This window comes from Taudactylus pleione, unplaced genomic scaffold, assembly GCF_031769625.1.
Source record: "Taudactylus pleione unplaced genomic scaffold, aTauple2 ptg001183l, whole genome shotgun sequence".
Classification (NCBI taxonomy): Eukaryota; Metazoa; Chordata; class Amphibia; order Anura; family Myobatrachidae; genus Taudactylus; species Taudactylus pleione.
Window position 1 is genome coordinate 820,357 of NW_028285584.1, and position 144,179 is coordinate 964,535.

At 46.8% G+C, this 144,179-nt stretch overlaps 1 protein-coding gene and 1 long non-coding RNA gene across 2 annotated transcripts; both read right to left on the bottom strand.

Moving 5' to 3' along the window:
• Positions 1-15,398: 15,398 nt before the first annotated feature.
• Positions 15,399-118,486, bottom strand: LOC148453322 (transport and Golgi organization protein 6 homolog). Its single transcript, XM_088462285.1, has 13 exons — positions 118,135-118,486; positions 87,613-88,274; positions 87,296-87,412; positions 86,248-86,398; positions 84,857-84,993; positions 83,423-83,622; positions 60,960-61,080; positions 53,176-53,538; positions 53,043-53,100; positions 44,470-44,622; positions 31,798-31,949; positions 31,271-31,384; positions 15,399-16,534 (listed from the first exon to the last, which is right to left on the bottom strand). Exons 1-13 carry the CDS (start codon positions 118,190-118,192, stop codon positions 16,358-16,360), a joined length of 2,463 nt encoding a protein of 820 aa, XP_088318411.1. The 5' UTR covers positions 118,193-118,486; the 3' UTR covers positions 15,399-16,357.
• On the bottom strand, positions 63,355-70,000 carry LOC148453323 (uncharacterized). Its single transcript, XR_015874945.1, has 3 exons — positions 69,925-70,000; positions 63,908-64,020; positions 63,355-63,388 (listed from the first exon to the last, which is right to left on the bottom strand). It is a non-coding gene; the product is annotated as an uncharacterized LOC148453323 (long non-coding RNA).
• Positions 118,487-144,179: the final 25,693 nt, after the last annotated feature.

Genomic DNA, 144,179 nt, shown 5'->3' on the forward strand with positions numbered 1-144,179 from the left:
CTGTGGGATACGGGAGGGCTTGATTGGACTTCTACTCCCTCAACCACAGAGTAGCTCTAATTCAGGTGTGTGGGAGGTGCTGGGATAGAGGAAACCTTCCCCCTAAGGGCGCCTCTGGTCTTCAGTTTGGGAGCCGGAGCATCAGATGTCCTTCTTGGCTTCAGCGCCTGGAGACGGGAGGGTTTCGGATTTAAGGCAGGAGCTGGTCCAGATATTTTGCTCAGGTTCATCCATGGCAATAACGGCAATTTAGTAACGAGCAATGGAGACGCTGGTAGTTTGCCCAGGGTTGCCCAGCTACAGCCATCATCGGCAGAGTCTCTAGATGGCTGTAGCTGGGCTGAGTTGTGTAACAGCCTGGCGCAGATTCTATTTTCTGCCTTCTTTTTATAGCCATAGAAGTCCTCACCTAGGCTATATGGCTTTCTAGGTGAGACGTGTTTCCCCTCTACCTGTATCTCCTGCATGGTGGCATATGAACTTGTACAGCTGTCTGGCCTGGATGAAAATGGACTTGTTGATGCAGAGCTCCATGTTGGGCTTCTCGATGGAGGGAGATGGGAGAGTTTCACATCTGAAGCATTATACACTGGTCCAAATGTTTTTCTTGGACTCATCCGTGGCAATAACGGCAATTTAGTAGTGAGCAGTGGACATGCTGGTGGTTTGCCCAGTGTTGCCCTACTACAGCCATCACCAGCAGAGTCTCTAGATGGCTGTGCTTTGATGCCGTTTCTTTGTGCAGAGCACTGTTCCTGCCGGCTCACGTTGGACGACTGTTTGGAGGCTGAGTTAGGTAACATACTGGTGTAGATTCTATTTGCTGCCTTCTCTGTATAGTCATAGAGGTCCTCACCTAGGCTATATGGCTTTCTAGGTTTCTCCTCTCCATGTGTGACCTTCATGGTGGCATATGGACTTGTTCTGCAGCTGTCCTGGCTGGATGAAAATAATGTGGAGCTACAAGCTGGGCTCCTTGATGGTATAGAACCACAACTATACGTGGCCAATTCTCTCATTTCTCTGGGAAATTGTAAATAATTCACTGACAAAACCTCTGCTGCTCTGTAGGCTTACAGGCAGACAGTGGTACAGAATTGCCCGCCAGCAGGGTTCTTAACTGTCACCTGACAATGTCCTTTATGACATAACACTGCTTACAGGTTCTGATATCACCACTTATGATTTAAAGGGCCAGTGACACGCTAAATTGTGTTTGTATATAATGCTTTTTATATATAGGGTAATATAGGTTTAGGAACAGTTCAGCTGCCATTCAAGTGCAGTAGATTGGCATTTCCCAGGTTAGACCTGTACAATCTAGCTGGCGTTGTCTCTACCCCATGAAAGCCCTTCAACCATCACTGAGGCCACGCTGAGAGGCTTCCACCAGAAAGCAATCACAATAAATATAATGGATAAATTCTCTAATACAATGTATCAGTGGAGGCTGAGTGACCCTGAGTCACTGCGGATAAGGAGGATCATTCATGTACCTTGTCCCTGGTCAGATATCATTCATATATTAAAACACCTGTGGAGATCTCAGTGGCTGCCTGTATTCCTGCACCTATATAGCTAACAGCATTAATGACAAGTACAGAACATAATTGAGTATTGTGGTGACCAGTGTGTTTGGAGAAGTGTTGGCAATGGATTGCCTGTATATATCGACACTTGATAGATTCTGGGGGAGATGTATCATGCCTGGGAGAGTAGTAAAGTGAGGAGTGATAACCAGACTGAATACACAGACATGTAGCACTAGACTAGTGTACAGTAGACCAGGGTACTTATATCTGGTCACAAATTGCATCCTCAGACACTTTCTACTACAATCCGTGTTTCTTAAACTCCGTCCTCAGGACCCTCAACAGTTCATGTTTTCCAGACCACCTGTGGATCTTATAAACTGTGTCGGTTAGTACTGAGTACACCTGTGGACCAGCGAGGTGGCCTGGAAAACATGACCTGTTAGGCAGCCTGAGGACGGAGTATGAGAACCACTGCTCTAGAAGTATCCAAGATGAATTAGGGGTAGATTTACTAAGGAGCGGTTTGTCAAAGCCAACGATCATCTGCTCCTTTGGCTCAGTTTTAAAAGGGCAGTAGAAATAAATGCCAGACAAGCCTTGTTTAGTGTTTATCACTATTGCCGTTTTAAAACCATCAGTCAAACCTCGCCTTAATAAATCTACCCCTCAGTGTGTGAGGGGCTGGATGCTCAGTGTATAAGGCCATAGACTAGTCATGTGTGTTGATGCATTACTCTGCATGCACTATGATACGTCTGATTCTCCGATGTGAATTATTTATTCAGGAATTTTAGAATCAATTGAGTCAATTCACCCAACAGTAGTTACAGTGCAGCCCAGGTCACGGGACCAGCGAGCAGAGGAGTACCTGGCGCATCCTATAGACACTCCGGGTGACTTTACAAGCTGTAGGGTTAGGGGACATTCCTGCCGCCTCTACAGGCTGCATTGTGGCGTGTCAGGCTCTCTGCAAACCAAATGCAGGTGTCATGGAGCAGTGACGCTGACACTCCCCTGGGCCCTGGGCACAACTCACACATCCCTAGTTATGGCCCTGAAGGTGAAGATATGGTGCCATGCCCCTGAATCTGTTGTCACTTTGTATCTATCCCTTCGCTGCTTATCTGTCTTTACAGTAAAGGTGCCCATCCACTTGTAGGTGCGGGGACGACGGCACGATTACGACATCTTAATCGTGCCGTCGTCTCCCTAGGGGTGAAGTGCATACACTGAACATTCAGACGTTCAGTGTATACACATCAATCATCCCCGAACATGCGTAACCTGATGACAGTCGTCGAGTAGACCGTCATGTTCGGGCGATGATAGATGTCAGAAACGACCAGCAAGCACGCTCCACGCTGGTTGTTTTAGACATTTAAATACCCAATGTGTAGCCGATAACGGAGCGATTGCATGATTACGATGTCGTAATCGTGCAATTGCTCAGTATTATCGGCACTTGGATGGGCACCTTAAGTTCCTTCCTGAGATTCAGCTCGGTTCCGTTTATTGCGATAACTCACTGGGATGCTGACCCCACAACCAGTGGTAATTAAGGCCTCACTCAGATTACTGTCTGGACCGTGTAAGATCAGTCTGTATGTAACTATGGCTTCTGCTTCAAACAATCGATGGTCGTTCTAGAATAACCGGTTACTATCATATTTCTTTTTCACACAGCGCCAACATATTCTGTAGAGCTGTATAATCAGAGAACATTATTCAGGCACATACGTTTCTGCTCCAGCGGAGCTTACACTCTAATTTCCCATAGGCATAAATGGTATATACACAAGTCAGGACCAATTCATTTAATGTCAAATAATTTACTAGTATGAGAGGAAATGGGTTCCTGGAAAGAACTCACACGAATGCTGGGAACACATACAAACTAGGCACAGAGACACCCTGGCCAGAGTAGAATGAGGCCCCTGCGCTGCTTTTATGCTTCCAATAAGTTAAAATTGCCCCTTACCATAAACCAGCAGAAACGTCAGCATCAATCATTTGCAGATTATCATGTTACTAACTGGCTGCATTCATTTCACTACCAATAGGTGTGAGGCGTTTCTTTATTACTGCATTAACATAAAGGAACATAATATGTATACAAGAACAATTTTATAATGTTTTCAGCTTTTGTGCTTATATACAGCTGAAGGCTAGTACAGCGCCAGCCCCATTATCCACTGGGCACAGTCTCTGCACAATAGTATAAATATACCTACTTACAGAATATCCGGGAGATTCCTGAATCTTGGGTGACTCTCCTGGATGCCCAGAAGAGTGGGCAAGTCTCCTGGAGGCCACCCGCCCACGTTCCCTAGTGAAGTGTGTGGTATGGACAGCCAATCACGTGATTACGCTGAATTGTGTGGCCCTGCCTCAGGCTTCGCAGTGCAGGTAATCGTGAAGGTGAGGCCACAGTAGCGTAATCGCACCCCCTTTACTATGCCATGTCCCCCACATTGCCAACATCATACCCTTCAACATAACCTGCTCTACCAGGTACAAAATGATCTCCTCCAGGACTGCCCCCATAATGTATTATTGCCGTCACCTGTGTAGAAACATCCTTCTCATCAATTAACTAGTGCAACACAGGTGGCTGCAATTATACATTAGGTGGGAAGGCCAGGGGCAGAGCATTGTGAACCTGATGGGAAGGGTCATGCTGGAGGGTCTGTGATTTCGGGGGCAGCCATAACGTCATCTACTATGAGTATAAAGGCCCCCATACATCAGCAATTGATTGCAGCAATTTGCAATCGATTGAAAAAGGGAAATATTTTTATACACAATCGATTGTGGCAATTCTGCAATCGATTGAAAAAGGGAAAGATTTTTATACACAATCGATTGCAAATTGCAGAATTGCTGCAATCAGTTGCTGATATATGGGGGCCTTTAGTCGCACCAATTTTGAAACCACGCTTTAGTTTTTTTAATGGTATGGTACATGCAATGCACAGCCTCAATTGAAGGAATTAGGCATGGACACAAGTCTGGTATAGTTACGCTCAGCATTTTGCTTCCTATTTATTTTCAGATCCATATTACTAGGAAAAAAACACAGATACAGGACAAACTATTACCGGCAGGTAAAAACAAAACATAAATACGATTAAAAGATAACTTACACGTCCAGCCCATTAAACCACAAATTTGAAGAAAGTACAATTCAGTACAAAACAACAGCAAACAGCCCAAAGCACTAAAACAGACACGTACATAATCACACATACATATATTCTGTACGGACAGACAGTAGCAATCTACCACATCTTGGCCCTCACAACAGAGACGTGGCATCTAATAACCATAGCCTGGCGTCATACACCACATGTAAATGCCTATCTGATGCCCAGGCAAAGCATCCTCAGCAGTGGTGAAATGTGTGCCCAGCAATTTAGTTGAGGAGCCAAACCAGGAGTTTTTCAGCCAGAGGCATAGACTGACATGCGATATCTATACAAAGAAGACAACTTTTCCAGGAGCTCCGTGGAAACAGCCCAACAATAGCCACAAATCCAGGGTTCTCACACCAGACCTGCTCTGCATGCAGAGCGGACAAGAGTTGGCACGACTGCAAAGCCCGACGCCAGCAGTGTATGGACTACTGATAAGAGAATGGCATGACCCCAGATAACCTCAGACGCCTACAAGATGATCAGATCTCTCTGGGATTTTTTATTTCTGTGTTTTTCTAGCATAGCCTCCGATATAAACAAGGCTGGTAACTTGTGACTCCGCAGGCGGAGGCTGTCAGGACATGCTGGATCTTGTAGTCCCATGGCAAGCGAAGTGCCTCCAGTTGGCCTTAGCTTTCAGCCGAGTAATCAAGTGGTTATTGCAAATGACATGCGACAGAAATATAAATGTTGCAAACCTCACTTCTGATTATCACACTCAGGGGAAAGTGCAGTAAAGTATTTCCCACTCCCCGGCTTTGTCCGCACATTACATCCATCCACTGTGGCCACATTGCAAACAAGTTATTATTACACAGTAATTTACCTATTAATCTGTAAGAAAGATTTTTGTAGTGTCTTACCTTTTGCGCTGAGCAGCTCTGCTTACACTCCCTCTTCCTACCTTCCTACCATGTTATAAATAAAATTCTTCCCTTTTTTTTTTAAAAGCACAAAAATCTCCTTGTTTGGAGTCTGAAACTGGATCCAGGAGAGGAGAGAGGAACAGGCGGCTCATTCTCTCATCGTCCTGGAACTGAAAAAAAAAGAAAAATCCCCCAAAACACCCTCATCTATAAACATCATCAGGACATACACCTACGGGGAGTGAGTGTCCCCACAGCACCGGGGAATATAGACTGCAGGAATGACTGAGCTACTGGTGTCCATCAGGACATACACTTACGGGGAGTGAGTGTCCCCACAGCATCGGGGAATATAGACTGCAGGAATGACTGAGCTACTGGTGTCCATCAGGACATACACCTACGGGGAGTGAGTGTCCCCACAGCACCGGGGAATATAGACTGCAGGAATGACTGAGCTACTGGTGTCCATCAGGACATACACCTACGGGGAGTGAGTGTCCCAACAGCACCGGGGAAAATAGACTGCAGGAATGACTGAGCTACTGGTGTCCATCAGGACATACACCTACGGGGAGTGAGTGTCCCCACAGCACCGGGGAATATAGACTGCAGGAATGACTGAGCTACTGGTGTCCATCAGGACATACACCTACGGGGAGTGAGTGTCCCCACAGCACCGGGGAATATAGACTGCAGGAATGACTGAGCTACTGGTGTCCATCAGGACATACACCTACCGGGAGTGAGTGTCCCCACAGCACCGGGGAAAATAGACTGCAGGAATGACTGAGCTACTGGTGTCCATCAGGACATACACCTACGGGGAGTGAGTGTCCCCACAGCACCGAGGAATATAGACTGCAGGAATGACTGAGCTACTGGTGTCCATCAGGACATACACCTACAGGGAGTGAGTGTCCCCACAGCACCGGGGAATATAGACTGCAGGAATGACTGAGCTACTGGTGTCCATCAGGACATACACCTACGGGGAGTGAGTGTCCCCACAGCACCGGGGAATATAGACTGCAGGAATGACTGAGCTACTGGTGTCCATCAGGACATACACCTACGGGGAGTGAGTGTCCCCACAGCACCGGGGAATATAGACTGCAGGAATGACTGAGCTACTGGTGTCCATCAGGACATCTGTAAAACTCCTTGCTGGAAACTGTGGGCTCAGGAGAGTCCGGATAAACTTCATCACACGAGTGCTAGGACACTGACAAGTTACAGAAGTCTTTCATTTTATTTAAGATGTGTATTAAATCTCTTCCAATTATAGCACTTTGCTAGTCCTCCGCCTGGACCCCTTATTCTCTGTGTTTGGCAGGGTCCTATGACTAATATACAGCCAGACCTTTTGCCCATCACAATGGGGTCTATTTACTAAGCCTTGGATGGAGCTAAAATGAACGGAGATAAAGTCCCAACCAATCGGCTCCTAGCTGTCATTTTTCAAATGCAGCCTGTGAATTGGCAGTTAGGAGCTGATTGGTTGGGACTTTATCTTCATTCACTTTATCTCTGTCCAAGGCTTAGTAAATAGACCCCAATATCTGTAATTGGTTCTGGTAGTGCATGGGAGGTATAACTCTGTGATGCGGCGGTACACACCCTATGAGAGCTTCCGAATGAGCAGAGATACGCCCCAACCTATTTCAGGGTCCCACCTAACTTGCTAACGGCCTTTTGTATGTTAAGCCTGCGTTCCTGCCATCACAGTACCTTTACTGGGAAGGATGGGGATTTATGTCATTTAGAAAAAGGGGCAAAATTGGGACAAATGAAGTAGTCTTCATTCTAGCACCCTGCATCGGTCACCAACCCGTGCAGTTACTCTTTCCTGCCTGGGGTGTCGCTCTCTGCTTTGGTTCTTCTAGCACACACTGGTCTGTATATCAGCAGTGTGTTGCATCAGCTGAGTGTGCTAGAAGCACCAGAGCAGAGAGTGACACCCCAGGCAGGAAAGAGGAACTGCACGGTATGTGACAGGTGTAGGGTACTAGAATGAAGACCAAATTAAGCCCTACCCCCGATCCACCCAAACACACCAAATTTTCTCACCCACATTTTGACAAAGCAAATCAGTGCAAACACCCAAAGTGACTGTCATGCAGAAATAGGGACAGCTGGGAGATGTGGGAAAATCACTTAGCGCCTGGTTTATCGTCACACCAAACAAGGACATCAAATAATAATGGGAGATCTGGACTATAGGAAAAACATCCAGATAAACAGAAGTGATGGAAATATAAAGCAATAGAAAAAGGCAGAAAACAGGGCCAGATACGGTCACATAAAAAAAATAATAATAATACACATTTTAGTTGGATATTCAGTATAAATCATTAAAAAATTGTAAATAGCACGAAAAAAAAAAAATCTCAGATAATATATAATAATTTAGCAAAAATTGTATAAATATATGTAAAAATATTCGTATTTACTCGCTCCTGGATGGTAAGTCAGAGTGCCGCAGTGTCCATAACTAGATGGCTGGAATGGGATGTTGTACATGAATAGCAGCAGGCACTCAAATGCAATAACGCTGAAACCTTGGGGTATATTTACTAAAGCTTTTGGCAAATTTTTTCAAATTGCTTACAATTCCTTTAAACTGCAAAGGTCTGTGCTAATGGTGATCATCCCCAGAAGTACTTTTACACTAGGGGATGAACACCTGCTAGAGACAGACAGATCTGCAGGTGGCCTCTTATCAAGGTGAAGCATTAACACCGAGATGTATTAACATCTCAGTGCCGGAATGGGGAGAGAAAACTCCCACCTCTGGCGATCCGTGCAATACCCACAACGCATAGCCTAGTGCTGAGTTTTACCTCCTGACTGGCCCTACTGCGCAAGTGTGAGATCTCACAAACAACGCAAGACCTAGTGCGCAGCCTTAAAGACCCCCACAAAAGTCGCTGCAGGTTAGAACACACACCGGCAGATATTCCTGCCGATATGAAAAAAAATATTAAGCCACAAAAGGGCCTTTCTCGTGTTTTAATAACATTTAAATGATTTTCGATGACGAAATCATTACATTTTTGCAAATAAGATGGAGAAAAGTGGTTTTCTCTATGTTATCTGCTTTCTTACATACCGAATTTTGTTGTGTCAAATAGTGGTGATTATAGCGTATATAGGGGGTCATTCAGACCCACTCGCGAGCGGAAGTACGCTCGCAAGTGGGTTGATGTTCCCCGCTGCGCATGCGCACGACGGAGGGAGCTCCGTCGTGCGCATGCGCGAGACCCGGCGAGCGAAGGACTTTCCATCGCTCTGGGTCTCGCACCAAAGGGGGCGTGCTGTCGATGTTGATTGACAGCACGCCCCCTTTGGTGGGCATGCCGGGGGCGTGCCTGCCAGATGGAGGCGTTCCCATGGGAACGCCTACCGTCTGAAGCCGGCCCTACTGACATCACTAGTGATGTCAGTGGGAGTGATTTTGGCTCTGATAGAGCCAAAATCACTCCAGGGCTTGTGGTTGAGAAACCCGACCACAGGGTTTCACTCGCAAGCCCGATGGTCGCGATGGTCAAGACCATCGCGACCATCTTGTTGGACGCTCGTATATGCTGTGGGTGGTGACCCACAGCTATACGAGCGTCCAGGAGGACGCTCCATTTTAATGGAGGAGGGCCCTGATTCAGAGCGAGCGCTCTGGTCAGAGCGTCCGGCTCTGAATCAGGGCCTTAGCCTTTTCTTACATTTTGCCCCAGGTTACTACAGTAATGGGAGCCTGGATGAAGATAAACGATTTCCTCTCTGGAGAGTTAACATGATGCGTCCATGTAAGTATTACGTAGGTGGCCCCCGGCTGCATCATGTACTTTCAGGGCCAAATGTGTACCGGCACATGCTCCCCTGCCCAGCCCTGCACCTGTGTCACCTCTACAGCTGGCACCGCAGCTCTAGTCTGTTCTCCGGCTGCCCCTCAGGTCCATCGAAACATCTGCACTCGTTGTTCTTCATTGGCCGGCGCCAGAGGAGGGCTTGTAACTTTTGGCCTGGGGAGCAAACACAACAAATTGACCCAGACTGTTCTACCGATTCATCAGCTACAGAAAAATAGGCATGATGAGCGCTGGGGTTGGGTACAGGATGCCGGCACTCAGGATCCCGGTGCTCAGAATCCCGACGCCAGCATCTCTACTGGGTCACAGTGCCGACAACTGCCGGTAAGTAGGATAACCCTACCTGTAACCCTCCCCCTATAGCCTAACCCTAACCCCCCCCACACCCGGCAGCCTAACCCTCACAGAAAACCCCTGCAGAAGGCTGATTTGCACTGCAGATCACAGTCCCCATTATTATCAATGGGGACTACAGTCTGACACCTATGTGCCAAACTCCAAAAGCGAAGCGCGTGCGCAATGTCAGATTTCCCCGGAGGACACCTCCCATATGGCGGGGTAGTAACTCACAGGGATTATCATTACCAATGTCCCAGCGGGTTCAGTTTAGTACATAGAGGGGATATTTTTCAAAAAGAAAATATCCATAACCTATAGATTGTTAATTATCGCGATTATTGATACATAGGCCCCTTACTTTGCAAAAGTACACAAAACATGTGCTGCACTAGCTGCTCCTACGTCTATAAATCAGTGTGACCCTTACCATATATTCCCCAGGTTTCTGTCATTCTTCTCCCGCAGCCGCTTCTCGTCTCCAAACTGGACACAGGATAAATCCTGCATGATGATAATTATGTCTCGCTAGACCAAGAGCTCCGCGGCCCCCGATCTCCATGTCTGTGATGTGACTGTCCCACCACAGTCAGTCACGGAACTGGTGAGGAACAGAGACGGCCTCCTCAGTGCCTAGCAGCTGCGACCCTCCTCGGCACCTCTGCGTGAAGCTGTCATGGAGCGCAGCCTGCAGGAGGCCGCCACAGGTCTGACGGTTAGGTCTAGACTATACAGGGCTGATGGCCCTGTGACGTCACACCCACGTGACTCGGCCTGAAAGGGGGAGGGGCGGGGATACTAACGGGGGACCAAAAGTGTCCGCTCGCCACGCTTCGGGCACGGTGGCTCGCTGCGCTCGCCACAGATATTTGTTCCCCCTGTATGCCCTAGTGGATGGTAACGCAGGAGCGGTCCAGCCTCCTGCAGCGGTGACGTGGTGTCTACGTCACAGAGGTCCTTTCTCCAACTTGGAAATAGCAGCAACCCAGGTCGGACCGACCGGCCAGGGCGCAAGGAATGCTGGGAGCAGAAGGACGTAGCAGGTAGTCAGGCTCGGGCAGCAGCTATGATTGGCAGCGTGATTGGGTGTAGGGGGGGAGGCTGCACCCGATCGCGTCAGTTGGCCCGCGGAGGTGTGAGTGAGTGACGGGCGCAGGGCTGCCCACTGAGGGGACAACCACGTGACTGTCCCGACGGCCCAATCCCAGCCCCTGCTTATGGTGCAGCATAAAGACATGGGCAGGGGCGTCAGGAGCAGGGATCAGGTAAGTGTGTGATTGTTTTTTTTATTTCTGTGTAAGCCTGGCACAGCAGGGGTGGGGGGGCAGTGGCCGCTACTGGGACCACTGTATAGGGAGGACTCCTACTGGGGGCACTATATAGGGGGGCTACTACTGTGGACAAGCAGCATAGGGGGGATTTCTACTGGGGGCAATGCAGCATTGGAGGGATTACTACTGGAGGCACTGTATAGGGGGCAATGCAGCATAGGGGGACTACTACTGGGGGCACTGTATAGGGGGGACTACTACTGGGGGCACTGTATAGGGGGGACTACTACTGTGGACAATACAGCATAGGGGGGATTTCTACTGCGTGGACTTCTACTGGGGGCAATGCAGCATAGGAGGGATTACTACTGGAGGCACTGTATAGGGGGCACTACTACTGGGGGCAATGCAGCATAGGGGGGATTACTACTGGGGGCACTGTATAGGGGGGACTACTACTGTGGACAATACAGCATAGGGGGGATTTCTACTGCGTGGACTTCTACTGGGGGCAATGCAGCATAGGAGGGATTACTACTGGGGGCACTGTATAGGGGGCACTACTACTGGGGGCAATGCAGCATAGGGGGGATTACTACTGGTGGCACTGTATTGGGGGGGACAAACTACTGGGGGCACTGTATGCGGGGGACTACTACTGGGGCACTGTATAGGGGGGACTACTACTGGGGGCAATGCATAGGGGGACTACTACTGGGGGCAATGCAGCATAGAGGGGACTACTACTGGGGGCACTGTATATGAGGGACCACTACTGGGGGCAATGTATAGGGGGTATTACTACTGGGGGCATTTCGTAGGGGGGACCACTTCTGGGGCCACTGCGTAGGGGGGGCCTAAAGCATATTCTTCCACCTGGGCGCACCACGCTCTAGTTCCACCACTGATAGAGATCCATATAATCCATTATTGGTGGACATTTTTAGTGTGGAGTTCTCCCCCCCCGTCATTGTATCTGCTTTGTGTGTGCGTACAGTTGGCACGTGCACATTTAAGGGTTTATGTTGTGTTTAATTACTTGAGGTTCCCATCTCTATCTAAGATGGGGGCTTTGCGCAGGTGCCAGGTATTCTTTCTTTACCAGCCAAAGCATACGCAGTAAATACATAACTGCGCTTCTGTTACGGCTTTATGTTGGGAGTAAATTAATTTTTTATTATTTTTACTACATTCTCGGAGCATATTTATCGGTTTGTATTTATGATACTTAATTAGAAGCCACAGCACTCCTGTAACCTACTAATCAATGTTTGTTTATTTTTACCATTTAATACAAACGTAGTTAAATTCTTAATAAAATGTGTGTGACCTAACAGTGCTCATCCTGTTACCATGTAACCTCTTCATATGTGATACAATCACTTCAACACCCCAGTGAGCACAATGGTGCCCATATCATGCAAGGAGAGATCCGGCCAAAGTCGCCACATACGCAAAGATGTGTGAATCTGCTTCTGCGCAGTTTGCTAAGCTCACTATTTGCAGCGGTATAAGGAGCTGCCTCCAGCCTGGAATCTGGACCATACTGTGTAAGGGGCAGGAAACTGACAAAGCCAAACTGCTGCAATGTATCCGATGAGCTTTACACCGAATATCCTCAATATTATATTATCTAGAACCTGTTGAGCGAGCTGTGGTCATCTATAAAGGTTACTGCTAGAGTACTGTATAAGAAGTCTACTCCCTAGCTATACTGTACCATTGTCTGGCTTCCCATCCAGAGAGTAGCAGGTATCAGTGGTAGTGGATAGTAGTTAGTGGTAATGGTTAGTACTTAGTGGTAAGTAGTAAGTGGTAGTGGTTAGTGTTTTCAACATATACGTGGTTCAGTGGCATCCTGCAGCACAGCCTGTCACTGTCGTTCCTGCCAGGACAGCTCCAAGAGAAGAAGTCTATTATCTTACAGCTGGGGCAGCATACAGGAAATGTCTCTCATATAGAGTCATACAGCGTGGCGACTGCTTCCATTATTAAAGAAATGCAGCAAACAGAACCCTTACCAACAGTCAGCCTTCCTATGCAAGCCAGAACCACCGGCCTTCCTACGCGAGCCAGAACTGACAGCATTCCTGTGTGAGCCAGGATCAACAGTCACCTTCCTATGCGAGCCAGAACTGACAGCCTTCCTGTGTGAGCCAGAACTGACAGCCACCTTCCTACGCGAGCCAGAACCGCCAGAATTCCTGTGTGAGCCAGAATCGACAGCCACCTTCCTATGCGAGCCAGAACTGACAGCCTTCCTGTGTGAGCCAGAACTGACAGCCACCTTCCTACGCGAGCCAGAACCGCCAGAATTCCTGTGTGAGCCAGAATCGACAGCCACCTTCCTATGCGAGCCAGAACTGACAGCATTCCTGTGTGAGCCAGAACCGCCAGCCACCTTCCTACACGAGCCACAACTGCCAGCCACCTTCCTACGCGAGCCAGAACCGCCAGCCTTCCTTGTGTGGCAGAATAGTACTCTGCACAAATCTGACGGCACTCTCAGGACCCAAGAATTCTGCCTGTGGTGGCTGTACCTGGGTAATACCCTTTGCATAGCAACACCTTTTTTTTTAGAAGTAAAACAAAAGTTTATTTAAAAAAAAAAAGTGGGTGCTCTAAAAAGTTGGACGTTGATTTGACACTAACACTTTTTGTTTGTGTGGGTTTCCTCCAACACCCCAAAAACTTACTAGTAGGTTGTTTGGCTTGTGGCAGAAAAAAAAACCCTAATGTGTGTTCATGTGACAGAGAATATAGATTGTAAGCTCCAATGGGCAGGACTGCTCTGAATGTTGGATATACTCTGCAAAGCGATGCATAATATCTGTGCACTGTATAAAGGTTAATAAAAAAATAATTAATGGGACTCTGAAGATTTTTCTGGCTTCATGTTTGCAGTGGGGTGCGGAGATTAGACGTGCAGTATACGCATAGATTTGTCACCATCTGTGCTGGTCCGTGTCACTGAATGTCTCTGTCATTTCATCTTGGATGGCATCTCACCACCTCAAACTTAATATTTCTAAACAGAATTAATTATATTTCCACCGGCCAACAGCAGTTACCTACCTGATCTCTCCATCACTGTGGATAACTCGACAATCCACCCTGCCCCACAAGCTCGCTGCCTAGGTGTCATCCTTGACTCTGAACTGTCCTTTGTTCCCCACATTCAATCTGTCTCAAAATCATGTTACATACATCTAAAAAACATAATTCGACCATTTCTCACACAAAGCACTGCAAAAACTAATCCATGCACTCATTATTTCCCGCATTGACTATTGCAATAGTCTCCTTACTAGTCTTCCCAAAAACAGGCTATCGCCATTACAATCTATTAAGATGCAGCTGCAAGGCTGATCGTCCTTGCCAAACGTTCACCGTCTGCCGCTCCACTCTGTCCCTCCATTGGTTGCCAGTTTTCTACCGTAATCAATACAAAATACATTTACTTACACATAAGGTTATTAACCAAACCACACCAACATACATCTATCTCTTCACTCATCTCAAAATATCTCCCAACCCGTCCTCTCCACTCAGCACAAGATCTGCGTCTCTCATCCCCGTGCATTACTTGCTCCCATTCATGGTTACAGGACTTTTTATGGGCTGCACCCACTCTGTGGAATGCCCTCCCACGCACAATAAGACTTTCATCTAGTCTCCAAACATTCAACTGTTCCCTGAAAACTCACCTCTTCAGACTCCAGATTCCTGAACAGCCCGCATAACCTTCATAGCTTCCACAGCTAATTAGATCCCCTTTCACAGTCCACACACAACCTCACACAGTCTTTCTTGCATATCCTCCTGACATTTGGCCAACATTCCTGTGTGACTGGATCATAAAGCCCACCAAGAAACTCTGCATTCTGGCTAGACCAAAATGGAATATATAGCACCTATCCTTGTGTATCAATGCCCATATCCCTATGGATTGTAAGCTTGCAAGCAGGGCCTTCCTACCTCTATGTCTATCTGTTATTACCTATTTTTGTTCAATGTTTCCAATTGTAAAACGCGTATAAGGAAATATGTTGCACTATACAAGAAACGGTTAATAAATAAGTAAAAGTGTTCTCAAGACCACGTTGTAAATTACCCCAGTGGCCAGCAAGAGGTACTGCACGCAGTAAAATTATATTTTACCTGGGAAGTTTGGGCCATATTCAATTAGAGACGAAAAGCCTTTTTCGCCTGTTTTTTTTTTTTTTAAATTTCGCCAAATTCAATTCCAGGACAATTTCGCCTAAACGGAAACTCGATGCATTGAATTCTCCAAAAAAGATTCTCCAATCAATAGCAGGTGAAAAGAAGTACAAAATCTTTATTTTGGGTTGCGAACGTGGGGAAACTACTCAGAACCCTTGGTACAGCCCCCCAAAAGACAAATCTGAAAAAAAAAAAAAATCCTAAGAACACCCCAAAAAAAAAAATTGAATTTTTGAGGTAAAAATGTAAATAGTGGGGGGACAAGCATAAAAATGAGCGCAATAGGTTTCATGGGGTGCTGCAAGGATGGGTCAGGTGTTTTTGGGATTGCAGGTGCACGCAGCAGGTGGATTTTTCACGTTTTTAAAAAGTTCACTTTAGAGACATACAAATATGCTAGCGCCCATTTTCAAGTACCCCGAATTTCACTGGACTACTTATTTTCACCAAAAAATACTGCTTAATGCTATTCTTTTACAAAGATGCTAATAGCAAGCAATTTACACAACTTAAGTACACAAAATAGCTTTATTAGGGCTATTAGTACACATCTATATTGATTTCCTGTTAGTGCATCTTTTTCTGGGGTACAGACTGATTTCCCCAATTCTTTCAGTACTTTTCGCCTGTTCCGCATTCGCCTAATTCCCTTTTCGCCTATTTTGCAATCGAATTAGGCGAAAATCGGGGAACGCACGGAATGATTTCGCCTCTGAAACAGGCAAATGAGGCGGAAAGTCAACAGGCCAAAATATTCTGACTTTTCGCCTCTAATTGTCTACCCTTCTTTGTGTGTAACCAATGCTCCTCTAAAGAATAGAATGACCTCTAATCACATTTATACCACAAATAGCATTACCTTTACTACAAGTTATTGTGTGTTTTTAAAAACACAATTTAGGTAATGAAGCAACATTATAAAACATTGTAGGATAATAATAAAGATAATGTCCAGTTAAAATCCTTATTGCTGCTGTTGTGGGAACAGAGCTGTCTAAGCCTCCAAAATGCCCCTTTCTGTCACACACATATACAGAGATATTTCCAGGATGGGTTTCACATTTCTTAAGGTAAAACAATAATTTTCTTCTCCAGTTTCTGTGGGGGGAACAGAATCGCCCTCATGATGGTGTCCAATTCCTCCAGTGCGAGCTGTGCGTGCAGTACAGACACAGAGTCCGACTCGCACCGCACCACAAATTTCAACAAGCGGTACAAGTCCCGGAGCACGTCACGTAATACCTGGGGGAACACGTGGGAGAGGAGGGTCAGAGACATCTTTCAACGAGGAGAACACACATCATAACAGTATTTAGTGGGGACTCCAGCTTCCAACAAAACATGTAAAAAAATAAAGACTATAATATTATTTTTGTGGTCATTTATATTTATTTTAATTGCATAAACATATTGTACACCACTGGGAGGGAATACCGGCGGCTCAATAGTCCTGACAGCGGCATCCCGATATCTGAAGATCCCGACAGGGGTGGTAAGTATGCTATCCCTACCCCTCTCCCCTACTAACCCTCCCTTAGTGGCGCCTAACCTCCCCCCCTAGTGCCTAACCCTAACTCCCCCCTTTCCAGCATCCTAAACCTAACCTTCCTGGGGGGGTGCCTAACTCTAACCTTCCCCCGGGGGTGCCCCCTCCATGTTGTCTAACCATCCCCGGTGGGTGCCTAACCCTAAGTCCCCCCAGGGATGCCTAAACCTCCCCCCCCCCCCACCACCGCAGCTAAGGGCTAAGAAACCCAGCGTACCTTCGTTCGGGATGCCGGCTTTTGGGATTTTGGCGTGGGGCTAAAAGTAGGCGTCGGGATTTCGACACCTATCTTTAGTCCCAGGTCGGGTTTCCACTGTCGGGATTCCGACGACTGGCATCCCGGCCGCCAATAATCTAACTACATCCCAGTGGGAGAATAGGCCAGTGGAAATAGACAGGCTGAAGAGGTGTACATCCAGTGTGGGAGAGAGGGCAAAGAACATAGGTAAGCAAGGGCAGGTTGTAGGGTGATGAGATGATGATATGGGTGTAGGAGAAGGTGGGTGTGTTGTGCGGGGTCCGGCAAGAAGAGATATCTTGGTGATTGGTGTCAATTTTCTCTCTGTAGTAGATGACAAAGCCAAATGGGCTGTGAGAGAGTAAGGCAGAGGTTCCCAAACTCCCCATTACAGTCCAGGTTTTAAGGATATCCATGCTTGAGTCCAGATGGTTAAATCAAATTTACTGAGGTACTAATTAAGTTACCTATGCTCACGCATAGATATCCTTAAAACGTGGACTGTAATGGCGGAGTTTGGAAACCTCTGGAGCAAGGGGAAGGTGGTGCAAGTAGCCAGAACAGTGAGTTACAAGCAGTAAAGCAGGGGTTATAAGAATGGGTGGATAATAAATAAGTAAAGCATGTTTGCATGGCAATGTTGGGAGATAAAACCTGACTTTATAGTAGAGGAAATCTATGTTGGAGCGAAGGATGGGGAAATAGGAGAGATGATAAAGGAAGGGGAAACAGGAAAGATGATAAACGATGGGGAAATAGAAGAGATCATTATAAAGGATGGGGAAATAGGAGAGATGATAAAGGATGGGGAAATAGGAGAGATGATAAAGGATGAGGAAATAGGAGAGATGATAAAGGATGGGGAAACAGGAGAGATGATAAAGGATGGGGAAACAGGAGAGATCATTATAAAGGATGGGGAAATAGGAGAGATGATAAAGGATGGGGAAACAGGAGAGATGATAAAGGATGGGGAAATAGGAGAGATCACTATAAAGGATGGGGAAACAGGAGAGATGATAAAGGATGGGGAAACAAGAGAGATGATAAAGGATGGGGAAATAGGAGAGATCATTATAAAGGATGGGGAAATAGGAGAGATCATTATAAAGGATGGGGAAATAGGAGAGATGATAAAGGATGGGGAAACAGGAGAGATGATAAAGGATGGGGAAATAGGAGAGATGACAAAGGATGGGGAAATAGGAGAGATCATTATAAAGGATGGGGAAACAGGAGAGATGATAAAGGATGGGGAAACAGGAGAGATGATAAAGGATGGGGAAACAGGAGAGATGATAAAGGATGGGGAAACAGGAGAGATGACAAAGGATGGGGAAACAGGAGAGATGACAAAGGATGGGGAAACAGGAGAGATGATAAAGGATAGGGAAACAGGAGAGATGATAAAGGATGGGGAAACAGGAGAGATGATAAAGGATGAGGAAATAGGAAAGATGATAAAGGATGGGGAAATAGGAGAGATGATAAAGGATGAGGAAATAGGAGAGATGATAAAGGATGAGGAAATAGGAGAGATGATAAAGGATGGGGAAATAGGAGAGATAAAGGATGGGGAAATAGGAAAGATGATAAAGGATGGGGAAATAGGAGAGATGATAAAGGATGGGGAAACAGGAGAGATGATAAAGGATGGGGAAACAGGAGAGATGATAAAGGATGAGGAAACAGGAGAGATGATAAAGGATGGGGAAACAGGAGAGATGATAAAGGATGGGGAAATAGGAGAGATGATAAAGGATGGGGAAATAGGAGAGATCATTATAAAGGATGGGGAAATAGGAGAGATGATAAAGGATGGGGAAACAGGAGAGATGATAAAGGATGAGGAAATAGGAGAGATGATAAAGGATGGGGAAATAGGAGAGATCATTATAAAGGATGGGGAAACAGGAGAGATGATAAAGGATGGGGAAACAGGAGAGATGATAAAGGATGAGGAAACAGGAGAGATGATAAAGGATGGGGAAATAGGAGAGATGATAAAGGATGGGGAAATAGGAGAGATGATAAAGGATGAGGAAACAGGAGAGATGATAAAGGATGGGGAAATAGGAGAGATGATAAAGGATGGGGAAATAGGAGAGATGATAAAGGATGGGGAAATAGGAGAGATGATAAAGGATGGGGAAACAGGATGCCTGAGAGAAAAAGTCTGGCGGTCTGGTGAAACTGATCCAGATAGTGTGGGTAGTGGAGGAGATGTAAGGGGGAGAGATGTATCAAGCCTTGGAGAAAAATAAAGTGGAGTGAGATAAGTACCAACCAATAAGCCTCTGTCACGTTACAGGCTGTGTTTGAATAATGACAGTTAGAAGCTGGTTAGTACTTCATCTCTTTCCAAGATTTGATACATCTCCACCATGGTCCAGGAAAGTGACCATTGGGATCAGTGTGCCCAGCAGTCACACAGAGATGGCAGCAGCAGCAGTGAGCTATTATCACTACTACCATCTCTCTCAATGCCATTCCATGCAAAGACTTTACACTTCTTGTCAGTGAAATAAGCCTCATAGCATACACGTGCCGCTCCGTCTGGAACAGATTATATGCGTCGCCATGGAAACCAGCTGAGCGTAAAAGCTTCGGCCTAGCTGTGACTACGACCTGTTCTGCTGCTATGACAACCGATCGGAAACCATGGCTATGTAAAATAAAAAACCCTGCCAAAAAAAATGAATAAGTGACAGTGAGAGCAGAGGACCAGGCCCAAGTCGGTGCTTTTTGACAGTTCAGTAAACGGAACAGATGTTGGGAAAACATGATTATATAACCGCACACACTCCTCAAACATTTATTAGATAGTAACCTTTCCAAAACCATAGAATTCAGATGACTAGGGTCAGCTAAGATACCTCTAGTCCTCTTTAGTACTCTACTCTCATAGAGATCCTAACTTTGTGGCAATTTTACACCAGTCAGTCTTAACATTTACATACATTCAACTACGAGAACTGTTTCTACTCCACAATTTCTTGACCGCTGCCCAAGTCTTAAATACTTTGTTGGTAGAAAACATACAGCAGAAAGAAATTCACTACAGTAAACCGTTCCTTCTGGAATTTTGTAAAACTCTGCATGAGGCACGGGAGACCGCCGGCTTTGCAGATCCCGGCAAGTGCGTACAAATACGCAGATCTTTCCTATGGTTACGCAGAATGGCCGCCTGAACAGAGATGTAGGAACCACTTTATCTGTGTACGGGATAGCAGACGCCACTCCCTGCCAAACAGTCAGTCATTCTGCTAAGAAAACCCCTCTACGAGCAGCATTGCAACTGTGACGCACACACAGTCCACCGATAATCGCTCAACTGTGTAAATATCGGAATAGTGTACATCTCTGAATGGGGCCCCTAAAGCTTTTAGAAACCTTTTGCATTGTGTTGCTAAATACTTTGCGGACTACATTACAGGCTGCGGAGGGACGAGATGCATGGGCTAGAACCAATTGTAAAAGGCCCGAGTGCTGTATTTCGCCCATCCAGGGTTTAGTGCAGAGCAGAAGTCACCAAAGGTTCTCTGACTACAGGCTACAATAATACATTTTATCGGAGACAAACATGCATAAAGTAACAAAGCGATGCAATAAAACATCCTTGAAATCCTGACATACATACACATTACACCCAAGGACACAATAACCCATGGATGTACTATAGGGTTAACTCTACGCTTCTAGTTGTGAATTGTCTTTTATTGACCTCTGGAGGAGTCAGGGATACCTTTATAGATTGTGCCTGGTGTCAAAGAAATTGCAGACAAGTGCAAAAAGGAAAAATCAATAGGCACTATAGAGGCTGAGACGGGGAGCATCTACGCACAGGGCAGAGATCAGATAGTAAAACATTGTTATAGTTATATGTGTATGTACAAACAATCCTTCTAAACAGGGGTTCATAGATGAGAGCGTTGGGGAGTGAGAGGAGCTTCGTAGCAGAAAAAAAACCTGTAATTTAACAAGAGTGTTAGGGATAAAAAAAAATTGGACATAAAATGAAAAAAATCCTGTAGCTCTAAGTCTCCTGCGTTACAGGAATCTCTATGGCAGTAATTAGTCCAGCCCTGATATAAGCAGCCAAACTCATGAGGCTCGGAGGCTTAGGGACCCCTGGGGTGATGGAAGGATGGCATATCGTAGCTTGGATTGAGCACTAAGCAGGATAAGATGTGAAATCAAGGCCTGAGCTGACACCGCGCTGCTGATAAACTAGTGTATAATGCTCCTCATTGCAGAATCAGTCACAGAAATATCCTGTCCTCCTGCAGTCACCACGTAGCCCTATGTGACACACAGTTAAGGCAAACGATGGGTTTTCAGCAAATTAGGCATACGGATTTTATACATACGTGTCCTCGCACATCTTTGCTGCAGCTGCGCCAAACAGCCCCTCTCGGCATGCTAAGGGGGTCATTCAGACCCACTCGCAAGCGGCAGTACGCTCGCAAGTGGGTCGATGTTCCCCACTGCGCATGCGCACGACGGAGGGAGCTCCGTCGTGCGCATGCGCGAGACCCGGACTGCAACAGCCATGCTGTCGCTCCGGGTCTCGCACCAAAGGGGGCGTGCTGTCGATGGTGACTGACAGCACGCCCCCTTTGGTGGGCGTGCTGGGGGCGTGCCCATGGGAACGCCTACCGTCTGAAGCCGGTCCCACTGACATCACTAGTGATGTCAGTGGGAGTGATTTTGGCTCTGATAGAGCCAAAATCACTCCAGGGCTTGTGGCTGGGAAACCCTACCGCAGGGTTTCCGTCGCAAGTCTGATGGTCGCGATGGTCAAGACCATCGTGACCATCTTTTTGGACGCTCGTATATGCTGTGGGTGGTCTCCCACAGCTATACGAGCGTCCAGGAGGACGTTCCATTTTAATGGAGGAGGGCCCTGATTCAGAGCGAGCGCTCTGGTCAGAGCGTCCGGCTCTGAATCAGGCCCTAAGTCCCGTGCCAGCGCCGGCTGTCTTTCTAATTTTTTTTGCCGATAATGCGTCTAAGCCGCAATGCAATGTGACTAGGACGCAGCAGCAGACTGCCTGGATTCATTTGATAAGCGGCACTTTTATAGCTGTGTGCGACGTAGTCTCTGCATCAGCCTATAAAATGCTTCCATGCAGCGTCCACAGATTTGTTCCACGCCAAGTGCCGTTTACATACACTGTCACACACAGCTATACAATTGTTGCATATTAAATTAATCAGCAGAGTCTCCTGGTGCGTCCTAGTTGCATCTCGTTGCGCCTAAGACTCACTTTCGGGAAGGAAAATAAAAAAACAACGCCATACGCTAGCAGTGTAGCACTGGACCTGGCGGCTCACTCACGCCAGGCAAGTCGCGCTGTGCGGCGTATTGAGGATAGATGTAGGAAGACACATCTGTAGCTCTCTAACAATTCTGAGAATTTTGACAGGTTGTGCTGGGACTTGTAGTCTGTGACAGCTGGCGAGCCACAGACTACTGAAATTTGATAGAGAGAAAGGTCACTTATATAAGTTTTAGGGGTTACAATTGAGCTACAATTAGGCGTCCATTCGATTAGCTGCGAGCAGTCTCACGGGGATGCGCAGTACAATCCGCAAATCAGCTGCTAGATTGGGGCGACCTAAGGCGCCGTTGCCGATGTTTCCACACCGCGGCAACTGTAATTTACCCCACTCGCTCCCCTTAGCATGAAAGGGACTATTACCATAGTATTGAAATTATTATTGATGTATAAAATATCTACATTTCTTATTATATTTGGAATAAACATGTTTAATGACAAATACATATTTTTACGAGGTAATCTAAAGGTGCCTATACACTAGACGATTAAAATGAGCAATTGAACGATAACTATATCGTTCGTTCGATAATCGTTTGCAGATTGTATAAAAAATTGGTCTTGTAGACATCTATCATCGGACAAACATGTTGGTCAACCTGACGATAACGCCGGGTTCAGCACGTTAGCAGATGATTGATGAGCCTGCACTGAACGACTGCTCGCTCAGTGCAGGCTCATCACAGACTGACAAACGTCTGCACGCTTACAATGTCGTCATCGTGCAGTCTTTTGCCTGCCTTCCAGTGGATAGGCACCTTAAGACTGGGCACGGCATAGTGCCTATCAAACATGATTGCGGGCATCAGAACGAGATTATCTGTGCACCTGCGCGATCTGCTCTTGGATTTACACTTTTGTTAGCACCCGAGACTTTCTCTCCTATTTGAATACATTTCTGCAGCGAGCCTATAAATAGAAGCCCGGGAAGCGCCTCCTCTGCCCCCCTCATCATGAGAAATGAACAGAGCAGCAGAAATTGGCAGTTTATCACAGTGGGTAATTAAGAAATTGAATTCGTGCAGGAGCCGAGCTTAAAATACTCATACACACAGGCTGCTTGTACTACGCAGAATGAAATTAACCCTGACGGGACTGTAATGAGTCTCTGACATTCAAAAGTAAGTGTACATATAAGGGAACCAGGCAGAGGAAACTAGCAAATAACATGTACACCTGTTAGGAGGTGTATTGTCTGCACATAAGGGGCAAATACACAAGGATGATGACTAAGTGGAAACTAGGCACGTATGCTGGTATTTGTCCGTGCACTCTCTTTTTTTTTCAGTAAGTTCTGCCCACTTTGCTCCCAACTTTGCACCAGCACCCTGAGTGTTGTGTATAACGATCCTGGCGCAGGAAACCGTAAACGTCATTTCAAGATCCTTCAATGGAAGCAAAGGCTGAGATGGGCAGCCGGGTTTCCATGCATGGAGTTTTACGCTGCAGAGTGCACAGTCATTTGAAGCAGATATATGGTGCATACACGCGGTCAGATGTGTCAGATGAACGATTTGGCCAACGATATGAAAGATTGAACGATTTCTGACTGCATTCAAATGAATGGAATAATCCAAATCTGACTGCAAACACATCAGATGTCAGATATCTGACAATCAGGAACGCGCATCGTTCATCGTTGAAGGCTCACGTTAGATTTTCTGTCAGATATGAACGATTTTTAAAATCGTTATCATTCAGATCTGACAGAAAATCTGACCGTGTGTATTCACCATTAAACGTAGGTCTGCTCAACCAGAGACCTGCAAACTGTACATAAAATTGTACGACAGGTGTGATGTGTTGTATGGAAGTTAAATATTATGAAGCTTTGCTATCTGTATTGTGTACAGTTTCTTGTTATTGTCACCGATCTCTTAAGTACATTGCCCAAGGATTTTTTTTTGTCTCAGATCACATCAGGTTTGTATTGATGTCATGATCTCATCTTTTACAAATTTGGCGGGAAACACACTGAAGATTAAATTGCAAAGATCTGTTCATTCACAAGCTGAATGACTATGGGGCTAATTCAGCATGGATCCCAATTGCAACTGCGTGCGCAGATCGATCGATGATGCATACTGCACATGGGTACGCACCGCAGTGCATCTGCGCATGATTGCAGTGCGATCGCACTGCGATGACGCAAGCAGAAACAAAGCCATCGTAGAGTGAGTGTAGGGACGTCAGCATATGGGGGTGGTGACGGGGGAGTGGTCGGAGAAACACAGGCGTGCCTGTCTGTGTGAACACCGTTACATTGGCGTGCATAAATTAGCCACTGCGAGGTCAGAACTGCTGTAATTGTGCATGAGGGACCGATGTTACTCAATGTTACCGATGTATACGCAGGACAGCAAGTTTTTACGGATACGAGATAGCGGTAGTGGGCGTCTCTATGCTGGCTGTGCGATTGCAAACATTAGCATATTTTCGCAGCAGACCTGCCTGTGTGATCGCAGCCGCTGAAGCAGGCCCTATGTCCAATCGATTTCAATTAGAGATGAGAACTCTGGTTTTGGCTGGGATCTTCCCACAGAGGGCCTGATTCAAAGCCGGACGCTATTTGCGCTCGCTTGTCCAGAAAAAGGGGCTGGCTATTTAAATTAACCGTTCGCTCTTTGCGGTCTGTTCACGCCTCTATGTCTGAACGAGCGAACAAACCATGCAAACGTAATTTTGAAAAAAACGCCCCCTGGCCGCTCGCATAATACATCATGTCCGCTATATATTAGATTAATCGAGTACATCGGACGGCGTATGAACTGCTCGCTATTCTTGTGGTTGGTTTTTCCTACCACAATCATGCAAGCAGTTCTAACTATAAAACAACCAAGTGACGTGGTCGATGATGCTGCTTTAGTAATTATGCACACCCTTAAAACGCCCGTTTTGACCTTTAGGCACGCCTGCGTTCTGATCTCCACTCCCCGTTTTCAAGCACCTTCCCCTGTTACCACCCACATACGCCTCATTCTGTCACTCAAAATAGCAGGCATTTGCTATTTAGCGAGCACACGATTTTCGGCCGCACTGACTGGTTCGCGCATGCATATTAAAATCCGTACGCATGCGCAGTTGTGCGAACATCGGTCGGAACGAACGAGCGGCCGCTTACGAGCGGCTCTGAATCAGGCCCAGAGTTCGGATCTCTGTGTCGAGATGTCCGTGAAAGATTACATTTTGCCTCGTTCTGGGATCCGAACAGGGCAGGAAGATCTGAGCCGAAACCAAACTGCTCATCTCTAGTCACAATGCCTTATTGCGATTGGCAGGTGACCACATGCACAGAAATTGCGGTAATCTGCCAATGAACTTAGGGTCTCATTCAGACGTGCTCGCAAGCGGATCGATGTTTGACTGTGCACACGCGCAGCGGGCGTACTGCGCGTGCGCAAGCTCCAGAGCGAGAGAGAAATTCTCTCGCTCCGTGGCTCACTACAAAAGGGGCGGCTGTCGATGTTGATCGACAGCTCGCCCCATTTTGTAGGCGTGGCGGGGGGGGTGGCATCACAAACAGAGGCGTTCCCAAGCGAATGCCTGCCACCAGTGATGTCAGTGGGAGAGCTTCCGGCTCTATTAGAGCCAAAAGCTCTCTGGGGCTTGCGGCAGATGAGACCCTACCACATGGGTCTCGTCGCAAGCCCCGATGGTCGCGATGGTCTGTACCATCGCGACCATCATCTTGGTCGCTCGTTAAAGTTGTGGGTGGTAACCCACAGCCTAGCGAGCAGCCAGGAGGCCGGATCAGAAAATGGATGCGGCCGCCCTCATTCAGAGCGAGTGCTCGCATTTTGCGAGCGGCTCTGAATGAGGTCCTTAGTCTGATCATAGTCTAATCAAATCTAATAGGGCACAAGTTCTCAAACTCAGCCCTCAGGACCCCAAACAGTGCATGTTTTCCAGGTCTCCTCACAGAATCACAGGTGAAATAATTAGCTCCACCTGTGGATCTTTTAAAATGTGTCAGTGAGTAATGATTACACCTGTGCACCTGCTGGGTGACCTGGAAAATGTGTAGGGTCCTTACCGAGTTCGAGAACCATTGTAATAGGATATAAATCAAGACAGATCTGATTGGTTGCAAATTTTCCATGTGCCCGCCTTGCTCAGTGAGCGCCTAAAAACTTGTGTAATTTTTAATATATTGCTTAATTTTATATATTAAAAAATATTTTCCTAACAGATTTCCTTTGAAAGGAATTTTATTGTCAACACAACGCTCTGTAACATGACTGTCTAACAGTAACCTATAAGGGTAAGGATTACACAACGCTGTCACATGATTGTCTCTCAGTAACCTATAATGGTAAGGATTACACAACACTCTGTAACATGACTGTCTCGCAGTAACCTATAAGGGTAAGGATTACACAACGCTCTGTAACATGACTGTCTCGCAGTAACCTATAAGGGTAAGGATTACACAACGCTCTGTAACATGACTGTCTCGCAGTAACCTATAAGGGTAAGGATTACACAACGCTCTGTAACATGACTGTCTCACAGTAACCTATAAGGGTAAGGATTACACCACGGTCTGTAACAAGACTGTCTCGCAGTAACCTATAAGGGTAAGGATTACACAACGCTCTGTAACAAGACAGTCTCGCAGTAACCTATAAGGGTAAGGATTACACCACGCTGTCACATGACTGTCTCGCAGTAACCTATAAGGGTAAGGATTACACAACGCTCTGTAACAAGACTGTCTCGCAGTAACCTATAAGGGTAAGGATTACACAACGCTGTCACATAACTGTCTCGCAGTAACCTATAAGGGTAAGGATTACACAACGCTGTCACATAACTGTCTCGCAGTAACCTATAAGGGTAAGGATTACACAACACTGTCACATGACTGTCTCGCAGTAACCTATAAGGGTAAGGATTACACAACGCTGTCACATGATTGTCTCGCAGTAACATATAAGGGTAAGGATTACACAACGCTCTGTAACAAGACTGTCTCGCAGTAACCTATAAGGGTAAGGATTACACAACGCTGTCACATGACTGTCTTGCAGTAACCTATAAGGGTAAGGATTACACAACGCTGTCACATGATTGTCTCGCAGTAACATATAAGGGTAAGGATTAAACAACGCTCTGTAACATGACTGTCTCGCAGTAACCTATAAGGGTAAGGATTACACAACGCTCTGTAACAAGACTGTCTCGCAGTAACCTATAAGGGTAAGGAATACACAACGCTCTGTAACAAGTCTGTCTCACAGTAACCTATAAGGGTAAGGATTACACAATGCTCTGTAACAAGACTGTCTCGCAGTAACCTATAAGGGTAAGGATTACACAACGCTCTGTAACATGACTGTCTCGCAGTAACCTATAAGGGTAAGGATTACACAACGCTCTGTAACAAGACTGTTTCGCAGTAACCTATAAGGGTAAGGATTACACAACGCTCTGTAACAAGACTGTCTCGCAGTAACCTATAAGGGTAAGGATTACACAACGCTCTGTAACAAGACTGTCTCGCAGTAACCTATGGGGGTAAGGATTACACAACGCTCTGTAACAAGACTGTCTCACAGTAACCTATAAGGGTAAGGATTACACAACGCTCTGTAACAAGACTGTCTCACAGTAACCTATAAGGGTAAGGATTACACAACGCTCTGTAACATGACTGTCTCGCAGTAACCTATAAGGGTAAGGATTAAACAACGCTGTCACATGACTGTCTCACAGTAACCTATAAGGGTAAGGATTACACAACGCTCTGTAACAAGACTGTCTCGCAGTAACCTATAAGGGTAAGGATTACACAACGCTCTGTAACATGACTGTCTCGCAGTAACCTATAAGGGTAAGGATTACACAACGCTCTGTAACAAGACTGTCTCGCAGTAACCTATAAGGGTAAGGATTACACAACGCTCTGTAACATGACTGTCTCGCAGTAACCTATAAGGGTAAGGAATACACAACGCTCTGTAACATGACTGTCTCACAGTAACCTATAAGGGTAAGGATTACACAACGCTCTGTAACAAGACTGTCTCGCAGTAACCTATAAGGGTAAGGATTACACAACGCTCTGTAACATGACTGTCTCGCAGTAACCTATAAGGGTAAGGATTACACAACGCTCTGTAACATGACTGTCTCACAGTAACCTATAAGGGTAAGGATTACACAACGCTCTGTAACAAGACTGTCTCGCAGTAACCTATAAGGTTAAGGATTACACAACGCTGTCACATGACTGTCTCGCAGTAACCTATAAGGGTAAGGATTAAACAACGGGACCAGCTCTGTATTTATAATCTGTACAATGAAACATGTTACAGTAATTCCTGCACTAGTGGCATCTCATTACTGTAGTACTGAAAGGACAGGACATTCATTTCCATAACATGACATTAGCAAATGATTCAAGCGTTGAAAGAAAAAATGTAACTGAGGAAAGCCTATAATGGAACAGTTAATAAAATTTTAAATATGACGTATTACTGGTTATGGGATGGGGTTTCTAGCTAAAAAATAAGGGGGCTTTTGCTGCCAACTAAGAGGTTTAAAATGTGACTAAAACCACATTTCAGACATTTTGAAGAAAAAAAAACCATAAAACAAATGACGCAGCTTAGAACAAATCACTTTCTATCAATCAATTAGTGAAACCCCAAAGTGTAATCAGCCCCGCACCACACACCCTGCATCCATAATAATACTTACCTCTCCGGAGTCCCACGTCGGCGGGGGCGTCCGGCGCTGTAAAACGACTGGAAAATTGCCATGGCGGCCATTTTCCCGTCGTTTGCGCATGCGCTGTACAGGGACAATGGCCGGCACGCCCATTTTCCCAGTGACCTGTGCATACGCTATAGACTCTGGGCACACTCTAGTGCCCACAGTCTATAACTCTGGCGCTGGCCGCACACAGCTCGGTGCGCTGCTGCCCGCCGGGCAGAGAGGAGGGGGACCGTGTAGGAGACTGCACATGGGCCCCCTCCTCTCTAGAAACGCCCCTGCCGGTATCTCGACAGCAGGATCCTGATCGCCAGCATCCAAACGGTAGGGAAAGGGTTAAGTTTAGGTACTAGGGGGAGGGTTAGGCTGCAGGTATGGGGGGAGGGTTAGGAGGCAGGGAGGGGTTAGGTTGCAGGGGGTTAGGATTAGGCTGCGGGAGGGGAGGGTTAGGGTACTTACCTAGTTGGGTCGGAATTCTGACTGTCGGGATGCCGCTGTTGGTATTCTGACCACAGGCATCCCATACCCAACCCCTCCTAGATTATAGGTGCCCCAGATATGTCTTCTGTACTCCAATGTACGCAGAAAGTCCAGAGCTGTCTCTGTACATAAGATGTTAGGGTGAGAAAAAGGATATTCATAGCCAGAACATCCATTAGGCAACCTATGCTCCACCCTAAGGCCCAGTAGGGCGTGGATTACCCCAACCAGTCCTAATTTTTTGGGCACTTTTGACAAATGCATGTGGGAAGGGGCCTAAACCACTATAGGGTCCAGCTCTTCAATCATTGGGTAGCAGATCCAATATGTTGCTATTCGGGTGTTATTTATGCTTCATCGAAACATATCCTCAGTCTGAGGGTATAAAGGATGACAGCGGTCTATTTTTTATGTTTTTCTAACCATTTTTGGGGTTTTTTATTTTTAACAAGAAAGACCCTGATAAAGTTTAGGATAACGTCAGAGTTATTTACCTTGTTCAGCAGTGAAAATCTGCAGTAAAACCACAGCAGCCAATCAGCAATTAGCTTTCATCCATCTAGTGCTCGTTTGTGTGTTGCCAGCACTGATAGGTTTGGTGTAACCAGGATCTAACAGTAACTGAATTGTGCAGCACAGGTCTGGGGCTGCTCTGTACAGCTGCCAGATTCCATTCACCTCGTAGGTATAAGAATGGTTGGCTTGGTGGTTATGTTTCTGCATAATCCATTGACAATACAGAGGTTTCTGCTTTCTCTGAAGGCAGTAATCATACTGAGAAGCAAAACAAAGGATTCCCAGCCTCGCTCAATGACAGCCTGGTGCCACATATACAGGCTCGGAACAAGGACAATCCTAAAGACACATTGTAACATTAAGGGGCATATTCAACTAGACGCGAAAAGTTGGAAAGGTTTCGCCTGCCGTACTTTTCGCCGACGTCGAGTGTATTGGTGGCGAAAACTTTTCGTGTGCGGCCCCGCTTTTCGCCCTATTCAATTCCAAAGGATGCGAAAACAGGACCCGAGGGAAACTCAAACAGGCAAAAAGTGCTGTCAAATTTGGGTCAAATTTGGGGAAATTACCCTGACACCCCCCAAAAGATGCTCTAACATTTGGGACCAATGTAGATGCCCCCAGCCCTACTGAAGCTATTTGGGGTACTTAAATGCTCTCAATAGCTGCTAATTAGCGTCTTTGCACAAGTGGTGAAGAATGGCATTTAGCAATTTTTTCTGAGAAAATAACTAGTCCCAGCAAATTTGGGGTACATGCACCCCAACTATGTACTTTATCGCCCCCTTTTTCAAAGTAATTTTTGGGGATGTTATTCATTTTTTTTAATGGATTTTTTTTGGCGCAGTTTACCTTTGGGGGGCTGTCCCAAGGGTGCAGGGTGGTTTCCCCACCTCTGCACCACAAAACCGCAATTCTGCACTTTTTTCGCCTGCTTTCATAGGCAAATGTTTTTCACCTATTCCAATGCATTGACTTTCCGCGTACGTGAAAAGTCTTTGGAATTGAATACGGGGATAAGTTTTCGCCTGGCGAAATGACGTCATCAGCGATACTTTTCCGCCGAAAACGGCTTTTCACGGCTAATTAATATGCCCCTAAGGCGTTTAGGTAAATCATTAATTCTAAAACATATTTACCTCTGTGGCTCGCTCACTCAGCCCTCTCAGGAGCAGGACGACAACGTGAATGGCCGCCCTTCGCACCTGGGCCTCTGGATCAGTACTAATCACAGCTGATAAACAGGAGCTGACCTGAAGAAGAGGAAATAAATCTAAGCTATGTACAGATACAAGTTGTAGAGAGCAGTTTCCTTAGAGTAAGGTCACGTCAGTGTTTCTGAAATGCGTCAGCTTTCTACCAGTACGCCACAGCTTTCTAAAGTGATGACATGATGAAAATTCACCATCTCAGTGCAACAATGTAAATCAGGAATGTGGTTCCCCCTCTCACACCATCGCAATCCCACTAAGTGAGGCATGCAGAATCGCTATGATGGGGCAGGAAAACGGCTTTCTCCATTATCTTCCGCGTTTCGCCGACTGGACAGATCATCACTTTAGGACACTTGATTCCTGGCCAGGACACCAGAGTTCTAAAACACCCTTGTGACCTTACCCTTATTGTGGGGCTAGAGAGAATCACCGATAAGACATCTGTAACCTACCTCATGGATGATAGGTCCCAGCGAGAGCTGTAACTGCTGGCAGAGCTCACCAAGGTTGGAAAGGCTGCTAGCCCTCACCGAGCTGTCCGGATCCCGGGAACCTCTCAGAAAGACGTTAACCAGAGCATCTTTGTGCCGGAGAACCATGTCCCCTGCAAGCAATGGAATGGAATGTAAATGTATCTTGGTGTTTTATTAAGTTTCGTTGTATTTTAATTAACCACCCTTTAGGGAGTATCTTATTTTAAGAGAACAAATACGTTTTCCTTATAACCGTGAGACAGGGCTGACCACTGCCGCTGTAATATTTGCACGTGAGCTGGATCCAGGCTGTAAGCAGTTATGCTCACAACGTTTGACGATGTTCCCGAGTCAGAGGTGAGCGCATGTATCCGAACTGCGCAATCGTCCCGATGGTTGCCGCTCATTGATGCAGATCGAATTTGCATAACAGGTGCGAGGGGCTAGCCAGATGCAGACGTGATGTGTTCAGCCATGTTCAGAAGTAGATTCTACACCACCATAAGGCTGATGCAATCTTCGATGGTTCGACCGATGGTGTATCTTAATTGTGTGCCGGAACATAAAAAGGGCACTTGTGCGCATGCCGAAAAAGGGGGCGTGGTCACCAGAAAAATGGACATATCCTTAAGACACTCCCTCTTTTCATCACTCTTAGGGGCGTACCCACCACTTACAGACATGCTGGGCTGCCCCCAAGCTCTCACCTCATCGCTCTGCACTGCAACTGCCCCCGCTCCTTGGGATACTGTGGCCCGTGGGTGGGGACAGCACCCGGCAGGCTGTTTCAGCAGGGCGCCACCATAAGGGCAGGGCACATTTTGCCATTTTGAAATCGGACACAGCGTGGCGCCCTGCTAAAACAGCTTAGCGTGAACACTACTTAATACGCACAGGGATGGATTAGTGCTGCAGCCAATGGGCATCTTGGTATGAAGCCTGTCGGCTGCAGCATTAGCATAAAGATGCAGTCACGGCTGTGTAAGAAACCGCAGTCCCAGCTGCTACTGCGCCCACCCCTGAATGAGGCCCAATGTGTTATCACAGTATAGACTATTAGAATATACACTAGAGCAGGGATGGGGAACCTTTTTTCTGCCGAGGGCCATTTTGATATATATAACATTATTTGCTGCCTGGTCTAGGCCATGCCCCCTCCGTGTGATGTCACATGGGGCGTGGCCACAATCACTGATGATTACAGCAATGCCCGAAGCATCCTGAGGATGTTCCGGGGAGCTGTAAGGGCAGCGGTGTGACAATCTGAAGCATCCTAACGACGCTCCAGGCAGCACTGCTGCATAGATTCTGGCTACAGGGTGACATTCTAGGTACAAATGAGGCTAGCAGAAAAAAGCTCTGAAGGCCAGACCAAATCATTCCGGGGGCCTTATGCGGCCCCCGGCCAGGAGGTTCCCCATCCCTGCACTAGAGGTATTGGAACCTGAGAACTAAAGGTAACTGCAAAACTCCCAGGACTGTAACATGGAATCCCCCTAATGCTGAAGGAACACGCTGCAGCCACATAAAGCCTCAGTAAGGAGCGCCTGTCTAAGGCTCATACACTTACAGTTCCATATGACACTGATTGTGAGAACATTACAAGTGCACGTTATTGACTAGGACCTGTTATTATACAATCAGGTTACCATAACAACATCTACAGTAAAACAGAAAAGCAGCATGCTGTCACGCTATACAACACGCAAGTGGGGTATTTATAGACACATCACCACAAATAACAGCATAAATATCTATATAGTCAAATTCATACAGGGATTTATAAAGGCAATGCCTAATAATTACACATATACATTTTATACTTATATACATCCATACGGCTCACAGCAGCCTCCCCGTGCAGATCCCCAGGGGATTTTCCATTGCAGAGACCACTGGGAAAGGCAACGACTGTACAGCCTAATGGTATGTGCATGACAGGGGGAAGGGAGTCAGCCTGGATTAGGGTTTGCTACCCACTACCTCTGCACTGAGGTTGTTCTATACATGACCCAAGTTACATGTTCCCACTGTGACCCTATTTCCAACAGTCTAGCTAGGTGCCCTTATTCTATTACAGTGACAGGACAGCCATGTTGGAGGTGGTTTAGCTTGGGTCAGTGACTGGACAGCCATGTTGGAGGTGGCTTAGCTTGGGTCAGTGACTGGACAGCCATGTTGGAGGTGGCTTAGCTTGGGTCAGTGACTGGACAGCCATGTTGGAGGTGGCTTAGCTTGGGTCTGGGTGTGTTTGTCTATTGAATGAAGCACAAGAAAGTTTAGGTTTTTCAGGACATTTCAGCTTATTTAAGTCTTTGCCCTAATGTGTAAATGTCCCTGTTACTCCTGGAAGCGGTTATTGCACTTGACCCCAAACAGGATAATGGTAATATACAGACGTGTCCTCATACATCTAACCTCAATAAGCCATGCAGCGTGACATGCCAAGAGAGCTGCCAGGTCCCGTGCTACACTGCTAGCATAGGGTATATTTTATGTGGAAAATGCAGCTACGTCGCAATGCGATGCGACTAGGACGCAGCAGCAGACTGTGATCATTAATGTGATATGTGACACTTGTGTATCTGTGTATGAAGCGCAATGGAACTTGGAATGAAAACATGTAGGGGTCCCCCATATTTGATGAACCTGCACCAGGCTCCACTAGCAGGGGGGTAATGCCACAGCCAGGGGGGACACTTGATGGGGTCCCCTGGCCAAAGCATTCATCCCCCCTAACTAGTCAGCCCAGGCCGGGGATGGGGGGTTAGGTTTAGGCACCACCGGGGGGAGGTTAGGGACAGGCACCGCCGGGGGAGGGTTAGCCTACTTACCAGCCCTTGTTGGTATCTTGCACATCGGGATGCCGTTGTCAGTCTTCTGACCACCGACATCCCGTCCGCCGGTATATCATACTGATTCCATGTATATATAAATAGCTAACCTTGTCTGCCTAAGATGAACTTTATGAGACTAAGATAAGAGATTTTTTCAAATCCACTATACAATTATCTGTCAGATAGCTGTCCAATCTGGCTGGTTGGAATGAAAACCTGGTAATGTATGGGAGCCAATGACAATCGACCATATGGTCTTAAACACTGGAAAATGGGCAAAAATGATTGGTCAAATTGGTTACATTTGTGTGTTTTAACCAATTTGTCTGAACGACCATTTTTGTCTGTTTTCCAGTGTTTGTGAGCATATGGACGATTGTCATTGGCTCTCATACATTACCAGGTTTTCATTCCAACCAGCCAGATTGGACAGATATCTGACAGAAGACTGTGTAGTGGATGCCCAGCTTTTAAGATGCATTTCTTTATCTATGTTTGATGTGATAATCAATGTTCCATATATACATTCTAAACACCAGAAGGTGCTAATATCCAAGTATATCGTTATACATTTCTCTCTCAGGGCTGGATAACCACAGCTCTATTCCTCTTGGACACAGCTGCCACCTTAACATAAACAATACAGGGGGTGTATTCATACAAGTTTTTCTCAGACTTTCTACATCTTAAATATTTACTAATCACAGATATATCAACCATCCGGCGCATTAACCGTCACTTCTTTTACTTTTCTATATATAAATATATATACACAAATATTATATATATAGTCAGGTGCATAAATATTGGGACATTGACTGAATTTTTATATTTTGGCCTCTATTCACCACCACAATGGCCTGACTGTGTGTGTGTGTGTGTGTGTGTGTGTGTGTGTGTGTGTGTGTATATATATATATATATATACACACAAACACACACATATATACAAGCATCTTTTACATTTATATATATATATATATATATATACACACACACACTTATATATGTACATCTTTTACTTTCTCTCCCACCCCTTTCCTTGTCCCCCCCCCCCGTCACTCTTTCCCCCTTCCGAGTAACTAAGACTCACCATGAGGAACTGTAAAGTCTCACACCCAGGATGTTACTCTCCCTAAGAGCAAAACAACTTCTTCACCCAAATGTCCTCAGGAAATTCCGTTTTCATTGTTAGTTTACACAATATATTGTCTAATGCATAGACAGGGATGTTTTATGCTATGAATTAGTATGACAATGCACATTTCAAAACTAAATGAAACAGAAGAAAAAAACTAAAAAACTTGACATATATTATACTTAACCTCCTCCCCTGAAATGTCAGGGATTGTCCTGCCCTTCCGAGATGCCGGCCCGGCCTCCCACATCCCAGTGAATAGGAGGTACCAGTGCGCCATGAAACAATTCACATTGAATCGTGCCAACGCTTCATCCAAATATATAAGGGGTAAACTTATTTACATAGGCCTTTTTACATATTATATATACAGGTTGAGTGTCTCATATTCAAATTACTTGGGACCAGAAGTATTTGAGATATCGGACTTTTCGGTATTTTGGAATATTTATTATTATTATTATTATTTATTACCAGTTATTTATATAGCGCACACATATTCCACAGCGCTGTACAGAGAATATCTTACCATTCACAACAGTCCCTGCCCCAGTGGAGCTTACAATCTAAGGCCCTGATTCAGAGCCGGACGCTCTGACCAGAGCGCTCGCTCTGAATCAGGGCCCACCTCCATAATTATGGAGCGTCCTCCTGGACGCTCGTATAGCTGTGGGTCACCACCCACAGCATATACGAGCGTGCAGGTTGATGGTCGCGATGGTCTTGACCATCGCGACCATCGCCACTGCGAGCCGAAGCCTGCGGTTGAGTTTCTCAACCGCAAGGCCCGGAGTGATTTTGGCTCTATCAGTCCCACTGACATCACTAGTGATGTCAGTGGGGCCGGCTTCTGACGGTAGGCGTTCCCTTGGGAACGCCCCTGTCTGGGAGGCACGCCCACCAAAGGGGGCGTGCTGTCAATCAACATCAACAGCACGCCCCCTTTGATCAGACACAACGAGTGAAGGAAAGTCCTTCGCTCGTCGCGTCTCGCGCATGCGCACGACAGAGCTCCCTCCGTCGTGCGCATGCGCAGTGCACACCATCGACCCACTTGCAAGCGGACAGCCGCTCGCGAGTGGGTCTGAATCAGGCCCTAAGTTCCCTATCACATGCGCACACACATACACACTATGGTCAATTTTGTTGGGAGCCAATTAACCTACCAGTATATTTTTGGAGTGTGGGAGGAAACCGGAGTACCCGGAGGAAACCCACGCAAGCACAGGGAGAATATACAAATTTGCATACCATAATGAGATATATTGGGAATGGGACCCAAATCTAAACACAGAATGCAATTATGTTTCCTATACACCTTATACACACAGCCTGCAGGTCATTTTATACAACATTATTAAGAATTTTGTGCCTTAAACAAAGTTTGTGTACATTGAACCAACAGAAAGCAAAAGGTGTCACTTTCTCAGTCGTGCTCCAAAAAATGAAAAAAGTCCCCTTACAGGTAAAGTCAATGGAGCGAAGGGGTTTATAAAAGACTGAAACGTTGACACTATATCCAGCCGCAAGGAGCATTTATTAAGCTAGGAGGGCCGCACCTTCATTCCATATATACTGTATATATAGGCGATGTGAGTTATCGGAGTTCGAACGGGGCATGTTAGCGGATGGGACATTCAACATTCCTTGATCTACGGTGTCACGTGTGAACCGGGAATACCTCATGGAAGGCATTACCTCGCACCGTGGCAGCGCAGTGGCCGACCACGGGTGCTTAATGATCATGACCAGCTCGTCTGGTCAGAATTGTCCGTGGTAACATACAAGCGACACTGGCTCAAATCCAGTGGCGTAACTCCCGGAGACAATGGAGTCATTTGCCGCCGGGCGTCAGCACTGAAGGGGGCACCTGGCTCCATTGTCCCCGGGAGCTGCATGGAGAAGGAGCGCCGCTGAATGGCGCTCCACCTCCATTGGCGTAACTACGGAGGGAGCAAGGGGTGCGGTCGCACCCCTGCACCCTCCATTTGCCAGGCGCCCGCTGTGTTACCAGCGGGCGCCCGGCTCCTATCCTCCTGGCGGTAGCCGGAGGACGGAGCTCCCTCCGTCTTCCGGGTCCCGCAGTGTACTATGGGAGTGACGTCATAACGTCACTCCCATAGTGCCGAGGAGCAGACACATGGGATGGATGGCAGCAGCAGTGGAGCGGGGATAAAGGTAAGTGTTTGTTTGTTTTTTTGTGTGTGTGTGCGCGCGGTGCGGGCCATCACTACTGGGGGCAACTACAGGGGCCTACTACTGGGGGCAACTACAGGGGCCTACTACTGGGGGCAACTACAGGGGCCTACTACTGGGGGCAACTACAGGGGCCTCACTACTGGGGGCAACTACAGGGTGCTCACTACTGGGGCAACTACAGGGTGCTCACTACTGGGGGCAACTACAAGGGGGCTCACTACTGGGGGCAACTACCGGGGGCTCACTACTGGGGGCAACTACCGGGGGCTCACTACTGGGGGCAACTACAAGGGGCCTCACTACTGGGGGCAACTACCGGGGGCTCACTACTGGATGTACTGCATAGGGGGACCATTACTGGGGAGCACTACATAGGCGGACCACTACTGGGGGCATTATATAAAAGGAACTGCATAAGGGGGGCGGCGGCAGCTGGGGCTGGCATAGGTGCTGGGGGGTGGTACATTTTAGTTTGGGGGGGGGCACCAACATTTATCTTGCCTCCGGGCACCTGGGATGAAGTTACGCCACTGCTCAAATCACACACGACATTCAATGCAGGAGGTACCAGACGCATATCCAGCAGGTCAGTGCAACGTTCTTTAGTTTCCGTGGGATATAGGAGAAGACTCAGCCGAGTGCCCCTTTTAACATTACGACACCAGACACAGCACCTCACTTGGGCTCATGATGTCGCTAATTGGACCCTAGAATACTGCCAACATGTGGCGCGGTTCGTTGAATCCTGATTCCAGTTGTTTCGGGCTGATGTAAGGATACGGTGTTTGGCACAGAATCCTATAATGCCATACACTCCAGTTGTCAACAAGGCACCGTGCAGGCTGGTGCTGGTTCCATAATGGTGTGAGATGCGTTCACATGGCATGGGTTGGGTCCGCTGGCCCGTCTGAACATGACATTGACCGGTAACTGCTACACTGAATCGCTTGATGACCATTTGCAGCACTTAATAGATTTCATGTACTCCCACAATGGAATATTCCAGCAGGATAATGCACCTTGTCATCATCCCAAGTTGTCCAGAGTTGGTTTAGGGAGCATTCTGGAGAATTCCGACGAATGGTGTGGCCACCACGTTCGCCTAACATAGGGGGTCCTACACAATGGTAGGTACCTCTCCCATGACTTTAGGCACTTCAGTGTATATAATTATATACACACACTATAAAGGCCTCTATAACCTACAAAATTAGTCGACATAAGATTTACACTATACGGGAGGAAAAGATGATGAAATACCTCATGGATGAAAGCCATCATTCTCCCATAACCAGACAGGAATTACAGAAGGCCATCTCATAGTCTCCTTCAGGGGAAGAGTTGTGTGAGGAAATAAATTCTCCCTTCAAGTTACTGGAACCTATTTCCCAATCTCTCTCAGGAAAGCATGCAGGTGGACTCCAATTAAGCTGTAGGAACATCTCAAGGATGATCAGTGGAAACAGGATGCACCTGGGCTCAATTTTGAGCTTCATGGCAAAGGCTGTGAATACTTATGTACATGTGATTTTTTTTTTTTATTAAATTTCCAAAAATCTAAAGAAAAAACTTTTTACACGTTGCCATTATGGGGTATTGTGTGAAGAATTTTGAGGACAAAAATTTATTTATTCCATTTTGGAATAAGGCTGTAACATAACAAAATGTGGAAAAAGTGAAGCGTTGTGAATACTTTCCGGATGCACTGTACATGTTTATGTACATGTACAATGCAGTAGTGGGTGTCAATGTTGATCATGGATGACCATAGCTGTAATCCAATCTCCAATGACCCCCAGGGAACAACACAGCCACTTCTGGCACACCTGGGAGGTGCGGGTAACTTTCATGTTGGGGGAGAGTTATACAAGTCTGATGGCAAGTGCAACTTAAGTAGTCTTTAGACTGAGTGACTCAAACCATTGCAGGACCCATAAGGCGAAAAAGTTAAATATACATGCAGATTGCCCCGATACAGAATGCCAACAGATGATTTTTTTTTTATTTTTGGGTTAGGGTTAAGCTGTGGTCAAGATCAGGCTGTGGTCAGGATCAGGCTGTGGTCAGGGATAGTAGGCTGTGGTCAGGGATAGTAGGCTGTGGTTGGGGACACTTAATTCATCAATGCAAAACCGCAAGGTTGACATGCTGACTGTCGACATTCACAACATCAACATTCTGGCAATGTCCATTGTGAAGGTATACATTGACCGGTAACTGCTACGTTGCATCGCTTGATGACCATTTGCAGCCCTTAATGGACTTCATGTACCCCCACAACGATGGAATATTCCAGCAGGATAATGTATCTTGTCATCATCCCAAGTTGTCCGGAATTGGTTTGAGAATTCTGGAGAATTCCGACGAATGGTGTGGCCACCACGTTCGCCTAACATAGGGGATCCTACACGATAGTAGGTACCTATCCCATGAGTTTAGGCACTTCAGTGTATATAATTATATACACACACTATAAAGGCCTCTATAACCTACAAAATGACACAAGATTTACACTATACGTGTGGAAAAGATGATGAAATACCTCATGGATGAAAGCCAATCATTCTCCCGTAATTAGACAGGAATTACAGGAGGCCATCTCATAGTCTCCTTCAGGGAAGAGTTGTGTGAGGAAACAAATTCTCCCTTCAAGTTACTGGAACCTATTTCCCAATCTCTCTCAGGAAAGCATGCCGAGGTCATATTACGGCACCTTCCAATATTCTCACTTGCCTCCATATTACACATTTTCTGAGGAATCATTACAGGTTCCCACGACTGTTATACTCTAAGCTGGAAAACATCCTACCTCATGCCCAAGTTATCTCTTCATTAAATAAAGATCTAACAATGTACAACAAATCGATTGTGAAGAGAATTAAACAACTACTGGCACCACTCAGGGACGGCCGCTGCCCTCTAGTATCTTCGTATTACGCATTGGAACACTGTCACAGGCAATAGGGCAAACCCCATGTGTCCAGTTTGCTTGTCAATTATCATGACCAGAAATTAGTTCCATTTCTCTGAGACCATCTTTCCTTTATACCCAACCCCACTATAATCCTGTTGAATTACCGGAGTATGTTAAACAACTCCAGGGTATCCTCTCAAACTTCAAATGGAGCAATAAAAACCATGTAATCAGCATCCACCATCCTTATGCAGCTCATGTGACAAGCAGGGGGTTGGGTCCGCTCCCCAATGTCTACAGATATTTTACAGCCTCTCTTCTACAAGGATCAGCAGCCTGGCATAGAGATGTTGGATAAAACAAGCAGCAGCATTGGGTGGATGTGCCGCTGTCATTGGCCCTTCACCCCGATCTCACACAATCCCTTATCTCCACTCAAATTCTCAAACTTTTTGAGTGGGCAAGACCAAGTGCATCAGTATCAATTGGGCAGCTACTGACACACCTAATCCTATCTACTTAATGATCCCTACACATGCCTCAAGACTTTCCCCAGTTCCCTCCAAGGAACTGAAAATACTTGAAAATAAACCAACTTATTCAGCTATCTGGACAATAAGAATTCAGTACAAAATTCAAAACCCTGTGTTTAGTTGGGTACTAGTACCTATCCTCTTATATGACCTCACACAGACAGCTATGCCGGGCAGAGGCAGACATACCACAAAATAGGAGGAAGCAGACCAGTTCTTTTAGGACAACAATGGGCCACCTCAGATATATGTCCCGATAGTACAGGTTGCCGCCCACTGTGCACTCCATATATCCCACATGTACTGGTTTATGCAGTAGGTACAATGCGGTAGTGGGTGTCAATATTGATCAAAGATGACCATAGCTGTAATCGAATTTCCAATGAGCCCCAGGGAACAAGACAGCCACTTCTGGCACACCTGGGAGGTGCGGTGAACTGTCATGTTAGGGGGAGAGTTATACAAGTCTGATGGCAAGTGCAACTTAAGTAGTCTTTAGACTGAGTGCTCAAAGGCCCAAAAGTAAAGTATACATACAGATTGTCCTGATGCAGAATGCGAACAAACAAATTTTTTCATTTTTGGATTAGGGTTAAGCTGTGGTCAGGGATAGGCTGTGGTTAGGATCTGGCTGTGGTCAGGGATAGGCTGAGGTTAGGATCAGGCTGTGGTCAGGGATAGGCTGAGGTTAGGATCAGGCTGTGGTCAGGCATAGGCTGTGGTCAGGGATAGGCTGTGGTCAGGGATAGGCTGTGGTCAGGGATAGGCTGTGGTCAGGGATAGGCTGTGGTCAGGGATAGGCTGTGGTCAGGGACACAAATCATCAACGCAAAACCGCAAGGTTGACATGCTGACTGTGGACATTCACAACATCAACATTCTGGCAATGTCCATTGTAAAGGTATACATTTGGCCTCCTGTCCATGTCGACATTCTGAATAGCGACATTTTTGTACCCTACACAAGCAGAATATTAGTAACAGACCCCTTGCTGAACTTGTCCTTTCACTCCTGTATATGCTGTGGCTCCATGCTCCGTTGTCAACAACTGCTTCATAGAAATCTACATGTATCCTTACATTGATGCTTATGCCCTCAGATCACTATATATCTATCTATATACACCCATCAGCCATAACATTAGAACCACCTGCCAAATATTGTGTAAGTCCCCCTCGTGCCACCAAAACAGATCTGACCTGTTGAGGCAAGGGCTATACAAGACCTCGGAAGGTGTCCTGTGGTATCTGGCACCAAGATGATAGCAGCAGATGCTTTAAGTCCTGTAAGGTGGGGTACACATTATATATATTGGAACATTTGTCGTTTTGAGGCAAATTTGAATGACATTGTCCACATAGCATAGTGTGCGCACTCAATCGCGAGTTCATGTGTGTCGTACATCACAGCTGATGAGCTGCACGTCAGATGGGAAGATGTCATGAATGATGTGGTGCACATCGTGCAGTGTGTACATCCAACCAGAAGACCACACGATATATTGGTCCAAGCTTTCCTCTGAAGACGTCACCTAAACTGCCAGTGATCTGCACGATGATTGCACAGTGTGTACAGGAGAATTTCATACAATGTTCCCACATGATATATTGTGCCGTCGTTCGGTAGATTGCATAGTGTGTACGCTTTATATCATGTGTTCTGGGATGAAGGCAAATTGGAACGACCATCACGCCTTTTGGACGTCGTTCTGATGTGTACCTTGGCCTATGCTGCGAGGTGGGGTCCCCGTGGCCCAGACTGGTTTTTCGAATTGAGATCTGTGGAATTTGGAGGCCAAATCAGCACACTGAACTCTTTGTCATGTTCCTCAAACTGTTCCTGAACAATGTTTGCAGTGTGGCAGGGTGTATTATCCGGCTGAAAGAGACCTCTGACATCAGGGTACACCGTTACCATGAAGGGGTGTACTTGGTCTGCTACAATGTATAGGTAAGTGGTACGTATCAAAGTAACATCCACATGAATGGTGGTTGCCCAGCAGAACATCGCTGCCTCGGCCCTTCTTAAAGGGGTAATCATTTAAGAGGCAAAAACAACCTGGTTTTGCCTTTTAAATGATTGCCGCCTTAAAAACATTGGCCAGACTCGCCAGAGCCTACAAGTTGCATAATGTTACATTTACCCCATTGTCTTCTACTGAAAGATTTTTAGAAAATTATTTAAAACAGAATCTACTTTCACATGTACTTTCCTGTACACATGTAAGACACATTTTGAGTTCCTTTAACCAAGATGTCGGGCACACAGGAGCCAACATGTTATGAAAGTCTTCCAAGTTAGAGGTGAGGCAGAGATTAATATACATAGGAATGTCAGAGTACTATGTACAGCCCTAAACAAGTCACCTTACATCCCCAGAACATCTAAAATCACAGATATAATATCACCGCCCAGAGCAATAATTACTTAGTGCCGCATTGTACAGTGTGTGGGACACAAAGCTGATCAAACAAGTTGAAACTTTACCGAAGATTGCTTTTAAATATACCTAAAAATATGTAAAATCACTGATTTCCTTTTAGTTTTCACACTTTTTCCAGCAGTTTTTATCCCACATCTATAAATGTGTTGGGTACGGGATGCCGGCTTTCAGGATCCCAGCATCTCGACTGGGTTAGACTACCGACAGCTACTGCTAAGTAACGTAACCCTACCCTCCTTCCCTGCAGCCTAAACATAACTCTCCCCCCCATAGCCTAACCCTAACCCTAATCCTCCCCTTAACCCCAATACTTACCGTCGGCATGTTAGCAGTCGGGAAGCTGGTGCCAGGATCCTGACTGCCTGGAACATAACTACATCCCCTATAAACATATTTTTATTGCTGAAACAGATTTACTAAAATGCACAGCATACATACAGTAAGCAGCAGGCCTTATTATTGGAACACAGAGAATAATAAAGTGAAATAGGCCTTTGGTTTGTACATTTTACAGATGGAGTTTGTAGCCAAATGAAAGTACGTGGTAGATGGGTGGTCACCCATGTGCCCCTGGTAAGCGCACTCACCCAATGTTCTGGTGCACCTCATCAGTGCCTCTCCCACCTTCATCCTGGTCTCCGGAGTTTGTGCCTTTGTGTTGGATGACGCACCGCTATCATAATGCGCCAGAAGGACCGGCAGGACGCGATCAGGGATGTCCCCAGACAGTACCGCAATGCCTGTTTACCAAAACAAGATGGAATTGTATTTATGGTGATGTAAGGATCATCTGTGCTTTGTACTATTATTATGTGTTTTGTTTTAAAATGGGGCAGATTCAATTAGCGGCTGGACATACTGCGCGGCTGCAGATCCTGGGTTTAACGCCTGGAGCCATTTCCACCTGCGTTATTTGGCCAGAGTTATGTAAATACCCCGCACAGTGAGCCCCAGAGGGAGGGTGCACTTAACGCAGATTTTTCCTCGTATCTCCACGTTAAGTGCACCCTTGGGGCAGCGAGCAGTAATTGAATAACTCAGGGCAGAGCGGAAACCGCGCGGTAAGTCTAGCCGCTAATTGAATCTACCGAAAAAGCTACCATCATATTAGGCAGCTCTGGACAGGGTAGTTTCTAGGGTCTGAGGCTCCCAGTGCGAGCAGTCAAAATGCGCTCCCCCCCAAGAAGCAGTAATATTGCGGAGTGGGCGTGGCCTCATCGTGAGGGGGTGTGGTATCATGGTAAGGGAGCGTGATCTCGAAAGACCACAGAATGTCAGCCACTGTGACTACTGAGTACAGGGGTGTCTAACCTGTCAGAGGCAAAGTGCTGATAAATACATGTAGCTAAAAAAAAGACAGAAATGGGGTGTGGCCAAGCTGTCACAAGCCCACGCCGCATTGCTGTGTGCACGCCTTTGGTGTGACATTTGCAGAAGTATGACCTTGCATCACACCCGGTTTTAGTCGCGTTGGGAGCGAACCCAGCACATTGAAATACAAGCCAGATCCACATATAATACACGGCAACAAACCACTTCCACATAATATATTGGAAAAGCCAGAGGCACATAAACTACGTTTTAAAACCACATCCACCTCAAATACATTATTACATCCAGAACCACATAAAACACATTGAAAAAACAAGATTCACATAATACACACTTCATTCCAGCCCCCTCCCTTACCATTCCAGCCCCCTCCCTTACCATTCCAGCCCCCTCCCTTACCATTCCAGCCCCTCCCTTACCATTCCAGCCCCCTCCCTTACCATTCCAGCCCCCTCCCTTACCATTCCATCCCGACAGGTCTTAGGCTTCCCCCCCACTGGCTCTCAGGCAAAAGTGCCCATTATGCAGTGTCCCCTGTAGTTGTGCCCCTTATGCAGTGCCCCCCCTGTATTTATGCCCCTTATGCAGTGCCCACAGTGGTGGTGCAACTTATGCAGAGCCCACAGCAGTGGTGCCCTTTATGCAGTGCACCCAGTAGTAGTGCCCCCAGGAGTGGTGCCCCCTATGCCATGCCCCATTAGTAGTGACCCCTGTAGTCATGCCCCCATCAGTAATGCCCCAGTAGTAATGGTCCCTGTTGTAGTGCCCCAGTAGTAGTGTCCCCAGTTGTATTGCCCCCAATAGTAGTGCCCCCTGTATAAATTCCCCAGTATTTATGCCCCTGTATTAGTGCCCCCAATAGTAATGCTCCCTTTGTAGTAGTGCCCCAAGTAGTAAAGCCCCAAGTAGTAGTGCCCCTGGACCCTGAGTAATGCCCCCAGTAGTGGTGCCCCCCAAGTAATGTCCCCAGTAGTAGTGCCCGAGTGCCCCCAGTAGTGGTGTCTCCCCCAGTAGAAGTGCCCCCCTTGTAATGTCCCTAGTAGCTGTGCCCAGGTGCCCCCAGTAGTGGTGGCACCCCCAGCAGAAGTGCCCCCAGAGGAATGTCCCTAGTAAAGACTGCCTGCACAAAAAAATAAAACAGTAATACTTACCTTCAGCCCCGCTCTGGCGTCCGCTCCGCTCGGCTGCTCCTCTGCACTATGGGAAAGATGTCATGACGTCCTCCTATAGTTCACACAGGGGGAGCCGGAAGCCGGAGCCTCCGTATCCGGCTGCTCTGCCGGGCGCCCGCTGGTAACTGAATCTCAGCGGGCACCCGGCAGTTCACAAGCTGTTTCTACAGCAGGGTCGGAGGCGGCGCGCCCCCTGCGATTGCACGGGTCGCCTGCCCCTAGAAACGGCCCTGGCTCTGGATCATGTTACAAACATACACAATGTCATGAAACAGTTGGGAGCTGATTGGCTGGAGCACCATTATCATACGCAGTGAGCTATAAAACTCATTGCGTATGATAAAGTGCGCCATAAATGGGCCCCAGAGCTTCTTAGTGCTAGCTTGGCCAAGTTAGTAAGCTTACCCCACCAAAGGCAAAGTGATCTCTGTTCGGGGGGGACCAAACACTGACATCTACTCCATGACTGTGCAATTAGGTATTTATAAACCGAGGGAGAATTAGCTCAGCTACAAACCGGAATAGAGAGATATCTCTCTCAGCTGGGAACCTGTACAAACCATGGGCCTGATTCAGAGCTGGACGATCTTTCAGAGCGCTCGCTCTGAATCAGTGCCCTCCTTCTCTTTTTTAGAGCAGCCTCCTGGCCGCTCGCATAGCTGTGGGTGACCACCCACAGTCAAGACCATCGCAACCATCGGGCTTGCGACGAGACCCTTGTGGTAGGGTCTCGTTGCCGCAAGCCCAGGAATGCTTTTCGCTCTATCAGTGATGTCAGTGGGGCCGGCCCCAGATGGTAGATGTTCCCATGGGAACGCCTCCTTCTGGCCAGCCACGCCCCCAGCACGCCCACCAAAGGGGGCGTGCTGTCACTCACCATCGACAGCACGCCCCCTTTGCTGCGAGACCCATAGCGACGGCTTGCCCGTCGCTATGCGGGTCTTGCGCATGCGCACGACGGAGGCGTCTCCCTCGTGCGCATGTGCACTGCCCCAACATTGACCCGCGAGCGGGTCTGAATCAGGCCCCATGTTGCAATGCAAGGGGTGTAAATACAGAATTTTTTTACATGTGGGGTAAATACTGGCTGCTTTTCCATGTAGCCCACAAATACTGCACAGCTTTATTATTACTCTACAATTTATATGTCAGTTTGGAAACACTCCTCCCAAATCTAAATCTCTCTGCACATTTTAAATCTGCCCCATCTGCAGTGCAGCATGGCTTCACCAAGATGATCAGTTGAGAGAGATCTCTCTCTCTGGGCCTGATTCAGACCTGCTCGCAAGCGGGTCGATGGTGGCCCAGTGCGCACGCGCGGCGTGACCGAGCACAAAAAGCACTCTCTCCGTGGCTCACTACAAAAGGGGTGGCTGTCGATGTTGATCGACAGCTCGCCCCGTTTTTAGGCGTGGCCGGGGATGGCTTCATAAACAGAGGCGTTTTCCGAAGCGAACGCCTGCCGTTTGTGGGCGGCCCCACTGACATCACCAGTGATGTCAGTGGGAGAGCTTCCGGCAATATTAGAGCCAGAAGCTCTCTGGGGCATGCGGCAACGAGACCCTACCACAAGGGTCTCGTCGCAAGCCCGATGGTCGCGATGGTCTTGACCATCGCGACCATCATCCTGGCCGCTCGCAATAGCTGTGGATGGTCACCCACAGCTATGCGAGCGGCCAGGAGGCCGCAACTAAAAAAAACAGCGCCCGCCCTGATTCAGGCCCTAAGATCAATAGGCTACCCCCTACCAGCAGCCACACAAAAAGGGCCAATGCTAGCTTTTCTATACAGTGCAATAACTTTTAATACAAGCCAGCTATAATTCATGGGAATATGCAAACCAAGAACAAAGTACGTGCATGCAGGTGATATCTTCTATGGACAATATTATATATTCAGCACATAGAAAAGCTGCCAGCACTTAAGCTATCCCACTACCTGTACAGTGAAATGCCCTCTCCATGTGCCCCTTTGAAGCTGGACTCCGCCCTTAGTAATTTATTAATCATTAGTGAGAGGCCTCTCGGGAGTTAGATGAAAGGCCGCTCCCCGCCCGGCTTCTGCGCTCAGACCTGTGAAGGATGTGTAACATAGGTGGTATTGTCCCACTGCCACAAAGGGGGCTCTCACCACACCCCCACCCTCCCCAGACTTGTTACCAGCATCATTGGAGCAGAACGACGTGTGAGGGGGACACACACAAATAGCTGTTTCCAAGAACAATCACTAAAATGGCCGCTTGCTATAAGTGTGTAATGTGTAATGAATCGTGCTCCCATTTATAACCAGAGGGACCAAAATGGGGTAAAAACAATTTGATATTGTATAATAGGATAAGATATTAATACAGAAGAGATGCTGTAAGAAGCTCAGCACAATTGTACTTCTATACACATGTGAAGGTCTGTACCGTATATTACATAAATAGGGCTCACCCACAATACTGCACTGACCACAGTAACCAATCATCAATTGGCTTTCATCGGTCTAGCACATTAGAACATGAATGCAAAAGTCTGATTGGCTGACATAGTCCAGTGCAACTTTTGCAAATAAATTAGTGTTTCTAATAGTTTTTTTTATTTTATTTTAAACCTCAGAGGCCATAATGGGGGAAGTTGAAGTAACAGCGTAAAAATGGTTGTGTTGCCCAGGGCTACAGAATTAAATTAAATAAATCATTTTATTTATTTTCTTGACACGTGCGCAGTCGGACGATATTTTGCTGAATTGCGTAAGTATCAGCATTACGTTTACATCAGAATCAGCCCCTATGATCCATTTTCATTCCAAAATGCATTTTTTTCTGAACAGAGGCAGTAAGACGGGCATGGGAAATGGGAAAGTGGGAATTAAAAGCTTTACACGAAAAATAGGGACGATCGCATGCGTTATATCAGCGTTTTCCCCCAGACAGCGTTTCAGCTGTTCACTTGCTTCTGGCAGGATAAACTAATTATCCTCTCTCTGCTATCACCACCCTGATAATAGCTGCTCAATGCACGGGAACACGGGGCTGGATTAATATTCATAGTCAGGTATAGCTTTTCCACAGGGCTCCATTAATGAGTTTCATTGCTTTGCACTGGACGCAGCTGTGTGGTGGGAAAACCGGTCAGGGAGAAATTATCGAGCAGTTTGTGGTTCTATTCCCGGCTTCAGCATAATGATTTAGAGAAATTAAATAAACCGTTATTGAAGGTTCAAAGAATAAAGTTTGCACACGACATGAGTAAGACTTTGTCATGAGCCCTTGTTCCCATGTAGGCGACCATGCGTGGCCTATGTGTGACATCTGCCTTCACCTAACTCAGGGGTCTATTTACTAAGCAGTGTTAGGAGACAGAGTGAAAAGTCATAAGAAAGTGATAAGGTGGCAGCCAATCAACTCCCAACTGTCATTTTTCAAACACAGCCAGTGAGATGACAGTTGGGAGCTGATTGGCTGGTACCTTATCACTTTCTTGTCACTTTTCACTCTGTCTCCTAACACTGCTTAGTAAATAGATCCTTTAGAGTCTAATCATCTGGAGAAATCTGCTAAGTAGGGCTCATGGGAGTACCTTCTGCGGAGACCCCCTAACACTATCAGCAGCAGCTTTCCCCTACGCTCCCTTGCATTGGGTTCACCATGGATGATGAGTCTTTCTGAAAGCGCAGAGTTCATAGGTCCCGTACACACAGGTGTCGCTCTTAAAAGCTTATTAAATGCAAATTGACAGTACAAAATCCATAAATAACGTACGCAAATGGAATTGTACACGTACTCACTAGTGCTTTTCTGGTCAGCCTGCAGAATACAGACGCATTGGATAACACAGAGAAGTTCTATAGGTGTGGGCAATGAGGTGCACTATGCTGCCGGGAGGATCTGAGAACACGCTTCTAATGTTCTGCTAACAGAGGACAAGGTACAAGGCTTCCAAACCCTTGTGTACGAGCCAACCAATCAAGAAGCTTCTGTCAGTGTATTGGATCCAATATCATTTGAGCACGAGCACAAGTATGTATAGGGTACATCTGCATTGCCCACATGGTGTTAGGTAGGTGAAGACCCCCCCCTCGGACCTACTGGAAAGATAATGGCAGCGAATATAATAAATGCCATGCTAGCGCAACAGTCACGATGACCCCTATAAATATAAAAACGTTGTGGTTCCATGTCAGTAACGATTGTCACTGTCCCATTAGCGTAATACAGGCATATTGGAGATTGAAAACTTTGGGTCTGACGTTGAACACACGTTGGATGTAATTGCTCCCACATTGCGTGCAGATAAATAAATGCATATATTCACTCGTATGCAGACATTGTGGGGAGACTGCCCCTATCCTAGTACAATAGCCGTCATCATCAGGGCACGATCACACCAATCCGAATATTGGTGAAAAAAAGATCAGTATAAAAAGGGGCGTAATTATGCTTTCCCTCTGAAGAAACTGCCATTAAATACGGCGGAGAAACGTGTTAGAATATATTGGACATTACTGTCTGCATGGTTTATTATACCCATATGACACTTCATGCTACCAGCTAATTATAGTCCACAATTGCACTTCTGAGAGCAGCTCCAATAGTGAGCTATCATTACCCCTCACCATTGGACTAAGGCTGCTCACCCTGCACTCCTGCATTTGGCAGGGAATACACTTATCCCCAGTGATTCCAGCATCTTGTCACCAGCGATCACGAGCAGACCGAGGCTGCTTTTGTACTGGCCACAGATAGAGCTTTACCATCAGCGCTAGCAGCTTATTCTAACCAGCGCCTGCACACGGGCTGAGACTACTTGGCATAAACCCTGTATTGCTACCACATGACTAGGCGGCTGTCACATCCACATCTATTCAACTGCCAGATATCCATTGCGGCTTTGTGGATTACAGCTAAACTCATTCCAGTCTATCTGGTAATAACCAATGGAATATACTGACCAGGACAAACTGTCATCTCTTGTGGCAGAGACTGTTATATATGAAGGAGTATTTATCCATATACAGCCTCTTTATACACATATTGGCTGTTTTCTGGACTCTCATTAAGACTCACCACCAGGTCGTATGTCGGATACAAGTTATATCTGTATGATGCCAACATCTATTTCATTTTAACAATCCATACGTACTGGCAACATAGATTTAATTGGGTATATTAACCATTTGCAGCTATACGCCGTTTTAATTTATGTTGAATAAATGTCAGTTATATTTTAGTTCATGCGCTCCTTGGACCGTTCATATATCACAATGCCCCTCTCATGGTCTGGTCTGTAGGAGCTGCAATAAAATATTAGTACTAATTACAATGTTAATTATCCTCATATCGGCTAACCTGAAATACTGGGCCTGATTCAGAGCCAGACGCTGTGACCAGAGCGCTCGCTCTGAATCAGGGCCCTCCTACCTCTTATTGGAGCGGCCTCCTGGCCGCTCGTATAGCTGTGGGTGACCACCCATAGCTTATGCGAGCAGCCATGATGATGGTCGCGATGGTCAAGACCATCGCGACCATCGGGCTTGCGACGAGACCCTGCGGTAGGGTCTCGCTGCCGCAAGCCCTGGAGTGATTTTGGCTCTAACAGAGCCAAAATCACTCTCACTGACATCACTAGTGATGTCAGTGGGGCCGGACCCAGACGGTATGCGTTCCCATGGGAACGCCTCCGTCTGGCAGCCACGCCCCCGGCACGCCCACCAAAGGGGATGTGCTGTCAGTCACCATCGACAGCACGCCCCCTTTGGAGCGAGACCCATAACGACAGCCTGGCTGTCGCTATGCGGGTCTCGCGCATGCGCACGACGGAGCTCCCTCCGTCGTGGGCATGCGCATTAGGGCACCATCGACCCGCTTGCGAGCGTCCTGCGCTCGCGAGCGGGTCTGAATTAGGCCCTCTGTGTAGAACTGCTTACGTAATTACACTTCCGCCCAACTCAGCGCAGCCCGTAACTCCAGCAACACGCCCTCTCCGAACATTGCTTATGTAAGAACATCCTGTACAGTCCAGTTACAATCCCCCTTCAGTTGTAAGTGTTATGAAACTTAAACCCCCTTTCACACCAATATCCTGGGTCCGACCCGTTTACACTGAACCTTCGAACAGGGTTACTCCCGGGTAGGCCCCCGTTCACACTAAACCCAGGTCTACCCTGCTAGACGTGTGAGGTCATAAAAAGTGGGAGGTGACTCCTGCACAGCCGCCAATCAGCTCATTTTAAGCAAAACCCAGGTCGGATAACCCGAGTTGGACTGTTCACACTGCACCGTGACCCGGGTAGTTCCCTTGTCCAACCCTGGTCACTACCCAGGTCAATCTTGCAATACCCAGGCAGTGTGAAAGGGGTATTGGATGGAAATTAAATGCGCACCACACTGCATTGCTCGCACTGCCGTACGCCTGGTTCCGCAGCATGCGCGGTAAGAAAACATGCAAGATAGATACTCCCCACAAACGCATATTTAACTCTGTATTAGCCGCATTGTACTCCAGCAACTTGGTTACATCCCAGATGCCACAACATTTAACACCAGTTTTGGCTGGGAGAATATTTGGTTCCTTTCTATTTTACTTCTTTGATTTGAATGCCAATCTGGAACATTTAAAAACAGAAAACAGGAGTAAGGTCATGACTCAAATAATATGTCAGTGAGAGGTTACCTTGAATTGCCGACAGGTACACAAAGGGGTCCCCTTGCTCCAAGTTCTCTAAGAACAGCTGAAACAAAGTGAGGGCATTACTGGAATATTCTGCAAACAGCGCCACCTACTGGCCAACGAGACATTAGCTTACCTGCATCACCTGCTCCCTGCGTTCCATCACCTCCGGGTGCCTCTGCTCCAGCAGACGGGTGAGAGTGCGCAGGGCCGCTGCCCGTGTGGGGATGTCAGGGTCTGTTGCGGAGCTCAGCACCTCCTGAATGTCACGCAGGGTAGCGGTTGTATGGTCCGTGCTTGGCTTATGATGTCTTGGCTCTTTTTTCTCTGTGTCCTGGGAGGTAGTTGCCATGTGTGTAAGTGGCACAGCACAATGTGTGGCAATGGTAACACGCAGGTCACTCGCCAGCTCCTGAATAACCGGCTCTGGGTGGCAGAGGGAGACTTTTTCCAACGCTGGAAGTAACTTCTTCAGGTGCTTGAAATCTGATGACGTCAACTGTGGATAAAAGTTGACCGCGGGTCAGTATTGCGAATGCATGTTGCATGTTTTTTGCAGAGCGTGCGCAACTATGAGAAATGCAGAGTCTAATGCAACGCCACCTGCAGCTGAACGAGCATAGAGGGCTTATTACGAGGCGAAGCTGAGCTAGGGGGTGTAAATGGAACTGCGAGCTCAGCATAGATATGTGCAAATTACGCCTCAAGTGCTCACTGACGATGACGACGGGTATGAAACCAGGCGTATAAATAGCGGCGGCCGGGGCGCAGAGACGCATACGACACTGCACGCAAGCAAATATCTGCATATTGCTCTAAGTACACAATGTGGGTGCAATGAAGTCCCAGTTGTATTCAACTGTATACAAGCCCCATTGTCTTACACTCAGGGCTGTGACAAAATACCTGACACTATACACAGGTGAGACATACAGTACATGTTGTGGGCTGAACCATGTGGCAGCCTATCAATTTGCTGGGAATCGGTGACAATAAGAAGCACTGGCTGATATTTATGATACCTCTCTCACATTCATGAGGTAACGATACTAGTGATAGATGGCAGTTCAGCCAACAAAATGGCTGCTGCCACAGTAGCCACCAGATATGAGGCATATATATATATATATATATATATATATATATATATATATATTAGGCATTTAAAAGAGGGCTATGAAATGGTTTCTATTCTCTGGGGGCAATTACAATTTTAGCGCCAGGCGCGCCCGACGGAGCAATGCAGTTGTTCCTCTGCTCAAGCGTGATAGCGGTCAGCACAGGCATTTTGGCTTGCCCCCGAGAAGGTGAGCAGAAGTCTTGCTTTTGGGTGCACAAACTTCTGTTTCTGTGTCCTAACCAGGACCGCGTACAGCGGCTAAACGACAAGAGCGATAAGTAATGGGCACCCAAAAAGAATTGAATTGCAACATTGACAGCCCGTTAATTGAATCGCCTGAATCCACTGGGGAACACTGGGGTATAGAGGCTCAGCTGGAGATTAGAGGGCAGATGTACCAAACCTTCAAGGGAGATAAAGTGGAGAAGTCACTTATAGTAACCAATCAGCTTCTCGCTACATTTACCTAGCACTGCGTGTAACAGGACAATGCTCTGGGAAACTTCTCCACTTCCCCTCTCTCCAAGCCTTGATATATCTCCCCATAGGCATTTTACATTTTGCTCTAAGCTGCTCCCCCTCTATACCTCTGCAACCTATAGGGGTAATCGGTTATTTCTAACAAGCCACGGGACAGAACAAATGGGGGAACATAGATACAAGGTCCTCCAGCAATACAGACCTATAGAACAAATGTTACAACAAGGAGAATGAGAACAAGAGCGTAAAACAAGAGATATGGTAAGAACTTACCTTTGTTATCTCTGTTTCTACGAAGTCCATAGGGTCCACAGGGTTGACCTCGGGGTATAGCTGGATCTGGATCCACAGGCACCACGCAGTTAAAGCTCTGCTGCTCCCAGGATGCACTTGGGTCCGTCCTCCTCTACACCCCGCCCCCGAGCCACAGGCACCTCAGGTGGTAAGCAGCCAAGGCCGGAGGAGGAGACTAAACAGAGAGAAGGAAGACTGGAACACACAAGAAACCATACTCACAGAAATGGGAGACGGAAAACCGGAGACCAGACACACAGCCCATATGAAGCCAGGTGCGTCAGGGCGGGCGCCCTGTGGACCCTATGGACTTCGTAGAAACAGAGATAACAAAGGTAAGTTCTTACCATATCTCTTGTTTTCTACTTCAGGGTCCATAGGGGGTCCACAGGGTTGACCTTGGGGATGTCCCAAAGCAGTTCAACTAAGGGCGGGGACGCTCCTGTGCTGAAAGGAGAACCCGGCGCCCAAAGGATGCATCCTGAGAGGCGAAAGTGTCAAACGCATAAAACCTCAAAAACGTCTGAATTGAAGACCAAGTGGCCGCCTTACACAGCTGAACAGCAGAGGCGCCACGCCTAGCAGCCCAAGAGGAACCCACAGAACGAGTGGAATGAGCCTTAACAGAGGCCGGCACAGGTAAACCCTCCTGTGCATAAGCCTCTCAAATAACGGAACAAAGCCAACGGACTAACGTTTGCTTGTTGGCAGGCCAATCCCTTTTGTGAAAACCAAAGAGGACAAACAACGAATCAGACTTCCTAACCGAAGCAGTCTGGTCCACATAGATTCTAAGCACCCGGACTACATCTAAGGAAGCCTCGCCAGCTGAAAGATCAGGTGACTGAAAAGCTGGCACAAGTTCCTGATTGATGTGGAACTTCGAGACCACTTTAGGTAAAAACTCAGGACGAGTGCGGAGCACCGCTCTGTCCTGGTTAAAAATCAGAAAAGGAGGGTGACAGGAAAGCGCCCCCAATTCTGACACCCTCCTGGCAGAAGCAATTGCCAGGAGAAAAACAGTCTTAAACGTCAGCCACTTGAGTTCCACTGACTCAAGAGGCTCAAAAGGAGGACCCTGCAGGACCCGTAGCACCACCGCCAAGTCCCAAGGAGCCACAGGAGGCACGAAGGGAGGCTGGATCCTGAGAACACCTTGGAAAAAGGTGTGAACATCTGGCAGGGTAGCAATCCGTCGTTGGAACCACACGGACAAAGCGGACACATGAACATTCAGAGAGGCAAGGCGTAAGCCGAGGTCCAAACCTGATTGAAGAAATTCCAAGATTCTAGAAACTCGGAACACCTGAGGATCATAGCTTCTGGACTCACACCACTGAAAGTAAGTGCGCCACACCCTGTGGTAAATCCGTGCGGAAGCAGGCTTGCGTGCCCTAAGCATGGTACCAATAACCGAACTGGAGAAACCCTGAGACCTCAAGACGGCTGTCTCAAGAGCCACGCCATCAAAGACAGCCGACCCAGATCCGGGTAAAGGCAGGGCCCTTGAGACAACAGGCCCCGACACTGAGGAAGAAGGTACGGAGCGTCGATGGAGAGGCTCCTCAGATCGGAGTACCAAGGACGTCTGGGCCACGCCGTAGCCACCAGCACGAGTGTGCCGCCATCCTGCTTGAATTTCCGCAGGACCCAAGGAAGTAGGGATATCGGAGGAAACAGATACGCCAGGTGAAACGTCCATTTCACTGACAGCGCGTCCATTAGACATGCGCTTGCGTCTCTTGTCCTTGACCCGTAAACGGGCAACTTGTGATTGTGACGGGAGGCCATCAAGTCCAGTTCCGGCAGCCCCCATCTGTCTACGAGTAGCTGAAACACCTCTGGGTGAAGCGACCATTCCCCGGGATACACGTCGTGACGGCTGAGGAAGTCCGCCTCCCAATTGAGGACTCCGGGGATGAACACCGCTGAGATCGCTGGAATGTGGCACTCCGCCCAAGCAAGGATGCAAGACACCTCCTACATCGCTGCCCGACTGCGAGTTCCTCTTTGGTGGTTGATATATGCCACCGTGGTGGCGTTGTCGGACTGCACCTGAACCGCCCTTCCGTGAAGAGCGGGGCCGGACGACTGCAGGGCCCTGTATACTGCCCGCAGTTCCAGGATGTTGATGGGGAGAAGAACTTCTTCCGCAGACCAACGACCCTGAAGTGACAACGAGCCGGTCACTGCCCCCCAACCCCTGCTCCGTCGTGAGCAGGACCCAGTCCGGGATCCAAAAGGGGCGCCCCTCCACTAGATGAGCTGTCTGAAGCCACCAAGCCAAAGACTGCCGAACCTCCGGGGACAACACCAGCATCTGAGAATGGATCCGGTGAGGTAACCCGTTCCATTCCGATAGAATCAGCCCCTGCAGGGGCCGGGAATGGAACTGGGCAAATTCCACCATGTCGAATGTCGACACCATGGACCCCAGAACTGTCATAGCCGAATGGACCGACAGGCGGCAACTGCTCAGGCAACTGCGTATCCGCAGTTGGAGGGAGGAGATCTTCTCCGGAGTCAGGAAGATCCTTTGCTGACGAGAATCCAGCAGGGCTCCCAAATGAACCATCCGTTGCGATGGAATCAGGGAGAGTTCTCCAATTTATCAACCACCCGTGCGCTTGCAGGCAAGCGATTGTCAGGTGGAGATGTTGAAGCAGTACCTCCGGGGAGCTCGCCAGCAACAGGCGGTCGTCCAGATACGGCAGCAGCCGTACATTCTGGTTCCGAAGATGTGCGGCCATGACTGCCATAACCTTTGTGAATACCCTCGGTGCCGTGGAGAGACCAAAGAGTAGCGCCCGGAACTGATAATGATGCTGAAGGATAGCGAACCTCAGATACCGCTGGTGTGAAGGTGCTATCGGAACATGGAGGTAGGCGTCCTGTATATCCAGGGACACCATGTAATCCCCAGGTTCCATCGCCAGAATGATGTAACGTAACGTTTCCATCCTGAATTTGGGAACTCTGAGGAATTTGTTCAGAGACTTCAAATTGAGAATAGGGTGATGAGAACCATTGGGTTTCTGCACCAGAAACAGAGTACAATAGTACCCCGTCACTCGTTGTGATTGAGGAACGGGAACAATGACCCCTGCTTTCAGCAAGGACTCTATAGCCTCCTGAATCTGTAAAGCCTTGGTCTTGTCCTGAGAAGGACTCGTGCAGAAATACTGGTGGGGCGGTCTGTGCCGAAAAGACAGGGCGTACCCCTGGGAGACCACTTCTCGAACCCAGGCATCCGTGGTGGTATTGTGCCAGCACTGGGCAAATTGAAGAAGTCTGCCTCCCACTCTGGGGTCCCCCAGAGGGAGGCCCGTCCCATCAGGCAGAAGGTTTATCTTCCTCCTTGGAAGAAGGGCGCCTGGCACTCCAGGCCTGCTTCTTGGGCTTAGAAGCGGCCTTGGTCGCCGACTGTCTCGGGAAGGACTGACCTTTGGCCTTGCCCTGAACCCGAAAGGCAGAGCTCCGTACCTTGGTAGGTGCAGAAGCCGAAGGGAGGAAAGCTGAGTTAGACTGCCAGAGTATTCACTATTTTGTCCAAGTCTGGACCAAAAAGCAACTCTCCATTAAAAGGTAAGGCATCCAGGCCCTTTTTGGAGTCTGCGTCAGCTCTCCAAGACCGCAGCCACAAGGACCGACGTGCCGACACAGCTACCGCCGATACCCTACAGGTCAGCAAGCTTGCATCCAACGATGCTTCCCCAATGTAGGAAGCCGCATCCCTCATTTGTCCTATCAACGCTCTCTGGATATCCGGAGCATCATCCGGAAAGGTATCCTCTAAAGCGTTGGCCCAGCTCTCGATGGCCTTAGCCACCCAAGAGATGGCCATGGACGGACGGGCCACAGCGACAGAGAGTGAGTAGATAGACTTTAAACAAGTCTCCACTTTCCTGTCCGTGGGATCTTTCAGAGAGGAGATCGACGGCAAAGGCAACGTAGCGCTTTTAATTAAGCGGGTGACATGGGAATCCACCGCAGGCGGAGTTTCCCATTTCCTGCAATGAGCCTCAGGAAAAGGAAAGTTGGAAGCCAACCGTTTCTGCGGTTGGAATCTCTTGCTGGGCAACTGCCAGGCCCCCGCCATAAGATCCGTCAACTGGTCGGACAGGGGAAAAACAGTCGAAGCTACTTTGGCCTTTTTAAAATTAGGATACTTCCTCCTCTATATGAAGGATGGCCCGCACCGCCCTAACCAAAGCCAGCACATTAATGGAGGACTTAGCCTCCACCTCCTGGGCCCCGGCATCCGAGTCAGAGTCCTCGTGGATCTCTCCGTCATCCGAAAACACGTCCGTGAACTGCGCCGCCAGTGAAGCCGACACGGGTCGCTTGGACGCCTTTGGGGGCAAATCACTGTGCAACATTGACTGAAAAGCCGATGACGAGGCCGCCAGGCTCTGAACAGAGCTGGAGAGGACATCCACCCAGGGAGGGGTTACCGTCTGAGGATACCCCTGAAAGGGTACCACTGACTGCTGCGTCACCGTGGGAGACTGCATGTATACAGGCAATCCCGCATAAGGACCCATAGTCTGAGACCCGGGAGGAGACTGCACCAGATGCGTAAGCCCCGCAAAGTGCTGCACGCGGCTTACCTGGCCCCGTAGAACCCGGCAGCAGTCAGTGGGAGGTCCCGGAGCCACGCTAGTACTGACTCCGAGGTCCCACTGCGATCCCCAGATCAGTACTGGCGTCGCAGCGCCAGCGGGTCTGTTGGAGCGGCAGCGTGGACGTCCAGATGGACAGTCTGATGCTGCCGCTCTGAAGAAGTAAAAAAAAATAATTAAATAAAATCTTCTTTTTAAAAATAAAAATAAAGCTTATGCAGCCCCACTGCCCAGGGTGACCCGACTCCGGCCGGGCACCAACTAAAACTGAGGTGCCTGTGGCTCGGGGGCGGGGTATAGAGGAGGAAGGACCCAAGTGCATCCTGGGAGCAGCAAAGCTTTAACTGTGTGGTGCCCGTGGATCCAGATCCAGCTATACCCCAAGGTCAACCCTGTGGACCCCCTAAGGACCCTGAAGTAGAAAGGATGGGTTTCCACAGTCCACTCGGAGAAAAGGGTTTGGGATAAAAATCAAAGTTTCTATTTCATCTTCGTGGGGGTCATTGGAACACTGGGGACATTCCCAAAGTTGCCCCAACGGGTGTAGTAGGTATTACCGCCGGCCGCATGGTTCAAATTCCGACAGCAGCAGCCCGACAAGGGTGAAGATCCCGATCCTCCCTAAGGTAAGTATAGCTAACCTAAATCCCCCCCCAACCCTGACCTTCCCTTAGGGGTGCCTAAACCTAACCACCCCTTCCCCGCAGCCTAAACCTAAGTCACCGGGGGGTGCCTAGCCCTAACCCCACCTTCCCCTAGCCTAAACCTAACCCTCCCAGGGGTGCCTAACCCTAAGTCACCCTGGGAGCCCTAAACCTAAAAGCAGGCCGCGCCCGGCTTACCTTCGTCCGGAATGCCGAGCGCCGGTCTTCCGGCGTCTGGTTAATGACAGGCGTCGAGTTTTTGACGCCTGTCATTAGTACCACGCCGGGATTAGAAAGTCTGGAAGCCGGCGGTCGGCATTTAGACCGTCGGCTTCCAAACTACATCCCGCCCCGAGAAGGTGTGCTAGCTTAGCAGTTTATGATGGACCTCAAAAACTCCAACCTGACGTAGCCCATCCGAAGCTGGATGTTCAGGGACTTCAGGTTCAGAATGAGACGAAAGGATCTGCCTGGTTTGTGGCCCAAGAAGATATCGGAGCAGAAACCCCATCTGGTCTTATGTACTGCATTCAATCCTTATTAAAACACTGTTTATATGAAGGTTTTGACAGGGGATAAGATATTACGGAAAGAGGACTAACTGTCCTGTTGCCAGCTTTACCGCTCACATACAAATCATCACAACTGCTTGGACATGCGGGGGTTAACATTCCCCACAGAATGAAGCACTCGCAGGTAGACAAGCTGGCATGCTCCGGGCAGAGGTTCCATGCCCACACATGTAACTGGATAGACCTACAAAGCTGGAGGGCTGGTGGAATGTGCAGGACTCTGACATGAAGTGGAGCCAGAGATCAGTACAGAGGTTTCCTTTCCTCGCCCTGGCCGTGACGTGGTTAAATCTCAGCACACACAACAATCTAGATTTCAGGCGGAGTTACAGGCGAGGCTGTAATTAGCTGTAATTAGCTCCTCTGCCAGCACTCTGAAGGCTCCTGTGTGCCTGTGCTGTGCCAATTTACTGAAGGGTTGGGCCTTGATTATTGCCATCACCTGGTATCCTGCAGCCATTCATAAAATATCAGCTATTGTATCAGGTTACGGCGTTCCTAGCTAGCGGATAAGTCGCATTGTCATGAATAATGGCTCCACTTGCACTTTAAAAAGGGACATTGTACTGTGTCTGGGATACCAAATAGTTCCCTGGGAAATGTACGTATGGTATATATGGGGAGTGAGCATTTCCACTGCTAGTACCTGTGATCTAATGCAGCTTGGCAAAATATAGAGTAGGTTTTCTCACGTTGTAACTCACCCGGGGAGCTCCGGTCAAGGGGACGGGCACCTCCCAGCTCAGCCGCCCACATATTATAACCCATGGGGGACCTGCAGTCACTCGATGCCAGGGAAGGCCATCTGCACATTACCCCAACCTTGCTTTATGCTGCGACCGCCGGTCACAGAGCCTCCATGATGTAGAGGACCAGAAGGGCAGCGCTCAGTTACCTTGGCAACACTGCAGTGTACGGTCAGTGTGGCATGTTACAGCACTGCAGTGTACGGTCAGTGTGGCATGTTGCAGCACTGCAGTGTACGGTCAGTGTGGCATGTTACAGCACTGCAGTGTACGATCAGTATGGCATGTTACAGCACTGCAGTGTACGGTCAGTGTGGCATGTTACAGCACTGCAGTGTACGGTCAGTGTGGCATGTTACAGCACTGCAGTGTACGGTCAGTATGGCATGTTACAGCACTGCAGGGTACGGTCAGTATGGCATGTTACAGCACTGCAGGGTACGGTCAGTATGGCATGTTACAGCACTGCAGCGTACGGTCAGTATGGCATGTTACAGCACTGCAGCGTACGGTCAGTATGGCATGTTACAGCACTGCAGTGTACGGTCAGTATGGCATGTTACAGCACTGCAGTGTACGGTCAGTGTGGCATGTTGCAGCACTGCAGTGTACGGTCAGTGTGGCATGTTGCAGCACTGCAGTGTACGGTCAGTGTGGCATGTTGCAGCACTGCAGTGTACGGTCAGTGTGGCATGTTGCAGCACTGCAGTGTACGGTCAGTGTGGCATGTTGCAGCACTGCAGTGTACGGTCAGTGTGGCATGTTGCAGCACTGCAGTGTACGGTCAGTGTGGCATGTTGCAGCACTGCAGTGTACGATCTGTATGGCATGTTACAGCACTGCAGTGTACGGTCAGTGTGGCATGTTACAGCACTGCAGTGTAGGGTCAGTATGGCATGTTCCAGCACTGCAGTGTACGGTCAGTATGGCATTTTACAGCACTGCAGTGTACGGTCAGCATGGCATTTTACAGCACTGCAGTGTACGGTCAGCATGGCATGTTACTGCACTGCAGTGTACGGTCAGCATGGCATGTTACAGCACTGCAGTGTACGGTCAGTATGGCATGTTACAGCACTGCAGTGTACGGTCAGTATGGCATGTTACAGCACTGTAGTGTACAGACAGTATGGCATGTTACAGCACTGTAGTGTATGGTCAGTATGGCATGTTACAGCACTGTAGTGTACGGTCAGTATGGCATGTTACAGCACTGCAGTGTACGGTCAGTATGGCATGTTACAGCACTATAGTGTGCGGTCAGTATGGCATGTTACAGCACTATAGTGTACGGTCAGTATGGCATGTTACAGCACTGTAGTCTACGGTCAGTATGGCATGTTACAGCACTGCAGTGTACGGTCAGTATGGCATGTTACAGCACTGTAGTCTACGGTCAGTATGGCATGTTACAGCACTGCAGTGTACGGTCAGTGTGGCATGTTACTGCTGCAAATAACAGCTGTCATGTTAGGGACCAATTTATCCCAAAAATCAACATTTTCATATATAAATAATATCAGAACTGATCTTCTGATTGTACAACACACTGACCCATGCCAATTAAAAAAAAAAATAATAAAAAAAAGCTCCTAATATTAGCAGAACTTTCATTTTGCTGCCCATTGGAGTTTGGTAAATTAGAGCGCCATCTAGTGGTGAGTAACAGCAGTGACAATGACCATACCTCTTACCTCTGGTCTTCCCGTACAATGATGAGGGCTCCGCCCAAGCTCCCTGGCTTGATGTGACAGCAGTGAGGCAGAGAAGGGAGGGAGGCTTCCATGGCACTCAGTCCTGCCAGCGCTGCCACTGCCGAGTCTCTGTCGGACTTCTCTAGGAACCAAAGCAGTACGTCCTGGCATGGAGAGCTGTGAGCAGCGGGCATGAATTGGTTAAATAGAATTAAGAAAATCCCAACACACTGTAAAAATTGTTTATAAAACACAAGAACTCTGCTCCTTAATGGCACATTACAAATGAGATACATATCAGTCATACAAACATTACAAATGGGACAAAGTTTAGCAAACTATTGTTTGGACCCAACTTCCCATCAGGGTAAGTTTTCCAACTGTCACCCAATACACTGTTTATTAAAATGTGGCTTTTTTTTCTTAATATTAATCCATTTCTACATGCATACGTCTGTGATTTTGTTGTACTATTTGTATGCCTTCCGCTAAGATCACATCTAAGGTGGTTTTACATTTAAATCCACTTTCATGGTTGAAAACTCTGTAACCGACCCACTCACACAGGTACAGCAGTAACGCCTGCACGTGTGCATATGCCCACCGGATTTCAGCCCATGTAGATATCGGACCTACAAAATATAAACTAGTATCTGGGTGTTACCTGCTATAAAATAGTTTTGGCTGTTTTCTTACCGTAAATGGGAGGCGTTCTGCCGAGAGAAACAGTATGTGGAGAAAATGACGGAGAGGACTTGTCTGGTGAAATTCAACAAGGTGGATGTGACGTCATTGCCAACCACAAACACCTGCAAATCACAGGACCAGCGATGAAGAGCACAGGACATCCTGCATTCATAATGGTGTTATGTGACTATTCCCTACAATGTACCCTTCATTACCATACCCCGTATCTTCAATCAGCAATAAATTACAGAATTTGGAATAAAACTGAATAAAATTTGAGTTACAAAAAAAAAATAAAGTCAAAAACCATAATAAATTCTTTGGTATAGCTAACCTGAAAAGTCAAGAAAACTACCAGAACACCGAGCCGGCCAGCACAGTTATTCGGGGGAAGCGCCGCCGGCTGATGTTCTCACGCACTACTGGTGGTCTGCGCTCTCTCATGGACCCGGCGCTCTAGCCACGTGCGGACACGGTTTACGTTCTGCCCAGTTCGGCTCCTGATTGGCCGGCTGGCTGCATGACATAGCTATTACATCAGTGCTCGAAGTGTGCCGGTATGCAACGGTATGACATACCGGCACTTCAAGCACTCAACATTTTTTTTTTGTTTGGCCTGCAGGGCTGTAAGCGGAGGCTTGGCTTACTCAAGCACGATCAGAAGCCCTGCTGTGCTGCTGCCCTCTATCTCCCACTACCCTGATTAATGACAGGACAGACCCTCATACTACGCCCGCCCGCCCGCCCGCTGCCAGTCGGATCATCATCATTGATAATCCACAGACCGGCTGGTCCTTCATTGTAGCTTAGCTTAGCAGCAGTGATCCCACTGCTGCTGTTAACGTAAGTCCAGTCCAGCACCTCTGTAGGGAACTGAGATGGCTCCTGCTGGTGACTGATCCTAAACCGCAGCAAGCGGTGGAGGACGATCTCCGCTGGCCCGGCGAGCCAGCTTGAAAGTGCCCAAGTCTTCCCTTACTGGGCAGGGGTATCATCAAAGTGATCCGCGGTCTGGGGCAGAGTATAACTGCTGTAGGGATGTCTAAGGAAATCTCCGCGGGAGGGGGCGGAGACAAGACTCGTTACGTCAGCAGCCACTCTCAGTCTCCGCACAAGCACAGCACAGCACAGTCCCTTCCAGCCGGGTGCTGAGTGATCCGACCGCTCGTCTTTGTCCCCTGCATGTCTCCGGCTGCTGAAATAAGACTCTTGCTGCGAAAGTAGCAGGGCACTCCAGCATACACAGGTCAGTGTGACCCGCGAGTACCGAGATGAAGTGGCCTGTGCTGCATGTATCTCTCGCCAGCTGCACAGAGCCACCATATATGCAGCTCAGCCTGGCCCTGGTGTTTGCACTGCAGGGATTATGCAGGAGATGGGGGCACAGTGACATAGGGGTAGGGGGGAAAGAGGGATCTGTGCAGGCTCTGTGTCATGTGGTATAAGACAATACTCCAAAGTGGCAGTGCCTGTCACCTGCATACACCATACACATACTAGTCTATGTCTTATGTCAGCACACTGCCAGTCTCCTTTAGATAACATGTACTATGCCCTATGTGGGCACACTGCCAGTCTCCTGTACAGGGCCAGCACCACCATTAGGCAGCTGCCTATGGGTGCTGGCACCTGGAGGGCGGCGCTAAGTCTGCAAAAAAAAAGAAGGATGTCTCTTTTACTATATGACAGTGGCGGCAGCCGCGGGTCACTGCAGCCGCCGCTATGCCCAATGTGTGCCTCTACTCCATGGTTTGCAAGCAGCCATAGAAGAAACTACTGGGTAATCCAGAATTGCATAGGACCACCTTTTAGCAGTGCATTCGAGGGTGGTGTGCTCCTCCCCTTTCCAGCGGCCCTTACCAGGTCTGCCAGTACACTACTCAGACAAGTCCTACACATGTGACAGGCCATGTGGCCCCGGCAGTGTCACAGGACAGGTACAGTAAGTGGGAGGAAGCGATCAGTGACTGGGAGTACCATCAAGTGCTGCGGAGCCCTGCTGTGAGAGGTGATGTAAGCTGGGTATGTCCTGCAGGTCAGGATGTATGGGTCTTTAGTTGCGTGGTGGAGGCAGGAGGGGACAGTATGGTGGGCACTGTCTGCAGTAAGTGCCCAATGCACTCTGAAGTGAGCTGACACTCCCTAATAACTGGTGACAGATGAGGTGACTGAGTATGACCCTGTTAACTAGAGCCCACCTCACCTGACTCCTCAGCCTGCCCACTACCCCCCATCCACAGCCCCACTACCATCCATCCCCAGCCCACTGTAACCCAGTCTATGCTCTGCCCTAGCTTATCACAAGCACCCCTCAATGTCTTCCAGGATCATTGATCTCTCTCTCCTCTATCTCTATATGATAAAAGGGTGAAAAGTGGTACATTTATTTTTTTTAAATATATACAAAATTATATCCTGAGCAGGTTACAGTTGATATAGAATTTTTTAATCACTTATTATTATTATGCTCTTCTGGACCTTCTTTATATATAATAATTTTTAATACTTCACTTATCAGAATCCCAATTTAGGGGAAATTAATTATGTGTTTTACAGAATAATGGTCTATAGAGCACAATGTAGCTAGAACTGTTTCTTTCATTGGGGCAATAGGATATGTAAGCAAAAAGCTGTTTGGGGGGGTAAGATGGTGGGCAGATGTGCATGTGAGCATATGTTGGAGGGCAGATGTGCATGTGAGGATATGTTGGAGGGCAGATGTGCATGTGAGGATATGTTGGAGGGCAGATGTGCATGTGAGGATATGTTGGAGGGCAGATGTGCATGTGAGGATATGTTGGAGGGCAGATGTGCATGTGAGGATATGTTGGAGGGCAGATGTGCATGTGAGGATATGTTGGAGGGCAGATGTGCATGTGAGGATATATTGGATGGCAGATGTGCATGTGAGGATATGTTGGATGGCAGATGTGCATGTGAGGATATGTTGGAGGGCAGATGTGCATGTGAGGATATATTGGATGGCAGATGTGCATGTGAGGATATGTTGGATGGCAGATGTGCATGTGAGGATATGTTGGATGGCAGATGTGCATGTGAGGATATGTTGGAGGGCAGATGTGCATGTGAGGATATGTTGGAGGGCAGATGTGCATGTGAGGATATATTGGATGGCAGATGTGCATGTGAGGATATGTTGGATGGCAGATGTGCATGTGAGGATATGTTGGAGGGCAGATGTGCATGTGAGGATATGTTGGATGGCAGATGTGCATGTGAGGATATGTTGGATGGCAGATGTGCATGTGAGGATATGTTGGAGGGCAGATGTGCATGTGAGGATATGTTGGAGGGCAGATTTGCATGTGAGGAAAATGTTAAGGTGCCTACACACTTAGCGATATTGTACATGGTTTGCCAGATTCTGACGCATCGTGACGACAATTCGTGTAAAATATGCCCAAATCGTGAGTGTCCACTCACGATCACGATGCGCGTCCCCGCAGGTCGTATATCGCATCTTCAGATCTGCTGTGCTGTAGGGCAGATTTGCCAATCTCGTAAACGATGCACTGGAAATAGCAGGATGCACGATACATCATGGGTGAATTTATACAGTTTTTAACACCAAATCATGCCCACGACTGCCAGGGAGCTGCCAGGGAGAGTTCAAGGGAAATCGGACACAATGTCGGATCGAGAGCACATCGCCAAGTGTGTAGGCACCTTTAGAGGGCAGATGTGCATGCGAGAAATGACCCTCTGTCCATCACCCACTGCTCTTTACCCTGTGTCTCTCTCATCACCCACTGCCTCTGGCCGCTACCCTCTGCCTATCATACTCTGTCTATTCCCATCACCCTCTGCCCATCACCCTCTGCTTCTGGGCAATTCAGTCTGCCTGCCAACCTCTGCCCATCACCCTCTGCCTCTGTCCATCAACCTCTGCATCTGCCCGTCGCTCTCTGCATCTGCCCGTCGGTATGCAGTCGGGAAACCGGCTACCTTAATACCGACAGCCGGCTTCCCGGCTGCTTTATCCTGGCGTGGGATAATTGACCCGCGTCTATATCTAGACGCCTGTCATTTACCGCATGCCGGGAGACCGGCGCCCGGCATCCCGATCAAAGGGATGCCGGGCGCCGCGAGCGGACAGGGTTAGGTTTAGGGCACCCGGGGGGGACTTAGTGTTAGGCACCCCCCAGGAGGGTTAGGCTAGGGGATGGGGGGGTTAGGCACCCCGGGGGGAGGTTAGAGTTAGGCACCCACCCGGGGGACTTAGGTTTAGGCAGCGGGGAAGGGGGGGTTAGCGTTAGGCACTTAGAGGGGGGATTAGGGTTAGGCACTTGGGGGGGAGGTTAGGGTATGGCACCCCTAAGGAGGGTTAGGGTTAGGGGGTTAGGTTAGTTTATACTTACCTTAGGGACGATCGGGATTTCCAGCGCTGTCGGGCTTCCGCTGCTGGGCTCTGCTGATCTGTCAGGCTTCCGCTGCCGGAAATCGAACTGCCGGCCATGCGGAAGCCGGGATTCCATACCGATTCCTGCCCATCACTCTCTGCCAGCAGAGCAATTATTATTCCTGTGTAGTGTATACACCACCACCCCTGTCCCTCACCTCCTATGTGTATCCCACCACTCCTGTGTCCCTCACCTCCTATGTGTATCCCACCACCCCTGTGTCCCTTACCTCCTATGTGTATCCCACCACCGCTGTGTCCCTCACCTCCTATGTGTATCCCACCACGGACGGTGAGTAGAAGTAACAGTGCATTATCATTTGCATCTATAGGGGCTCAGCGTGCAATACCCCCTGGAAACGGGCCATTTTGCTTCAGAGTCCATAGCCAAATATATCACACTTAAAAATAGGCGAAATGGTAAAAAAAAAAAAAAACAACAAAAACCATAAAACGGCTTGACTTAGGCGGTTATGTTTCACACACGTCTTTTATTACCCGATTCCGTCTTATTAACATATGAACTAGCCATTATCTACCAAAGCATTTTCCAAATGTATGTTCTCGGCACAAATTGGTGAAATGTTCGCCACGGGCATACTAGTTTATGATAAAAGATCAATATAATCATTTATAAGAGATAGATAGATAGATAGATAGATAGATAGATAGATAGATAGATAGATAGATAGATAGATAGATAATCAGTATGATTCCCGGCAGCGGCAGCCCGAAACTGGAATAGATCCCGGCAGTGGCAGCCCAACAACGCTGGAAATCCCGATCGTCCCTAGGTAAGTATTAACTAACCTAAGCTATCCCCCTAACCCTAACCCTCCCTTAGGGGTGCCTAACCCTTACCTCCCCTCCAAGTGCCTAACCCTAACCCCCCCTTCCCCGCTGCCTAAACCTAAGTCCCCTGGGGGGGTGCCTAACCCTAACCCTTCCTCCCCCTAACCTAACCCTAAGTCCCCCCCGGGAGCCCTAAACCTAACTCTCCACCCCCCGCGGAGCCCGGCATCCCTTCGATCGGGATGCCGGGCGCCGGTCTCCTGGCGTCAGTGAAATGAGCGGCGCCTACATCTAGACGCCGGGCATTTCACCCTCGCCAGGATATGACAGTCGGGAAGCCGGCTGTCGGTATGATGTCAGCCGGCTTCCCGATTGCATCCCATAGATAGATAGAATAGATGAGATGCCCCGGAAGCCTGTTTTACTACCTTATGCTAATGCGAGCTTCCATAGGGCTAATGCAGCCGTCACAATTAGTATCACCACTCGCACCAGCCTGATGCTAGATGCAAGAGATCTGTCTGACCCAGGCGCCTCATCCCCGTTAGGACAGCTCAGGATAACATAGAACTCCAGCTAAACACCCACGGCACTCCAAGAAGACAGAAGTTCTGTGCAGTCCCACGGTCACCGCCCAGTTCACGCCCCAAAGCGCCAATTTCCCGAAAAGACAGATCTGACCAAAAACTGCAACAATGCGTAAATTGACTTCCGCGCATGAGTTCACCATTGCAGGAATCTGCTCAATAACCTGCAGTGTTCTCTGTATAACTCAGATTAACCAACCAGCTGAAATACGGCCGGGTTTTTTTACCTTAACGATGTCTTCCACACACCAAGACAGCTCCAGTTCCGATACCAGCGTCTCACCCGGGGCTGCCGGCTTCTCTAAGACAAAGAGAAATAAAAAGATGAGAACGGGACAGTGTCTGCCAGGAAAAAGACTTTGAAACTCAATGTTAGCCCTTGCATGTCATCTAAAATACTTTCCCTTCCCACCCATTAAAGCCCACTAAATACCTCAACCTGTAATAGGAAATCTTTGGTTTTTTTCTACATGTGAGCACAATACAAGGCACCCGGAGTGCACCCAGGCCGTATTCTGCATGCGAGCACAATACAAGGCACCCGGATTGCACCCAGGCCGTATTCTGCATGCGAGCACAATACAAGGCACCTAGAGTGCACCCAGGCCGTATTCTGCATGCGAGCACAATACAAGGCACCTAGAGTGCACCCAGGCTGTACTCTGCATGTGAGCACAATACAAGGCACCTAGAGTGCACCCAGGCCGTATTCTGCATGTGAGCACAATACAAGGCACCCGGAGTGCACCCAGGCCGTATTCTGCATGTGAGCACAATACAAGGCACCTAGAGTGCACCCAGGCTGTACTCTGCATGTGAGCACAATACAAGGCTCCCGGAGTGCACCCAGGCCGTATTCTGCATGTGAGCACAATACAAGGCACCTAGAGTGCAACCAGGCCGTACTCTGCATACGAGCACAATACAAGGCATCCTGAGTGCACCCAGGCCGTACTCTGCATGTGAGCACAATACAAGGCACCAAGAGTGCACCCAGGCCGTATTCTGCATGTGAGCACAATACAAGGCACCTAGAGTGCACCCAGGCTGTACTCTGCATGTGAGCACAATACAAGGCACCCGGAGTGCACCCAGGCCGTACTCTGCATGTGAGCACAATACAAGGCACCCGGAGTGCACCCAGGCTGTATTCTGCATGTGAGCACAATACAAGGCACCAAGAGTGCACCCAGGCTGTACTCTGCATGTGAGCACAATACAAGGCACCCGGAGTGCACCCAGGCCGTATTCTGCATGTGAGCACAATACAAGGCACCTAGAGTGCACCCAGGCCGTATTCTGCATGTGAGCACAATACAAGGCACCTAGAGTGCACCCAGGCTGTACTCTGCATGTGAGCACAATACAAGGCTCCCGGAGTGCACCCAGGCCGTACTCTGCATGTGAGCACAATACAAGGCACCCAGAGTGCACCCAGGCCGTATTCTGCATGCGAGCACAACACAAGGCACCCGGAGTGCACCCAGGCCGTATTCTGCATGCGAGCACAATACAAGGCACCCGGAGAGAACCCAGGCCGTATTCTACATGTGAGCACAACACAAGGCACCCGGAGTGCACGCAGGCCATATTCTGCATGTGAGCACAATACAAGGCACCCGGAGTGCACCCAACCCGTATTCTGCATGCGAGCACAATACAAGGCACCCGGAGTGCACCCAGGCCATATTCTGCATGCGAGCACAATACAAGGCACCCGGAGTGCACCCAACCCGTATTCTGCATGTGAGCACAATACAAGGCACCCGGAGTGCACCCAACCCGTATTCTGCATGCGAGCACAATACAAGGCACCCGGAGTGCACCCAGGCCATATTCTGCATGCGAGCACAATACAAGGCACCTAGAGTGCACCCAGGCCGTATTCTGCATGTGAGCACAATACAAGGCACCCGGAGTGCACCCAGGCCGTATTCTGCATGTGAGCACAATACAAGGCACCCGGAGTGCACCCAGGCCGTATTCTGCATGTGAGCACAATACAAGGCACCCGGAGTGCACCCAACCCGTATTCTGCATGTGAGCACAATACAAGGCACCCGGAGTGCACCCAGGCCGGACTCTGCATACGAGCACAATACAAGGCACCCGCAGTGCACCCAGGCCGTATTGGGCAAGAAAGGCCCCCAGTATTACGCAGCTCCTTCCAGACCCGGCAATCTTGTAACACAAATTAATTCATTTCCCGTATAAATGGGAAAACTTGTGCAAAACAAAAAGGAGCAAGACGTCACAAAATGCTATTTAATGCCGAATGACAGCATTATGTGGTTAAGTTACCTCTGATTTACATAATAGATTTTATATAACAAAAAATGGACGACATTCGATTTTTGTCCATCATGATTACAGAAGGAACTTTATTTACTAATATTTTCAAATTCGTTATTAGCAAAAAATTTGAAGAAAATAAAAATGTTTTCACTCCTACTGGAACGTTGGTCCGCATCAATTGGTTGCACAATCTCTGAATAACAGTTGCGGATCTATAATGAGGGCAGGGCGTGTGAGGTGCACCTGGGCCCATGGGTCCAGGGGGTCCACACTGCACCCATTTCAGCCACCGTGTCCGCTCTCGCCCGCTCCTTTCTCCTGACTATATCTTACTATAACATCTGCACACGGGCACCCTCCAGTCCTAAATTGCCAATGTTAAATACTTTACGTTCATCATTAGGCTAATGGGCCATGATTAGGGAGGCCAATCCCGGGATCAGAACCGGCGGGATTTTGGCCTAAAATAGTCGAGATTTGAATCCCGGAATTGGAGCTTCCAATCCCAGGATTTCGAGACTAACGATCGCATGCGCCATTTAGTTATTTTTTATGTCGGGCAGCGCTGAGCACCTGCAGCTCTCACCCAGACGCTGCCCCGGCCCCCAACCGTGCGGCGTCTGAGGAAGGATGCGCTCTCTGCGACCAGATACAAGTACCCCGGACTCCTGTATACTGGTGCTACATGCCTGTGTATTCAGTCTGGCTGGTTCAACTCCTCCCTGTTATTTGTTACTCGTTTTCCATTCTCACTGCTACACACCGATCACTGCAAATAACAATTATGTTCTATACTCGTCATTAGTGACATTGGGAGGGAGGGGGAGATGTACTAATCCGTGGAGAAAAAAAGTGGAGAGAGCTTAAGAACCTACCAATCAGTGTCTAACTTGGCAGATATAAAGTACTAACCAATCAGATCCTGTCATTTTTCAAACACTGTGCTGATTGGTTGGTATTTAATATTTCTTCACTTTATCTCTCTCCAAGGCTCGATACATCTCCCCCTGAATCTCTCCAAGTTTCGATATATACAGGCAACCATTGCGAACACTTCTCCAAACACACTGGCCGCCACAATACCAAATTATGTTCTGTGCTTGTCATTAATGCTGTTAGCTATATAGGTGCAGGAATACAGGCAGCCACTGAGATCTCCACAGGTGTGTTACTATATGAATGATATCTGACCAGGGACAAGGTGCATGAATCATCCTCCTTATCCGCAGTGACTCAGGGTCACTCAGCCTCCACTGACACATTGTATAAGAGAATTTATCCATTATGTTTATTGTGATTGCTTTCTGGTGGAAGCCTCTCAGTGTGGCCTCAGTGATGGTAGAAGGGCTTTCATGGGGTAGAGACAACACCAGCTAGATTGTACAGGTCTAACCTGGGCAATGCCAATCTACTGCACTTGAATGGTAGCTGAACTGTTCCTAAACCTATATTACCCTATATATATAAAATAGCATTATAAACAAACACAATTTAGTGTGTCACTGGCCCTTTAAGGCATAAGTGGTGACATCAGAACCTGTAAGCAGTGTTATGTCATAAAGGGCATTGTCAGGTGACTGTTTAGAACCCTGCTGGCTGGCAATTCTGTACCACTGTCTGCCTGTAAGCCTACAGAGCAGCAGGGGTTTTTCGTCAGTGAATTATTTATAATTTACCAGAGATATGAGAGAATTGGCCACGTATAGTCGTGGTTCTATACCATCAAGGAGCCCAGCTTGTAGCTCCACATTATTTTCATCCAGCCAGGACAGCTGCAGAACAAGTCCATATGCCACCATGAAGGGCACACATGGAGAGGAGAAACCTAGAAAGCCATATAGCCTAGGTGAGGACCTCTATGACTATACGGAGAAGGCAGCAAATAGAATCTACGCCAAGCTGCTACCTAACTCAGCCTCCAAACAGTCGTCTAACGTGAGCCGGCAGGAACAGTGCTCTGCACAAAGACACGGCATCAAAGCACAGCCATCTAGAGACTCTGCTGGTGATGGCTGTAGTAGGGCAACACTGGGCAAACCACCAGCATGTCCACTGCTCATTACTAAATTACCGTTATTGCCACAGATGAATCCAAGAAAAACATTTGGACCAGTGTATCATGCTTCAGATGTGAAACTCTCCCATCTTCCTCCATCGTGGAGCCCAGCATGTAGCTCTGCATCAACAAGTCCATTTTCATCCAGGCCGGACAGCTGTACAAGTCCATATGCCACCATGAAGGACACACATGTAGAGGGGAAACATGTCTCACCTAGAAAGCCATATAGCCTAGGTGAGGACTTCTACGGCTATAAAAAGAAGGCAGAAAATAGAATCTGCGCCAGGCTGTTACACAACTCGGCCTCCAAACAGCCGTCTAACATGGGCCGGCAGGAACAGTGCCCTGCACAAAGACACGGCATCAAAGCACAGCCATCTAGAGACTCTGCCGATAATGGCTGTAGCTGGGCAACCCTGGGCAAACTACCAGCGTCTCCACTGCTCGTTAGTAAATTGCCGTTATTGCCACAGATGAACCGGAGCACAAGATCTGAACCAGCTCCTGCCTTAAATCCGAAACCCTCCCGTCTCCAGGCGCTGAAGCCAAGAAAGACATCTGATGCTCCGGCTCCTAAACTGAAGATCAGAGGCGCCCTTAGGGGGAAGGTTTCCTGTATCCCAGCACCTCCCAACACACCTGAATTAGGGCTGCTCTGTGGTTGAGGGAGTAGAAGTCCAATCAAGTCCTCCCGTATCCCACAGCTGACTCTCATAAACACATCTGCTGTAGGTGCTTCCACACCCTAACTGAAGACCACCTGTATCCCACGGCTGAAGCCTAGTTCCTGCCACCAAAGTGACTGCTTCCTGTGTCGCACAGCTGCAGCAATTATCTGTATTTAGAGACAATTATAAATAAAATTCTGTTTGAATCTATTATTTATGTTGTGTCATAATCTGCTGGGATAGGGCAGCTGTGAGAGGTCTGGGGGCTTTTACCCAGGTTCCAAAGCAGGGTGACATCAACTCCAGGGAAGGTGCAGTAATATCTCTGAGAGGAGAACTTTATTTTCTGGGCCTGGAACTTAGGAATGAATGGAAGGTTGGGTGGGTCGGTTATTTCCCTCCCCCTCTCTTTGATTCCATTATTATTGTGTTATTGTACCTGTACTGTATAAACAAGCACCTGTACCATATGTGTTATTGTACCTGTACTGTATAAACAATCAAGTGTCACCATATTGTGCCCAATATACATTAATGGGGCTCATGTAGAGTTGAACACAAGTTATGTAAGAATTGCGCGTATGCTGCGGCCACTCCGACCATTTATCTCTATTGTCTGCATAGAAAGCACTGGCTCATGCAAGATCAACCAATCAGGCGCTGGTGGGATTAAAGTAGGTGCTGTAAATATACTTCACATGGTCTTTTAGAGCATAATAACAAGAGATATGGTAAGAACTTACCTTTGTTATCTCTGTTTCTACGAAGTCCATAGGGTCCACAGGGTTGACCTTGGGGTATAGCTTGGATCTGGATCCACGGGCACCATACAGTTAAAGCTTTAGCTCCCAGGATGCACTTGGGTCCTCCTCTATACCCCGCCCCCGAGCCACAGGTACCTCAGTTGGTAAGTAGTCCAGGCCGAAGGAGGAGACTAAACAGAGAGAAGGAAGACTGGAACACACAAGAAACCATACTCACAGAAATGGGAGACGGAAACACCGGTGACCAGTACCACAGCCCATGTGAAGCCAGGTGCATCAGGGCAGGCGCCCTGTGGACCCTATGGACTTCGTAGAAACAGAGATAACAAAGTTAAGTTCTTACCATTTCTCTTGTTTTCTACTTCAGGGTCCATAGGGGGTCCACAGGGTTGACCTTGGGGATGTTCCAAAGCAGTTCAACTAAGGGCGGGGACGCTCCTGAGCAGAAAGGAGAATCCTGCGCCCGAAGGATGCATCCTGAGAGGCAAAGGTGTCAAACGCATTAAAACCTCAAAAATGTCTGAATTGAAGACCAAGTGGCTGCCTTGCACAGCTGAACAGCGGAGGCACCACGTCTAGCAGCCCAAGAAGGGCCTACAGACCGAGTGGAATGAGCCTTAACCGAGGCTGGAACAGGCAAACGTTCCTGTATATAAGCCTCCCTAATAACAGAACAAAGCCAACGGGCTAAAGTTTGTTTGTTGGCAGGCCAACCCCTCTTAAGGAAACCAAAGAGGATGAACAACGAATCGGACTTCCTAACAGAGGCCGTCCGTTCAACATAAATTCTGAGAGCCCGGACCACGTCCAGCGAAGCCTCGCCAGTCGTAAGACCCGGAGCCTGAAAAGCTGGCACCACAAGTTCCTGATTTATGTGGAACTTAGAAACCACTTTAGGCAAAAACTCAGGATCCGAAGAACCACTGTCAAGTCCCACGGAGCCAATGGAGGCACAAAGGGAGGCTGGATCCTCAGCACACCTTGGAACAAGGTGTGAACGTCAGGCAGTGTGGCAATCCTTCGTTGGAACCACACTGACAGGGCCGATACATGAACTTTTAGGGAAGCAAGCCGTAAGCCCAGGTCAAGACCTGACTGCAGAAATGGCAAAATCCTAGAAACTCTGAACACCTGAGGGTCATAGCTTCTAGACTCGCACCACTGAAAGTAAGTGTGCCACACTCTGTGGTAAATCCGTGCAGAGGCAGGTTTATGTGCCCTAAGCATGGTACTGTTGACAGAGCTTCAAAAGCCCCGGGACCTTAAGACGGCTGTCTCAAGAGCCACGCCGGCAAAGACATTCGACCCAGATCCAGGTAAAGGCAGGGACCCTGAGACAGCAGATCCCGACATTGAGGCAGAAGGTACGGAGCGTCTACAGACAGGCCCCTGAGATTGGAGTACCAAGGACGTCTGGGCCACGCTGGAGCCACCAGCAGAAACGTGCCTCCGTCCCGTTTGATCTTTCTGAGTACCCGAGGGAGCAGGGAGATTGGAGGAAACAGATACGCTAGGTGAAATGACCATTTCACTGACAACGCATCCACTAGGCTTGCGCCTGCGTCCCTTGTCCTTGAGCCGTATATGGGCAACTTGTAATTGTGACGAGAGACCATCAGGTCCAATTCCGGCAGTCCCCACTTGTCCACGAGAAGTTGAAACACCTCTGGGTGAAGCGACCATTCCCCGGGATGCACGTCGTGACGGCTGAGGAAGTCTGCCCCCCAATTGAGGACTCCCGGGATGAAGACTGCCGATATTGCTGGAAGGTGGCAATCCACCCAAGTCAGGATTTGGGACACTTCCGACATCGCAGCTCGACTGCGAGTTCCTCCCTGGTGATTTATGTATGCCACCGTGGTGGCGTTGTCTGATTGCACCTGAACTGTTCTTCCGAGAAGAACGGTGCCTGACGCCAGAAGAGCACGGTACACTGCCAGTAGCTCTAGAATGTTTATGGGAAGGACGGCCTCCTCCGCCGACCAACGGCCCTGAAGAGACAACGAGCAGGTCACTGCCCCTCAACCCTGGAGACTGGCCTCTGTCGTGAGCAGAACCCAGTCCGGAATCCAAAAGGGGCGACCCTGGCTGAGATGAGCTGACTGCAGCCACCACGCCAAGGACCGGCGCACTTCCGGGGACAATACCAGCATCTGGGATCGGATCCGGCGGGACAACCCGTTCCATTCCACAAGAATCTGCCCCTGCAGGGGACTGGAATGGAACTGGGCGAACTCCACCATGTCGAATGCCGACACCATGGACCCCAGGACTCTCATTGCCGAATGTATTGACACCCTGCCACTGCTCAGGCAACTGTGTATCCTCAGTTGTAGGGAGGATACCTTTTCCAGAGTCAAGAAAATCCTTTGTTGACTGGAGTCCAGAAGTGCTCCCAGATGGACCATCCGTTGAGATGGGATCAGAGACGACTTCTTCCAATTTATTAACCACCTGTGTGCTTGAAGACAAGCAATTGTCAGGTGGAGATGATGAAGAAGCACCTCCGGGGAGCTCGCCAGCAGCTGCAGATCGTCCAGGTACAGCAGCAGCCATATACCCTGACCCCGAAGGTGGGCAGCCATGACTGCCATCACCTTGTTGAAAACCCTCGGAGCCGTGGAAAGACCGAAAGGCAACGCCTGAAATTGGTAGTGATGGTTTAGGATAGCAAACCTCAGGTACCGCTGATGTGCCGGTGCTACGGGCACATGGAGATAGGCGTCCTGGATATCGAGGGAGACCATGAAGTCCCCTGGTTCCATCGCCAGGATGATGGACGCAATGTTTCAATCCTGAACTTGGGAACTCTGAGGTACTTGTTCAGAGACCTTAAATTCAGAATAGGGCGATGAGACCCATTGGGTTTCTGCACCAGAAACAGTGATGGGAAGCTTTGGACTCGTCCAGCGAAGGACTCGTGCAAAAAAAATTGGTGAGGCGGCCTACACCGAAACGACAGGGCGTACCCCTGAGAGACTACTTCTCGAACCCAAGCATCCATGGTGGTACTGGAGAGGCCCGTCCCGTCAGGCAGCAGGTTTATCCTCCTGTTTGGAAGAGAGGCGCCGAGCATTCCATGCCTGCTTCTGTTTCTCATCCGGTTTGGATGAGGCTTTGGTCGCTGAATGTCTCGGGAAGGACTGACCCTTGGCCTTACCCTGAACCCGAAAGGACCGAAAAGCAGTGCTCCTCACCCTAGCCGGCGCAGAAGCCGAAGGGAGAAAAGCCGACTTGGACTTAGCCAAGGTATCCACTATTTTGTCCAAATCCGGACCAAATAGCAATTCTCTATTAAAGGGGAGAGCCTCCAGACCCGTTTTAGAGTCCGTATCAGCCCTCCAGGACCACAGCCACAAGGATCTCCGAGCAGACACATCCGCAGCCGAAACTCTAGAGGTTAACATGCCTGCGTCCAATGACGCCTCCCCAATATAGGAAGCGGCATCCCTCATTTGTGCCACTAATGCCCTCTGAACATCGTCCGTAAGAGAATCCTCCAAGGCATTGGCCCAGTTCTCAATGGCTTTAGCCACCCAGGAAATGGCCATGGATGGGCGCGCCACCGCTCCGGAGAGCGAGTAAATGGACTTCAAACAAATCTCCACTTTCCTGTCCGTTGGATCCTTTAAAGAGGAAATAGACGGCAATGGTAGCGTAGCGGTTTTAACCAAGCGAGTGACATGTGAATCCACCGCCGGTAGAGTCTCCCATTTCCTGCAATGATCCTCAGGAAAGGGATAATGAGAAGCCAACCTTTTCTGCGGTTGGAATCTCTTGCTGGGTAATTGCCAGGCCGCCGCCATATGATCCACCAACTGATCGGACAGAGGGAACACATTAGAAGTAACCTTTGCTTTCTTGAAGTCAGGAAACTTCGACTTAGGGACCGGTGCCTCTTCTTCTATATTGAGAATAGCCTGCACCGCCCTAACTAATGCTGGAACATTAATGGAGGACCTAGGCTCAACCTCCTGTCCCACAGCAACCAAATCAGAATCCTCATGGACCTCTCCATCATCTGAAGAGGGATCCGCTTCTGATACCTGCGCAGTGAGTAAACTCACAACAGGCCGCTTAGTCGCCTTCTGTGGCACATCACCCTGCAAAAATGACTGAAAAGCCAAGGATGAGGCCGCCAAACTCTGTACCGAGTTGGAGCGAACATCCACCCAAGGCGGAGGAGCCGACTGAGGGAAGCTCTGAAAAGGCACCACAGACTGTTGTGATACAGGGGGAGGCTGGACATACACAGGCAGCCCCGAATACTGTCTCACAGTCTGGGCCCCGGAGGGAGATCGCAATACCTGCGGAATATCCGGGGAATGGGACAATGCCCCAGAAGGGGTCACTGTAGGGATCGACAACTTGTCTGCAATAGATGTCAGCACTTGTGAAAACATCGCCCAAGGGGGGTCCTGCTGCATAGGGGGTATAGAGGGGCCTGCACGCACAGACCATCCTGAGATAAATCCCCCCCATTAACACCAGCAGAACAGCGTCTGCAGGAAAGCAACACAAGAGCCCCGGAGTGCTCAGTCTCCTCATCAGACATGATGCAATAAATACTTATCAGCAGAGGACATACAGTGTTAACACCCCCGCACTCACCAGCATGCAACACAAACAGGCCCAAAAATATGGTACTGTGTAGCACACAACAGTATGTGACTGACCTCACAAATACATGATTTATAAGAGTGAGGTTAATAGAAAAACGCCCCTCCTCCACACACCTTCAGGCTGTAGGAGAAGCAAAGGGATAGATATAAGCTGACAGTAATTAGAAAATAAGTACAGACAGCAGCACTAGCAAAGTCACATACAATGCAGGAAGATTGTACTTACTGCACCAATCGCTACCATCAACCACCCAGATTCAGTGTCTGGGGGGAGTTATAGCGCTGTGTACACTGTCCTTTTGGTAGGGGAGAGGTACACAGGGGGACCTGACCATGCACCTGCCTGGGAGTCTGCGTTATAGCCTTCTAAAGATGGCCGCCGGAGAGCTCTGAGGAGGAGTGGCCAGCAGAGGAGCAGCTCAGCGACGCCAGTACACATGAGAAAAGGCGCGCTGAGCTGAGGGGAGGAGCCGCTAAACCAGGGAAGGCTGCCTCCCCTGGCTAGTATTTAACCCCAGGGATGCCGGTTCCCCTCCGGAACTTATACTCTGGTGGTCCAGCGGAGCGCGGGGTATGCCTGCATGAGGGGGAGCCCGCCGCTACTAGCGCCGCCGGTCTGTCCCCAGAGACCGGCGGCAACTGACTGCGTTTATCCCTGCGAGCGGCGCTAAGAGCTGCTCCTGCAGCCCCACTGCACAGTGCAACCGACTTCGGCAGGCACCAAACTGAAACTGAGGTGCCTGTGGCTCGGGGGCGGGGTATAGAGAAGGACCCAAGTGCATCCTGGGAGCTAAAGCTTTAACTGTATGGTGCATGGTGGAAGAAACCCAGAAGGCTTGAAATTTATGGGCATTCAAAAAGTGACCCCCAATTGGAGGGGTGAGGACATAATCACTTTATTGAAAAAAACTGAAACAAAATGGATCTATATGTTGAGAACTTTGGACCCATATGGGTTGAATATAGACATTGAACTAAAAGCTTTTTTATAAATTTTAAAAATGACATAGAATTCCTAGTATATATCTTCATACATGACAATATCCTTTTAATAATTTTACACACACATAGTATTTATAGAATGAGCGGCGAATCGGCAAGAAATACAAATGACTAATATATGGATTTTAAAGTGGATTTTATTTAAAAAAAAAAAAAAAAAAATTTTTGTCAACACATGGTTGCCACCAAAAAAAGAAGGAAGTCACAAGGTACAGACTTCCTGTTTTAACTTAGCACTTAATAAAGAACAGTATAAATAGAGGCAATGAGCAGCCCAATCCCTATCCTTGACAAAGGACCCAGCGAGGTCCGAAACGCGTTGGAGCAGGAGAGTTTGGAGTCACGTGGAACAGTCCTCACCGCTAGAGCCTGCAGATACCCGGCTGCCGCGGCCGCACTTACAGCGCTGCAAGCAGAGTCGTGTTCCGGAGTGAGAAGGCACCCCGTGCAAGGGAGAAGACCGCCGCTATCACCGGACACTCTGAGGTATAGTAAGGGACAGTTAGGAGAGGAACGGGCATACGGACTCCCACCCACAGCAACGCTGATAAGATACCAGCAAGCTGCCACTCTCATTAGTAACAAAAGAGCATAAACATATATGTGTTATTTGTATGTTTGTTTTGTTTGTCCGCTCAGATCACCACAAGCGCTTAAACACTTTTTGCACTATTACTATTTTAATTTTAAGCAGCTAATTAGTCAAGCGCATACACTCCATTTCTTCCTTTAACTGTATGGTGCCTGTGGATCCAGATCCAAGCTATACCCCAAGGTCAACCCTGTGGACCCCCTATGGACCCTGAAGTAGAAATGATTGTTTCTGGTGCACTACAACCCCCAGACATGGAGAGAGCTTAGCGCAGGTCGTCTGGGGTGAGTAGAAGCCGGGCTCTATCACATACAGGGGCCCATTTATTAATGATATCATTTGTATGCAATCTGGGCATAGGCAGCTGCTAGAATGTAATTACCCGGAGTGTATATAGCAGGGGTGGCTGACCGCAGACACTCAACCAGCCGATCGCGTTGGCCCGTCCCTGTCCAACAGCATTCAGCAGCGTCCAAAAAGAAATTGGAGTTCCTCTTTCTCAAACAGGTCAGTATTCTGTAGGGGGCTGGGGCAATTTAATGTATATATTTTTTTATGTGAGGGCCAATGTGTGTATATGGTTTTTTATTTCCCCTCTGGGGGGCCAATGTGTGATTTTAGCAGGACAGTCCCCATGCCCCTTGCTTCAAGGCCACGCCCACATTTTTGCACACCACTCCCCTTTTTCACGCTTGTGAGCAAATGTAGATACTCGGTAGATTACAAAAGATTTTTAGCTTTAAATGTAGATCCCAGAGTACAAAATTCTGGCCACCCCTGGTCTATAGGATGCGCCAGGTACTCGCTGGTCCCATGACCTGGGCTACACTGTAACTAGTGTTGGGTGAATTGACTCAATTGATTCTAAAATTAAATACGTGATCAAAATTTCTTAAAAGATGAATACAATTTCTGAATAAATAATGCACATCGGAGAATCAGACGTATTATAGTGCATGGAGAGTAATGCATCAACACACATGACTAGTCCATGGCCTTATACACTGAGCATCCAGCCCCTCACACACTAAAAGGGGTAAATTTACTTAGATGCGGTTTGTCAAAGGCGCTGATTATGAAGACCAATCTTGGGATCGGGATCGATTGGATCCCGGGATTTTGGTCCAAAATTGGTGGGATACGAATCCCGGGATTGGAGCTTCCAATCCCGGGATTTCGGGACTAATGATCGCATGCGCTATTTCGTTTTTTGATATGCCGGGCAGCGCTGAGCACTTGCAGCACTCACCCGGGAGCTTTGCGCAGTGTGACGTCACACTGCGCAGCCCCACTTCTGACCGCCCCTTCAGCCACACTGCCGGCCCCATTGTCCAACTCAATCCCAGTAATCCTGGGATTGAGCGTTTTTCAATCCCGGGATTGAGCGTTTTTCAATCCCGAATCCTGGGATTGAAATAACAACCCGGGATTGGCCTCTCTAGCCATGATCTCTGAATAAACATAACTGTAAATGATAGTTAGGTATATATTCGCTAATCCCACCAAACTGCTCATTGTTTTATTCTTTAATGTCGTGATTTCCTGACGTTTTCTACTGTACTGTTTTGAGCCACAATAAATATATTTTTGAAAAACAAAAAGGAATTTAACTGCAAGTAGACGTATGTCGCAGATTCAGCATCAGCAATTTGGTGCATGAGATGAAAGCAGTTTAGGGGAAGAACTACCTCCTCACTACAGCCTACAGGTAAGTGGCTCATACATTTCCGTCTCTCTGAAGCAGTTCAGCCGCTCCCCTGCTTGTGCCATGGTGCAGCACAGTAAGGGCTGCAGCATGGGTAGAATGAGATGTTCCTCTGCCAGCTGAGGGTGATCCCGTGCCATCTTCAGGAAAATTTCAGTAGCGACTCTTTGAAACTGACGTGCTGTCAGCGTGTCCTGGATGTGTAGTAAGTCCAGGATCTGGGAACAACAGAAGAAAATAAATTTGCATTTACCACCCCGGTGTTTCCAACACTAGTCTGAAAGGAACCTCATCACTAAACTGCATTATAAGGGCGATATTCAATTGTTTTCGCAGTCCGTATCTCCCGTCTAAAGTGACGGGAGATCACAGGGCGCTATTCAATTGTTACTGCTTTTTCGGTCGGGTTTAGCCACGTAAATCGGCTTCCCCCGACCAAAGTGCTGGGCGCGATCGCGAAAAGTGCAGTTTGGACGCCCAAACAGGTCATTTTTCGCCTATTTCGGCTCGCCCCCCCCCTGGGGCGGCGAGCTGAAATGGAGTGCTGTCAGCTGATCGCGCCCGACATGAGCAACAATTGAATTCCGCCCTTAATGTTTTAATGCAGAAATTGGATACTACAGCTATCAGTTGGGAGGTCACGGGAGTTAGTCAATCTGAAATACTTTGCACTGCTGATAAATTTAGTATGCTGCGATTGGCTACAGGTTGATCTAGCACAGTTCCTCTGCTGCCTTGTTCTGAGGAATGAAAGCAATAGGGGGCGCCAGTAACAGCTGCATGCAGTACAATGTAAAACGGGTTCCTCAAAGGTCTGAGCAATGCTTGTGCACAGTGGTACTCCCCAAAATCAGGGTGACAGTGAGCACTTATGGGGCCTGGTTCTGAGTCAGACGCAAGAGCATTTGTGGACAGATGTCACCAATTTCAGCATACTGCGAATGCGCCAAAGAAAGAAAATCGCCGGCTAAGCCGGATCAGGCAGATGTTCACTGAAGGAGATCGGCAGTGCGGACGGATTGATCTGCCAGTAGAGAAACCACACTACAAATGGGCCTATCTGAACAGTGACCATGCCCCGTGTCATAAGTGTGTCGTAGGCGGGTAAGCCGGCCTCAATACGCGAGTGTAGCGTGCAGACAGAGCCTGTTTTTAACGGATAATTTGAACGTGGGTGCATTGTCACGATACTAGTGACGGCGACTCCGGCTGTGGATGTAAAAACAGTGGGCGGGATAGGCTTCTGCGTGCAGTCATTCAGGATTTGCCAAACACACTGGCGGACTCTCACATTAGAGTAAGTAGGAAGCCGCGGGCGAATGAAAACAGCAGCCGCCGATGCGTCCCGCTCAGAACCAGGCCCATGTTCTCTACTGACCAATAACTAAGAATAAAAGACAAATACGGGAATTTTTGGCAGTGACCAATAGTGACAGTTCCGTGGTCTGTTACCTGTGGGCAGACCTTCTGGTAATATTCTTCCACGGTCAGTGACTGCTGCGGACAGGATGCCAGGATCTTGGCTACGGCATCACACTTCTTCCAATTGCTGGCAGCAGCTTCCGCTTCACGTCCCCCAGCTGCACCCACTGTAATATAAGAGAGTCCGCTCCTTACCTGGTGTTGCCAAACATTTTTTGGCTCTAAGGAAGCGGATTGTATGCAGAACACAAGACAGTAACGTGCAGCAGCAAAGGCTATTATAGAGCCTGACTTCCTTACACTTCAAATTCAATCTATCAGCATATTACGCAGAGCTATACAGTGAGGGGTGCAAACCAATTACATACAACAGGACAGATTCCGAGACGGACGCTGGACCGATTCGGTCACAGCTGTCCGGTGGTTTTTGCCATCTGGGTAAGCTTAAGGTTACTCAGATAGCGAATGCCTGCCTGATAGTGGCGATGATGATCTGATGCTGCGTCGTCGGACGCAGCAGCGGATCAGATAAGCCGTCAGGAGGCGTCTTTTTACACAAGGCGCCTCCTGCAACTTTTGCATATTTTCCATCTCTGAATCAGGCCCAATGACATGAAACATGGGGTAAGGAAATCCAAATGAGCTCCCAATAAAAGAGATGTGGGGGGGCACTTAGTATATGAGGTAGTGGAATAACATTTGTAGTTTCAAGTGGGGAAACACGTTTATTCGATACAGGCACAGTGCTAGTTCCTGGCTCTGTGTAATTTGTGATTACAGCATTAGTTCTGGATAGCTGATGATCACAGGCAGAGTGCTGGTTTCTGGCTCTGGGCAATTGCTGAGTTATTGGTGATTACAGGCACTGTGTTTGTTCCTGGCAATTGCTGCTTGACTATACTGTGCTAGCTCCTGGCATCGGGCAATTGGTGATTGCAGACACTGTGCTAGTTCCTGGCATCGGGCAATTGATGATTAGAGACACTGTGCTAGTTCCTGGCATCGGGCAACTGGTGATTGCAGACACTGTGCTAGTTCCTGGCTTCGGGCAATTGGTGATTGCAGACACTGTGCTAGTTCCTGGCTTTGGACAATTAGTAATTGCAGACACTGTGCTAGTTCCTGGCATTGGGCAATTGCTGACACTGGGCTAGTTCCTGGCATTGGGCAATTAGTAATTGCAGACACTGTGCTAGTTCCTGGCATTGGGCAATTAGTAATTGCTGACACTGTGCTAGTTCCTGGCATCGGGCAACTGGTGATTGCAGACACTGTGCTAGTTCCTGGCTTCGGGCAATTAGTAATTGCAGACACTGTGCTAGTTCCTGGCATTGGGCAATTAGTAATTGCAGACACTGTGCTAGTTCCTGGCATCGGGTAATCCCTTAAGCGCAATAAAGCATTTCTAATATTAAACCAACCTCGAGCTCCTTCTAGGATCCCGCGCACCACAGACTGGACCCCATGCGGCCTCATAAGTCGCTCAGACAGCAGCTGCCCACAGAGACGGCGCAGCCAGGCAGGAGCCGGGGCACGCTGCACTATGGCTGCAACACCAGAAGGACGGGGACCCTGGAAATAGGGTAGGGATCAGTGTCTGCAGTCAAGTCATATAGAGCTAATGTGTTCTTTCTTTACCAAAGACGATTAACAAACCCTGACAATGAAGATAAAGAAAGTAAACCTGAAACATGCACCTAAATGGATATGAAGACAACCAGGAAACGTTAAATGTGGAACCTTTCACATTAAATGGCTGCAAATTTCTGTACAACCCTGGCTAGTCCCCCAGATGTACCTTATCTGTGTGCACATCTATCATTACTGGGATGTACCCATGTATTGAGCGAGTGTAGTGTTCCTTCTAGCACCCTGCATGTCACAACCCGTGCGGTTATTCTTTCCTGCCTAGGGTGTTGCTCTCTGCTCTGGTGCTTCTAGCACACTCATTGAATAAGGTCCTTGAGGATGCATTTGCAGAAACAGAACTAGGACGGCTTGTGTGTGACTACATGAATCTGTATTGCATTAGTGAAATAATTGTCAGAATGAATACTATACTTTCTCAATACAAAATAAAAAAATATCATCCACTGACTGCAACTCCACAAATAAGATATTATTATGAAAAAAAAGACATCACAAATGTCTATTCTAAAAAATAGCAATTAAAAGAAACAAACACACTAAAGAAAAAGTTACTAAAAAAAAAACTATTAAAGTAGCAAACGGTTAACTGGACACAGCTCTAAACAGAAAGAACACTGGTGGGAATCTATCAAACCTTCAACAGTGGAGAAGTTCCCCATGGCAACCAATCAGCTTCAAGCTAGCCTTGATCAGTCAGAGTCTATAAAACAATAGGTGGATGCTAATTTGTTGCAATAAGCAGCTTCTCCTCTGTAGATGGCTTGATACATTACCCCCTATATTAGATAAGACCGGACTACAGTCATATAGAGAATGTACCTGTCTGGGTCTCCCCTGCAAGACCAGCAGCTCTCTGATGACCAGCGGCTGGTATAACTGATCCAGGAGACCCCTCAGAGCCTCCTTACATTGGCTCCTCTCGCTCTCCGTCAGATTCTTTGAAAAAAAGAAAAGCTGTTGGAGCGATACAGATATAGAATATAAACATTTAATGTATTTTAAAACAGTATAAAAACTTGGCCGAGTTGTTCATTCCAGGCCAGTGTTGTATGCGATCCAAGGGAACAGGACACGGACAACATAAAGTAATCATATACACCGTCACCGCCCATGGTGGCTCCAGCAATGTATTCTACCTTCAGTCTCCCCTCTGTGCCCGGATCGCAGTTTGCTTTGGTCGGGCAGCATCCCAGCTGGCACAGCCCAGCCATGAGGTCCCCAAGATGCTGAGTAAAGAGTATAGTCCCCAGTGAGGAATGGCCAGACACCTCCAATAGAGCAATGCAAGAGATGTACAGCCTGCGGGTACGAACTTGGGGCAGGTCACATGACGCCATTGAGCACACGAGGGCTCCAAATGTGGAACGATGTTTCAAGGGGAGGCCAATCCCGGGTAGTAGATATGGGCAGATTCCCAGAGACACCACAAACTGCAGAACAGACTGGACGGTCTTCTGCTGAGCGATGCTAAGTGTGTCTGGGCTAAGTGCTGGGGCAGCCTCAGGAGTCCTCAGGTTGGGTTTCGGGGGCTGGAAAGAGGCAGCCAACTGAGTCATACACTCCTTGAGAGACAGGAGTAAGAGCAGAGCTTCTGACGTGAACTTCCATGATGGATCTGCAGGTGTTTCCGAGCATCCTCCCAGCCATGTGGCCACCCGGGAGACCCTGGCCCTTAGGATCTGTAGTTCCTCCCATTTAGGAGCCGTTTGAAGCTCCTCCTGCAGGCAGGACACATTGAGCTGCAATGTACTGAGTAAGGCAGCTTGTTCATCGGTACCATGAGCGACTGACCCAGCATCTGTAATACATACATTACACATATAGATCAGAATACACTGGCACTTCATGTATTACATAGAAGCTAGTATACTAACATTAACACCACAATTAATTTCTCAGCGATGTGAGCAAACATTACAGAGACACATCTCTGATGGGCTGAGAAGGAAAATCTGTGAAGTTTGTGGCCGTGAGTTGACAAGGAAACGGTCCGAACGCTGGCAACTTCTGACCATCGCTAGTGACTAAATTGTCCCCATAGTAACTAAAAAAAAATCATTCTATTTTGGTTTGAAAATGAGAAATACCTAACAATAGTTTAAATGGACTTAGGACCTCATTCAGATCCACTCGCAAAATGCGAGCACTCGCTCTGAATGAGGGCGGCCGCTTTTCTTTTGAAAGGCGGCCTCCTGGCCGCTCGCTAAGCGGTAGGTTACCACCCACAGCTTTAGCGAGTGACTTGGTGATGGTTGAGACCATCGGGGCTTGCGACGAGACCCTTGGGGTCGGGTCTCGTCTACCAAAAGTCCCAGGCAGCTTCCTGCTCTAACAGACATCCCTGGTGATGTCAGTAGGGCCGCCTACAAACGGCAGGCGTTCCTTCAGGAACGCCTCCGTTTGTCTGGCCACCCCCCCACCATGTCTACAAAACGGGGCGAGCCATCGATCAACATCGACAGCCGCCCCTTTTGTAGCGAGCCCCGTAGTGGGAGAATATCTCTCTCGCTCCGGGGCTTGCACACGCACAGTGCCCCCACCATCGACCCGCTTGCGAGCGGGTCTGAATGAGGCCCTTAGTTTCACAAGAAAAGAAAAATAATGTTTATTCTTTCTTAGTAACGCATTCTACTAACTACTAAGTCTAAATGCGTTACTAAGAAAGAATAACAATTATTTTTCTTTTCTAGTGAAACTCACGTCAAACGTCTGGCTTGTTGTAGACCAGCACTCCAGCATATGTGTACAACACACAGATGTGTCCTAGTGCCCAATTATCACTCTGCGCATATACACAACGGCGCAATATACAGTCGTGCATATCTTGCACTTGTAGCCCCCCATTTAGGGTCGGACATCAGTAGGGTCCGGATTGATCTTTGGTATATACCTGGTATTGATACATAGCGATCATCATCTGAAAAGGGGTTGGGTATCTGACAGTGCCGGTAATGTAAGCGTCGGCATCCCGACTGCTGCTGAACGTATCCCTCTGAAAGATAATCAATCGCTTGGAATATTGATAACCTGCACATTCGAGCGGGAGACCAGCTTCTTCCATCACAGAGCGCAGCTAGGGTGTAGTAGTAATGTGAGGGACTCTGGACCTGATTCAGCGCCGCTCGCATCCAGCGTATGCAACTTTGTCAAAGTGACACCATGGGAAGCGCTCGCTCGCCAAGGCATAAGCACACCCACCTTGGCGGTGCGAGCGATCGCTCTGTGTATGCAGACACCCACTAGCATATGTAGAGACGCCCACTAGTGCACGTCATCTCCAGGAAGTATTAAAACATTGGTATATCGAGCACCGTCGGATGCGATCGCAGCGCTTGTGGTTGCCTTACCCTACCGCAAGCACTGCGAGGAAATCAGTGTAAAAAACAGGCATCTGACGTGCACTGTGATGCTGCCTGTTAATTATGCACGCCTTAAAAACGGCGTTGAAACACCCAGGCACGCCTGCGTTCGCACCACCACTCCCCCGTTATTAGTGTCCTGCCCCTGTTACCACCCACAAACAGCCTCTCCTGTCACTCATTTCACTGGGCTGTCTTTGCTGGGCGAGCGAGTGGGTTGCGATCACACAGAGTAGTTCGCGCATGCACAGAACGAAGCATGCACGTACGCATACCATCGGGCCGCCTGCGAGCAGCTCTGAATGAGGTCCTCTGTCTGAGCAGCCTGGGAGGCACTTGAACCACTTCTGGTGAAGGGTTATCATTTAAAAGCGCAGCAAAGAGTGGTTATTAGCAACAGGAGTCATTTACCTTATCACTGCTGCATGGGAACACAGACACCACATGCCTGGCACAAGTATGTACCCTAGTAATACAATATTACCTTTGTGCTGAATGACAAGAGCTGCAAATGTAAGGTGTATTGGCAGCCTATACAGTGTGTGTACATACTAAATGGGCCATGTTAAAGGGAATAGCAGAGAAGTAATACTGAAGTCTGCATAGGGGCAAATGTATTCATCCAGACGATAAATCTTATTGCCTCTATCAAACCGAAACTGCACCAAGTATAAACCCCAAACACTGACATATTTGAATTATCGATCTTTGATGTCCAAACCTACCAACCTTGTGCTTGGAGAGGTGGAACAGCTGCGCTATCGTGCAAGCACAGTACAGGCAAGGTGTGCAGATGTGGAATATGAAGTGACCAGATATAGAAAATATGCCAACAGTTCACTTTTAAGACCCTAAGCCCCATATTTTATTCCCAGAGATAAGCGGTCACCAAGTTCATCTGCGCTCACCCTCGAGAATTAAAGTACAACAACACAGCACATTTTCCTGCACACCTCTATGGGATAGAAGGAAAAATTGGGATGCTGGTGGCTGCGGGGTGCTGGGGAAATGGTAGGAAAGCCGGCACCTTGCGGTTAAGTGAATTGCACCCTTCATGTCTAAAGCAGGTATTCCGTGAAGGACACTATAATGGATTTACATAAATGATACAATCTCAGCTCTATCTAGGCTCAGGTGACGTCTTCAATATGGAGGGCACCCCCTCTGTACAATCCACCACGTTTTGTTCTTCTAATGTTTACTTTTTTAACTAAAACTGGTTTCCATTTCCTCTCATTTGCTGTTATATGACCAGTAATATTTATTTTACACAAACTTTATAGATCCAGAAAAATCCTAAAGCAAAGATATGACAGTATATTAGTATAGATGGCACGTGATTATACAGGGGGGTGTCTGTCACACAACACAGAGGCCAGGTCAGACATACAGCATCTTTTTGCACTGAATTATAATAATGCATCTGTGTACAGGATAAACAGCAGTAGGGCTGGACTATGGGCTACTATGGAACTACAGGACCCAGCATGCTCTGACACAAGTAGCATGCTGGGAGATGTAGTTCCACCCCAGCTCGGGGACTGCAGGCGGCCTCAGCTTTCTCCCAGCCTCTGCTCACCTTTTGGAGTAATCAATACTTTCAGCGCCTCAATCACCGTCCCCACGTTCAAGTTGGCCGCCATCTTTCTACACCCAACACACGGGCGCAGTTGTATTGCGTCATCATGACGTGTATCCTGGGGAAGGCAGCCATATTGCGCGTGGCAAGGTGTGGCATGCTCTCTCTCACTGTGGATGGAACAGCTGAGTCTGAGTGTGATTTTTGCTAGTATTACAGAGGGTTGGGGTGAGGGAATGATTTCATAGCTTCAAAATGTGCACATATCACCATGCTGAGGCCAAATGCAAATTAACAGACAATATTTTGCTAACATTATAATGTGCTGTAATACTGCAAGCAACCAGCCAGTTACTGCATTTGTAAGGCGCTGAGGAACGCTTGTGGTTTCATATAAATAAATGATAATAATAATTATCTGATCTAGTAAAATAGTAATAAAAAAACAGAGCTTAGATAAGGCAACTTGTGCACTGACCGGGTTAGTCATTTATTTCCTCATTGTCTCACTATAAGAGAAGGATTATTTAGCAACAGTAGTCTTTCTGCTTATAGGCATGGCCATAGAGAGCAATGATGGGCCCAGTGATGGGGGGAGAGGTCTCCAAATACTGGGTGCATGGCTGTGCCCACTCCGAAAAAATCAATGAAAACCACTGTGTGTGCCACCAAAAACTGTGGGGGGGGGGCATTCATCCCCCTGTACAGCGTCCACAAGCCCCTAAGGAAGCCCGGGCGCAGGAAATTTTTACCCGTACCATCACCCCTACCCGTCTGCTGATAGGGCTAAGCTACAAGAGTGATTTTTACCTGGGGTGAGTGCACGTACAGGTAGTGGACACACGAATGAAAACACCAGTAGAACGCACTTAATCAGGCGTTAGGCCTCCACGTCTGCCAGTACAACTTGTGTGCCCAGTGGCAATCAGTCTACCAATACCTGCCATTGTGCAGGAGTCTCATTCCCGTGTGTCCCATAATGACTTAATTGGGTGTAGACCTGGTGACCAAGGAGGACATGGTTTATGGATATCGTCAGTGTTATGCTTGTCCAGTCATTGGGTGACTGTGCCCAGTGGATTGGTGCATTGACATCCTTGAAGACACCCCTCCTATTTGAAAATAAATGCAGAGACCTGGGGCAGTGCTTTTTTATGATGGTGCCGAGTACCGGCACCTCTTTTGTTTTCTTTAGAAACCCAAAGTTCTTCTGCCCTCATCACTAGTATATTTAACACTCCTGCCTGCAACTGGTCTCACCAGATTCCCCTGTTCCAGCTACTTTATAGACCAGGCAGGGGTGCTGAAAAAGGGGAGCGGGGTATTAGTTACCTGAACCGGGCTTGCTAGCTTGCTCCTTACCTGTCAGGAGCCCAGCACATGCTGCTGTATGCTGGGCTGCAGTGGAACCAGGGAGACTACTGCTGTTGAGTAGCAGCTGCAGTATCCTCTCCACTGCCTGTCGGGGGGGGGGGGAGTGATCACACCGATTTGCTTGGATTTACCCCTGGATGAGAGTCTCACAGTGCCCCTAACCTCAGTGCTTAGTTCTTTTTCTTCTAAGAGGGGTGTGGATACACCTCCCGTGATTAGGCCACGTCCCCCGAGAGTAGCGGGAAGTGCTATGTGGCCACGCCCTTATACTGCAAAGCCACCCCCCATCTTACAAGGCCATGCCTTTTTATGATGCGCACAGAGCATCCATCTCCCCTCCTGCCAAATGTTGGGAGCTAAACTTCACTGTTGGAAACAAGCACTCTGTAGACCGCTGCTATTGCCAGCGCAACTTCAGGATTGATATGGCCTGGTTTGTTTTTGGGTTCTGCTCGAGAAGAGAGATCTGCAATATAAGTTCAACTCAGGGATGGCCACTGTTGGGTTAGCCATCAATGTTCAGTAGAGTACCATTAGTGGCTAACATTGATGGCATGTAACCATCGACAGGAAACTATCAATGATTTCACCCACCAATGGTCAGTCCTGTTCTAGTAGTTCCTGGGTAGTGGGCTAATCAGATTTTGGGGGCGGGGCTTCAAGAGTCACGGCGGGGGCAGAGTTATGCTTTGTGCCCCAGAGATAAAAAATAAAAATAAAGCACTGTGGAGCTCTGAGTAATCGATGGCTGGGAATCATTGGCTCTCCGCCATCGATGGCAAAGCTATCGACCATTGGTGGTTAACCATCAATGTTTGGCAATCATCGATGGTCGATGGCTATCCCTAGTTCAACTCAGATATGCTCGCTACAGCCCACACTCAGTAAATCAGTTGAACCTGTAAGTAATGTAAACTTTTTGCCAGTTTTCTCCGATAACAGTAAGTGTTACCAATACCATAGGCTTATTCATTTTAAGAGTGATCAAAATAATGGTCTCTATGTAAAACAAGATCTAACCTCCTGGATTTGTCCTGTGTGATGATCAGTACCTCTCCCTTCCACAGCTGGCACTGATTCCTGCAATTACCAGGGTATATCAAGCAGCAGTCGCACAATTCAGAGGTGAGGCAGCTATTTTGGGTTATAAATTCCAAAGATTATTCATTCTACCCATGAAGTTACCAGACGAGGCAGCCATCTTTGGCACAATACATACAGTAGGATACACCGGTGTGAAATAGGCAATACCTGGATGAGATGACACCCAATGGCAGAGCTATAGAATACTGAAGTAATATACTCACAGTGAATTACGTAATTGTGGCCCCATTCCCTGATGTACATTTCTGGCATTGTGCACCGCTAAGAGGCCACGATGACACAATTCACCGCAAATCTCATCATGAAACCCCCGGACTGCCCACTTCCCCAGCGATCTGGGATGATGTCTACTCTCCTGGGATTATTGAAGAACTGCCCAAAATTTGGGAGTCTCCCAGACACCCGGGAGACTAGTCAGGTGTACTTCAGTGGAAAACAATTATAACATTCTGCGCTACACACAGGTGAAAATGCTGCTTAGTAAAAATGTGATCCCCACCACATATATATATAAACATGCATTACCAAAATTTACCAGGCGCAACTTTCTTTAGGGTATCAGTGATTATACATACATCTGTAAATCTGAAATTATTGCAGATTAGTCTGTAATAAAGTTCAAAAGTCCTCTTTTTTATGTTGATCCTCTTCCACTCGTTCCACAAATAGAGAAAGAAAGTAATATACCATTCAATAGATGTAGGTGGGTATAATGGAATTGTAATATTCCTACTTACATCTAAGATTTGGTGTAAACCCTTGAATGTACAATCCTGATCATGCGTACCCACTGTCACAGGGAGGAGGTCACATGACACACTAGCTGCAGTGTCTTACTTCCCCTTCACGGAGAGGACCCTGACGTCATCAGCCAGTGTCCAACGTCATTCCCTACCATCCACGTGGGCATAGTAGGCCAACGACGGGTGTGTGATGTGACCTCCTGCCTGTGACAGCGGGCAGAGCCGTAACTAGACTTTTTGGTGCCCTGTGCCAAAGAGAGCATTGGTGTCCACACACCCCTATTTTTAAATAGGGACATAAGATAGTGCACCAGAAAAAGTGGAATGGCTTCATGGGGAAGGGCCAGGGAAGAGATAGGGGAGGCCAGGAGATGCTGGGGACAACAGAAGAGGAAGCTACAAGTGAGAATGATAATAAATACGAAAATTGACAGGCCCAAACAGTGCCCCCTGCCCTGCAGTGCCCTGTGCCATGGCACTGGTCGCACTACCTTAGTTACGGCTCTGGCAGCGGGTACGCATGATCAGGATTGTACATTCGAGGGCTTACACCAAGTCTGAGAGGAAATTGAGGGAGAAGGACTACCGAATCTTAGATGTAAGTAGGAATATTACAATTCCATTATACCCACCTACATCTATTGAATGGTATATTCCTTTCTATCTCTTTGAGGAACGAGTAGAAGAGGATCAACATAAAAAGAGGACTTTTGAACTTTTTTACAGACTAATCTGCAATAATTTCAGATTTATAGATGTACTTCAGTTTCCAGCTGCATTTCGGATCTTAAGCTGGGTACACACACACGCGCTGTACACACTGCACAATCCGGCGTATGACGGCGCAATGTATGGTTACATGCTGCGTGTAACCTCCCCGGGTCGTTCATTGCAGCATCCCATTTGTGCAGAACAGCAGATGGGATGATGCAATGAATGACCATCGCGCACGCCTGATCAGTACGATAAATATCTGTACAATATAGTGTTCCGATCCTCGTATACGGCATTACTTTGCTGCGTCCAACAAGTCTGGAGATTGTTACAATGTCTATCTGTAATTCTTCCACTCTACTTGCCAGGTGCTAGAGCTGATGAGATTGATCCAGACCTATCCTGAGATAAGACTTGTGGTTCGGAGAATGCCAAGAGAAATGACTGTACACAGGGTGTTGTTGTCTCCATATGTCCACCAATTGGAAGTGAGAGATATATGAGCGACATGAATCAGTGATGGGCTGGTTTGTACTTTTTATATTTATCTGTGTTTGAGTTTAGAGCCGCATTAAAATATCTCACTGGGTTTGAGAGAGATGTGTCATACCTGCTTTCAACACTTGGGGGAGATAGAGCAATGAAATATAGATATTGTAAAAGGATAGATTAGATACAGGATACAAAAATGTTTCCTCTTACTTACAGTAATGTACCTTATTATTACCAGTTATTTATATAGTGCACACACATATTCTGCAGTGCTTTACAGAGAATATTCGGCCATTCACATCCATCCCTGCCCCAGTGGAGCTTACAATCTATATTCCCTACCACATGCGCACACACATACACACACACTAGGGGTAATTTTGTTGGGAGCCAATTAACCTACCAGTATATTTTTGAAGTGTGGGAGGAAACCGGAGCACCCGGGGGAAACCCCTCAAGCACAGGGAGAATATACAAACTCCACACAGTTAGGGCCGTAGTGGGTATCGAACCAACGACCTCAGTGCTGTGAGCCAGTAATGCTACCATTACACCATCTGTGCTGCCCATCTGTACCTGTCTCAGTCTTCCCAAGTATTTTGAATCTTACGGGACAAGCTTTTTTTTTTTTTAGAAATAAAATGCAGACTTATCTAGATTCATTTGATTGTAGCGAATGATTCAAATACCCAACCCACTTTTTTACCCTGATAATCTGATTTATAAGGTGAGCCTCATGGAACAATCAGTATCCAGAACATGATGTTTTCGGCTAGATCAATCTCTTTGGCCACTTACGCTGTAGATTTATATGTCGCTGATTGTTGTGCATGTATTTGCCTCCTTGTGTATTTGTTTTTTAGATTTTGTAATTCTTTTGTAATAATAAACAGATTTATAAAATAATAGTTGAGGTTACATTTCTCCCTGCACACGGGTTGCACATGGGCAGCACACGGGTAGCACACGCATGTGTCAGCACATGAACAAAAAATGAAAACAGAACATGCAAACATACAGATTAGATGCAGATTATAATCTCCCATTAGAATACATGCTCGTTATCATTTGCCTGGTTTTCCCTGTGCCCATCACATGCAACTGAGCAGATTTAGGACGTATCTATTAAAAAAAAATTGTGGGAAATCCCCTGAAAACACCTGTTTGGGGGGGGGGGAGGGGATGGGGGTTACCTGTACATATTGAGCATCCCCAGGATGTACAGTCAGGTCCATAAATATTGGGACATTGACAGAATTTTCATATTTTGGCCTCTATTCACCACCACAATGGCTTTGAAATGAAACAAACAAGATGTGCTTTAACTGCAGACTTTCAGATTTAATTTGAGGGTAATTACATCCAAATCAGGTGAACGGTGTAGGAATTACAACGGTTATTAGTCTATTGCTTGCAGGCTGTGTGTATCATTAGACCGTGAGCAAATCCAAGTTATTACTAAGATCAGCTATATGGGTTATACTTGACACCTCTGTAGCACCACACCTTAAGGCCCCCATACATCAGCAATTCATTGCAGCAATCGTGCAATTTGCAATCGATTATGTATAAAAATCTTTCCCTTTTTCAATCGATTGCAGATTACAGAATTGCCACAATCGATTGAAAAAGGGAAAGATATTTATACACAATCGATTGCACGATTGATGCAATTAATTGCTGATGTATGGGGGCCTTTAGACCCGAGGAGTAACTGTGTTTTCCACCCATTATGGAGACGGTGCAGGATTCATTTGCTTTTCCATGATTATTTTGTATATGGAGACGACGAGCTGGGAACATCAGGCCATCGCTTATTTGTACCATCTTTTCATAAAAGCCTACAGAGTGTCTGGGAGACTCCCAATCATGGCCGGAATGGCCGTCTGAAAGCCTAGCCGCCTCCATTAGCTCTCCTCTTCTTCAGCAGTGTCATGTCAGGGCAGACTGCCAGGGGCATTACTGCAGAAGTGTTATGCCGGGTACACAGTACACACTAGACAATATGTCGTCCAATCCAGGAGGTCGGTTGACATATTGTACACATTGGCGAGTGTGTACCTGCTATGTCGCTGATGATGCACACTCCCTTGCATCATCAGCGACATCGCTTGTCAGACCTGCATGCAGGTCCGACTGGCAATATTGTCAGTGGGGGCCATGCTGCTGAATGCAGTTTGGTCCCCGCTCCCGGAATCAGCAAGTGTGTACGCGCGGGGAGGAACGCTGTGAGGTGTGTAATTGAGGAGCACTGTGATGTGTTAAAAATTGAAGGGGGGAGCGATGTGAGGTGAATATTGAAGGAATGGTTGGGGTGCTGTGATCAGATGTGGTGAATACTGAAGGAAGGTGGGGGGGAGTGTTGTGTGATGTGGTGAAGAGTGCATTGAAGTGGGGGAGTGCTGTAAGAGAATAACATTGAAGGGGGGGAGGGTAGATCTGCCTACAGACTCTCTCACCCTGTCACCCACAAGATATGCCCCACAAACACTTATGCTATCACCTACCAGACCTGTCCCCGTACACTCACCCTGTCACCTACCAGACCTGTCCCCGTACACTCACCCTGTCACCTACCAGACCTGTCCCCGCACACTTACCCTGTCACCTACCAGACCTGTCTCCACACACTCATCCTGTCACCTACCAGACCTGTCCCCGCACACTCACCCTGTCACCTACCAGACCTGTCCCTGTACACTCATCCTGTCACCTACCAGACCTGTCCCCACACACTCACCCTGTCACCTACCAGACCTGTCTCCACACACTCACCCTGTCACCTACCAGACCTGTCTCCACACACTCACCCTGTCACCTACCAGACCTGTCTACACACACTCACCCTGTCACCTACCAGACCTGTCCCCACACACTCACCCTGTCACCTACCAGACCTGTCCCTGTACACTCATCCTGTCACCTACCAGACCTGTCCCTGTACACTCATCCTGTCACCTACCAGACCTGTCCCCACACACTCAGCCTGTCACCTACCAGACCTGTCTCCACACACTCACCCTGTCACCTACCAGACCTTTCTCCACACACTCACCCTGTCACCTACCATACCTGTCCCTGTACACTCACCCTGTCACCTACCAGACCTTTCTCCACACACTCACCCTGTCACCTACCAGACCTTTTTCCACACACTCACCCTGTCACTTACCAGACCTGTCCCTGAACACTCACCCTGTCACCTACCAGACCTGGTCTGTACACTCACCCTGTCACCTACCAGACCTGTCCCTGTACACTCACCCTGTCATCTACCAGACCTGTCTCCACACACTCACCCTGTCACCTACCAGACCTGTCTCCACACACTCACCCTGTCACCTACCATACCTGTCCCCACACACTCATCCTGTCACCTACCATACCTGTCCCCGCACACTCACCCTGTCACCTACCAGACCTGTCCCTGTACACTCACCCTGTCACCTACCAGACCTGTCTCCACACACTCACCCTGTCACCTACCAGACCTGTCCCTGTACACTCACCCTGTCACCTACCAGACCTGTCTCCACACACTCACCCTGTCACCTACCATACCTGTCCCCGCACACTCACCCTGTCACCTACCAGACCTGTCCCTGTACACTCACCCTGTCACCTACCAGACCTGTCTCCACACACTCACCCTGTCACCTATGATAACGCCAGAATATGTGACCGTACATATTCCTTCAGCAATTCACAAATATATGCATGCGTATGTCTTTCATTATTTTCATTTCAATTAAGAGTACATAGAAATGATTCAGAATATATATTAGTTGTAAGTTGCGGAGGACCGTCATGTGTCGAATGGCCGCAGGCCTAGAGATGAGGTTTACCCTCTCTCTAAAGTAGGCAGGTGTGTGTCTGAAGCAACAGTTATTATTGTTTAATATTGTATAATCTAAAGGTATAAATGTTATTACAGAAATAGGTATAAATTAGAACTGATCAAAATCATTTCTTCTCTAGCAAGACAGAATAATGGGTTAGTTGAGTATGAACAGACTAGGAGACAGGAGGTCTCAGATCTGGCTAAGCAAGAAGGGAGCCAATCAGGATAGCCTTGGCCTATATGCGGTCACCAGTATTTTGAGAACATAGAAAGGAGATTGTGGGTTTTGTTATGATTAAAATATATAATTAGTGAAATGTTTAGTGCGCATGAATATTGAATTAATTAATATTCGTCATTTTAGAATATGTCAGTAGCAGAGAGGAAAAAGTATAAAAGATTGATCAAAAAGGGGAGAGGTCAGTCGGGTTGAGCAGGAGAGATCGTAGGTCGAGAGAGTTGCGGGGCGCTGGGCTGTAAGTATAAACATGGCTGACTGTCACCTTGGGAGTCTATGCTAGGCATTGCAAATAATCATTTTGTTACTGTTGCTGAACTAATTTTTTTTATGTTGTAAGTCTGCTTTGACAATAATACCATAATACATATAGAATTGATTTGCTTTTGAAGTAAAACATTGTCATTTATTTTAAAGTTGCAGTTTTTGTTTTTCTCTCTCCTTCAGTCATTGATATGATGGTTAAGTTAATTGCGCTGTATTGATTGTTTGGGATTTGTTTTGTTTTGGTAGGATTTGTTTCTCAAAATAAGGTTTTTCTCCATTGTGTAGTTTGTATAAGAAAGTTTTGTATTTTGGAGAAATGGTGTTAGGAGGAGAGATTTCTCCCCTCCTTTTCTGTTCTGGGCAGTGTGCCCAATAGATAGGGAAAGTAAATGGTATTTGCTGAGGATTTTTTTTTTCCTTCCCCGTACACTAAAATATGTTGTGTGTAGAATAGAGAGGATTTTTAAATTTGCAAGTTCAGTAATTATCTTGGCATTTTTGTTAGTTGAGATATCTATTTCTGAAATTATTGGTAGATTGATGTTTTGTTAAGAAGTTTTATTGATACTTTCTATTTTCTTTTTCTGCTCTCTCTGAGAAATTAAAAATTTTTTTGCGCAAACCAGTTTTTTTTCTTCTTCATTTTTTCTTCCTTCCCTGCTCTGTATGAAAGAGTGACGTATGATTGGTTCAATGATGTATGGTTGGGTAATTGGCTGACCTTCACGGCGGCAGAGTCTGGCAAGAAGCCCACCCAAGTATCGCTTACGGCTTCCGCTTGGAGTTGGGGTTAGATTAGGGTCTTGTGTCAAAAAAAAAAAAAAAAGACACTATAAAAAAAAAAAACGTAGACAGCAGTGTATGCAACTTGTGTGAGTGAACTATATATTTTTTTTTCTTAAAAAAAAAGAAAAGGTTGTGCATACTGTCTTTTACCTTTCCTCATTCTTCTGTCTTTCTCTTTCATTGACAGCCCCATTGACAGGGACCTCTGATGTGTCTTAATTGTGCATATGTTGCTGTGCTAGAGTTAGTTAGGGATTTGATTACCATAGATGAGTTTTTCCTAATATTTTATGACATATGCAATGTTGTTTTGTTTTTTGTTTTTTTGAAATTGAGGTTTGAGGATTTTGATCCAATAGTGTTGTTAGAGAGTGATTTGTCATTTGATTCGGTTTTTGGACTTGGGTTCCGACAGAAGCAGTTCAGAATTGCTGTTTGTTTTCTGGTTTCCAGAAATTTGAAATTGTATTTGAGTCATTTTTCCCAGAAATTAGGGGCAGTATTGTTGAGTTTTTTTGATGGTTGGTTTTGTGGTTATAAAAATTAAGTGTCAGCAGGGGGTTAGGACGAGAGGCATTTGCTGAGCTAACTTTTCCCATTTTCCCCTGTAGTATGCCTTACATAGAAGTGGAGTAGAGAGGCATAAATCTGGTTATGTGAATTGCTGGGTAATATTATAAACAAAGAAGAGAAGTCCACGTGGCTAGATAGTGTAAAATTGATCTGCAGATATTTAAGAACAAGATAATATTGATGTAAAAGTGCTAAATCTGATAACGAGGGCAGGTGCACAAGGTATACGTATAGTCACAGGTGTAACAGGTGTGCAGAACCCTGATAACGGGGACAGGGGAGGCACCAGGTAACTGAGGTACAAATCTGTTAACGAGGTCAGATTGTACATGAGAGGTGTTGACCTGATAACGAAAGACAGGTAACACGAGGGTAGAGTTTTTTGGGTTTTCATTTTGACAGACGTGTCACAATTTTAAAGTGAAAGAAACAGTTAGTCTCATTTGATTTTTAAAAGGCAACATTGTCTAGTACATGTATGGGATTGGAGTTGGTTCTTGTAAGTTATAAGAGGGTAAGAGTAAGTGATTTGAGGGTGAAGAGGTGGATTGTAGCTTGATAAGCTACAGAGTATGGGGAGAATGGCGCATGATGCACCTGGATGGTAATGGTTGTTTGAATGAAGGTGAGAAGGAATTGGTTTGGTGAAACGGAAAATTGTTTCCAGGGTAGTTTACCATGAAATTGTAAAGGTATCCCACTAACAAAACTTGTACTTAAGAAAGAATTAAGTTTCTCATTGCAAGTGTAAAAGCTTATTTGAGGAGCTGGAAGAGTGTTCCCGTTTCAGGGTCATAGAGATTGGCTGTTTGAGAATAAAAAATGCAGTTTTATTTTTGCAGCAGAGCGAGAGAAAGACATTTTTTTAATATGGCATCGAGTGAGTTGCCAAGAGTTAAGAGGGTAGTCATTTAAAAAAAATATATATATATGTGATTAGGAATGACCAGTATGTATGCGGTTATGAAAGACAAGTACGGAGATGAGAGTGTGAGGTTTGTTGCAGGGTGGAGTGGGATGATTGAATGGACCTCTGGTCATTTCCCCATGGCTGGCACATTTAACCAATATGTTCTGGATGCTTTGAAAGCAACAATTATTTTGACTAGGTTGGTGAAGAATAGGGTTAAGTATTTGCAATGTCTGGCAATACGGCAACGGCAGGTGGAACAAGGTGGCAGTCAGCCAACAGCACCGGCAGCGCCCCCGGCTCTCACAGCTGGCCCAGCTGACCCCCCTTTTGTTGTTTTTTTTATTTTGTTTTTTGTTTTGTTTTTTCCAAGATTTGAACCCCAGAGACTCCTGTCTCTGGTGATGACAATACTGATTTTTAATTTTTTTTTTTTTTCAAGATTTGAACCCCAGAGACTCCTGTCTCTGGTGATGACAATGTTGATGTAACGCTTAAGCTCATTGCTTTCTCTATGCTTGCTTATTTTAATCAATAATACCAAGATTTGTACCTCACAGACTATTGTCTCTGAAGCTAACTTAAATGTCTAAGCTTACTGCTATAGTTATGCCTGTTTATTCTATTCAACAATTTGTTTATGACTATTCCCCAGAAGTGAACTGTTAGATCTGATTCAGCTGATACAATTGATGATTATTACTGATATTCATGTCCTTCCTGCAACTAATCTCACTATCATTAGCAGGTTCAGTGTGTCCTGGATACCTTGTGTTTATGTGACCATTTATTGTTTGTGAGGACTTCACAGTTTCCGGATGTTGTCACAGAAATCCTACATCATGTGCAGCATCATTCACAGATAAGAAATTGTGCAGTTATTTATGTTTCCAGATATAATATCGTATCCCATGTGTTGTTGAAGGTGACAGAGGTACACATTTTACAGGGAAGGTATTACAAGCAATATGTCAATATATGGGTTTATAAAAAAAAAACAAAATTGAATGTGTAAACGCTAACATTGAGTACAAGTTAGATGAGGTGGGTATGGAGACTACCATAAGTTGACTGGGGGCTTTTACCTCTAGTTTTGTATAGCATCCACACCACTCCAAAGCGATCACTTACCCTGTGCCTTTTGAGCTATTTTTTTTCGTTTTTTTTTTAAAACTGCCTATCCTTATTGTAAGTCCAGCAACAGACTTGTCACTGTTATATGATTTAACTACGGACTATGTTATACAATTCTCACAGCATCTGAAGAAAAGCAAGGAAAGCTTATGAAGAGACTCCCAGAAGAACCTTGTCATGGAGTCCAGTCTGGAGACTATGTAATGGTGAGAAATTTCTTATGTTCTGGTTGTCTCATAGATCGCTGGCAAGGCCCGTTCCAGGTTCTGCTAACAGCCTCGATGTGGCTGAAAAGGACAATTGGATTCACAAAATCTCACTGCAAGAAGGTTGCCGACCTGGCGGTGAGGTCAGTTAAAGCCAAAGAAGATGCAGATAAAGAAATTGACTGTGATTTAAATTTAATAAACTTATTTGATGATGGGCCTGATCAAAGTCACAGTTCAGGCCAAGATAAGGTTCACAGAATCGGGGACATTATTAGTAGTGTTCTGCGGGTTGTGAACAAAGAAAAGGAAAGATGGCTGTTGGTGATCAAGTCTCTGTGTATCCATTGATTGGGAAAGTTATTTTTTTTTCCATTTTTAAATTTTTTATAGTAAATAGGAGCTGAGAAGGACTGGTGACTGATGAGGACGGTGAGGAGTGTTATCCTAGGGGTACTGCCGGGATCATATTGGTAGACTCCACTCCTATTTTAAAACTCATGATCATAAGGGATATGGTTTTAATCACATTAAGAGTCATAAAAGACGCACACAGTCATTTTACTACTGATACTCCCAGGTATAGGTACGCATCAGAGGATGGTCAAAAGACCAAGGGAAGGGGGGCGTGGCCTAGCTGCTGAAAGTGGAGGAAGCAGGAGACAGGAGCTCCTGCTTTTAAAAGCACAAATACAGTGCAAATCGGCTCCTTTTGGGGATAGTATACAGCAGCCCTCTGCCCTGGCATCCGCCTGTACCTCTGAACGTAGAGTGGTGTCTCTGGACCGCATCCCGATGCTCCCGCTTGTGGGGCCTACTACATTGACAGAAGCAGCGGCCTCAATTTGCGGGACTCCCCGGTGGCCTCATACGCGGCGTTTCCGCGTCCTCGCAGAAGATCTCAAGCGGGGTCATCTCCCTTCCCTGCCTGCCGAGTGGCCTTCCCGGGTGCGATATCGGTGCTTCCCCGCACTGCTCCACGGCTGCCTGCTCACCTGTTAGGAGCATTCCTGTTGCTGCTCCGTTGGCGGCCGCCATTTTGGAAGATGGGATCCGGCTCTGTGAGCGCTGCTCCCCACATCCCTCTCTGCTATACCCGCGGTGAGTGACCTGTCAGCTGGCCTGGGGTCTTTGCTCTCCCTCCTTTGCTGGGCTAGGTGCCTGAGGGCAGAGTGGTGCTCTCATAGTTCCTGAGACATATGTAGCATACTCTCTTCACTGACCACAGCTAAATTGGAACATTCATCTGTGTTTTTGCTCTCTCAACTCTCAATTCTGCGCCCTCTGTTTTACATTTGAGTTTCCATCCTACTATCATTTTGCTGTGAATAACCGTCAATACTCCTTTTTTTTTACTCTCCATTTTTGCTATATGGCTATGAGTGTATGTGATATTTAATGGTCTCCAACAGTGACATTCTACTGCCATCGTGTGGCTAGTGTGATATATTGCTTCAAAAGGAATTTCCTATACTCCAATATCCCCACATGGAAGTGATAATATTCTAATGTGAATATTTTCCCACCACCACCGCAACTACACACCGCATAGCATATCCCCATTTTTCCAGAGATTACTTAGAAGCTATCTTTTCAATTGGTCATATCCAGTAAACATGGGGCCTAAGAAGACTCCTAAACCAGCTAAAGGTATCCCTCCGGTGAGTTTTTTCAAGTCTGCATCTGCGACCCCCCCACTGCCGAAAGACTCCGTACAATCTCCACGACCGCGAATGTCACAAGATAAAACCTGCTTCTTCCCCTTCAGCTTCATCCACACATGCTCCCTCAGATGATGCTTCTATGGACGAACCTATCACTGTGCGGCGCATGCTGCAGCTCTTAGGTGATCTTAAGAAAGATATCACAGCTGAATTATCTTCTACTGTTGGGGAATTGAAGCATGATGTTGCTGAACTAGGTGGTCGTACGGACCTTCTCGAAAATAAGATGGGAGAAGTAGTCGCCTCCCACAATGACTTAATATCCGCTCACGAAACTACCCAAGCGGAACTCTCTGCACTTCGGGACAAAATGGCTGACCTTGAAGACAGGGCTCACAGAAATAACCTTAAAATCCGTGGAATTCCGGAGTCGATACAGTTTTCGGAGCTTCCCGAGTTTGCTGTGACCCTATTCCAGAAACTAATCCCAGACATGCCTTCTTCACAATTTCTTTTAGACCGTATCCATCGTCTCCCTAAAGCTCACAATGCCCCTGAAGCCTCTCCGCGAGACACTATTATGAGGATGCACTATTTCCACGTGAAGGAGCGTCTACTTCGAATATCTAGAGAGGCAGGGTCTTCCTCCGATGTATTGGGAAACTTACAAATTTTTGGTGATCTCTCCCCGACTACGTTAAATAAAAGAAGATCCTTCTCTAGCATCACATCAGCTTTACGTCAAGCTCGAATACAATATAGATGGGGGTTTCCAACAAAACTTATTGTCACTTACGATGGATCTACAAAAGTGCTATACTCCCCGGAAGACGTTATGAAGGCTCTGGACCTCTGGCGGATCCCATTCACTACGAAATCTACTGATCATATTCCTACAATCAGTTCTGATTGGCTCTTAGCAGGCAAAAACGGTTGACTGTTTTATGATCTGCATTCCTTTATCTTAATTTAGTCCTTGTGTCCATGTTTAGGATGTTTCCTGTATCGTGGTCGCTGGACACTTTATTGAAGTTTTCTGGTTTAGGCAGTTTTTGAAACTCCAATTGTTTTTTCTATATGTTGCACAGTTATAGATTATAACTATCTTCTAAATTTTATTTATTTTCAATATTGATTGATGTAAGGTGTATATGCTTTAGTACCATTTTCTATGTCTATTATTGCTAAAAAAGTCTTATCTTTTTGTTTTTCCTTATATCTTTTAAGTGGTACTCGTTTTTTCAGATATATTTGGTGTGTGTTTGCTATGTTACTTTTGAGTGTTATTTGTTATTTTGTTCCCTGGTGGTGGGAAACGTGTCACTACCCCCATGGTTCTACCATTTTCGCCACTCTGTTTAGTGGCCCCTGTGACTCCCGCCGTGGAGTCATTTCTATTCATACTCTTTTCTATTTTCTTTTTTTTTTCTTTTTTGACCCAATTTACAGGCTCTATATTGCTTACCTTTTTTTGTATTTTTATGCCAATGTTGATCAACCCAGGACAGATAGGATGTTCTTTCTCTGTTTACGCATGTCTTTAGATTTGTTAAAATGGTGAATCTTATGTCTAACAATACTAAGGGTTTAAATTCCCCTCAGAAACGTAATATTGCCCTCCGCTATTTTAGAACTCACAAAATGGATGTAATAGCGATTCAGGAAACCCATTTTGCTAAGGATGCCTCTCCCGCTTTTTCTGACCCTCATTATCCATATGGTTATTTTGCATCAGGTCCCACAAAGAAGAGGGGAGTGGCAATTCTTTTTCACCGCAACTGTAATTTTGTTTTAAAATCCCAAGGAGCAGACCCCTTGGGTAGATATCTTGTCTTGATGGGAGAGCTGGAGGTTAAAGCAGTTACTATAGCTTCTGTATATGCCCCAAATACTGGTCAATTGTCATTCATCAGGAAATTTTTCAGAGTTACCCAGAGAGTGTGTTCAGGTCAGATTATTTTACTCGGCGATTTTAATTTAGTTCTAGACCCTTGTATGGATAAATCGAATAATATAGGAGGTGGCACCGCTACTGACCCTGCTGGTGTATCGGGGGCTTTTGGCCGGTCGATTCTGGAGTATGGTCTGTATGATGTTTGGCGGGCAATGCACCCTACGACCCGTGATTACACCTTTCTCTCTCGGGTTCATGGATCATATTCCAGGATCGACCTTGCTCTAATGGATAAATGGTCCCTCCAACAGGTAAGAGGTGCAAATATTCTCCCTATCACATGGTCTGATCATGCCCCTTTGACAATTACGTGGGATTGTAGTGTACCTCTCCCCTCCAGTAGACCATGGAGGTTCAATAATTTTCTTTTATCCTCTACTGAGGGGAGGCAGGCCATTCAGTCTGCCCTATCAGAATACTTTCAACATAATAAACCCACGGATACTACTCCCTTTAATTTTTGGTGTGCCTTTTACGGCAGTTCTTAGAGGAACAGTAATCCAAGTAGCATCTAGAATTAAGCGTATAGAAGCTCAAAAACAAAAGGAAGTTGAAACTAGACTTCGGGACCTGGAAGACCAACATAAATCTGATCCTTCCAACTCTGTACTTTTCCAAAAGATCCTTAAAGTTAGAGGAGAATTAGAGATATACACTTTAAAAAAGATTAAGGGCCTGATTCAGACCCACTCGCGAGCGGCTGTCCGCTCGCAAGTGGGTCGATGGTCTGCACTGAGCATGCGCACGACGGCGGGAGCTCCGTCGTGCGCATGCGCCAGATGCGACGAGTGAAGGACTTTCCTTCGCTCGTTGTGTCTGATCAAAGGGGGCGTGCTGTCGATGTTGATTGACAGCATGCCCCCTTTGGTGGGCGTGCCGGGGGCGTGCCTCCCTGACGGGGGCGTTCCCAAGGGAACGCCTACCATCAGAAGCCGGCCCACTGACATCACTAGTGATGTCAGTGGGAGTGATTTTGGCTCTGATAGAGCCAAAATCACTCCGGGCCTTGCGGTTGAAAACCTCAACCGCAGGCTCCGGCTCGCAGTTTCGATGGTCGCGATGGTCCAGATGATGTAAACACAGCTCAACCCACATCAGAGACTATCTCTGCTTTTCTATCAGACCTTGCTCTGCCCTCCCTTACTGAACAGTCACTAGTTTCTTTAAATTCCCCTCTGGACAGAAGAAGAGCTGAAAAATGCCATCAAAGCCTTGAAACGTGATAAAGCACCTGGACTGGATGGCTTCTCTAACAATTTCTATATGGAGTTTCAATCGGACCTTATTCCGGCGCTGATGGGGGTGTTTGAGGCGGGGACCAATTCAGGCTTATTTCCCCCTGAGATGCTTGAGGCTCGAATTATAACTATCCTTAAACCAGGCAAAGACCCCACCCATGCCCAAAATTATAGACCCATAGCTTTATTAAACACTGATATTAAATTATATGCGAAAATGGTAGCCAACAGACTAAATCCGTTACTCCCTTATTTGATTAACCCAGATCAGGTTGGTTTTGTGATGGGCCGACAAGCTCCAGATAACACACGAAGAGCCTTAAATGTCATTGAACATTTTTCACAGGTCGGGGACCCGCTTCTGGCACTTTCATTAGACGCCGATAAAGCCTTTGATAGGCTGCACTGGGGTTTTATGAAGGCTGTACTCTCCAAATTTGGTTTTACAGGATGGTTCTTAGATGCCATTCTTGCACTTTATAGTGCCCCTGGAGCACGTGTGTGTTGCAATGGTTTCTTATCTTCTTTGTTCCCTATAAGCAATGGTACCAGACAGGGCTGTCCTTTATCTCCCTTAATTTTTGTTCTAGCAATAGAACCTCTAGTAGAATATATCCACACTTCCTCCCTTCTTCATGGCCCTTTTATAAACGGGTCACATCATAGAATTTGTCTTTTTGCGGACGATGTCCTTCTGTTTGTAACACATCCGGAAACCTCTCTTTCAAATTTACAACAGCTGCTTAATAGTTACTCTGCGGCCTCATATTATAAATTAAATACATCTAAAACGGAAGTATTAGCAATAAATGCCCCACCCCAGCTCCTGTACTCTCTTAAATCTCGTTATAATTACAATTGGCAAACACAGTCTCTCCGCTATCTCGGTATTTCTTTGTCGGCTGCAGAAGACACTCTCCTTGAATTTAATTATGGCCCCTTATTGAACCAATTTGTTATTTACACAAAAGATTGGATGAATCACGAGGTTTCCTGGATGGGCAGAATGGCGGCCGTCAAGATGACTCTTCTCCCCAAACTTATGTATTTATTTAGATCAATTCCCAGGACACTCCCTCTCTCATGGCTAAATAGATTTAATGCAGTACTGAATAAATATATCTGGAATAATAAGAGAGCCAGGATTGCTAAGACATATCTGATGATGTCTAGATCATCAGGGGGTTTGACTTATCCCAATTTAGCTCTTTATCAAACAGCATGTCTGATCGATCAACTCAGTGACTGGTCAAATGTTCTCAATCCTAAACCTTGGGTTAAATTGGAAAGTGATATGTTAGGCAAATTCCCCCTTGGTGATTTACTTTGGGTTCCACCCAGCTCTAGAAAGTCCTTAAAAAATATGTCTAGAGCCACATTAGCTTCTTTAAAAGCGTGGGATAGTTTATCTACCCTCCTACAATTTAACCTGCCATCTTTACACCTCTCTATTCAGGGCCTCTCACAATTAATTCCAAATTTAAATTTATCCTCTTGGCACCCCAAAGGTATTCGTACTCTTCATGATTTTTTTATAAGTAACACTTTCCTTTCTTTTGCCCAATTACAAGCTAGGTTCTCTATCCCCTCTAGAGATTTTTACAAATTTCTTCAAATCAGACATTGGGTTCAATCTTTCCCACATTTAGTAGGGTTGACTGATACAATCCCTTCTCATGTTTGTTCACGTATATTCTCAATTTCCCGTAAAAGGGGTATATCTTTCTGGTACTCTTTAATTCTAACAGCAGAAGAACCAGCTAAGATACCAGCTATTATTAAATGGGAAAATCATTTAAATATATGTTTAAACCCACATGTATGGTCCCAATTATTTTTTTCTATAGTCAAAATGTCTAGATGTATCTCTCATATTGAAATGTATATGAAACTATTTTATCGTATCTATTTGACCCCGGACAGATTACACAAAATTTGGCCTTCCCAATCTAGTTTATGATGGCGTTCATGTGGTCAAACGGGAGAGATTCTCCATATTTTCTGGAGTTGCCCTGCTATACGTCCCCTCTGGCTGGAGGTAGAAGCCTTGATTCTGGAGGTTACTGGTTTGTGGCTGTCTTTGTCCCCAGCCACAGCTCTTTTACATATATTTCAGGAAGACGTTCCAGTTAACCATAGGTATTTTATCGGACATGTACTTATTGCTACTAGGGCAGCCATCGCTCAATTCTGGAAGCAAGATAAACCCCCCCCCTTTCCTTGATAAAGACTAAATTAAATCATAGTTTTTTGATGGAAACGCTGAATTGTCCATATTCTCCCTCTACTAATTCACCAATGATAAAATGGTTCAGTTGGCATGAGTTCAATATGGGGGGTCCATGCCTCCCAGTAAACACAAATTGATACTCCAAGGTTCCGATATGTTCTCTCTTTTGATTTGACTGTTGCAGTTATGGAGTGGTCTCTGTTATTAGTATATATTATCTACTACCTTTTAATGATATTTTATATTTGGTATAATATAATGTAATGTTTTATCTGTAATATTTTTTTCTTTCTATTGTCTTATTTTATTGCCTGTATTCCCCATTCCTTTCTTTTTTTCTGTACCCCTCTTTTCTTTTTTCATTTGAAAAAAAAACCTAACAAAATATTCAATAAAAATGAATGTTTAAAAAGACCAAGGGAAAAAAATTCTTAAAATGGTTGAAAAGAAAATACATTATAGGTAAATAAGGTCTCATACTGGTACTAGGTGCAAGATACATCTGATGAAGTATCGTAAAAAAGAGCCATTACTGTAAGACAAAGGTGTGAAGGGTTGTCTCACAATTCCAAGGTGTATATGTAAATACTGTGGTTTAAATTCAGAAAAGGGGTATACAATGGTGCAAAGAAAGCATCTCTATACAAACTGACACTTCTTCCCTGGACACTTATCATGAGCTTATAGAAAGAACAATAAAGGTGATTGTTGGGTATGTAGTCACAATGTCATTCAGGGAATGTTGTGCTAATGTCTATCTCATTGCACTCAAATCAAACAACATTTCACTCACGATGTGGAACTCTCACACTTGAACCTTATAATGTCACAGGTTCCCTACGTTTAAAATTAACAAGGTATCCAAGGTATGATCAGGACAACATCATGTCTATTAACAAAATGGTACAGGAGCTGAAGGTAATTATTTGGGAACCAGTGTTTGTAACACAATCTTACAAGGAGGATCTTACTGAATCAAACTTGTTTGGGGATCTTTTAGAAATTATTAAATACACAAAAACCTAATAAAAAATTATTATATGTGAGTGCATTAATAAACTGTGTAATAACAGAAGGAATGTTGGGGTACAATAAAACATACAGTCATCATATCGCAGAATGGAACAAGCAAGAAGAAAGCGTGGATGAAAAGGGTGCCCGTTGTAATGTTCCTTATAATGCTTTTCTAACACATTGTCTAATAAACCTAAATAAATAGGCCTAGAGATGAGGTTTACCCTCTCTCTAAAGTAGGCAGGTGTGTGTCTGAAGCAACAGTTATTATTGTTTAATATTGTATAATCTAAAGGTATAAATGTTATTACAGAAATAGGTATAAATTAGAACTGATCAAAATCATTTCTTCTCTAGCAAGACAGAATAATGGGTTAGTTGAGTATGAACAGACTAGGAGACAGGAGGTCTCAGATCTGGCTAAGCAAGAAGGGAGCCAATCAGGATAGCCTTGGCCTATATGCGGTCACCAGTATTTTGAGAACATAGAAAAGAGATTGTGGGTTTTGTTATGATTAAAATATATAATTAGTGAAATGTTTAGTGAGCATGAATATTGAATTAATTAATTAATATTCGTCATTTTAGAATATGTCAGTAGCAGAGAGGAAAAAGTATAAAAGATTGATCAAAAAGGGGAGAGGTCAGTCGGGTTGAGCAGGAGAGATCGTAGGTCGAGAGAGTCGCGAGGCGCTGGGCTGTAAGTATAAACATGGCTGACTATCACCTTGGGAGTCTATGCTAGGCATTGCAAATAATCATTTTGTTACTGTTGCTGAACTAATTTTTTTTATGTTGTAAGTCTGCTTTGACAATACCATAATACATATAGAATTGATTTGCTTTTGAAGTAAAACATTGTCATTTATTTTAAAGTTGGTATTGATGTGAATTATTCCATTTCTTCTTATAATAAGTAAGGTTTAAAAATAATATCCAAAACACCTCGCGTTATCACCTACCAGACCTGTCCCTGTATACTCACCCTGTCACCTACCAGACCTGTCCCTGTACACTCACCCTGTCACCTACCAGACCTGTCCCTGTATACTCACCCTGTCACCTACCAGACCTGTCCCTGTACACTCACCCTGTCACCTACCAGACCTGTCCCTGTATACTCACCCTGTCACCTACCAGACCTGTCCCTGCACACTCACCCTGTCACCTATCATACCTGTCCCTGCACACTCACCCTGTCACCTACTAGACCTGTCCCTGTACACTCACCCTGTCACCTACCAGACCTGTCCCTGTACACTCACCCTGTCACCTACCAGACCTGTCCCTGCACACTCACCCTGTCACCTACCAGACCTGTCCCTGTACACTCACCCTGTCACCTACCAGACCTGTCCCTGTACACTCACCCTGTCACCTACCAGACCTGTCCCTGTACACTCACCCTGTCACCTACCAGACCTGTCCCTGTACACTCACCCTGTCACCTACCAGACCTGTCCCTGTACACTCACCCTGTCACCTACCATACCTGTCCCTGTACACTCACCCTGTCACCTACCAGACCTGTCCCCGTACACTCATCCTGTCACCTACCAGACCTGTCCCCGCACACTCACCCTGTCACCTACCAGACCTGTCCCTGTACACTCATCCTGTCACCTACCAGACCTGTCCCTGTACACTCACCCTGTCACCTACCAGACCTGTCCCTGTACACTCACCCTGTCACCTACCAGACCTGTCCCTGTACACTCACCCTGTCATCTACTAGACCTGTCCCTGTACACTCACCCTGTCACCTACCAGACCTGTCCCTGTACACTCACCCTGTCACCTACCAGACCTGTCCCTGTACACTCACCCTGTCATCTACTAGACCTGTCCCTGTACACTCACCCTGTCACCTACCAGACCTGTCCCTGTACACTCACCCTGTCACCTACCATACCTGTCCCTGCACACTCACCCTGTCACCTACCATACCTGTCCCTGCACACTCACCCTGTCACCTACCAGACCTGTCCTCGCACACTCACCCTGTCACCTACCAGACCTTTCTCCACACACTCACCCTGTCACCTACCAGACCTGTCCCTGTACACTCACCCTGTCACCTACCATACCTGTCCCTGCACACTTACCCTGTCACCTACTAGACCTGTCCCCACACACTCACCCTGTCACCTACTAGACCTGTCCCCACACACTCACCCTGTCACCTACCAGACCTGTCTCCACACACTCACCCTGTCACCTACCAGACCTTTCTCCACGCACTCACCCTATCACCTACCATACCTGTCCCAGCACACTCACCCTGTCACCTACCAGACCTATCCCTGTACACTCACCCTGTCACCTACCAGACCTGTCCCTGTACACTCACCCTGTCACCTACCAGACCTGTCCCTGTACACTCACCCTGTCACCTACCATACCTGTCCCTGTACACTCACCCTGTCACCTACCAGACCTGTCCCTGTACACTCATCCTGTCACCTACCAGACCTGTCCCCGCACACTCACCCTGTCACCTACCAGACCTGTCCCTGTACACTCATCCTGTCACCTACCAGACCTGTCCCTGTACACTCACCCTGTCACCTACCAGACCTGTCCCTGTACACTCACCCTGTCACCTACCAGACCTGTCCCTGTACACTCACCCTGTCATCTACTAGACCTGTCCCTGTACACTCACCCTGTCACCTACCAGACCTGTCCCTGTACACTCACCCTGTCACCTACCAGACCTGTCCCTGTACACTCACCCTGTCATCTACTAGACCTGTCCCTGTACACTCACCCTGTCACCTACCAGACCTGTCCCTGTACACTCACCCTGTCACCTACCATACCTGTCCCTGCACACTCACCCTGTCACCTACCATACCTGTCCCTGCACACTCACCCTTTCACCTACCAGACCTGTCCTCGCACACTCACCCTGTCACCTACCAGACCTGTCCCTGTACACTCACCCTGTCACCTACCATACCTGTCCCTGCACACTTACCCTGTCACCTACTAGACCTGTCCCCACACACTCACCCTGTCACCTACTAGACCTGTCCCCACACACTCACCCTGTCACCTACCAGACCTGTCTCCACACACTCACCCTGTCACCTACCAGACCTTTCTCCACTCACTCACCCTATCACCTACCATACCTGTCCCAGCACACTCACCCTGTCACCTACCAGACCTATCCCTGTACACTCACCCTGTCACCTACCAGACCTGTCCCTGTACACTCACCCTGTCACCTACCAGACCTGTCTCCACACACTCACCCTGTCACCTACCAGACCTGCCCCTGTACACTCACCCTGTCACCTACCAGACCTGTCCCCGCACACTCATCCTGTCACCTACCAGACCTGTCTCCACACATTCACCCTGTCACCTACCAGACCTGTCCCCGCACACTCATCCTGTCACCTACCAGACCTGTCCCCGCACACTCATCCTGTCACCTGCCATACCTGTCCCTGCACACTCATCCTGTCACCTACCAGACCTGTCCCCGCACATTCACCCTGTCACCTACCAGACCTTTCTCCACACACTCACCCTGGGCTCTATTTATTAACATTATTTTTACTAAAATAAAGTGAAAAAGGGTGTTTTCACACCCTTTTCACATTATTTTAGTATAACCTGTAGTTACTATAGGGCAATTGGAGTAGAATTAGTAAAATTCTACTCCAACCCCTAGTATCACTTATTTTTAGTAAAGCAGATCGCATTTCCCATAATTGTAATGGGAAATGTGATCTGTGTGCAAGTTACTAAAAATAAATTGTAAAAAAATACCGGGGGAAGCCCTGTGATAATAACGCCACCTGGAGGTGGCATTATCCAGGGTCTCCCTCGGTTACTGGGCTCCCACTCTGCTCTAACGGGGAGAGCAGAGGCGGGAGCCGGTACCAGTAATCAGCTGTGTGGTCTAAACAGACCGCAAGCTGATTGCTGTAAAAAAAAGAAAAAAAAAATTGAAACATTTTTTTTTACTTACCTGAATCCAGGGACCGGTGATCGGGCCTCCGGTGATGGCTCCTCTCCGGTCAGCTGGTCTCCCACAGTGCACTGGGGCCCGGTCATCAGGTGATCGGGCCCCAGTGCAGTATGGGAGATCACCTGATCGGGAAGCCTGGAGAAGATCACCGGAGGCCAGGAGGATGCAGGTAAGTGTAATGAAGGGAGGGGGGGTCGCGCCGGTGGGGCTTAGCGCCTGGGGGCGGGGCTTAGCATCTGTGGGGGGTAGCAGCGACGGTGGGTTGGCGCATGCGCGGGCTCTTAGTCGCGGTATTTTTTCCAAAAATACCGCGACTAGAGTGCGGATGGGATCCACAGGGACAGAGCTTTATCGCAAGCTCTGTCCCTGCAAGGGATTTATAGTAAATCCCTGTGATATTGCCTGAATTCGCAATGCGAATTCACTCGGTAATATCACACTACAATCCGCATTCAATATGCGGATTGTAGTAAATAGAGCCCTAGGAGAAGTAGCTGATTACACTTTGGGGTTTCACTAATTGATTGATAGAAAGTGGTTTGTTCTAAGCTGCGTCATTTGTTTTATGGTTTTTTTTTCTTCAAAATGTCTGAAATGTGGTTTTAGTCACATTTTAAAGCTCTTAGTTGGCAGCAAAAGCCCCCTTATTTTTTAGCTAGAAACCCCATCCCATAACCAGTAATACGTCATATTTAAAATTTAATTAACTGTTCCATTATAGGCTTTCCTCAGTTACATGTTTTCTTTCAACGCTTGAATCATTTGCTAATGTCATGTTATGGAAATGAATGTCCTGTCCTTTCAGTACTACAGTAATGAGATGCCACTAGTGCAGGAATTACTGTAACATGTTTCATTGTACAGATTATAAATACAGAGCTGGTCCCGTTGTTTAATCCTTACCCTTATAGGTTACTGCGAGACAGTCTTGTTACAGAGCGTTGTGTAATCCTTACCCTTATAGGTTACTGTGAGACAGTCTTGTTACAGAGCGTTGTGTAATCCTTACCCTTATAGGTTACTGCGAGACAGTCTTGTTACAGAGCGTTGTGTAATCCTTACCCTTATAGGTTACTGCGAGACAGTCTTGTTACGGAGCATTGTGTAATCCTTACCCTTAAAGGTTACTGCGAAACAGTCATGTTACAGAGCGTTGTGTAATCCTTACCCTTATAGGTTACTGCGAGACAGTCTTGTTACGGAGCGTTGTGTAATCCTTACCCTTATAGGTTACTGCGAGACAGTCTTGTTACAGAGCATTGTGTAGTCCTTACCCTTATAGGTTACTGCGAGACAGTCTTGTTACAGAGCGTTGTGTAATCCTTACCCTTATAGGTTACTGCGAGACAGTCATATTACAGAGCGTTGTGTAATCCTTACCCTTATAGGTTACTGCGAGACAGTCTTGTTACAGAGCGTTGTGTAATCCTTACCCTTATAGGTTACTGCGAGACAGTCATGTTACAGAGCGTTGTGTAATCCTTACCCTTATAGGTTACTGTGAGACAGTCTTGTTACGGAGCGTTGTGTAATCCTTACCCTTATAGGTTACTGTTAGACAGTCATGTTACAGAGCGTTGTGTTGACAATAAAATTCCTTTTAAAGGAAATCTGTTAGGAAAATATTTTTTAATATATAAAATTAAGCAATATATTAAAAATTACACAAGTTTTTAGACGCTCACTGAGCAAGGCGGGAAAATGGAAAATTTGCAACCAATCGGATCTGTCTGATTAACATCCTATTACAATGGTTCTCAAACTCGGTCAGGACCCTACACATTTTCCAGGTCACCCAGCAGGTGCACAGGTGTAATCATTACTCACTGACACATTTTAAAAGATCCACAGGTGGAGCTAATTATTTCACCTGTGATTCTGTAAGGAGACCTGGAAAACATGCACTGTTTGGGGTCCTGAGGGCTGAGTTTGAGAACTTGTGCCCTATTAGATTTGTTTAGACTATTGTGGCACCCCACCAACACCCTGTGTTCCTACCCACACTGATGTGCCTCTATGAAAATGTAAAATATTAATGTGACTACTGCCATTGTCTAATATAGGGCATGATTTAACTGGTTTCCTTAAGGTTCAGGGACTATTTGCGCTGTCCCCTCAGTGGTGGTGGACGTTAGGGGACCAGTGAGTACTGTAGCAGGCTCAAGGATTTGAACTAGAGAAAAATGGCAGTTGGTGTGTGCAGTTGGTGAGGTAGCTGGACAGGAGAAGGGGCTGCGCTGCCTTGATGCTTACTTGAGGGCAGCGGCCGTACTCCGGGACAAGCAGCGGAGGTCTCTGAGGCGGGGACCATCCGATGGGACTAAGCTGTGTCATCCAGGGAGGTTTCTGAGAACAATCAGCATAAGAGGGATGTGTGGGACGACCCCTAAGGGAGTGCCTCAAGCGGAGCTGCGGAAATAGAGAGAGACTGAGCTTGTAAAGGAGCCGGAGGTTGGGAGCTGATACTGGAGGGGTAAGAAGCTGCTGCAACCTCCCAAATAGACACTCAGTGACATTAGCGCCTACTAACTGGAGGCCTGCAGTTGTCCACCGTTACATATGATGGCATCGACACCACGGGGGAGCACACATCAGAGGTCACTTCCTCCTAGGTGACTCGGCAGTACAGCAGCTGGGGGAGCTACCAAAATGAAGATCGGAAGCTACCGGTTGGAGACCACTGGTTTAGGATACGTATTTAGAAGTTTAGAGATGCTTTCCTGACATCACCACCACCACGTGCTGAGCCAGCTCTTCCTATTCTGTGACCAGGACCCAGGTCGCATCGACACTGGTTACCCGTGCACACTGTAAAGCGAGCCGGGTTGAACCCGTGTAAATATTGGCTGCTTTTGCATGTGGCCCACAAATGCTGGACAGCTTTATTGTTACACTGCAATTTAGTTTTTAATTTGGACACACTCCTCCCAAATCTAATGGTGCATACACACAGTCATATGTGCCCATCCACTAGCAGACCATAGAGATGACAGCACGATTATGACATTGTAATCATGCTGTCGTTTCTATGGGCTCTATTTATTAACATTATTTTTACTAAAATAAAGTGAAAAAGGGTGTTTTCACACCCTTTTCACATTATTTTAGTTTCACCTGTAGTTATTATAGGGCAATTGGAGTAGAATTAGTAAAATTCTACTCCAACCCCCAGTATCACTTATTTTTAGTAAAGCAGATCGCATTTCCCATAATTGTAATGGGAAATGTGATCTGTGTGCAAGTTACTAAAAATAAATTGTAAAAAAATACCGGGGGAAGCCCTGTGATAATAACGCCACCTAGAGGTGGCCCGCGATCGCGGGGGGCGGGGCTTAGCGCCGAGGCTTAGCGTTGGCGGGGGGGTAGTAGCGGTGGTCGGTCGGCGCATGCGCGGGCTCTTAGTCGCGGTATTTTTTCCGAAAATACCGCGACTAGAGTGCGGATGGGATCCGCAGGGACAGAGCTTTATCGCAAGTTCTGTCCCTGCAAGGGATTTATAGTAAATCCCTGTGATATTCAATGCGAATTCACTCGGTAATATCACACTACAATCCGCATTCAATATGCGGATTGTAGTAAATAGAGCCCTATGTCTGTGATAAGCCTACACTGAATGAGCAGTCATTCAGTGCAGGCTCATGAATCATTTGGCAACATGCTGAACCTGACGATATCGTCAGGTTGACCAGCATGTTTGCCCGATGATTGATGTCGGAATCGACCAGCGGACGCGCACATCGCTGGTCGTTTCCGACTTTAAAGTGCCTGATTTGCAGACGATTTGCAAGCGATTGCACGATAACTACGTCATTATCGTGCAATCGCCTGTCAAAATCGCCTAGTGGATGGGCAGCATTAGATGTGTCAGATGAACGATTGAATGATTTTACAAACGATTTGAATGATTTCTGACTGCATTACAAATGAATGGAATCGTCCAAATCTGACTACAAACACATCAGATGTCAGATATCGTTATCTGACAAGCGGGAACGCGCATCGTTCATCTGACAAACGTGTCAGATTGTCCTTTAGATATGAACGATTTTTAAAATCGTTATTGTACAGATCTGAAGGAAAATGTGACCGTGTGTATGCACCATTACTCTCTCTGCACATGTTACACCTATCCCACCTGCAGTGCAGCATGGTGTTACCAAGGTGCACAGTCACTGGCTCTATCTTACTCTATTCCTAACAGGCCCAGTGTTAATAGACAACACAGGTTAAACTGAGTTGAATATGAGTGTGAAAGATCTACATGGGGCCTTTTATAAGGGTAATATCCACATGGGGCCCCTTAAATTGGAAATATCTACATAGGGCACATTATCTACATGGGGTACCCTATATAGGAAATATCTGCATGGGTGCCCCTTAACCACTTGCCTGGCGTAGTGGCATAAAATGTGTCAGATTGCCCACAGGCGGTTGCTGGAATGTCATTTTCCTGCAGCTGGCAGGCTCCGCACACCTGGTTGGCCCCTTGTCATCCTCTGGTCACTGCCGTCAGCCTCTTCCTCCTCGGCCATCTAGATCTCCATCCTCGGGCAGGAAGCCAGGAGCTAAATGGTAAAAAGGGAAACGTTCGATGTTTATTACTCCAAAAATCAGTCTTTCTGCAGCAGAGCAGTTATTGTTGAACTACATCTCCCAGCTTTGTGTTCTAGTCAGTTATTAGCAGGTGCAACAGCAGTCAGGTAGCCCACCGGTACACTTCAGTCTCATATGCCAGTCATGTGCTAATTACCAAATACCCCCTGATGTGTATTACTCACGCTCACTCCATGGCAATGTGACTGTGACTAGCTATAGAAATTGCCTCCATGTTTACCTCCATGCAATGTGTCACCAGTAATTGCTCTAAGTAGCGTATGCAGGCCCCAATGCGTGCGCAGTTCGCTAAAAGTCACTAGATCCATCAGCAGGTGGGATTGCACGCAACTCAGAATCAGGCCCTTTGTGCCCGATATCGCACTTAGGGTTACCTGCACTGCGACGCCTGAGGCAGGGCCACACAATTCAGCGTAATTATGTGATTGGCTGTCCATACCACGCACTTCACTAGGGGACGTGGGCGAGTGGCCTCCGGGAGACTTGCCCACTCTTTTGGGCATCCAGGAGAGTCACCCAAGATTCATGAATCTCCCGGATGTGGGAGTGGTGCCTACGCCCAGGGCCCAGGGGAGTGTCAGCGTCGCTGCTCCATGACACCTGCATTTGGTTTGCAGAGTGCCTGACACGGCACAATGCAGCCTGTAGAGGCGGCAGGAATGTCCCCTAACCCTACAGCTTGTATAGTCACCCGGAGTGTCTATAGGATGCGCCAGGTACTCCTCTGCTTGCTGGTCCTGTGACCTGGGCTGCACTGTAACTACTGTTGGGTGAATTGACTCAATTGATTCTGAAATTAAATACGTGATCTGAATTTGTTAAAAAATTAATACAATTTCTGAATAAATAATTCAAATCGGAGAATCAGACATATCATAGTGCATGGAGAGTAATGCATCAACACACATGACTAGTCTATGGCCTTATACACTGAGCATCCAGCCCCTCACACACTGAGTGATAAACGCTAAACAAGGCTTGTCTGGCATTTATTTCTACTGCCCTTTTAAAACTGAGCCAAAGGCGCTGATGATCGTTGGCTTTGACAAACCGCTCGTTAGTAAATCTACCCCTAATTCATCTTGGTTCGTTCTAGAGCAGTGGTTCTCATACTCCGTCCTCAGGATCCCTAACAGGTCATGTTTTCCAGACCACCTCGCTGGTGCACAGGTGTACTCAGTACTAACCGACACATTTTAAAAGATCCACAGGTGGTCTGGAAAACATGAACTGTTGAGGGTCCTGAGGACGGAGTTTGAGAAACACGGATTCTAGTAGAAAGTGTCTGCGGGGGAGGCGTGGCCTGGAAGCCGAGGAGGAAAGCTGCATGGAGTCGGGGCTCCGTTACGACTGAGCCTGCTGATCCAGTCCCTCCGGCCGTGCGCGGTGCTTCTTGGCTCTCCTACCGCCACAAGCCATCTCTGCCCCCAAGGCGGGTGTTCCCATTGCCTAGCGGGATCCTGGTTCCCGGACTCGGGCTGCCGGACCTCGCGGCCTACTGCAGACGCGGTGCGTGGTGCTGGATTCCGGCCCTCGCCTCCCGGCTCCTGCATCGCGCCTGGTCCACTGCCAAACCCCGCGACGCTGGCTCACAGACAGTCAGCGGGTGGGTGCGAGCAGCAAGGGGAACACACGGGGACGCCGCTGGACGGGTCCCCGCGACCGCATATCATAATTGCAGAAGGCAGACGCTGGCTCCTTTCAAGGTCCTTTTACAGACGGCGCCATTTTGCAGACACTGCATATACAGGAGACAAGGTACTGTGTGTTACCAGTTAAAGCCCTATACTGGAGAACGTACAGCTGCTTATAAACAGAAGTCTTGCAACTCTATACTTCTTTTGAATCCCCAGCTATAGCTGATGATAAATTTGGCAATATTTATGTACATATCCTTTACTCTGGGGAATAGTTACAGTGCCAGCTTCTACCACCAGATGGTGCTCCAGCCCTATTTTTCAAGTTACTTCACAATTATTTGAAATGTAAAGGATCTCCTGTCTGTGATCACAGCCATTTCTAAGCAACACACTCCTCAGTATTATCATAACCTGGTGAAAATTAAGACCAATCTCTACATGGATAAGTTCATGGCTCCACAGCCCACCCCCAAGGCAAATCGAGCCAGGGGTAGTAGCAAACGTACAGATCAACCTACAGACCCTGTGGAAAACATGCCACACACACATAGTTCCGAACCCGCTACTACCCATAACACAATGGGCCCGGTTCCTGCTCCTCTCTCATATGCAGAGATAGTTAGAGCCATTAAAGAAACAGTGGAACCACTACTGCAAAACCAAGCGGATAAATTCATGGGGGCACTGGCGGATATTAAGACGCAAATGTCCTCTGTCTCACAACAAGTGCGTGAAAATGAAAACAGGATCGGAGTCAACTTTCATGAACTTTCGGAACTAAAACAACAAGTTGCTACCATGTCGACCACACAACAACAATTACTATCCAAGGTAGACGATCTGGAAAATAGGTCCAGACGCAACAACCTGCGACTTCTGGGTCTTAAGGAAACGATTAAAGGCAACGATCTCACTAAATTTCTTCAAACCGATCTCCCTGAGCTACTCGGCATCTCGGCTGAACTGAATAATTTTGAGATAGAACGAGCACATAGATTAGGTCCTTTTCGCGATTCTAACATCTCACGCCCTAGAGCTGTTATCTTCAAGTGCTTAAATTTTCGTCACAAGGATCTGATATGGTCAACTGCTCGACAGAAGGGCCCTCTTCAGTGGGATGGCCAACGTATCCTCTTGTTCCAGGACTACTCCGCGGAGGTTGCCAGAGCACGCAGAAATATGTCCCCTGTCTGCTCTCAGCTCATCCAATCAGGGACTCGCTTCGCGCTCTTATTCCCAGCTAGACTTCGCATTTTCTCACCTCAAGGCCCTAAAGATTTCACAGAAGTTGCTGACGCCCAGGCTTTCCTTAACGAAGTAAAAGAGTCCTCGGACCCCTCCACGATGGACCATAATGATTGATTACGGGAAGATGTCCCATACCTATTTTGATGCCTTTACCAGGTTTTACCCTTTTCTTCAAAAATATGTTTATAGTCTGATTTAGGATTATAATTACATATATACTTGTGACGTTGCTTTATAGTTATTATTAAGACTATTGTCTTTTTTTTTTTTCCTTTTCAATAGGCTGAGATCAATGACTATAGTTTTGGTTATATGTTTGCATTTGATTCGCAATCTATGCATATCAGCGTCTTTCTTTATTTTCTTTTTATGTCTATGTCCATTTGTTTATTTGTTTCTTTATACTGTATGAATCACGAAGCTCATGCCCTTCATAGCTTATTTATGACTTATACTAGAGCCGACATTCATATTATTATGAACCTACCTAACACCAACCGGTATTATGGGGAGTATATTAACATTTATACTACACTTTTTTACTATTTGCATTACCTAATTTCCACACCTTGTGATGCATTCCCACCTTAGGTTTTGCACCTGGAATGTCAGGGGGATTCACTCACCAGTGAAAAGAAAGCGCATATTGACATATCTTAATAAGCTTAAATCCGATATCACTTATTTACAGGAGACTCATTTAACTCCCACAGAACACGCCAAGCTAAACACACTGCACCACCAGGTACTGGCGTCATCATCATTTGGTTCTAAGTCACGTGGAGTGGTAATCCTAATACGCAAGGGTATTCAATTCGATATTCACTCCTCTGATGTGGACCAAGAGGGCCGATACATTCTTATGGATGTTACGCTAGACGGCACTAGATATTGTTTGTGTAATGTCTATGGTCCCAATATATATGATAAATCTTTTTTCTTAGGATTGATTAACAAATTATATTCTTTTGCAGATTCTAAGATTATATTAGGGGGTGATTTCAATCTGGTCGCTTCCCCAACCTTAGATAGGAAAACTTTCTCTCATTCCTCCCCCAAACAACCAAAAATAGGTTTAAATTATATAGCCACAGAATTGAATTTATTAGATGTGTGGAGAATGAGACACCCCACTGATCTGGAATACACGTACTACTCAGCCACTCATAACGCCTTTTCTAGGCTTGATTATCTTTACTTATCTAACTCAATATCCCCAATGATTATCGATACATCGATTGAAACTATTGCTATTTCGGATCATGCGCCGGTGTGGGTGGATGTACAGGGGAAATTCCTTTTGGGTTCATACTCCCAATGGCGATTTCCGGCAAAATTAGCCTCATCCCTTAAATTTAAGTCAATGCTAGAGTCTGCTTGGGCCAATTACGAAATGAACAACCAAATACATAAAGATAACCCAGGTTTATATTGGCAAACTGCTAAGGCGGTGATTAGGGGGGAAATTATCTCCTTTATGACAAAATATAAGGCTGAACAGGACGCCACTTATAGATCTGCACAGACGGCCTTAACATCCGCATTTCAAGCTCTAAGAGCTTCATCCTCACCGGTGACTAGAGCCGCATATGGTGAGTGCAGGTTACACTTTGATCAAATCCTCACTCAAATGGATGATAAATATGTATACTCAGGTAAATTACATTTCTTTCGATACGGCAACAAACCTAGCCGACTCCTATCAAACATGCTGAGAGGTACCAAGCCACATAATAATATTGCAGCTCTCAAAGATGAAAGCTCTGCCATACAATTCAATGGCAAAGATATCGCGAATATCTTTTTCCGTTACTACCAAAACCTCTATTCCCAAGACCCAATAGATATCACTAAAAAGGAGGCTTTTTGGGAATCACACACCCTGCCACAGATTTCATCTGCACAGGCTGATATATTGATTGGCAAAATTACACATGAAGAGGTAGATCAGGCTGTTAAATCTCTCAAGACGTTCAAGGCCCCAGGCCCAGATGGTCTGAGTGGGGAGTTTTTCAAAATATTACGTCCCCAAATCACAGAGACTTTAACTAATGTATTTAACTCCATAATGGATAGTAAAATAATCCCTCACTATTTTAATTCGGCCATTATAAAAGTTCTGCCGAAGTCAGGCAGAGACCCCCTTTTGCCTTCATCATATAGACCCATTTCTCTACTTAACGTAGACTATAAATTATTGACAAAAATTTTAGCAGAGCGGTTGAAGTTGATTCTCCCGTCTATCATACACCCGGATCAAACCGGGTTTATTTGTGGCAGAAACTCTGTCACAAACATTAGGAAAGTCCTTACGGTGCTGCAGTCTCTGCATATGGGCGAGACGGGTGATCCCAGGTTCTTGTTGTCTTTAGACGCAGAAAAAGCGTTTGATCTGGTAACCTGGGATCACCTGTTTGAATCTCTGCGTCGGTTTGGTATGCCCGCCCTTTTTGTTGAGATCATACGATCCTTATATACTTCTCCCCTTACTCAGATTCTCACTAATAGATATTTATCACCTGTATTCTGTACACAGAGAGGGACGAGACAGGGTTGCCCGCTTTCTCCACTTTTGTTTGCAATTGCGCTAGAACCATTGGCAATAGCAATAAGACAGGAAACGGAGGTAAAGGGTATTACTATCAGAAACCAAACATGTAAATTGTCTTTATTTGCAGACGATATGATGCTTTTTATATCTGACCCCCTACGATCCATCCCTACACTTCTGGATCTAATTACCACATTTGGATCATTTGCAGGTTATCGCATCAATGTGAGTAAATCTGAGTTGCTCCCCATTGATGCAGCTACTTTTTTAGCTACACATCCCCACATAGCCTCTCTTTTCACAATTGCAACACATAAATTAAAATACTTAGGTATATTTATACCAGCTCAATTATCCTCTCTATATGCTTTTAATTTCTCTCCATTGCTAAATAGATTAAACTCCCAACTCCAGAATTGGAAAGATCTTAAACTCTCTCTACTCGGACGAGTAACTGTAATAAAGAGTGTGGTGTTCCCGAAACTAGCCTATCTTTTACAAACTTTACCCATTACTTTAACAAGAGTGGATGTACTGAAGTTTACGCAGATCTTTTTTAAATTCATTTGGCAGTACAAGAAACCCAGAATGCCGCGTTCCCGAGCTTACCTATTGAAAAAAAATGGAGGGCTGAGCATCCCAAGCATCTCTGCATTTGCAAAAGCTGCCATATTCCGATATATAACTGATTGGTTATTACATACCGATCACTATACTAATCCTGACTTGGAGGAAGCATTATTTCACCCATATGCCCCAGCAGCCTTGTTACACACCCCTAAAATACACATTCCTAAGATATTTCGTTCTAATATTTTATTCTGGGACACTTACACTACGTGGTTGAAGGTTAATACACATTTGGGGAAAAATCCTTTTTCATCCCCGTACATCCCCTTATGGGGTAATCCCTGTTTTCCCCCTTCACTTGACATTCCTCTTTTTAAAATGTGGAATCAAAAGGGAATCATGTCCATCAAAGATGTATTTGATCCGGGTGGCAATTTGCTCTCCTTTGTACAATTACAGGATAAATATGACATCCCTCGTACACAATTTTTTATGTTTCTACAAGTACGTCATTTCATTCAATCCTTAGATAATCCTTTATGGATCTCAATTAACACAGATACAATGGGTCGCATTCTACTCTTATGTCGCTCAACCAAATTCAGAATAGCTCATTTATATAAATACCTGATTGAAATTCCTATACATGCTTGGGCACCAGTTGCGGAAGCTTGGCACACAGAGATACCCGAATTATGTGACTTGGAGCCATTTGTTGCGAATCTGGATTGTGTTTTACCCTGCCTTAAGTCAGCGAGACTTCAAGAAATTCATCTTAGAATTTTAAATCGTACATATATGTCCCCGGCCCAACGGAGACATTTTGTGCCACTGGAGGAGGGAAATTGTGTGAAATGTGACTGCTCTAATGCCTCTCTCTCGCATAACCTCTGGTACTGCAGAAAGATCCATAGATTTTGGAATAAAATTTTGTGTTATCTAAATAATACGATACATCTTAAATTGTCCAAAAATGCGGCAGCTCTTATTTTCGCAGAATTTTCAATATGGGAGTCTGAGTCCTCCTTGGGCCCATGGAAACCTGCTCTGAGAGTCATGGTTACAGTAGCTAAACAACTTATCCTTAATTACTGGATCTCAAAATCAGCACCTACACTAATGGAATGGAAAACTGCGCTGCTGGAGGTAATTTATGCGGAGAGACGTATGGCTATCTTTAACATCGAAAGAGGGGTACGGATTTTTTCCAAAAAATGGGAACCATACATACAATGTCTACCGGTCCAGATTCAGAATAACATATGGAAAGTCTTTGATCACACGGAATGGTTTATGCTAAGAAATATCACTTAAAATGCCCCTATTTGTGCTATTTATATGTAGCTCTCTGTGAATCCCCCCAGACAAGGTATCTCTCACCTTCTGTCAGTGATTCCCCCTCTATTTCTATTTCACCTTTCTTTCTTCTTCTGTTTCTTTTATCATTTTATTCTAACTCTCCCCCCCTTTTTTCTAATATAATTCTGCATTGATGTAGATTATATTGACGCAACGATTGACTGATATACCGAAGTTGATGTGATAATTGGTTAACTCAAAATTCAATTGCTGCTTACACTGGCTCTATAAGTTGCATAGTTTGAGTGACATTGATTGTATATTTACTTGCATTTCTATACGGTGTACTATATTGATTTTTTTATACAGTATTTGTAATTTTGTAATTTTCTACATTATATTATATTCAAGTACTTTGTTTCTTTGTACTTTGACATAATTTCAATCTATATTTGTACTATTTTCCAAAAAAAAAAAAAAGTTTGAAAAGATTAACAGTAGTTTGTATATTGTTTGTTCCAAGAAACAGACTAGTCGTTTATCAGACAATTTTATTTTCTCTAATTCTTGGATTGTGCAATGTATAACTGTTTTATTGCTGTTCAATAAAAAAAGATATTTAAAAAAAAAAAGAAAAGAAAAGAAAGTGTCTGCGGATGCAATGTGTGACCAGATATAAGTACCCTGGTCTACTGTACACTAGTCTAGTGCTACATGTCTGTGTATTCAGTCTTGTTATCACTCCTCACTTTACTACTCTCCCAGGCATGATACATCTCCCCCAGAATCTATCAAGTGTCAATATATACAGGCAATCCATGGCCAACACTTCTCCAAACACACTGGTCACCGCAATACCCAATTATGGGCCTGATTCAGAAGTGATGTCAGTGGGAGTGCTTTCGGTTCTGTTTGAGCCGAAAGCACTCAAGGGCTTGCGGCAACGAGACCCTACCACAAGGGTCTCGTCGCAAGCCCGATGGTCGCGATGGTATTGACCATCGCGACCATCTTCCTGGCCGCTCGATATATCTGTGGATTGTCACCCACAGCTATACGAGCGGCCAGGAGGCCGCTCTAAAAATCAAGAGGGGCGGCCCTGATTCAGAGAGAGCGCTCTGTCAGAGCGACCGGCTCTGAATCAGGGCCTATGTTCTGTACTTGTCATTAATGCCATTAGCTATATAGGTGCAGAAATACAGGCAGCCACTGAGATCTCCACAGTTGCTAAAATGCACCGACATATACAATATCTGACCAGGGACAAGGTGCATGAATCATCCTCCTTATCAGCAGTGATAGGGTCACTCAGCCTCCACTGATGGGTAATTAGTAATTAGATAGACAATGTCTAGATGGACCCCAGATGTTAGACAGTCAATAGGTCGACAGGTACAAAAGGTCGACGCGAAAATGGTCGACACAAAAATAGTCAACACATGATTATTATTTTTTTAGCCCTAATCTGCACTTTAACCCTAACCCTCCCTTCTAGTGCTTAACCCTAACCCTCCCTCCTGGTGCCTAAGCGTAACCGTCTTGGTAAGTGCCTAACCCTAACCGTGGGGGTAAGTGCCTAAACATAAAAAAAAAAGAAAAAAAAATGCGAATCATTTTTTTGTGTCGACCATTTTCATGTCGACCATTTGTACCCGTCGACCTATTGACTGTCTAACATCTGGGGTCTATCTAGACATTGTCTAATTACTGTCTATCTACAGTCTGGAACCCTCCACTGACACATTGTATAAGAGAATTTATCCATTATGTCTAGCGTGATTGCTTTCTGGTGGAAGCCTCTCAGTGTGGCCTCAGTGATGGTGGAAGGGCTTTCATGGGGTAGAGACAACACCAGCTAGATTGGCATTGCCCAGGTTAGATCTGTACAATCTACTGCACTTGAATACTTGAATGGCAGCTGAACTGTTCCTAAACCTATATTACCCTATATATAAAAAGCATTATATACAAACACAATTTAGCGTGTCACTGGCCCTTTAAGGCATAAGTGGTGACATCAGAACCTGTAAGCAGTGTTATGTCATAAAGGGCATTGTCAGATGACAGTTAAGAACCCTGCTGGCTGGCATTCTGTACCACTGTCTGCCTGTAAGCCTACAGAGCAGCAGGGGTTTTTGTCAGTGAATTATTTACAATTTACCAGAGATATGAGAGAATTGGCCACGTATAGTCGTGGTTCTATCCCATCAAGGAGCCCAGCTTGTAACTCCTCGTTATTTTCATCCAGCCAGGACAGCTGCAGAACAAGTCCATATGCCACCATGAAGGGCACACATGGAGAGGAGAAACCTAGAAAGCCATAAAGCTTAGGTGAGGACCTCTATGACTATACAGAGAAGGCAGCAAATAGAATCTACGCCAGGCTGCTACCTAACTCAGCCTCCAAACAGTCGTCTAACGTGAGCCAGCAGGAACAGTGCTTTGTTGCACAAAGACACGGCATCAAAGCACAGCCATCTAGAGACTCTGCTGGTGATGACTGTAGTAGAGCAACACTGGGCAAACCACCAGCATGTCCTCTGCTCATTACTAAATTGCCGTTATTGCCACAGATGAATCCAAGAAAAACATTTGGACCAGTGTATAATGCTTCAGATGTGAAACTCTCCCATCTCCCTCCATCGAGGAGCCCAGCATGTAGCTCTGCATCAACAAGTCCATTTTCATCCAGGCCGGACAGCTGTACAAGTCCATATGCCACCATGAAGGACACACATGTAGAGGGGAAACATGTCTCACCTAGAAAGCCATATAGCCTAGGTGAGGACTTCTACGGCTATAAAAAGGCAGAAAATAGAATCTACGACAGGCTGTTACACAACTCAGCCCCCAAACAGCTGTCTAATGTGGTCTGGCAGGAACAGTGCCCTGCACAAAGACACGGCATCAAAGCACAGCCATCTAGAGACTCTGCCGATGACGACTGTAGCTGGGCAACCCTGGGCAAACTACCAGCGTTTCCACTGTTCATTACTAAATTGCCATTATTGCCATGGATGTTCCGGAGCACAAGATCTGAACCAGTTCCTGCCTTAAATCCTAAACCCTCCCGTCTCCAGGCGCTGAAGCCAAGAAAGACATCTGATGCTCCGGCTCCCAAACTGAAGACCAGAGGCGCCGTAGGGGGAAGGTTTCCTGTATCCCAGCACCTCCCAACACACCTGAATTAGGGCTGCTCTGTGGTTGAGGGAGTAGAAGTCCAATCAAGTCCTCCCGTATCCCACAGCTGAGTCTCATAAACACATCTGCTGTAGGTGCTTCCACACCCTAACTGAAGACCACCTGTATCCCACGGCTGAAGCCTAGTTCCTGCCACCAAAGTGACTGCTTCCCGTGTCGCACAGCTGCAGCAATTATCTGTTGCTAGAGACAATTATAAATAAAATTCTGTTTGAATCTATTATTTATGTTGTGTCATAATCTGCTGGGATAGGGCAGCTGTGAGAGGTCTGGGGGCTTTTACCCAGGTTCCAAAGCAGGGTGACATAAACTCCAGGGAAGGTGCAGTAATATCTCTGTGAGGAGAACGTCTTTATTTTCTGGGATTGGAACTTAGGAATGACTGGAAGGTTGGGTGGGTCGGTTATTTCCCTCCACCTCTGTTTTATTCCAGTATTATTGTGTTATTGCACCTGTACTGTATAAACAAGATCCTGTACCATATTTGTTATTGTGCCTGTACTGTATAAACAAGCACTTGTACCATATGTGTTATTGTACCTGTACTGTATAAGTATAATGTACAGTGTGACATAAACTCCAGGGAAGGTGCAGTAATATCTCTGTGAGGAGAACGTCTTTATTTTCTGGGCCTAGAATTTAGGAATGACTGAAAGGTTGGGTGGGTCGGTTATTTCCCTCCCCCTTCTTTGATTCCAATATTATTTTCTTAAAGTACCTGTACTGTATAAACAAACACATGTGTCACTAATATTGTGCCCAATATTCATTATAGTGTTATGTAGAGTATACTTCCCATGGTCTTTTAGAGCATGATTTTATTGTTTCCGGTGCACTACAACCCCCAGACGTGGAGAGAGCTTATCGCAGGTCTCCTGGGGTGAATGGAAGCTGGGCTCTCCCACATCTGTAGCTATATCACATAGACTGGCAACTACCACTCGTGTTCGGGTGCAGACCTTAAACACATTTCCGTTCTCTTGAAAGTGTCTCCAACTCTATTTTAATGGTGTAGCTTGAAAACATATATTTGGTCATTGGCTCATCTTTGTTGAGGGGACCCTACATTTAGGAAACTTTGTAGTCTGCTTGACTTTGTGATCTGGCCTCACAGACATGTAATGTAGGTCGCCAACCTTAATTGAGGTGTGAGCTACTTTAGAAAAATTAAACCTTCTGAAGAGCTACTAAAATTGTATAAAAAAAAAATCTGGCTAATAACTGAACAATTGAAGGTCATTTAATGAACATGAAAAAAAAGTTTCATAGAAAATAACAATGTATTTAATTATTACAGTGATATTGTTGTAGTTTGTAAATAAAATTTAATAACAGGCACATTTCAATGTTAATTACTGGCTCCTTGGTGGTACGTGCAGTAGAGAAGCAAAAGATATAGGCAGGACTGCTGTGTGATTTTCTGGAAGGTGGGAGTCAATCTCTCTGCCGTAGCGTACACGCTGTGGGTGGAACCACATTAGGCATTGCTGTAGAGGCTGCGGCAATCACCGGACGTGCTTCCCTGTGGCTCCACCCATGGCGTCGACACCACGGGGGAGCACACATCAGAGGTCACTTCCTCCTAGTTGACTCGGCAGTACTGCAGCTGGGGGAGCTACCAAAATGAAGACCGCGAGCTACCGGTTGAAGACCACTGGTTTAGGATACGTATTTAGAAGTTTAGAGATACTTTCCTGACATCACCACCACCACGTGCTGAGCAAGCTCTTCCTATTCTGTGAATGGGACCCAGGTCGCATCGACACGGGTTACCCGTGTACACTGTATAGCGAGCCGGGTTGAACCCGTGTAAATACTGGCTGCTTTTGTATGCGGCCCACAAATGCTGGACAGCTTTATTGGTACAATGCAATTTAGTTTACAATTTGGACACAACTCTCCCAAATCTAACTCTCTCTGCCCATGTTACACCTATCCCACCTGCAGTGCAGCATGGTGTTACCAAGGTGCACAGTCACTGGCTGTATCTTAAGGTGCCCACACACATAGCGATATTTTACACGATCTGGCCGATTCCGACACATTTGAACGACAGATCGTGTAAAATATGGCCAAATCGTGAGGAAATCGTGAGTCCCCACTCACGATCACGATGCGATACGCGTCCCCATTGGTCGCACATCGCATCGTCAGATCTGCCGTGCAGTAGGGCAGATCTGACAATCTAGGAGGCGATGCACTGTGACAGTCTGGATGCAGGAGAGACCGTTTGAAGATTGGACACCAAATCGTGTACAGATTGTGTGGAGATCGTGTGCAGAGCTGCCGGGGAGAGTTTCAGGGGACATCGTACACAAATCGTACACATCGGCTGGTCGTGGGCAGATCGGTATGTGTGTGGGCACCTTTACTCTATTCCTAAAACAGGCCCAGTGTTAATAGACAAAACAGGTTAAAAGAATTGAATATGAGTGTGAAAGTTCTACATGGGGCCCTATACATAGGAAATATATACATGGGGCCCCATACATAGGATATATCTGAATGGGTGCCCCTATACATAAGAAATATCTGCATGGGGCCCCATACATAGGAAATATCTGCATGGGGCCCTATACGTAGGAAATATCTGCAAGGGGCCCTTATACAAAGGAAATATCTGCAAAGGCCCTGTACATAGGAAATATCAGCATGGGCCCTATACATAGGACATATATGCATGTGGCTCTATACATAGGATATAGCTGCATGGGGCCCTATACATAAGAAATATCTGCATGGGGCCCTATACCTAAGAAATATCTGCATGGGGCCCTATACATAGGAAATATCTGCATGGGGCCCTATACATAGGAAATATCTGCATGGGGCCCTATACATAGGAAATATCTGCATGGGGCCCTATACATAGGAAATATCTGCATGGGGCCCTATACATAAGAAATATATGCATGGGGACATATACATAAGAAATATCTGCATGGGGACCTATGCATAGGATATATCTGCATGGGGCCCTATACATAAGAAATATCTGCATGGGGCCCCATACATAGGATATATCTATTTCTGGCCCTATACATAGGAAATATATACATGGGGCCCTATACATAGGAAATATCTGCATGGGGCCCTATACATAGGAAATATATACATGGGGCCCTATACATAGCAAATATCTGCATGGGGGCCCCTTAACCACTTGCCTGGCGTAGTGGCATAAAATGTGTCAGATTGCCCACAGGCGGTTGTTGGAATGTCATTTTCCCGCAGCTGGCAGGCTCCGCACACCTGGTTGGCCCCTTGTCATCCTCTGGTCACTGCCGTCAGCCTGTTCCTCCCCGGCCATCTAGATCTCCATCCTCGGGCAGGAAGCCAGGAGCTAAATGGTGAAAAGGGAAAAGTTAGATGTTTATTAATCCAAAAATCAGTCTTTCTGCAGCACAACAGTTATTGTTGAACTACATCTCCCAGCTTTGTGTTCTAGTCAGTTACTAAGAGGTGCAATAGCAGACAGGTAGCCCACCGGTACACTTCAGTCTCATATGCCAGTCATGTGCTAATTACCAAATACCCCCTGATGTGTATTACTCACGCTCACTCCGTGGCAATGTGACTGTGACTAGCTATAGAAATTGCCTCCATGTTTACCTCCATGCAATTTGAGTCACCCGTAATTGCTCTAAGTAGCATATGCAGGCCCCAATGCGTGCGCAGTTCGCTAAAAGTCACTAGATCCATAAGCAGGGGTGATTGCACGCAACTCAGAATCAGGCCCTTTGTGCCCAATATCGCACTTAGGGTTATCTGCACTGCGAAGCCTGAGGCAAGGCCACACAATTCAGCGGAATCACGTGATTGTCTGTCCATACCACGCACTTCACTAGGGAACGTGGGTTGGTGGCCTCCGGGAGACTTGCCCACTCTTCTGGGCATCCAGGAGAGTCACCCAAGATTCATGAATCTCCCGGATGTTCTGTAATCAGGTATACTTATACTATTGTGCAGACACTGGGCCTGATTCAGAGCCGCTCGTAAGCGGCCGCTCGTTCGCTCCGAGCGATGTTCGCACATCTGCGCATGCGTATGGGTTGTAATGCGCATGCGCCAACCAGCCAGTCCAGTGCGGTCGTAAATCGTGTGCTCGCAAAATGGTGAATGCCTGCTAATTTGAGTGACAGGATGAGGCGTTTGTGGGTGGTAACAGGGGAAGGTGCATGAAAACGGGGAGTGGAGATCCGAACGCAGGCGTGCCAAAGCAGCGTCATCGACCACGTCACTTGGTTGTCTTTTACCGTGAACTGCTCGCATGATTGCTACCACAAGAATAGCGAGCAGTTAATACGCCTCTCGATGTACTCGATTAATCTAATAAATAGCGGAGATGACGTATGATGCGAGCGGCCAGGGGGCATCTTTACAAAATAGCGAGCGCATGTTTCGTTCGCTCGCTCGCTCAGACATAGAGGCGTCAACAGACCGCAAAGAGCGAGCGCTCAATTTAAATAGCCAGCCTCTTTTTCAGAATGACCGTCCGCAAATAGCGTCCGGCTCTGAATCAGGCCCACTGTGCCCAGTGGATAATGGGGCTGGCGCTGTACTAACCTTCAGCTGTATATAAGTAAAAAAGCTGAAAACATTATTAAAAAAAAAAAAAACCTTTGTGTCCCTGAATACATATTATGTTCCTTTGTTATGTTAATGCAGTAATAAAGAAACGCCTCACACCTATTGGTAGTGAAATGAATGCAGCCAGTTAGTAACATGATAATCTGCAAATGATTAATGCTGACGTTTCTGCTGGTTTATGGTAAGGGGCAATTTTACCTTATTGGATGCATAATAGCAGCGCAGGGGCCTCATTCTACTCCGGCCAGGGTGTCTCTGTGCCTAGTTTGTATGTGTTCCCAGCATTCGTGTGAGTTATTTCCTCTCATACTGGTAAATTATTTGACGTTAAATTAATTGGTCCTGACTTGTGTATGTACCATCTATGCCTATGGGAAATTAGAGTGTAAGCTCCGCTGGAGCAGAAACGTATGTGCCTGAATAATGTTCTCTGATTATACAGCTCTACAGAATATGTTGGCGCTGTGTGAAAAAGAAATATGATAGTAACCGGTTATTCTAGAACGACCATCGATTGTTTGAAGGAGAAGCCATAGTTACATACAGACTGGTCTTACACGGTCCAGACAGAAATCTGAGTGAGGCCTTAATTACCACTGGTTGTGGGGTCAGCATCCCAGTGAGTTATCGCAATAAACGGAACCAAGCTGAATCTCAGGAAAGAACTTAAGGTGCCCATCCACGTGCCGATAATACTGAGCGATTGCACGATTACGCCATCGTAATCATGCAATCGCTCAGTTATCAACTGCACATCGGGCATTTAAATGTCTCAAACGACCAGCAAGGCGTGCGCCCGCTGGTCATTTCTGACATCTATCATCGCCCGAACATGACGGTCAACCTGACGACCAGGGCTGGATTAAGGTTTGTGGGGGCCCCTGGTCAACGAACTTGTGGGGGCCCCTATATACCACCGTTTCTCGTCACCCTAGAATTTTTTTTTCTTTCTATTCACCTTAATGCCCCTCTTGCAATGCCCACTGTAGAAGTGCCCCTTATTCAATGTCCCCAGTAATTGTCCCCCTTATACAGTGCTCTTTATGCAGTGCCCCCTGTAGTAGTCCCCCCTATGCAGTGCCTCCTGTAGTAGTGCCCCTTATGCAGTGCCCCCAGTATTGGTCTTCCCTATGCAGTGCCCCTTATATAATGCCCACAGTAGTGGTCCCCCCTATACAGTGCCCCCTGTAGTTGTCCCCCCTATGCATTGCCCTCAGTAGCAGTTCCCCCCTATGCATTGCCCTCATTAGTAGTACCCCCCTATACAGTGCCCCCAGTAGTAATCCCCCCTATGCAGTGTCCTTTATATAGTGCCCTCAGTAGTAGTTCCCCCCTATGCATTGCCCTCAGTAGTAGTACCCCCCTATACAGTGCTCCCAGTAGTAATCCCCCTATGCAGTGTCCTTTATATAGTGCCCCCAGTAGTATTCCCCCAAAAGCATTGCCCCCAGTAGTAGTCCCCCCTATGCAGTGTCCTTTATATAGTGCCCCCAGTAGTATTCCCCCAAAAGCATTGCCCCCAGTAGTAGTCCCCCCATGCTCTGCCCCCAGTAGTCGTCCCCCTATACAGTGCCCAAGTAGTAGTCCCCCATGCTCTACCCCAGTAGAAGTCCCCACCTATACAGTGCCCCAGTAGTAGCCCCCCCCTATGCATTGCCCCCAGTAGCAAACCCCCCCGTATACAGTGCCCCATGAAATGGCCCCCCTATACAGTGACCCTTGTAGCTGCCCCCCTATACAGGGACGCCTGTAACGCTCCCCCCACCCCCTATGCAGTGACAGTGCCCCACACACACACACACGAAAAAAAAAAGCTTACCTGAATCCCCGCTCCTTACGAGAGTCCCGGCTCTTCTGTTGCACAGTTGGGAGAGACGTCAGCGTCATGATCACCAGCTGCGGGGGGGAGCCGGCTCCCTTCTGTTGTACAGCAGCTAATGAGAGTCTGTCTGACTATGTCACTATGCAGTCTACACTACACTAGCGGAGGGGACGCTAGCGGAGGGAGCAGACAGCGCAACGCTGCTAGTGGGTGCCCCTCCGAGTGTGGGGGCCCAGGGACGACCGCCCCTGTCGCCCCCCCCTTAATCCGGCCCTGCTGACGATGATTGACGGTCTACCGGGGATGATTGATGTGCATACACTAAACATCTGAACGTTGAGTGTATGCACTTCTCCCCTAGGGAGGCAACGGCATTATTACGATGTCGTAATCATGCCGTCACCCCCGCATCTACAAGTGGATGGGCACCTTTACTGTAAAGACAGATAAGCAGCGAAGGGATAGATACAAAGTGACAACAGATTCAGGGGCATGGCACCATATCTGCACCTTCAGGGCCGTAACTAGGGATGTGTGAGTGGTGCCTACGCCCAGGGCACAGGGGAGTGTCAGCGTCGCTGCTCCATGACACCTGCATTTGGTTTGCAGAGAGCCTGACACGGCACAATGCAGCCTGTAGAGGCGGCAGGAATGTCCCCTAACCCTACAGCTTGTAATGTCACCCGGAGTGTCTATAGGATGCGCCAGGTACTCCTCTGCTTGCTGGTCCCGTGACCTGGGCTGCACTGTAACTAGTGTTGGGTTATTAACTCAATTGATTCTGAAATTAAATTTGTTAAAAAATTAATACAATTTCTGAATAAATAATTCACATCGGAGAATCAGACGTATCATAGTGCATGGAGAGTAATGCATCAACACACATGACTAGTCTATGGCCTTATACACTGAGCATCCAGCCCCTCACACACTGAGTGATAAACGCTAAACAAGGCTTGTCTGGCATTTATTTCTACTGCCCTTTTAAAACTGAGCCAAAGGCGCTGATGATCGTTGGCTTTGACAAACCGCTCGTTAGTAAATCTACCCCTAATTCATCTTGGTTCGTTCTAGAGCAGTGGTTCTCATACTCCGTCCTCAGGATCCCTAACAGGTCATGTTTTCCAGACCACCTCGCTGGTGCACAGGTGTACTCAGGGCCGGTTCTAGACTTTGTGGAGCTCAGGGCGAAAGTTCCCAGTTGCGCCCCCCCCTCCCCCCAAAAAATGAAAGAACGAACTTTTTTTTAGATAACATAACATTACGCCACACATAGTAATGGCCTTTATAAAACATTATGCCACATGCAGTAATGCCCTTTATAACACACAATGCCACACGCGTAATGCCCTTTATAACACACGATGCCACACTCAGTAATGCCCTTTTATAACACACGATGCCACACACAGTAATGCCCTGTCTAACACATTATGCCACACGCAGTAATGCCCTTTATAACACACGATGCCACATGCAGTAATGCCCTTAATAACACATTATACCACACGCAGTAATGCCCATTATAACATATTATGCCACACGCAGTAATGCCCTTTATAACACATTATACCACACGCAGTAATGCCCTTTATAACACATTATGTCACACGCAGTAATGCCCTTTATAACACACGATGCCACACGCAGTAATGCCCTGTACAACACATTATACCACACGCAGTAATGCCCTTTATAACACATTATGCCACACGCAGTAATGCCCATTATAACATATTATGCCACACGCAGTAATGCCCTTTATAACACATTATACCACACGCAGTAATGCCCTTTATAACACATTATGTCACACGCAGTAATGCCCTTTATAACACACGATGCCACACGCAGTAATGCCCTGTACAACACATTATACCACACGCAGTAATGCCCTTTATAACACATTATGCCACACGCAGTAATGCCCTTTATAACACATTATGCGACACACAGTAATGCCCTGTATAACACATTATGCTATGTGCAGTAATAACCTGTATAATACATTGTGCCACACACAGTAATTACCTTTATAATACATTATCCCCAATTCAAATTACACCACACAGTAGTCTCTAATGTTATGTTAAAGTGGTGCCCCTTTTACATAATGCCAAAATTAGTGTACCTTATACACAAGGCCCACAGTAGTAGTGCCCCTAATACAATGCCCAGTAGTAAAGCTCCACAGTAGTAATTCCCCAATTAGTAATGCCCCCTATAGTAGTGCCCACAGTAGTAATGCCCCCTATAGTAGTGCCCACAGTAGTAATGTCCCTTATTGTAGTTCCCTCAGTAGTAATGCCCCCCATTACTAATGCCCCCATTAGTAATGCTCCCCAGTAGTACTGCCCCCATTAGTAATGCTCCCCAATAGTACTGCCCCCATTAGTAATGCTCCCCAGTAGTACTGGCCCCCTATAGTAGTGCCCACTGTAGTAATGTCCCCAGAAATAATGCCCACTGTAGTTGTGCCCACTAGTAGTAATGCCCCCTATAGTTGTCCCCCAGTAGTACTGCCCCCATTAGTAATGCTCCCTAGTAGTACTGCCCCCATTAGTAATGCTCCCCAGTAGTACTGCCCCCATTAGTAATGCTCCCCAGTAGTAATGCCCCCCATTAGTAATGCCCCCATTAGTAATGCTCCCCAGTAGTACTGCCCCCATTAGTAATGCTCCCCAGTAGTAATGCCCCCATTAGTAATCCCCCCCAGTAGTACTGCCCCCATTAGTAATGCTCCCCAGTAGTAATGCCCCCCATTAGTAATGTCCCCTTTAGTAATGCTCCCCAGTAGTACTGCCCCCATTAGTAATGCTCCCCAGTAGTAATGCCCCCCATTAGTAATGTCCCCTTTAGTAATGCTCCCCAGTAGTACTGCCCCCATTAGTAATGCTCCCCAGTAGTACTGACCCCCTATAGTAGTGCCCACTGTAGTAATGTCCCCAGAAATAATGCCCCCTGTAGTTGTGCCCACTAGTAGTAATGCCCCCTATAGTTGTCCCCCAGTAGTAATGCCCCCCAGTGCTGGTGCTTCCGACTGTAAAAAAAACAAAAAAAACACAATACTTACCTTTAGCCGCGCTCCTGCTCCTGCTCCCGCTGCTGCTGCCGCTGCCTTCTAGTCAGACGGCGGCTCCTCGGATCTATGGGGAGATGTCATGACATCATGACGTCCCTCCCATAGTACTCTCTCTCTGTCGGAAGCCGGAGCTCAGGAGTGAGCTCCAGCTTTCGGCTGCTGCTGCAGGGCGGGAGCTGGGTGCCTGCTGATAACAAATATAAGTGGGCGCCCGACAAATGCAGCGTCCCGGCGGCAGCTGGGGGGGATTGGACCGGCACATTTTTTTTTCCCTTCTGATTTTTTTTTCGGTGGGGGGGGAATCAGTGGCGCCCTCTAGGTGTCGGCACTCCGGGCAACGGTCCTGCTAGCCCGCACCTAGAACCGCCACTGGGTGTACTCAGTACTAACCAACACATTTTAAAAGATCCACAGGTGGTCTGGAAAACATGAACTGTTGAGGGTCCTAAGGACAGAGTTTGAAAAACACGGATTCTAGTAGAAAGTGTCTGCGGATGCAATGTGTGACCAGATATAAGTACCCTGGTCTACTGTACACTAGTCTAGTGCTACATGTCTGTGTATTCAGTCTGGTTATCACTCCTCACTTTACTACTCTCCCAGGCATGATACATCTCCCCCAGAATCTATCAAGTGTAGATTTATACAGGCAATCCATTGCCAACACTTCTCCAAACACACTGGTCACCACAATACCCAATTATGTTCTGTACTTGTCATTAATGCTGTTAGCTATATACGTGCAGGAATACAGGCAGCCACTGAGATCTCCACAGTTGCTAAAATGCACCAACATACTGTATTTTATGTTATTATATATACAATATCTGACCAGGGACAAGGTGCATGAATCATCCTCCTTATCAGCAATGACAGAGTCACTCAGCCTCCACTGATGGGTGTGGTATAAGAGATAGACAGTAATTAGATAGACAATGTCTAGATAGACCCCAGATGATAGACAGTCAATAGGTCGATAGGTATAAAAAGGTCGACACACTAAAGGTGGACGTGTAAGAAGGTCGACAGGGTCAAAAGGTCGACATGAAAATGGTCGACACATGGTTTTTGTTTTTTAGCCCTAATCTGCACTTAACTCTAAGCCTAACCTTCCCCTTGGTGCCTAACCCTAACCCTCCCTTCTAGTGCCTAACCCTAACCCTCCCTTCTAGTGCCTAACCCTCCCTTCTAGTGCCGAACCATAACCGTCTTGGTAAGTGCCTAACTGTAACCGTCTTGGTAAGTGCCTAACCCTAACCATCTTGGTAAGTGCCTAACCGTGGGGGTAAGTGCATAAACCTAAAAAAAAAATAAAGTGTCAATAAATTTTTTGTGTCGACAATTTTCATGTCGACCATTTTGCATGTCGACCTATAGTGTGTCAAACTTTTGTACCTGTCGACCTACTGACTGTCTAACATCTGGGGTCTATCTAGACATTGTCTAACTAATTACTGTCTATCTACAGTCTGGAACCCTCCACTGACACATTGTATAAGATAATTTATCCATTATGTTTATTGTGATTGCTTTCTGGTGGAAGCCTCTCAGTGTGGCCTCAGTGATGGTGGAAGGGCTTTCATGGGGTAGAGACAACACCAGCTAGATTGTACAGGTCTAACCTGGGCAATGCCAATCTACTGCACTTTAATGGCAGCTGAAGTGTTCCTAAACCTATATTACCCTATATTTAAAAAGCATTATAAACAAACATAATTTAGCATGTCACTGGCCCTTTAAGGCATAAGTGGTGACATCAGAACCTGTAAGCAGTGTTATGTCATAAAGGGCATTGTCAGGTGACAGTTAAGAACCCTGCTGGCTGGCAATTCTGTACCACTGTGTGCCTGTAAGCCTACAGAGCAGCAGAGGTTTTTGTCAGTGAATTATTTACAAATTCCCAGAGAAATGAGAGAATTGGCCACGTATAGTCGTGGTTCTATACCATCAAGGAGCCCAGCTTGTAGCTCCACATTATTTTCATCCAGCCAGGACAGCTGCAGAACAAGTCCATATGCCACCATGAAGGTCACACATGGAGAGGAGAAACCTAGAAAGCCATATAGCCTAGGTGAGGACCTCTATGACTATACAGAGGAGGCAGCAAATAGAATCTACGCCAGGCTGCTACCTAACTCAGCCTCCAAACAGTCGTCTAACATGAGCCAGCAGGAACAGCGCTCTGCACAAATACATGGCATCAAAGCACAGCCATCTAGAGACTCTGCTGGTGATGGCTGTAGTAGGGCAACACTGGGCAAACCACCAGCATGTCCACTGCTCATTACTAAATTGCCGTTATTGCCACTGATGAATCCAAGGAAAACATTTGGACCAGTGTATAATGCTTCAGATGTGAAACTCTCCCATCTCCCTCCATCGAGGAGCCCAGCATGTAGCTCTGCATCAACAAGTCCATTTTCATCCAGGCCGGACAGCTGTACAAGTCCATATGCCACCATGCAGGAGATACAGGTAGAGGGGAAACATGTCTCACCTAGAAAGCCATATAGCCTAGGTGAGGACTTCTATGGCTATAAAAAGAAGGCAGAAAATAGAATCTGCGCCAGGCTGTTACACAACTCAGCCTCCAAACAGCCATCTAACATGGGCCGGCAGGAACAGTGCCCTGCACAAAGACACGGCATCAAAGCACCACCATCTAGAGACTCTGCCGATGATGGCTGTAGCTGGGCAACCCTGGGCAAACTACCAGCGTCTCCAATGCTCGTTACTAAATTGCCGTTATTGCCATGGATGAACCTGAGCAAAATATCTGGACCAGCTCCTGCCTTAAATCCGAAACCCTCCCGTCTCCCGGCGCTGAAGCCATGAAGGACATCTGATGCTCCGGCTCCCAAACTGAAGACCAGAGGCGCCCTTAGGGGGAGAGGTTTCCTGTATCCCAGCACCTCCCACACACCTGAATTAGAGCTACTCTGTGGGTGAAGGAGTAGAAGTCCAGTCAAGTCCTCCCGTATCCCACAGCTGACTCTCATAAATACATCTGGGGTAGGTGCTTCCTCATCCTAACTGAAGACCACCTGTATCCCACGGCTGAAGCCTAGTTCCTGCCACCAAAGTGACTACTTCCGGTGTCGCACAGCTGCAGCAATTATCTGTAGTTAGAGACAATTATAAATAAAATTCTGTTTGAATCTATTATTTATGTTGTGTCATAATCTGCTGGGATAGGGAAGCTGTGAGAGGTCTGGGGGCTTTTACCCAGGTTCCAAAGCAGGTTGACATCAACTCCAGGGAAGGTGCAGTAATATCTCTGTGAGGAGAACGTCTTTATTTTCTGGGCCTGTAATTTAGGAATGACTGGAAGGTTGGGTGGGTCTGTTATTTCCCTCCCCCTCTCTTTTATTCCAGTATTATTTTGTTATTGTACCTGTACTGTATAAACAAGCACCTGTGTCACTATTATTGTGCCCAATATTCATTATAGTCTTATGTAGAGTTGAACAAAAGTTATGTAAGAATTGCTCTTATGCTGCGGCCACTCCGACCATTTATCTTTGCCTGCATAGAAAGCACTGGCTCATGCAATAACAACCAGACACTGGTGGGATTAAAGTAGCTGCTATAAATATATTTCCCATGGTCTTTTAGAGCATGATTTTATTGTTTCTGGTTTACTACAACCCCCAGACGTGGAGAGAGCTTAGCGCAGGTCTC

Excerpts from the sequence above, each read along its gene's own strand:
- LOC148453322 (XM_088462285.1), bottom strand. The coding sequence starts at position 118,192 with ATGGTCCCCGCCTCAGAGACCTCCGCTGCTTGTCCCGGAGTACGGCCG. Across the intron at positions 83,623-84,856 it reads ACCAGAAGGTCTGCCCACAG|ATCCTGGACTTACTACACAT; the intron begins GTAACAGACCAC and ends TGTTGTTCCCAG. Across the intron at positions 31,385-31,797 it reads TGGGACCTATCATCCATGAG|GTCAGCTCCTGTTTATCAGC; the intron begins GTAGGTTACAGA and ends CCTCTTCTTCAG.